The 144,179-nt window shown below is 34.2% G+C and overlaps 1 protein-coding gene and 2 pseudogenes across 1 annotated transcript; 2 read left to right on the top strand and 1 right to left on the bottom strand.

Annotated features, from left to right (window-relative positions):
• Window positions 1–34,461: 34,461 nt before the first annotated feature.
• LOC123825132 lies at window positions 34,462–35,031 on the bottom strand (annotated as a pseudogene).
• Window positions 35,032–35,665: 634 nt separating this feature from the next.
• On the top strand, window positions 35,666–98,153 carry LOC123825131 (annotated as a pseudogene).
• Window positions 98,154–110,905: 12,752 nt separating this feature from the next.
• LOC123825297 (guanine nucleotide-binding protein G(I)/G(S)/G(O) subunit gamma-5-like) lies at window positions 110,906–111,112 on the top strand. The gene has a single exon (XM_045848692.1). The coding sequence runs from the start codon at window positions 110,906–110,908 to the stop codon at window positions 111,110–111,112; it is 207 nt and encodes a 68-aa protein (XP_045704648.1).
• Window positions 111,113–144,179: the final 33,067 nt, after the last annotated feature.

Raw genomic sequence — 144,179 nt, 5'->3', positions numbered from 1 at the left:
ATCCAGGCTGGACATGTGGTGTGATTTTTCTTGGGAACCTGTTGTCAGAGAGACATTGAATTCTGTGGTTATGAAGCAGGGAACATTTTCCCCTTCCTGTGTTCCATTGACACCCATCCCCCAATAGGAGACCCACTGACCCCAACCTTTCAACTCTCGGTGCCTATGCCCTTTTGAACTTGTGCTCTGCAGAAAAGTGATAGCTGCACTCAACATGGACTTGTGGTGTGTTGGGAACCATCCTGTCTGGTTTCAGAAGCTGTAACCCCCTGCGTGGCTAAGGCTGAGTGAGTGACCTTCCGACCATAAGCCACTAAAAAGACAAAGCTTATTTCCCTGGCAGGGGTGCTGCCTCTGCTCCTTTTACTTCACCCATAACTGGCCCCCAGTGCTTGATTGATTAACTAGTGATGGGTAAGATTCCCCAAGGGGGGAACGACCTAAGAGAGGCATGATCACATGGAGGCCCCAGGGAAAGAATTGGGGGGGCTATAGCAAAAGAGGGTGATGGGCCTTCTCCTTTCAGCTTTGACATAGCCTGAGTCCTCATTCTGTCTGCAAGAAGTCTCCTAATCTCTTGGCTGCCTCACTTCCCTTGCCTGACTTAAGCCTGAAACAATGACAGAGGGCAATACAGCACTATGCTGGAAAGGGAAGGTTCCCTGGGTGATCAGACCTAAAAAAGAATATGTAAAATCCTGTGAAACTTGCTTTGTTTAGAATGCTCTCAATTAAATGACACTGGTTCTACAGAGAAGTGTATTTGTTCCTCAAAGTTTTATGGCTCTTTAGTTATCTGACCCTGACTCAAAATAGGCCCTCACAGTTCTTTGTATGTTTGATTCTTACTGCCTGATAATGATTAATGAGCTTTACCTGTGTTCTTGTGCAAACCAAACCCAATACAAGCCCATCAAGGCAAGGATTGGGATGCTCTCCTCTTGAGAGAGTGGCTAGGCAGCTCCGAGTTGCTCTCCCCTTGAGAGAGTAGCCGTGCTGTCCCTTTTTCTCCACAGGACTCGGTAGTCTGTATGAATTTATCTCATATCTCATCCATAAAGCCAAAGACACTGCAGGCCATTGTCCACACCAGCAGTGGACTCTTCCTTGGGGATTTCTGATCAAAGACTGGTAGAGTGGTAGGGTTCTGGTGTAGGGGCTATTTTCATCTCCCTGAGGCCTGAGAGAAGTCACCCCCACATGGAAGATACACTAGTATCACCCTCCTCACCCTGATTGCTCCACTATTTCAAGCTTGCACCTTTTTATGGAGACTGTGCATTGTGGCCAGGTTGGACCCACTGAACAGACTTTGTTCCAAAGGCTCTTGAAGAAGTCCAGGAAGCCTGAAGGAATGGTAGAGCAGCTTATCAGTGGAGGTGGATCTTGGGACTTGGGCCTTTTACTTATATTCCCATGGGATCATAACTAGTGAAAGGTGACCTTGGTACAGAGTTTGGCCCTTCCCATACACACTCAGGCCCAGTAGAGGCAGTCACACACTGCAGATTGTTTTGTAGATTGAGACAAGGGTCCTAAGGCCAGTTATAGGAAGCATCTGATACTGACCTCACCAAAATCCCTCACAAGTTCACTCAGAACCAATATACTCAGTGGTACCTCAGATCACACCAGGGTAAAACCCAACTAGCCATGCAAGTGGCACAGCCAAAGGGAGATTCTAGCAGGCACTAGACCCTGCTGGGGCTAAATGCACATTGGGGAAGCCTCTGCAGTGTAGCTTATACAATTTGTTTGAGGTTAATTCTCATAGTCAGCTTGCCTGGGGGTTAACCCCACTCATGGATGAATCAATATCAAACAAGACTAAGCTACAAAGTGAGGGCTCACATAATATTCACAAGAGACATTCTGGAGCACCTAGCTCAGGTGATCAGGAAGATTGTGTTACTGAGATTCACAAGACACTTACTACATAAAACCACTATGCCAAGATTGGAAGACATAGCAGTCCTACCTAATACACAGAGACAAACACACAAAGGCAAACAAAATGAGACAAAGAAACATGCCCTAAATGGAAGGACAGGAGAAATCCCCAGAAAAAGAACTAAATGAAATGAAGGCAAATAACTACCAAATGCAGAATTGAGAACAATGATTATAAAGATTGTCAAGGCACTTAGGGGAAAATGAATGAACTCAGTGGGAACTTAAACAAAGAGATAGTAAGCATTAAAAGGGACAGAGAAACAATAAAAAGTATGAAGTAAATACAAAATATCAATGAAATCAAGATCTAGTTTTTTGAAAAGAAAATCAAGGTTGACAAAGCTTTAACCAGACTCGTTAAGAAACAAAGAGGACTCAAATACTTAAATAAAAGAGAAGTAACAAATACAGAAATACAAAGTATTATAAGAAAATATCATGAACTATATGCCATCAGATTAGACAATCTGGAAGAACAAATTCCTAGCAATATACAATCTTCAAAGATTGAATCAAGAAGAAACAAAAAATCTGAATGAACTGATCATAACTAATGAAATTGAAGCAGTAATCAAAAAACTTCCAGTTAAACAAAAGTTCTGGGCCAGAAAGCTTCACATGTGAAGTTTATTAAATATTCAAAGAAGAACTAACACCTTTCCTCAAACTATTCCATAAAATTAAAGAACAAGAAAGACTTCCCAGCTCCTTTTACAAGGCCATCATTATCCTAATTTCAAAACCAGATGAAACACTACAATAAAAAAAAAATGAGCCAATAGCTATGATGAACAGAGTTACAAAAATTCTTAACAAAATATTATTAAACCAATTAAGCAATACATTAAAATGTTCATATACCAAGGTCTAGCAGGGTTTATTACCAGGATGCAAGGTTGGTACAATATCCACAAATCAATTAACATTATACAACACATAGACAATATGAAGGGTAAAAAATATATGATATTTTCAATGGATGCAAAAAAAGCACTTGGAAATATCCAGCACCTATTAATGATGAAAAAGAAATCTCTAAGCAAAGTGGGAATAGAGGAGAGAACATACCTCAAAATAATAAAGGCCATATATGGCAAACACACAACCAGCATCATACTGAAAAAGGAAATCTAAAAGTGTTTCCTTTAAGATCAGGAACACGGCAGGGATGTCTGCTTTTGCCATTCTTATGCAATAGTACTGAATGTCTTAGCCACAGCAATCATACCAGAAGAAATAAAATGCATTTACATTGGAAAGGAAGAATTAAAACTGCCAATATATGCAGATAACATGATACTGTTTATAGATAACCCTGAAAATTCCATCAAAAAATTATTAGAAGCTGTAAGTGAACTCAGTAAAGTAGCAGAGTACAAAATTAATATGCAGAAATCAGTTGCACTTTTATATACCAATACTAAATTATCAGAAAGAGAAACAGAAAACAATTCAATTTACAATTGCATTAGAAAAATAAAGTACCTACGAATAAATTTAACCAAGAAGGTAAAAACTTGTACTTGGAAAAGTATAAGATACTGAAGAAATTGAAGTAGATAGAAATAAAAACATTGTGTTAATAGATAAAAAGAATTACACCATTAAATTGTCCATACTACCCAAAGTACTCTATAGATTCAATGTAATTTCCTACAAAATACCAGTGGAGTTTTTCACAGAACTAGGAAAAATAATCCAAAAATTTATATGGCAGCAAAAAAGATCAGAATAGCCTCAGCAATCTTGAGGAAGACAAACAAAGTTAGAGGTATCACTATATCTGATATCAAACTATACTACAAGGCAATAGTATTAAAACAGTATGGCACTGGCATTAAAAAAAACAAACAAACCTGTGATCACTTGAATAGAATGGAGAGTCCAGAATAAACCCACACCTTTATGGTCAATTAAGATTTGACAAAGGAGGCAAGAACATACAGTCTGTTAAAAAATGCTGCTTATAAAATGGGATAGATACATACATAGGAACAAAACTATCTAGACCACCATCTTATCCATAAACTCAAAATAGATTAGAGACTTAAATGTAATACCCAAGAGCATAAAACTTCTAAAAGGAAAAAAAAGCAGTAAAATATTAGACATATCTCTTAGCAATAATTTTTCTGATATACCTTTTTGGGCAAGAGTAACAAAAAATAGGCAAATGGGACTACATTAAATTTGAAAGATTTTGCACAACAAAGGAAATTATCATCAAAATAAAGAGACAACCTCCTGGCTGGCGTAGCTCAGTGGATTGAGCGCGGGCTGGGAACCAAAGTGTCCCAGGTTCAATTCCCAGCCAGGGTACATTCCTGGGTTGCAGGCCATAACCCCCAGCAACTGCACATTGATGTCTCTCTCTCTCTCTCTCTCTCCCCCCCCTTTCTCTCCCTAAAAATAAATAAATAAAATCTTTAAAAAAAAAAAGAGACAACCTACTTAATAGATGAAGGTATTTGCCAATGATACATCTGATAAGGGGTTAATATCCAAAATTTAGAAAGGATTCAGGGAAATTAACACCAGAAAAACAAACAAGCAATGGAAAAATGGGCAGAGGATTAGAATAGACATTTCAAAGAAGATATACAAATAGCCAATAGATACATGTAAAATTGCTAAATATCATTAATTAACAGAGAAATATAAATCAAAACCACAATGAGATATCACATTACACCTGTCTGAATGGCTATCATCAATAAATCAGCTATTGGGAACCACCCTGCCTGGTATGAGAAGCTGTACCCCGCCCCAAGGCTATGGCTGAGGGAATGACCTTGGAAGATAAGCCACCAAGGAGACAAAAGCTTATCTCCCTGGCAGGATCACCACTTCTGCTCCTTTTACTTCCCCCTGCCTGGCCCCCAATGCTTGGTTGGCTAGCCAACGATGGGTAAGATTCCCCAAGAGGGGAATGATCTAAGATAGGCACAATCACGTGGGAAGCCCTCAAAGAAGGACTTTGGAGGCTACAGCAAAAGGGGGTGATGGACCCTCACCCCTCGGCTTTGACATAGCCTGAGTCCTCATTGTCTGTGAGAAAATCTCCTAACTTCTTGGCTGCCTTACTTCCCTTGCTCCACCTAAGCCTGAAACAATGACAGGGTGGTGCAGCCCTGTGCTGGAAAGGGTGGGTTCCCCAGGTGATCAGGTCTAAGAAAGAATATGTAAAATTCTGTGAAACCTGCTTTGTTTACAATGCTCTTGGTTAACTGATAAGGGTCCAAGCAAGAAGTAAGTTTGGTTCTCAAAGTTTTACAGCTCTTTAGCTATCTGACTCAAAATAGGCCCTCAGACTTTTTTGTTATCTATTGTTTGATCCTTACTTCCTGGCAATGGTTAATGAGCTTTACCTGAATTCCTGTGTAAACAAACCCAATAAAAGCCTGCTCCAGCAGGAGAACAGGGCATTCTCCCCTAGGGAGGGTGGCTGAGGTGCTTTCCACTAGAGAGAGTGGCTGTTCCATCCTTATTTCCCCACAGGACCTGGTTGTCTCTGTGTATGTTTTTCTCGTGTTTTGATGAGCCATCCGCAGCGTTCCTTGGTCACTGCAGGCCAGTGGTCATTTCAGTCAACAAAGAACAAATGTTGGTGAGGCTGTGGCAAAAAGGGAACCCTATGGCACTATTGATGGAAATGTAGATTGGTGCAAATATTGTGGAAAATAGTGTGGAGTTTCCTTCAAAAGATTAAAATTTAACTGCTTTATGTACCAACAATTCCACTTTTATTGGAAATTGTAGGAAAAAAACCCAAAACACTAATTTGAAAAATTTAAGCACCACTCTATTTATTGCAGCATTATTTACAATATCCAAGATATGGAAGAAACCAAGTCTCCATCAACAAATGAGTGGGTACAGAAAGCTTGATACACACACACACACACACACACACACACACACACACACACAGGAATACTACTTGTTCATAAAAAAGAATGAAATCTGACCATCTGAGACAACATTGATGGACCTAAATGATTTTATGCTAAATGAAGTAAGTCAGACACAAAAAGACAAACATCATATAATTTCACTTATATGTAAAATCTGAAGAACAAAATAAAGAAATAAACAAAATAGAAACATCCTCATAGACACAGAGAATAATAGATTTACAGTTGTTTAGGGGCCTGACTGGGTATGAAAGGTGAAGGAATTAAGAAGTACAAATTGATAGTTCCAATATAGTCACAGAGATGTGAATTACTTCTACATTACACAAATTACATAGGGAATATAGTCAGTACTATCACAATAACTGTGGTGTGGGGCCATTTAGGTACTTGCAACTTTGAGGGGAACTCTGTAAAGTACATGATTTTCTAACCACTATGCTGTACACATAAAACCAAGAGAGAAAAATGAATGTAAACTCTAGTTGAAAAATAAAAAATAGGTAATGATAAATGGTATACATGAGGGGTTGCAAACATTTTCAGAGAAAATATTAAGGCTTCATGGATCGTATGCTTTTTGTTGCAACTACTCCAATCTAGGGTTGCAGCATAAAAGCAGACATAGACAATATGGAGAGAATGAATGAGACCTCAATCCAATCAATATTTCTCATGTTGGTTCAGTTTTCTCTGTTCTTTGTTTAAATTTTATTTATTTGTTTTAGAGAGACAGAGGAGAAAGGGCATTTAGGGGAGATTAGTTGTTTGTCTTATTTACTCATTCATTGATTGATTCTGGTATGTGACCTGACCAGGGATCAAATCTGCAACCTTAATGTATCAGGACAGCATTCTAACCAAGTGAGCTACCTGGCTAGATGTCTATTTTTCTCAGTCAAAATTTTTATTCATTGTTTTCATGTCTTTTGGATTTTCCTAATTCTGCAATGACCTAATTTGTCATTTCATTAATCAGTTAATTAATTAATTAATAATTTAATCCCTTTTAATTCTGGTGAATTATAATTTTTTGTTCTTACTCTTTGATTTTCCCTACGTATGTTGTCATTTTTGCTTTCATTTAATATTATAACTTTTAATTTTAGCCTTAATTTTTTAAAAAATGCCTCTTTACATGCCTTTAAGGACACATGGACTGCTTCTCAGTTCCCTGAGTGAGTGATCTTTTAAAAAAATATCAGTGACACAAAATGAGTAACTTTTAAACACATCAATTGTCTGCATGTTTAAGTTCTTTTTTCCTTTTGCTTTAATATTTTCTCATAGATTCAGGTTATTTCACTCATTCTGCAATTCTCAAATACCATTTTACATACATTATTATTCCATTCATAGAACTTTAATGACTTTTTATTTTATTACTACATGTTATTTATAGATCAACTTATTTGTATTGAGATATAACTGACACATCAATTTATGTATATTTAAAGCATACAATGTGATGAAATTATTACAATAAATTATTGTAATTATTACAATAAAGTTAATTGACACATCCATAACTGCATAGCTACCCTTAAAAAGTTTGCTGAGAACTTTTAATATGTACTCTTTTAGCAAATTTCAAAATATGCTACGTACACTATTATTAACTATAGTCACCCTATTGTACATTAGATCCTCATTCACTTATGTATCTTATACATAAAGTCTGTACTGTTTGCATTTTCCTATCTTCTATAACCTGGTAACTACCATTTTACTGTTTCTATTACTTTTAAATTCCACCTCTAATTAATATCATAAAGTATTTTTCTGTGTGCATGACATATTTCACTTACCATATTTCCCTTCAGGTTCATCTACAGACTAAAAAGCTTTTTCACAATAAAGGAAATGATCAACAAAATGAGAAGGCAACCTGTGAAATGGAAGAAAATATTTTCAATCTATATATCTGTAAAGGAGTTAATATCTAATGGTGGAAAAAGGGTGAAGGGTTTACAGGAACAAATGTAAAGGACACATGGACAAAAAACAAGAGGGGTCGGAAATAGGGGAGGGAGGTGGGGGTGGCAGGGTGGTCAGGAGGGGTAGGGGAAAAGGGAGAAAACTGTACTTGAACAACAATAAAATTCAAAAGTATTTAATTACAAAAAAGAAAAAATATAAAGAGCTCATATAATTCAACAGCAATAATAATCATCATTATCATCTGACTAAAAATTTACAAAGGACCAGAATAGACATTTTTCTAAAGATGAGATGTAAGTGGCCAACTGGCACATGAGAAGGTGTTCAACAGCACTAGTCACCAGGGAAATGCAATTCAAAACCACAATGAGACATCACTTTACATCTGTCTTTTTAACATGAGTCTTTTCAGCTATTAGGAAAAAGACAAGAGATAAAAAATAATGTCAAGGGTGTGGAGAAAAGGAAACCCTTGTATGTACATTGTTGGTTGAAATGTAAATTGATACAGCTATTATGAGAAACAGTATGAAAGTTACTAAAAAATTAAAAATACAACTACCAATGATCCAGCAATTCCACTCTGGGAATATATATGAAAGAAGTGAAAGCATCTTAAAGAAATACCTATACTTCCATGTTTATTGATGCATTATTCACAATAACCAAGAAATGTAAACAAACTAAGTGTCCATCAGCGGATAAGTGGATAAAGAAAATGTGGTATATATACAAAATGGAATATAACCAGGTATAAAATGAAAGAAATCCTTCTATTTGCAACAACATTGATGAACCTGGAGGGAATTATGTTATCTCATAAGAATCTTTATAATTTGATCACTGTATCTATGTCTCAAACTTGATTTCTGGCCCTGTCAGTGTGGCTCAGTTGGTTGGAGTGCTGCCCTCAGTGATGTGGGTTTGATTCCCAGTTGAGTCACATACCTAGGTTGTGGGTTTGTGTGGAGAACAGGACCAATAAAATGTCTTTGATTCAATTACGACAAAGTATATAGCACAAAGTAGAGTAACTTATGTCAATTAAAATGACTATCAGTCATCCATTACATTTTGGCTCAAGATGAAAATTATCTAAGTCTGAATAAACACATCTGTCAAGGAGACACACTTAAGATTATCTGCCCATGTGTTCAGAGCAGCCACGTCTGTAGAGCGGAACCACCCATAGCTAGGATCCTGGAGAAAGTGCACACTTGCCAGTATGGGTGTCAAGTAAAACTGTCACATACCATGTACCATAGGCTCCCAGGCAAATACCATACTTGATATCAGGGGTGCCAAGATACTTATTGAAAGACACAAAAGGGTGGATCTCACCACTTTCAAGATATAACTGAGGCAGGCTCCAGACCACTGCTGAGACAGCCAAGCTCCACACACCACAGTGCTGCACCATGCCACACTGGTCTCCTGTGGCATCAGCCACCAGAGGCTCTACACTGCTGGACTGAAGACTTCATCTGCCCTGCTGCCAACCTGGCTCTGGAGATCCTTCCTTGCAAGATGCTGACAACTCCCTTGCCCACCATGCTGTCTCCTGGACCTGCAGACTGAGACGCTGGAACTCATGTTCCTTATCCCTCATTGATTGCTGTGTGTGTGTGTATTTTTCTCTTAGATTGTTAGAGTGTGAGTAGGATATTAATGTGTACTGATGTTCTCCTTTGAGTGAACCTGCATTCAATAAAAGCTGAGTGAATAGCATCCTTATTGTGTGTGACTCTTGTGTACTCCTTGGTGCGGGGCTGCTCAGCAGGCAGCTAGTGGAGTAGTTGCCCTGCTGACTTACAGGAAAGACTATATCATGAACCTACACTTGTGACAGTTTGATCCCCTGTCCAGGCATGTGTGGAAGGCAAACAGTACATGTTTCTCCTCACATCAATGTTCATCTCTCTCCCTTCCCTTCTCTCTAAAAACAAAGAAAAACTGTTGTCAGGTAATGATTTAAAAAATTGATTTCTGTGTGCATTTTCTACATGGGCAAGCTTATTTCAATTGTTAAAATTTCAACCTTTATATGCCTGCTTCCAAAATTGGCTTTTCCTGGATTGTTTTTTTTTTTTTACTCTCAACAATTATATAGTTCCTAAAATATTTGCCTATGTACAGATCAATTTAAATACTGTTGGGAAAGTTTTCCTTAAAGTTTTAGCCCTTACTAGTACTCTTTATTTCTTGAAGCAATTGTTTTATGTTCCCTTCCTTCTATAGTCGAATATATATACATTACTTATGGACATGGACAATGGTGATGGGATTGACTATGGGCATGGGGGGTGGAATGGGAGGAGGATGGCACAGGGGGAAAATTGGGTCAACTGTAATAATGTAAACAATGAAATATATAAATAAAACCCATATTTATTATAAACCAACAAAAAGCCAGTAATTAACCAAGTCTCAACATAACAGTGGATCCAAAATCTATTGACCTCCTCTTCATACAATTGACACCTACCATTATTATATATTGTGGCATGTTTTACGTATTTTATTTTTATTTAGATAGAGTTTACAAATGTAAAATTACAAATTTGCAAAATTAAGAAATTTACTCTGCCAAAAGGGTATTGCAAATTCTTATACTATCTATCTATTTCATTAGTAATTTTCCTACCTAATTCAAGCAGCCATCTGATTTTTTCCATGATTTATCCTGTCCCATACACAATTTTGAGGAAAGAGACTGCATATTTGCATTATAATATCTAGCAGTATTTGCAATCTATATCAAGGCATAGTAAATGTTTGCTGTCAAGAATAAAAATAATCTATGTTTATGGAAATATGTTTATTGAAAACTATATATCACTCTAGTAATATGAACTTTTTGGAAACCAAGCAGCAGAACATCTGCTCTGGTATGTGTTAGTTAGCAAAGTTTCTTTAGTTTCTTTATATTTTCAATTGAAAACTTGCTAAATTACAGGCCACTTCCTTGTGAGAATGATAGCTTTTGTAATCAAAAACTCTGTTTATTCATGTTCTTGGAAACTTGTGTTTAAGCAATATATAATAAGGCATATCTGACAGCTGCAAAGTAACAAATCCAAATATCTCCCAACAATAATACTCAGTAATATGCACAGAGGAGAGGTACATTTCACCACATAGTTCTCCATGCTGCGTGATTAAACAGAACCAGCTGTGATAAAAAGGACTTATCATTTATAACTCGAACTCAGCACTCTTTCTAAAAAGTGTGTCTTCAATCAAAAATGCTTACAAGGACAATGATAAACATTCTTTCCATAGACTCTACAAAATGCTGGCTATAGTAATTAATATTTTAAGTATTTTAAGAAAATCTTAAAAATTAAATAGGCCTGTAAACATTTTAAGGCCAAATGTCTTGGTCAATACGTTTTGAGGGAGGGTTTCTTCAGCGGCTTCACACCTCTATTTATTAAAATGGCTCATTGTGTTTGAATAATATAAATGGAGGTAACAGAATCACTTTATTTTTGGTTGGTTGGTTTTATAAATGTTAATTTCATTTTTGAGCAAAGCTTACATTAATGAGCAACAAGTTATAACCAATCAATTTTAAAAAGCAGATAAAATTTATATACTCATTATAAGTGTAAGTATTACATAACAGTTGATAGCACATACTATAGAACTGCAGCTCCATCACCAAGAATGTGTGTCCTTGGACAAGTTACTTATGTGGTGTCCCGTGACTCTTTACCCACCTGTAAAAAACATGATCATAGAATCTGCCTCATTCGGGTTGCTAGGAGAATTAAATTAGTTAATTTTTAAATCATTTTTATTGTTGTTTTATTAAAGTTGTCCTGATTTTTCCACCTTTGCCCTCCTCTACCCATCACAGCCTCCTCTCCCACAGTCAATTTCCACATTCTTGTCCATGTCCATGGCTCATTCATACATGTTCTTTGTCTAGTCACTGCCCCTTCTTTCTAGCATTATCTTCCTCCCCCCTCCCTTCTGTTTACTTTCAGTCTGTTCCATGTTTCCATGCTTGTCCTTCTATTTTGTCATTACTTTATTGTTCATTAGATTCCTCTTACAGATGAGATCATATGGTATTTCTCTTTCACTGTCTGGCTTACATCACTTGGCATAATATTCTTCAGTTCCATTCATGACGTCACAAGGAGTAGGAGCTCTTTCTTTCTGCTGTGTAGTATCCATCATGTCAGAATGGCTATCATTAATAAATCAAAAAAACAAGTGCTGGCAAGGTTCTGGAGAAAAGGGAACCCTAGTGCACTTTTGGTGGGAATGCGGACTGGTGCAGCCACTGTGGAAAACAGTATGGAATTTCCTCAAAAAACTAAAAATGGAACTGTCTTTTGATCCAGTGATTCCACTGCTAGGAATATACCCCAAAAATCCTGAAACACCAATTCAAAAGAACTTATACACCCCAATGTTCATAGTGGCATTATTTACAATAGCCACGTGCTAGAGACAATCTAAGCATCCATCCGTAAATGAATGGGTCAAAAATTAGTTATCTTTATTTTTATTGTATTTTTATGCATTATCATTTATCTTTATAAAATATCTTCCATCTCTACTCACTCTTCTTTCTCTCCTGCAATCACTACACTGTTGCCCATGTCCATCAGTTCTTTTTCCTCTTTGCTCAATCTGTCCACCCCCCACCAGAACTATCAGCCTACTCTCTATGAGACTGTTTCTATTTTTCTTGTTAGATGTTTGTTCATTAGATTCCACATATAAATGAAATCATAAGTTATTTGTCTTGTTCTGACTGGTTTATTTCACTTAGTAAAATGGTCTCCAGGTTCGTCCATGTTGTTGCAAAGGGTAAAAATTTCTTCTTCTTTTCTTTTACAGCCAAATAATATTCCATTGTGTAAAGGTACTAAAGCTATTTTATCCACTCACCTACTGATGGACATTTGTGCTGTTTCCAAATCTTGGCTATTGTAAATAATGCTACAATTAACATTGGGGTACTTATAGTCTTTCAATTTATTGTTTTCAGTTTTTCAGATAAATTCCAAGAAGTGGAATTTCTGGGTAATGAGGCAGTTCCATTTTTAATACTGCTTTACACAGTGGCTGCAGCAATCTGCATTCCCACCAACAGAACAAAATGGTTGTCCTTTCTCCACTTCCTTGCCAGCACTTGCTTTTGTTGATTTATTGATGTTAGCCATTCTGACAGGTGCCAGGTGATATCTCATTGTAGTTTTAATTTGAACTTCTCTAGTGATTCATGATATAAACATGTTTTTATATGTGTACTGGACATCACCTGTATGCCCTCTTAGGAGAAGTGTCTATTCTGGCCCTCTGCCCATTTTTAACTGAATTATTTGATTCTGGCATTAAGTATTGTAAGTTATTTATAAGTTTTGGATATTAACCCCTTATCAGTTATATTGGAAAATATGTTTTTCCATTCAGTGGGCTGTCTTTTCATTTTGTGGATGGTCTCCTTTGCTGTGAAAAAAACTTTAGTTTGATATAGAACCAATTTATTTTCTTTTGTTTCCCTTGCCTAAGGAGCTATATCAGAAAAAAATATTGTTACAAGCAACATCTAAGATTTTACTATCTGTTTTCTTCTAAGATTTTTATGGTTTCAAGTCTAACATTTAAGTCTTTAATCTATTATGAATTTATTCTTGTGTGTGAATAAGAACGTGGTCTACTTTCATTTTTCTGCAAATATTTTTCCAATTTTTTAAACATCATTTATTGAATAAACTATGTGTAGACCACTGTATGTTTTTTCTTAAGATTTTTATTTATTTATTTTTAGGAAGGGAAGGGAGGGAGAGAGAGAGAGAGAGAGAGAGAGAGAGAGAGAGAGAGAGAGAGAGATAAACATCAATGTGCGGTTGCTAGGGGTTATGGCCTGCAACCCAAGAATGTACCCTGGCTGGGAATCGAACCTGGGACACTTTGGTTCCCAGCCCGCGCTCAATCTGCTGAGCTACACCAGCCAGGGCAGACCACTGTATGTTTTTGAATCTTCTGTCAAACTTCAACTGACAGAAAAGTTGTGGTATTATTTATAGGCTCTCTATTCTATTCCATTGACCCATATGAATTTATTATGCCATTAACATGCTGTTTTGATTATTATGACATTATCATATATTTTGATATTAGGTAGCATGATTCTTCCAAATTTGTTCTTTGTTCTCAAGACAGCTGTTTTAATTTGGTTCCATTAAATTTTTAGAATATGTATTCTAGTTGTGAAATGCATCATTGGTATCTTAATAGAAATTGCATTAAATCTATAGATTGCTTTGGGCAGTATGTACATTTTAATGACATTAGTTCTTCCTCTCTATGAAGACCATATATGCTTCTACTTATTTGCACATTCTTCAGTTTTTTCCTTCAATGGTAAAAGCAGACTTTTGTGTGCAGCTTAGTCCTTTCCACATGCATACAGTCTCACCAGAGGGAGACACAAGCTGTGGTTGCTGATAGTTCCAAACAAGTTTCCCAAGGACAGTGAAAGGCAGCATCCAACATAGGTCTGCACCAAAATCTTTGAAGATCTACCTAATACATAGAAACAAACCCAAAGAGGCAGTAAAAAAGGGAAGACAAAGAGACTACCCACTAATTAAAAAAAAAGCGAATTCTCCAGAAAAAAAGCTAAATGAAATTGAGGCAAACAATTTTTCAGCTATAGAATTCAAATAACAATTATAAGGATGCTCAGCAACATAAAAATACATAGAAACCATAAAAAAGATGAGTCAGAAGTACATAATTCAATATCTGAAATAACTAATACACTGGGAGGAATAAACTTTAGGTTAGAGGAAGCAGAAGATTCAGTCAGTGAATTGGAAGATAAGTTAGGAAAAATATCCCGTCACAGTGACAAAAAGAAAAAAAAATAAAAATAAGATAGTTTAAGGGAACTTTGAGATAATATGAAGCATAATGACATCTATATTATGGGGTTACCAGAAGGGGAAGAGAGAGAGCAAAAAAGGGAGAAACTATTTTAAGAAATAATGACTAAATTTTCCCTAACCAGGTGAAGGAAAAAAATACACAAGATCAGGAAGTGCAGAGAATCCCAAATAAAATGAATGCAATGAGGCCCATTCCAAGACACATCATAATTAAAATGGCAAAGTTTAAAGACAAAGAGAGAATCTTAAAAGCAGCAAGAGAAAGACACTTAGTTTCCTCCATGGGAGCTCTGATAAGACTGTCAGCCCAATTCTCAACAGAAATATTTCAGGACAGAAGGAATTAGTATGAAATGTTCATATAAAAAAATCAGGAACTTACCATTTAGACAGTAGTGTAGGTAAATATGGCTTGACTTCTTGAAAAGCCACATCAAAATTACAACTAAAATATAAAACAACCATCACTTGGAATCATCAGAAATCAAATTGAATGGAAGTCTGACAACTACAGAAGTAAATAACCACATCTGTCCTTTCTGGTAGGAGGGGTGGACATATAGAAATGTGCTGGTCGCACACTCACATGTAGCAGATAAAAATTTTGGAGAGATATCTCTGGAGGGAGGAGTCCCCATCCTACACCAGGCCACTCATCCCAGGATTCCAGTGTCAGGAACCTAAGTCCCCATAACTTCTGGCTGCAAAAAACAGCAGGGGTTCAGTTGGTGGAAGAAACTTCTGGAGTCCCAAGCAGATCCCTTTAAAGAATCCACACATGTACTTATTCAGATTCACTCTATCTGAACTCCAGCACTGGGATATAGCTTGAAAGTAACCAGTGGTATATAGGGAGGTACTAAATGTCTGGAGGTCAGAAGTTAGTAGTGAGTGATCACTGCTCGTCCTTGCAGTTGGCTAAATCCCTCCAACTGACCTGCCAACAGCAATCATGGCTCATCTACAAGAGGGAGTACTCAGCCCACATGAAGGGCACACCTCACACACCTAGCTTGGGCAATAAGCTGTACCACTGGACCCTACAGGACACCTACTACATTAGGCCATGCTATCAAAACAGGAAGTTATAGCAGCTCTGTGTAACATATAGAAACAAGCACAGGGAGTCTGCCAAAATGAAGTGACAAAAAACATGTCCCAAATGAAAGAATGGATCAAAACTCCAGAAAACGAACTAAACAAAATAGAGGTAAGAATCTATCAAATGCAGAGTCAAAACACTGGTTATGAGGATGCTCAAGGAAATTAGTGAGGATTTCAACAACATAAAAATGATCCCTTCAGAAATGAAAGGTACACTAATTGAAGTAAAGAACAATTTATAAGGAAACAACAGTAGAGTAGATGAAGCCAAGAATCAAGTCAAGGATTTGGAACTAAGTAAGCAAACAGCATCTAGTCAGAACAACAAGAATTTTTTAAAAATCAAAGAAAATGAGGATGGAGTAGGCAGCCTGTGGTACAACTTCAAGTGTTCCAACATTCATATCATAGGAGTGCCAGAAGGAGAAGAGAAAAAGCAAGAAATTAGAAATCTATTTGAAAAAATAATGGAAGAAATCTTCTCTAATTTGGTGAAGGAAATAGACATGTAAGTTCAGGGAGCACAGAGAATCCCAAACAAGATGGATTCAAAGAGGCCCACTCCAAGACACATCGCAATTAAAATGTTAAAGCTTAAAAATAAAGAGAGAATCTTAAATGCAACAAGAGAAAAGCAGTTAGTTGTCTAAAGGGGAGTTCCCATAAGACTGTCAGCTGATTTCTCAAAAGAAACTTTTCAGGCTAGGAGGAATTGTCAAAAAATATACAAAGTCATGAAAACCAGGGGCTTACAGCCAAGATTATTCTACCCAGCAAAGATATCATTTAGAATCAAAGGTAAAGTGCAGATAAAATGCATCCAGGACAAGAAAACTGAAAGTGTTCATTTCCAAACCATTACTATATGAAAGGTTAAAGGGATTTATTTATTTTTTAAAATTCTTTTAAAGATTTTATTTATTTATTTTTAGAGAGAGGGGATGGGAGGGAGAAATAGAGGGAGAGAAACAGCAATGTGTAGTTGCCTCTTGCATGCCCCACACTGGGAACCCAGACATATGCCCTGACTGGGAATCAAACCAGCATCCCTTTGGTTCTCAGGCTAATGCTCAATCCACTGAGCTACACAAACCAGTGCTTAAAGAGATTTATTTAAGAAAAAGAAGATGATCAAAACTATGCACAAATAAATAGAAATAAGTACATATCAATCAACAGTTGAATCTGAAAAACAGTAGTGGGAAAGATCAACAGAGACAGAATCATGGATATGGAGAACATTATGATTGTTGCCAGATGGGGTAGGGGTGTCAGGGAATTGGTGAAGTGGTGAGAAGATTAAGTACAAATAGGTAGTTACAGAATAGCCATGGGGATGAAAAGTACAGTATAGGAAACGGAGTAGCCTAAGAACTTATATGTGTGACCCATGGACTGAACAATGAGGTGGGGATGGCCTGAGAGAGTGGGGGTTGCTGGGTGTAGGAGGGAAAGGGGGAAAATTGGGACAACTATAATAGCATAATCAATGATAATTTTTTAAAGACTACTTTAACCAGCAAGGCCATCATTTAAAATTGAAGAAGAAATGAAGAACTTCCTAGACATGAAAAATCTGAGGAGTTTGTTACCAAAAAACCAGTATTACAAGAAATATTAAAGAGTATTATTTTAAACAATAAGGAGAAAATCCTTGGTGAAATACCATTGCTGTAAAAAGAAAAGAGATTTTAAGAATACATTTAAAAAATGATATTTTCATTTCTGCTAATTGTTAAAAAGTTGGCCTAATTTTAGATGAATACTTTTATTAATTTTTAATCATAATGAAATGCCATAGTTTTTAAACTCAACATATTAACGTATTTAATTAGAGTTAGCTGAAGTCATTATGTATGAGCTGAACAATTTGAGGGGATGGGATCCCATTTATTCCAAGACACAAATTATGACCCCATAAATTGCATAGTATAACATTTCCATCACTGTATGTGCTAATCCTAAAGTTATTATTAACTATAGGCAACACAAAAGATTCTTAAAAGATGAGTAAAAATATTCTTAATTGCCATTTACAGTAAAGGATCTTTCTACTCCAAAAAGTACAAAGTTTCTACTGATATATTTTTCTGCTCCTTGTTTAGTCAATTTACATTTATTGCTCACCACAGATGATATGTTAACCTTTAGTTATAGAAAGATAGGATATACACTATAGCTTCCCTGAGAAGCTTAAGAGTCTAAGAGAATAAATTTGATAAAGTGGTTAGTGAAATGACAGTTTTATGAACATAAAGCAAGTGTTCTTTTCCTTGAACAAGGACTCAGGGATTTTTCAGCAAGACTGAGTTTCTGAGGTAATCTCAAGAATGATTCCAGAAAAGAAAGAAAGAAAGGACATTTCAAGGAAAAGAAGCAGCATGAACATAAGAAAAGTTATGCAACATTTCAAGTAGTGTTATGACACTACAATTTAATGTTAGTTGAAAACAGATTCTGTAGTGGAAGCTGCAAGAGATGATGCTCATTTTTAATCAGGAGACTAGTGGTAGAGGACATTGAAGGACAAGGCACAGAGTTTGTGCTTCATCTTGCATGATAAGTAAACACTGAAAAGATTTAGTAGACGAGTGAGATTCTATTGCTGGCCAGAAAAAGAAATTTGAGAAGAGCAATCACGGTAAGAAAGATAGCAGTTGGGAAACTATTTAATAACCCAGGTGGAAGATGATGAAGGCCAAGGCTGCTAATATGAGGGAAGTGAGTAGGAGATGAACTTGAAAAGTATTTAGGAACTAAGATTGACAAGAACTTTCAGTTGATTGATAGTGGACATTTTATAGGGCAAACACAGCTCACGTAAAAGTAAATGAAAGGATTTAAAGGAATTGAAAACAATCTAGTCAGACAATAACATTTCAAGTGTTTCTGAATAAGTGGATCTCAAAACTGGTTGCACATAGAGTCACCTGGGGAGATTAAAAGAAAAATTGAGGCTTCATTTTTTCCCAAGACCAATTATATAAGAATCCCTAGTGATGGGATTCAGGCATCTGTATTTTTAAAAAGCTTCTCTAATGATTCTAATGTGTATGCAGCATTGAGCACCATTGTAGTCTAAATCATTTTCCAGATGTGCTTTTAACTTATAAAATTAAAAAAGAATAAATGGGAAATGAAAATAGAACTAAGAACTAGCTTTTATCCTGTGGTTATTATATGCAGAACATGAAGCTCAGTGCATACTTTACATCACACTAATCTTATTAGGTAAACATTATTATCCAAATTGTATAGTTAGAGAAACCAAAGTTATTGAAGATTGCAGTGAATTTCTCAAGGTCATCTAGGTATTAGATAGCAAGGACTGGACTTGACCCAGAATCTGTCTGACTCCACATTCCATATACTGAAAGTTGCCTTTCTTTTTTTTCTAAACTCAGATAATTGCTTTACTCTACAACTTATTCTTGTAACTATTTTTAAAAAGTATACCTTTTTGACGTGTTATTCTTTTCTTCCTGTAGGATTTTGGGAATTCCATGTAAATATTTAATAACTTGTTTTGGCATTTTTACTGTAGGTAAAGAGAAAGGCAGTCTTGGGAGAAGCTAATGTTAGATTGATTAGGGAGTTAGTAAAAGTGATGCCAGCTCATGTATTTTTTTTTCCTTCAGAAATTTTAGAAATACAGATCAGTTCAAAGAAAAGCATTGAAAATACTTTGATCAAATCATCTAGAACCAACTCTGTCACCAACTAGGCATGTTTTATGCCATATTTCCAAAAGAATAAAAGCTCTGTGAAATAGAGGGGTTTTTTCCCCTGTTTTGCTCACTGATTTCTTTATAGTGGAGGAACAATAACTTATACAATACATCATGTACTGAACATTCTGTATTAAATGTCCCTGGAGCAAAGTGCTTCATATCATCAATAGTTCATTTTTTAATTTCCCCAATTCAATGGAAATTCATTTGCAGTATATTGTTAAATAAATCTTCTTTACTGTCTGTTGACTTCTCTGCTTCAGAAATATGGATTATATGTACTACTGAATTTCCTTTGTCTTCAATATATATTTATGCATAATTTCTAAATCAACTTATCATTTTTCACTGATATTCACTGTGGTTTTTAAAGCTCTTTTTAATAATTTAATTTTCTGTACTCTTATACTAATTCTTACTGATTCTAATTAATTTATTAAGTCTTAAGTGTCCCTTCTTAAGTTTGGAATTTTAATTTTTTTATCTTATCATGTTTAAGACATTATACATTTATTTCATTGATATACAACATTTTGGAAGGGTTCTTTAAATTTTCTTGTTACAATGTTTTTGTGTATATATGAATCTTTTGTTTCTGTCTTCTTTTTTCATACTGTATAATATTTTAAATATTTTCAACTTCATATCCTTTCATCTAATTTGTCCATAGGAATTTCTGTCCATATATAATTTTTCATAATCTTTGTACTCTCTTTCTGATTATATCTCAGACAAGTTTGATTTTCCCCTCAAATAAATTATGAGAGCTATTTCAAATTTATGACATAAATTTGTGTTCTCTGACATTTCTTTAGCTAAGGGATATGGTAAGATGGGAGAGATTTGTTTAGTGAAAATGTGTTCTGGCTTTGTTACCTTACCTGGACTCCAGTGGTGGATGACACAAACTTCTGTGTTATGTACCAGACCCTTATGCTTGAGTCATGTTGCAAAGATATTATTTTCTTCTTAGAGAATCACACTCTTGATATGCTTTTCCTGACTTCACTGTTTTCTTCCAATTAGCCAGTTTCAATAGTCAGACATGTATGGACTTCTATCTAATTGGTTTAACTAAAAACTTGCCATGTTTCTGAAACTTCACAGATTTAGTTATCTTTCCAGTGCAGATGCCGAGGAGTCAATGCACATAGGGATGAAATATTTCTGGTTCTCTCTGCCAATCCAAAATTACTTTCTCATTTTTTGGCCTCAGATTTGAGGTTAAATATATTATACTTTAGACACTTCCCCCCCCTTTTGTAGCTATTGGTATAGACATTTCCCATTTCTTTTTAGTTTTTTTGTCTGTTTGTTTGTTTAACTAACTTTGTTCTATGTTGGGGAAAGGAAATTCTCAGACTTCTACTTTTTAATTTACTTTTTCTTCAGAGACATGAATATATATCACTAATTTTAAGAGAAATGCTGATTAGGCTGAGTTTGAGTTGTTGGAAGCTACAGGAAGTTACAACAATGCTGAATGAGAAGGAGATGATTGGAATAATAAATGTAGATGGATAAGGTTAGCTTTATACTAGTTGTGAATATAAGTAAATTTCTAGGAAGGAGTGAGATACTTGAGAGATTTTATGCTTAATAACTACATTAAAACTAAAATAACAAATTTGGTGAGAAGAAAAATCAGATTTTAGTGGGTGGCTGTGTTATAGTGGGCAGTTAAACATTAACCAAGAGAGTAATGGATCAATGAGAAGCAGATATTTGATTAAGCCTAATTAAGCTTTATAGTCACCCCAGAGAGTCTGCCTACTAACAAGGAGAGGGAAAAGGTGGTACAGGAGTAAGTCCTTTCACTGGGTGCATGCCATTAGAAGTCAAGATGGCTACCATAAAAGGGAGGAGAATACATTGGGAAAATCTGGGGAAAATATCAGATAGAATAAGGTCATAAGTCTTGGAAAAGCCAGAAAATAAGCTGTATAGTTTGAAAGAAAGCCTGCTACCTCCTAAGCACAAGGAAATACAGGGAAGCTTAGCAAAGGCTCTGGTCTCCTTAGCAGCAGTTGGGATGGTGCACAGCAACCATCTCTAGTCACAGGCAGTCCAGAAACAGAGAGTAATTATAAGCTAGACTACTGGAACTTTGGATACCACATAATGGCACAGCATCTCTGGGGCCTGGTTCTCCCCATGGATTTGGTGGGACAAGCATAAGCCTGTGGACCCAGAAACTAGAATTCTTCTGCAGCAGCGAGATGGAGTTAAACTACAATGTTGTGGATGAGATAATGGTGTACCTGAGGGCAGTGAACGCTATCTACCAGTGAGTTCAGGAAGTGCATCATCAAGTGCAACAGCCTTTTCAGGGGTGCTCTAAAAATCTTGCCACTATTTCTTAAAAATCCATTTACATGTGTGTCTCTGAAGTGCTGTGATTCCTTAAGAACCTATTTTCAACCAATCTTCCTCTGGTAACAGTTGAATGAGTTGAAAAAAAGGGAACATGTGAAAAAATAATGCAAACCATTATTTCCAAAACTTTTCTCTCTCTTTTTTAAATTGAATGTATTGGGGTGACGTTGGTTAATACAATTAAATACATTTCAGGTACATAATTCTACATAGCTTCTGTATTGTGTGTTCACCACCCCAAGTCAAGTCTCCTTCCATCACCATTATTTCCCCCTTTTACCTCCTTCACCTCCTCTTTCCTCTGGAAATCACCATACTGTTGTCTGTGTTCATGAGTCTGTTTATTCTTTGCTTAATACCTTTACACTTCTCACCCAGCCTCCAAACCCCTCCCCTTTGACAGCCGTCAGTCTGTTCTGCATATCCATGAGTCTGTCTCCAATTTGTTAATTCAGTTTGTTCATTAGGTTCCACATATAAGTGAAATCATATGGTAATTATCTCCATTTTACTGGATCATTTCACTTAGCCTAATACTCTCCAGGTCTGCTCAGGTTATTGCAAAAGTTGAGATTTCCTTTTTTTTTTTTTTTACAGCCAAGTAGTATTCCATTGTGTAAATTTACCACAGCTTTTTGATCCACTCATCAACTGATGGGCACTTGGGATGATTCCAAAACTTCTTGATGTAGCCTTTATCTTTCCTTTCTGCACCTGTCTACACAGGCTATATAAACATTCTTGTTTTTGTTTGTTTATTGGTTTGATTGCCTTTCTTTCCCTTTCTTTCTCCCTTGCTCTATTCACTATTAGCAGGTTCAATGCTCTCTGGGGATTCAGAGGTAATTTTAACTGACATTGAGGTATTGTACCATAAACTCCATTATTTAAGTGGATAGAGGGGAAGCAATAGTGCAGTGAAGAAAAAAATAGTTTGCTCAATGAAACAGTTACTCTCCAAAGTATGATTTCCTTAGATTTATATAAAGCTAATTCTTTTTACCTGGGCTTAGCTTCAATAATGGTAAGGGGAAAGTAAAAATAAATGTAATTGTACTTAGAATTATTATGTGAATCAAGTATAAAATATTTTCACCTAAAATATGTATACAGAAAATGTTGAAAGCCAGATAAATTTAGTTTTACAAACTAGAAAAGACTGTATTCAAAACTTTAAAAGTGATTTATTAATATATGATATATAACATAAGGTAAACTGATTTTAGGAAGCTTTGAATATTTTTGTATTTTATCATAGATAAAGCTAATATAATCACAGACTTTTAGTGTTAATATGTATGGAAAAGTAAGAATTTTATTTATTTCAACTGTATGTCAGAATTCAGAAGATCAAATATGATCAAGTGAATTTATTTATTTTATTTCATTGTTGTCTGAATTCTGTCTTTATTCTACTCTTAGGATAATTGAAAATTGAGATGAGTGAGGCATCAGTGCTTGGTCTAGTAACCAATGAATTTTTTTAATACCCTGCAATGGATCTCTGCACCTCGATTTGTTTGGGCTGATTTCCACAAGGGTAGATTTGTTTTTTACATTTCATTCTAGCATCTGGATAAGCTGCAGGCACTTAAAGTGATTTCAAGGCCATTCATCCATTGAAGCCCCCTGTTGTGACAAATATGAAAATAGGGAGCTGTTTCTTAAGCTTGAGGCATGTATATAAACTACTTGTCCTAAATTTTTTAGTATAATTGAACCATTCATTTAAAAATATTTTGTCAGTGTAAATTAATTCCCTGAATCAGAGATGAGTAGAGTTTCCTTTAAAAATGCCGCATTTCCCAAGCTGTATGTGCACACATTATGAAATAACAACTAATTTTGTGTCTGTATGGACACTGTATATAAACGTACTTATGAAATATGCTTAGGTATTCCATAGAACTGATTATTTGTGGGTGACATGTTTTTGCATGGTATCAGGCACTATCAATACTTCCCTTCTTTGTCCAGATACTATGTATTGATACATCAAAAAGCATGAAAAGACAAAGAAATAATCAAAATAGCTTTGATAATAATTAGAGTTAAAAAGCTTTATAAGGTAAACATGGAGTAAATAACATTTTTAATGTGTCTGAGTATCCTTTTACCATATTTCTGACATACCAACATAATAATATGTTTTACAATGAACAAATATTTTGCAAGTAAAAGTGATTAATTAGCTTTGTGTGTAGGTTGTATGAAAGAAATGGTAGAAAATTATTTCAGAGAAGAAACTATGAAGATCATACAGCACATGAAATCATTGCTCTAAATTTTATCTTTTAATTTAACAAATAGTGATTCACTGAATATTTTAAAAACAGCAGGAGCACTTATATGGTCAGATTTATAATTTTGGCTGCTCTTAAGATGATAGAAACTAAGATAAGGCAGCAACATTTCAGGAGAAATAATGAGCAACATATTCAAGAGCAGCTTAAATCAAAGGAAGGTTAAAGAAATACAATCAAGTGCATTTAACTAACAGTTAATTGAATGTGAGAGGTATCTAGAATAACTTCCAGGTTTTGGTCTGGGTAATAAAGAATGCTATTACTATTAACCTCAATGAAAGATGAGAAGGTGTCTATGCAATCACGTAGAGATATTTAGTGGTTGATTATATGGCTCAAACACATAATGGCAGATTTTTGAGGTGGAAAATATCTTTGAGAACCATTCAGCTATAGGTAGTGGTAATTAAATATTGTATGTTTTTGAAAGGCCATACAGGACAAGGAAAACTAAAACTGAATATGGTCTCCATTGATAAATGAATCACAAATAGAAACACAATTGCATTTATAAGTCACAGGATAATTTCTCCCTGCTCTTCTATATATGCATTTCCATTTTATTGTTACATGTAGGACTATGTGAATTCCAAGATACCAGTTTAATTCACTCTTCATTAAGGAACACATTGCTTGAGTTCCATTTGCAAAGACAGTGAGTAGTTTCCTTTCATTCTGTAAGTAGTAGTTCACTGGATACCTTTTATAATTTTGATAAGAAAAAGTACTTGTCCAGATGCACTGATGAATATTTTCTCCAAAGTTATTCTCTTAATCAAAAAGTGAGTTGTAGTGCTGTATAAAGTCTTTCTCAGTGTGGTTTGGCAAAAAATGATACACAATATTTTATGGGCTAAATTATATTGCTGTGACAAATAACATTCAAACCTTAGTGACTTAAAGAAAAATGTTTGTTTCTTGCTCATGTTCCATGCTGATGATCTGCCCCACATCACCTTTGGAGCAGAACCTTATGATGGTTCTCACACATCATTCACATTCACTTTTATTGTCCCAAGCACATCACATAGCTAAGCTGATGTCAGTAGGCCAGGGACATATCCATTCATAGGGAAAGGGGCAACAAATATCTCAAACAATACAAACTGTCATGTATATTCTATGCTTACCTCTGTTATTACAAGATTAAAAGTATCTCAACCACATCTCTTTATCGACCTATTTTGTCCCTCTCTAACTTACTTTCTTCTTGGCAACACTTAATGACTATGTTGCGGGGGTGGGAGGGAGCAATATGCTATATATCTCCTAACTACATCTTTATTTATGACTTTATATACTGGTGATTTTTTTTTCCTTCAACACACAAATAAAGTTTAGAGACTGTGCCTCCTGGTAGACATAGCAAACAGAATCACATCACAAGTTGTCTTTGGTCTGAGATTTAGCCATGAGTCACTTTAGTTAAGTCTGCTTCTGAGAAGAGATACAATTTTTAGAAGCTGTGGTCTGCCTAACTTTTTTTGAACTTTATATAACATTATATATAAAGTTCAGGTATACAATTCTATAATACATCATCTGTATATTGTATCATTACTCATCACCCAAAGTCTAGTCTCTTTTTGTCACCACAAATGTGACCCCCTTTACCCTCTTCCTCACACCTTACTTCTCCTCTGCTAACCTTCACACTGTTGGGTCTATGAACTTGTTTTGTTTGTTTGTTGCTTTCCTGTTTTATATCCCACACATGAGTGAAATCAGGTGGTTCTTGTCTTTTCTGTGTAACTTATTTTACTTAGCATGATACTATCAAGATCAATATAGTTAAAGTGGCCATATTACCTAAAGCAATATACAGATTTAATACAATCCCCATCAAAATCCTGACATTTTTTAAATAAATAGAACAAAAATTTATCAAATTTGTATGGACCCACAAAAGATTCCAAAAAGCCAGAGAAATTCTGAGGAAAAAAAAACAAAAACAAAACTAGAGGTATTACACTTCCTGACTTCAAGTTATGCTTACTAACCTTTTAAAAGATCATTGTCACAATGCTGGTTCAATTCTTCCAGTATTATTTTTTATAAGACTGTTTTTACTCTACATGTGGTATCTAAAAGCCCTTGCAAGTAATGATTTATTATTACACTATGCTTATTGATCTCTTTTGCATGTGACTATAAATAACCTTTCTACTTCATAGTGTCCCTTAAATATTAATATGACATTTCTTACTAGATAACAAAGAATACCATTGGCCATTGATTCTATTCTGTCATGCTATGAAAATTTTGAGTACATCAAATATGCTTGTTTCTTTTTTCCTTTTTATTAGATATATTGGGGTGATATTTAAAAAAATCACTCACCCTGTTTTTTACTATTTTAATAAGATATCTAATTAAATATTTATCTGTTTATACACTACTCCCAGAATTATATTGTTGCATCATTAGTTGAGTCTTGTGACCTCTTTGGTCACTTTTGTCAGGAGACTTTCAACTCTGTTGTCCCTGATCCAGCCCACGCTCCTTTACAATTTAGCTTGCCTTTCTGCCTTTGTATTATCAAATTCCCAGCTGGCTTCCCTTCCTTTTTCCTAAATCCATCTCTGAACAAAATTACTTCCTGCTTGACTAAAATGGAAGACCTATTTACTATTTCAGCACTAAAGTAGTTCTGTATTTACATATAACCTCATTCCATTCAGCCTCATGAGTCAAAGTATTCTTATTTCTCTCTAAAGTCTTTATTCTGTACCTTGACCAGCTATTTTCAGATTTCTAGAAAACTGGTAGTAAAGCAAATTTATTTAAATTTTAAATATTCTCCCACAAGTTAACATTTTGAGGAGTACAATAAAAAATAATGTTCAAGTATTATAAGCTATGTTTTGGGGCTGCTTGGTCACAAATTTAACTAAATTAACCATAATTTTTCTGAAAGTCCCAGTGATTTCTTGTTGGTTGGGACAAAATTGTGCTTATTTAATAACATAATAAAAAATTATTAATATTGTAGATTTTCTGTTTCTTAAGTTTTATATTACATGTTTACCTCACTATAAGTCATTTTGGTCATTAAAACTATTGAGATTTTTATATAATCAGGCACTCAAATATCAACTGAATAGGAAATAACATTTTATGTTATTATTGTTATTAATCACAAATTTAAAGAAGTTAAGATAGTTGAATAAATATTGTGAAAAAAGAGAGACATGCAAAGAAGAAATATAAGTATGAGAGATGAGAGAGAGACAGAGAGAGCACAAAGAAGGTGAATTCACAATTTTGTTCATTTAGTGCAAAGAGATTTTGGGGGTGATTATCAATAAGAAAATAAAACATCTGTGGTCTCAAATTATTGCTGGCATTTTCTAAAGCTTGCAAAAGTAAATAATGTTTATTAATTCTGATATGCTCAAAAATGATGTGGAAAGAAAACAACTTGGGAGTCAGCAGGGTTCTTAATTTCTTTCTATTATTCCCTCAAATTCTAAGCTAGAAAAATAATGAAACTTAGATTGTTTGAATGTTGTAATATGTTGCATGATTTCAAACTCACCTGATAAATTCTGAGCTCTGTGGGAATAATGCCTTTATTCTGATCAGCATTCTTCAGACAGTGCCTACCAAACTCTGCACATAAAGGGCTTTGCACAGTTATGAAAGATTCAATGAGTATTTACAGTTCATGTTCTATCTCTTATCTGAAGTTTCCAAACTGTAATTTTTATACTACCTGCCTTTTCTTGAGCTCCATCCTCCCATTTCCATCTGCTTAAGTGTATGTATTTGCATATGTGAGATTCAATGTCCTTCTCTTTGCTATGAGTGTGTAATTATTAGGATTTTTGGTTGCAAGAGGCAGAGAAGCGAATAAAATAGTTCAGGGAATTGTTTTTCTATACTAATACAATTAAAACTTCAGGGGCCGCAGATAGCTTGAAGCACAGCCATATTCAGTCATTCAATAATGCTACCGGGACCTAGTCTTTCTGTCCCTGGTATGCCCATATCTGTGCTGGCTGTCCTATGCAGCTATCTCAGTATTAAGGATGCCAGGCGTTCCAGCTTAGTATCCTCTTGGATTTTGCTCCAAAGGAGAAATGAACTTTTCTTTCTTCTTGATTTTAACACCATCCAAAGGTTATTATGTCTTGTTGGCTGATTCACCTATACATCTGAACTAACCACTGTGACCAGAAAGGTAAAAAGTTCTGATCAGTTAGACCTTGTTCATATATACATTCCTGGTGTCGGAGGATTGGTGTGTTTTCTTTCAAACCAGTAGCCTGAGAGTGCTAAAGGGCTGGTTCCCCTAAATAAAATAAGATGTTGTCACCAAAAAGCAGAAATAGGCAGAATGAGTCAACAAAAACAAATGATTTCCGGTATGGTAGAGTAGGTTCGTTTTCTGTTGTGTATGTAGACAATATTCTCTACTCCTGCTACCACATGATACTATAATTTCTTTGCTATATAAGAGCAACAGAACCCAAGTCAAACTTGCTCATTATTGTTTTCTGAGCCTACATCAAAGTGGTTGAAGCACAGAATCTGTGAAATAAAATTAAGTGCTTGCTGAATGAGTAATTAGGGCAAATAACCTTTTTTTCCAGTTGCTATTTTTCTCTTAAAATTTAATAATAGGAGTATGCTAATTTGGGTAATTGTATTAATGATCTAAATTAGGATAATTAGTGTTCAATATAATACTACTGACATAAAAATTTTGTTATATGTCTTACATAAGTTGGTACCTATATGTTTTTAGGATGTGCTTGATCCATAGTGAACACTCAATAAATGTTAAGGGTTACCAATATTTATTATCAACCAAATTAAGTTGTCTTACCAGACTTCTGGAACAGTACAAATACATATTGATCTAACATTGTATAAGTCCATGTTAATAGTGTGTTAATTGGTCAGTACTAAGATAAATGCTTTGAATCATCTGGAGTTATTTTCTGCTTCTTTCATTTCTCCAGAGGAAATAGCATGATGTTTTGCTCTAAATCCATGCAAGATAAATGATCTGGAGCCATTAGAATATAGTATTATGCACAAACAACTAGACAGGAATTCTATTACAGATGATTAGTCAACCGTGGATAGAACACCCAACACCCAACAGATGGACAGCTCCAATGTGCCACGTGAATTATGTGTGTTACAGCTGCAGCTCTGCTAAAAACTAAAATGCTTTTGATGAACAGCTGCAGTTTTCTTAGGATTCTAGACAAGGGATACCAGTTAAGTTTTTTATTGCCGTAGCACATGGCATAGAAAAAACTGATTACCTTGAAGAAAGGCTGCATAAAAAGCTTTCATAGTCTGCTGTGTTGATTTTATATTTGAGGGACTTTCCATATTTACATTTTGGGCACCTGCACCATGTTTTCTGGTGTGTGGTTTATGTGACTATAACTCAAATGAACAATGGTAAAATTGTTCAGGCTATTAGCTAATGGCAGGAGAATGTGTTTTGTGTGGGTCTATCAAAAGACAAATATAAATTGCTGAGATATTAACATTTTGAATGGCCAGTTGCTTATGTTCAGTAACTGAATAAAACCAGTTTGCATATTTACTCTTGATTACAAATGTTTCTTACTTTAAAGGCAATTTCAAGGACCATTGTTGCACCTGTACCATCTCATTAACAAAGCCTCCAAGTTCTGTTAACATCTGAGTCATGAAGTGCAAACTGAAGAATAAATAAATTCATATTAGAATTAGTTTAAAATTTCATAAGAATAGGTTGAAACATATACTTTATGCTAATGTTAAAATTTGTATCAGAGAAGATTATAATGCTCTCATTGAGTACAACTGTACTACACATGAAATTTATTGGCTTTATTTTTAAATGTGCTGTAGTATTCTAGGCATTTTTAAAAAGGATTTGTTTTGTATGTTTGGAATGTTTTTTTTTTCATTGATTTATCTGTATGTATAAAGCTTTTGGTAAGTATATTGCAGTCTTTAACATTCACATTCATAATGTTTGATGAAGAACATTGTTATTTTGTATAATTTTGAAGTCTTTCATAAAATAAAGAATGAATATGTACATATTTAGTTTTATAAATATAAAATCCATTAATTTGATGGGGGGAGTAGAAGTATTTCCTTCAGAATATAGTCTAGTAAAATCTCATAAATTTTTAAAATAATACATCTAATAAATACAAAAATGTTTAAAAATTTTTAAGTAACAAAAATGTAAAACATAGTAGTGTAAATATATTTATTTTAATGAGTAATATTTTAATATCTTGCCTCCTTTTATTCTAAATTAGTAATGTTTTGTGAAACTAAATACAAACACACATTTTCCTAAGTATACATGCTGAATATATACATATATATTCAGTTGAATATGCATACAAGGTCTGTCCACAGGTATCCAGCCACATAATATGAAAAATAGAGACATTTATTGAAGAAGATACAAGAAACATTGTACATAACACAATGATGCTTCAGTCCCCTTCAAAGAAGACACCTTGGGACCTCACACTGTCCTCCCAATTGCCATCAGTTGTTCTGTCATATTTTCTTGAATCTCATCAAAATTTTGAAATCTCTTCCTTTTCAAAGGTGATTTTAGTTTTGGGAAAAGCCAGAGTCACAGGTCACCAAATCTGGGCTATAGAGGGGCTGAGTCACCTGAGTGATCTGGTGTTTCACCAGAAAACACTGTACAAGACATGATGCATGAGGAGATGCATTGTTGTGATGAAGCTGCCAACCACCAGTTGCCCATAGCTGCAGCCTTCTGAATTATCTGAACACTTCCCATGGCAGAGTGTTCAAGCTTAATGCAAACTATGATGTGGATGCATTGCTCTCCTCACTCAGTTATTTTTTAATGGGACAGGCACACAGTACACATGCTCACTCAACAGCATCTACTGCCCCCACTGACTAGTACAGTGAAGCTGTCATTGTTCATGCATGTGCATTCCAGTCAACTCTCCTTGGCTGAAAGATTACATTGATGTGCAAACCATTTTCATTACATTAACAATAGCTGGGGTTTTTCTGGGTGGAACTCATATATACCAAACACTGGCACTTCCCAACAATTTTATGTGTTAGATGTTCACAAATGAAAAATAAATGTTATACTACTCCAAGAATCTATTATTTAAATAAGAAAATACAATAATATATATTATAGAATAAGAATATTATACTAAATATATGATTTGAATAGAGGTGTACAAAAGTAGGGATAATTAATTCTGCCTAGGAATGTCTATAGGAGTACTTGATCAGTGACCTGTAAAATAAGCAAGTTTATAATTCCTTCTCTGGAAGCCATTTCCACCTATCCTGCACAAAATATACTAATCCCCCTTCATTTGTACTACCTCTGGACCCTGAGTATAGCTTTATAATTTCACTCATAATCCTGTGTTTATAAATTCTTTGTTTACATGTATATTTCCTCAGATAGACTATGATTTTCTTTGAAACCCAAGAAATAATTATAAGTTTTGGTATCCAGGAAATAACTCTTATTCATTGTTTTATTCTCAGGAGGCAATGCTATGCATGAAATTCATATTTTATTCCATCTTTCCAAAATGATTTGATTGACACAAAGTGCATGCATAACTACAAATTTTAGGATAAGGTCCTTGTTTATTGTTTTCCTGACAGTTGTGACATCACTCAACTGAAAAATGAATCAAAGTTGACACAAAGAGTAGCCTTCCAAAATAATGAATTGGTGTTTTAACTATACTTCACATTTAATAAATTCATGTATGTTAGTAGAAAATTAGTCAAAATAATTCCTATTGCAGAATGTTGTTGTTATGCTTTCAAAATATATCTTTTAAGACATCTGTTAACTTATATTTGCATTTTTGATATCCTATTAACACTTAATATTATACTTTTAAAATTAATATTTACAGTAATGTTTACCTTACTGCCATTGTGACACTTTTTTTTCTTATAATTTGGTATTGTTTTCTTCTAATTTTAGTTCAACAAGTAATGTTAACATTCTGTCTTTTTACAATGCAAGTATAGAATATTTTCATCAATAAGTTCTATTGGTTAATGATGGCACAGACGGAATGTGTCCTCCAAAACTATCAAGCCAAACCCCCAATATTTGGAGATGGCACCTTTAGGAGTAATTAGGGTTGATGAATTCATGATAATAAACTGTGATGTTGGAATTTGCACCCTTGTGAGAAGAGATACTGGAGAGCTTGCTTGCCCTCTTTCTCATGTAAGAACACAATGTGAAAGCTGCCTTCTTCAAGCCAGAAAGACAGCCCTTAACTGGACCTGACCATATGGACACTCTGGTCTCAGACTTGCAGCCACCGGTAGTACTGTGGGAAAACAAACATCTGTATTCTAAGTTGTCCAGTCTGTAATACTTTGTTATGGCAGCCAGAACTGACTAATAGAGTACTGAAGTGTACACATGCCAGGTGGTAATGTAACTTCTCATGTGAGAAGACAGGATTTCTGATAACTTAAATATATCAAATATGGAAGAAATTGTGTGTATGTATTTTATGTGTATGTGTGATTTTAAATTCTGCATTTAAAGGTTAAAACTATTTTTTTAGATGAGCATGAATATTCAGGGAGCATGCTTTCTGTGATGATCATTAGCTTCTGGAGGTAATAAAATCCCACAAGTTACAACAAGTCATTCTAATCTATTCTTTCATTAATAACTTAATTCCAAGGACCATAAATGGTGAAATGTTGTCCTGGTAACGATAACAAATATAAGGCACTGTTTGAAAATGTCATGATAGTTTTGTCCACCTAAAGCAATCACCAATTTGCAGACATGTAGGTCAATTAATACTTTGGCACAACAGATTTACCAACTAGTATTTACTCAAATAGTATCTTTTCTCAAGGGGGAATATTATATCTTTATTAAATTTTAATGCATGCCTTCAGGTTCAATGTATGAACACTTTTTGTCTAAATATCCCAACATCCCTCAAAAATACATTATGTTTATGGGGGGGTGTATTTTATTAACTGCCCAGAGCCCTTCTTTTTGTTTTCTGATTGGAAGAAAAACCATTAAACATGGTTCACAAGAAAAATATAAGGAAAATACAATTAACTGCAATTATAAGAGTTTGAAACTTCACTAGCTATTCACACAACATTTTACAAATTTGTGCAACTGCACAGTCTGCTTAAACTAAGTTTATTCTTAATCATAAGACTGATATCAGGACCTAGACACTTGACTAACATTCTTGCCAGTGACTCGTTTTGCAACAGAAGAGTTCACTGTAACCTTATGAATATACTTCAAAAACAGTTTTGCTAGTGATGTGTACTGTTTCCTCATTATTCAGAGGTATGTGCAGGCTCTTAGGAGAGTATATACCTATTCTACATGCCTGTCATGTCAAATCACATAAAGTAATCATTGCCCCACCGTGAACATGGAGATTAGGAAGATAGTTCTATAGTCTTATGTAATTAGGTTTTTAGGCAAGTTGGCTGATTTTCCCCAAAGCTTCCTTATGCATGTTCAGATCATGTTTTAATCCTCATTGTAGATGACTGTTAGTGAGGATGTCTAAGTGTCTGAGGTAGGACAATGATGTCATTTAGAAACAATTAATGTATTTCTTCCAACTAAGCCCAGCTTTGAGATTGCATTTTCTTCCTGGACAGCTCTCTTTAATGAACATCAGAGCCTTTTGGGATACTGCAGATCTGCTTTAAGTCAATTGAGAGATGAGGAATTTGCTGTCTTCAGAGAACATCATGACTAAAAGTTGATCCTTTGGTCTTCATGCTTGAAGAACTTTCACAGTTTTTATTTCTACATTTATGTATTTTTATTTTATATGTTAGGGGGAAATATCCAAGTCTTACCTATCCTTCACAAAAAAACAAATTTAAACTCAGCCTATACTAACTACAGATAGAAGAAATACAGTACTCACATTTATATTACAACACTGCACTTCACTTTTGGGGTTTATGATGCACAAGCATCATGCATTCTAAGTTAATTTTATCAGTGCCATTGGTGATGTTAATTAATTGATGTTTATCTTTCTCCCTTTCTCCCTCCCTTCCCCTCTCTCTAAAAATTAAATAAAATCTTTAAAAAAATTAAAATATGAAACTTTTCTAAATATTGAAATCACCACATTTTAAAGGTAGACTGGAATGTTACAAATGTTACAAAATACAAAAAAAAGATATTCTTCCATTAAATGCTTTAATCATTTTTCCGAGTATTTTTATCTTTTGGTTCTTTCTCATCTAAGCACTCTGAAAGCTCCTCCCCCGCCTTCAACAGTTTGCCTAGATGAGGATAGTTGAAAGTTAACTAAGGAACCCTGCCAATCAGGGTCTCCTGCTGGGCATTTCTTGTTTCTGACCTCCCGCTGGGCAGGAAGGAGGTCAAAAAAGTCATTATACTCATTCTTCAGGCAAAATGTGGTGAGGCCCCTGGATGCATCTCTTCTGGCAAAGACCCCATATGGCCCCTCGACCCCATAGAACTAGCTGTCTTTGATCACGTGGAGCACCTTGCTATTGATGGGCATAAGTATGCGTGGGTCCTGGATGCCGTGGAAGTCGGGCAGCTCAGCAGGGACGAAGTCGCGCCGCTTAAGGCAGGGCATTGGGAGTGGCTCTTCCTAGTTGTGGCTGTTGGCTGCCAGCTGGTCACTGCTCACCATCTTGTATATTAGGAAGATGCAGATGCAAAACAGCAGCAGCTTGAGGGCAACGTGAAATTCTCCTTCAGTAGCTCACTCTGCAGCTCGCTCTGGTGGGCGCTCATCACCTGGTGGTGTCCTTGGCAAGCATAATCAGTGGAGGAAAGGTTGGACTGGATTTTGGAAGGCTCCAGAACTTGCTACTTTCTCCTCCATCTCTGCAAACTAGTTAGAATACATTATGTTTAATAAAACAGTAGCACGTAGTAATAAAAGCCTAAGTGAGATTAATATAATGAAAAGAAAATAATACAGATTTAAAAAAAAAGGCTATAGCTGAAGATAGTAGAGACTTCTTTTCCAAAGATATAAGTTTTCAGAGATAATTAAACTAAAAGCAAAGAGAATTTGTTGGTAAAGAATTTTTGAACAATTAATGAGGTGGCTGAGTGGATTGGCGCCGCCTGAATCGTGCAGCGCGAGCGAGCGCCAGCTAAAGCGGTGCTGAAGCTGGCTGCTCAGTCCCCGCCAAAGCTGCATGGGAGGGAACCATTATTCAAATTTTTTTCTTCCTTTCTTCAAAGTTAGTAAGAAGAAACATGGTGATTAGAAAGTTTGAATTTCACAGACAAGCACAAATAATAGACAGCTTCTGAAAGAAATAAATACAATAGGAAGTGTGAAAAGGGAATGGAAGAGGGCCGGGGAAAGAAGCAGAATAGTACACTGACCTGGGGTTAGGGGCAAGCAGCATGTAATATGGCACAGTATAATAACAAATGGGAAACCCAAACGAAGTGGCTTGATGCCCAGGTAATGCCTATCCAGCAGCGAAACACTTAGAAGAAAAAGGGTTGTGGTGGTAAAAGCCTTGTAAGCAAATATGCAGTAAAAATAAAAAGCAAATGCAAGAATGACGCTCAAAAATGGATTAACTTGCACTCAAAGGCAATTGGGGAAGCTGAACTCTTCAGTACAAATACAGCAAGGTCTTCTCCCAAGCGCAAGCACAGGTCCAGAAAGAGGTGGTCCTCTGGGTTGGGGCAAAGCAGCTTTCTGTGTAAAGAAGGGGTTAAATAAAGAATATGAAATGATTAAGATTAGTGAGTAGAGCCACTACTAAATCTAGTTAATTTAATAAAACCCAATTAGCCAAAGCCAATTCACAGAAACCAATTGCCAAATAGCCACTTTAATTAACTTACTTGTTACTTTTAATTATTTATAAGGTTTCCTTTTACTCATATTAATTATAAAGTGTACTATAATTCATATTAATTAACACAGTAATTAAATCAGATACTAGAGATTTGTATGAAGTTTTAGTTGACCTTACTTTTTTTTTTCTCTAAATACCTGGTTGATTCCAAAAAGCAGAGACAAACTGTTGATATTATCCAAATTGCCACATAAATGGTTTTGTTGATAAATTTACAAGTTGATTATATTTAGAAAATTGATTTTATTAATTTTTATAATCAAAATATGAAATAGCTATTCAGGATACTGACTTTCAGGAGATAAATTTTCAGGAATTGACCTCTTTCAGCTAATGTCATTGATAACTGATTGCCAGATGCCCATAGAGGAGCAATTTCTACCTTTGTCAGGGTACAATACCAGGTTCCTTAGAGCAAACACAGACCTAAACAGGGAGGGAAATGTTCAACAAAGGGTAGGAGGTTCTTAATATTTGCAAAATCATTTACCTTACCTTGATCTTTGTAGAAGAAACTAAATCACTGGGTCTTTTTCTCAAAATTTAAGCATATTGTATTCTTTGATTTGCTTGAGAGGTTTAGATAGACCTTTTATCTGCATCAAGAAGAATTGATTTTTTTTCTCCAATACTGCTAAACACCAGAAACTTAGCTGGACACATCATCCATCAATCTTATCAGATCTGCTAAAGGAATGTACAAGTATTTATTTGTATGCAATAGAAAGGAGAGAAGGGAAATGCAGATACATCCAAGATTGGGCTTGTAAATATTCTCCATTCAAATATAAGTTTTTAACAAGACAATGAGAAAAGCTTTTAACATCTGAAGTACTAAAACAGGTTTTAAATGGCCTAAATTTTATGAGGAAAAGCATGGTTCTGAAATAAATTAATTACACACACAAAAAATTATCTTTTTAGTAAAATACAAAATACTATTTTCTTTATTAAAGAAGAGAACAGATAATAAAACAAGTTGTGGTTTAAAAAGTAGCCCTGGCTGGTATGGCTCAAACCAAATGGCTGTGGGTTTGATTCCCAGTCAGGACACATGCCTGGGTTCTGGGCCACATCCCTAGTCAGGGGCGAGCGAGAGGCAACCACACATTGATGTTTCTTTTCCTCTCTCTTTCCTTTCCTTCCCCTTTGTCTAAAAATAAATAAGTAATTTTTTTTAAAAGTAATGAGAGTTAGAATAGAAAAAGTAAAACCTATATTTATACCAATTTGTGATTGTAACACTGGAAAACATCATTGAGAAAAATTAATCTATTATAGCCATACATTTATTAACATATGTAAATAAGAGGTCATGATAACTCTTATAAAACTTATTTTTAAAATTCCATGAGTAGTTCCTGAAAGAAAATGGAATAAATGAAGCAAATGTTTCAATATACTTATAACATACTAACTCATAACTATTGATTAAATTATCATAATTGTGCAAATTTTCTTTTTTTAAAATTTTATTTATTTATTTTTAGGGAGGGAAGCGAGGGGGGAGAGAGAAACAGAGAGAGAGAGAGAGAGAGAAACATCAATGTGTGGTTGCTGGGGGTTATGGCCTGCAACCCAGGAATGTACCCTAGCTGGGAATCGAACCTGGGACACTTTGGTTCCCAGCCCGCGCTCAATCCACTGAGCTATGCCAGCCAGGGTTGCAAATTTTCTTTTTAAAAAAACCTATGAAAAAATTTTAAAAACCAGTAACACTTCATTTAAAGAATATAGAAGATCAAGATCTAGAGACTCCAGAAGCAATGTCCACTAAAGTGTAGCTCTTAGAGACTTAAAGAGGGACACCACAGGGGCCTCCAGATTTGATGTAAGTCTGCCAACAGAGAATAGTGTAGGAAACAGAGAACAGGCAAATACTATGTGTGGTTTCATTTATATGGGGAATTTGAAACAATTTTCTCATACATTTTTATGAGTTTTCCAAGATCTCATTTAGCACTTTTTATACTAAGAATAAGAACAGGATAGATTTTCCTAGATATTTTTAAGCTTTTTGAAACTTTTTTATGATTATGCTTCAAAAGTTAACATTTTGGGAGGGGATCTAGTGTTAACTTTTTAACAATACTTTAATGTCCTTAGTTAATCCAAAACTAATGTTTACTTTAATGCTTTCCAAAAATAGAATCTGTGAATGTGTATTTATCTATTTCATGATTTTTAACTGACAGATAATTAACATAATTATAGTATTATAATTCACAGTATTAACACTACTATGAATCAGGTGGCTTCTGTGAAAACCAAAATCAAACAAAATCTCGCTGCCTGTTTGCTCTCTCATCATCACTCTCCCTATAATCTATCACATAATGAAATCATATGAAATAGAAGGTTCTGCTCTAGAACAATTCTCTACTCACTGTACAATCACTCCCTAAATGATGTAATCTCAACACAGCTACAAACTTCTCCAACCACCCAACATATTTAAAAGATACAATCTTATTCTACCTACTAGAATAAAAATTGACTACCCAGTCTTCTGTTGGAGCATTACAAGGAAACTCAAATTTAAAATCTCCGAAGTAAAACTTATTATCTTTATCATCTGAACACATTTCTCATTCTGATAGCAGCATTAATCCTCTTTCTTCACTACCAGAAGTCTAGGAGTTACCCTGCATGCCAGTACTCCATACCTACTCTATTATATATTGTATCTGTCCTCACATTTTACCTCTTAAATATCTTTCAAATCCAATTAGTTTCTCACTGCCCTAGACCACAGCTACCATCAGTTCCCACAACGATGACTTTTTGTGATACCTTTTGATATGACAATGGTGAATATTCCAACCTCTACCTCCATGTCAAGTTTTGCTGACAAAAGTTAAATGGCTGTTATTATTTTTAGAAAACATAAAGCAAAATCTTTGCAACTGGTCTCTCCAGTTGTTTTTTTTTTCCCAGTTACTATGTAAGATCTTACATTCCATAATAGCTAGAACAATATTTCCCATGCCGCATGATGATCTTACAATACAATGTTTGTTCCCCTCATCCAGTGATGTCATCTGTGTTTCCTCCCATTGAATATGGTCAGACCTCGGACCACTGTCTTAGTTTCTTTTTTATTACTGTGGCACACTCTATACTCTACACTGGCCACAATCTCTGACTCTGTTGGCTCCCACCTAACCAGAATAGTAAATAAACACTAATATTGCTTCTTGTGGTGAAGGGCAGAAATTACAGCCACCAAGCTAAATATGTAGTGATGGGGGTCTCTTGTATATATCCTTTTAATTTACCAATCAGTCCACTAAAGAAATGGGATGGATTCTGAAGAATGAATATAAACTCTCACAAACTCATAAAAGTAGTAACCCTGAGAGTAGAGCAAGCACTAGGACAACAGATACTGTCCTGGATTTGATATTGTTGATAAAGAAGATTCAGGACTTCCGGCCAAGATGGAGGCATAGGTAGACACATTTTGCCTCCTCACACAACCAAGATAGGGACAACAATAATTTAGAAATAGAATAACAACCAGAACTGATAGAAAATTGAACTGCATGGAAGTTGGACAACCAAGGAGTTAAAACAGACGTGTTCATCCAGACTGGTAGGAGGGGCGGAGTTGGGCAGCCGGGTGGAGAGGGGTATTGAGGCACAAAGAGCAATGGGACTCAGTGTGTAAGGCATACTGGGTGCTCAAGACTGCAGTGGGCAGACCCTGGGTGCACAGGTGGTGGCTGGCAGACCCCAGGGCCTGGGGTGGCAACCGGCAGACCTAGCGAGTGGTGATTGTGAAGTAAAGCACTGCATGCAAGATGGCTGGCTGATCTGGCAGTCCCAGGGTCCCAGCATTGGGAAATAGAGCCTCGGGGCACTGATTGAAAACACCTGTGGGCAGCTGAGGCGTAGGGAGAGACTCCCAGCCTCACAGGAGAGTGTGTTGGAGAAACCCACAGGGTCCTAGAATGTGCACAAACCCACCCACATGGGAATTAGCACCAGAAGGGCGCAGTTTTCTTGGGGAAAGTGGTGGAATGAACTGAAATCAGACAGAGGGTGGAACAAGCACCATTGTTCCATCTCAGACCCCGCCTCCACATAGAGCAACACAATGCAGTGATGTAGGTTGCCCACCCTGGTGAACACCTAAGGCTTCACCCCTCACTATGTAACAGGTGTGACAAGACACACACAAAAAAAGTCCCAAACAGAAGAATAGAACAAAGATCCACAGTAAATACAACTAAGTGACAAAGAGATAGATAACCTATCAGATGCACAGTTCAAAGCACTGGTAATCAGGATGCTCACAGAATTGGTTGAATTTGGTCGCAAATTAGATGAAAAAATGAAGGCTATGCTAAGTGAAATGAAGGAAAATGCACAGGGAACCAAGGGCAATGGGAAGAAAATTGGGACTCAGATCAATGGAGAAGACCAGAAAGAAGAAAGAAACAACCAAATAGAAAAGAATGAAGAAATAAGAATTCCAAAAAATCAGGAGAGGCTTAGGAACCTCGAGAACATCTTTAAATGTTCCAACATCTGAATTATAGAAATACCAGAAGAGCAACAGATTGAGCATTTATTTGAACAAATAATAAAGGAGAACTTCCCCAATCTGGCAAAGGACATAGACTTCCAGGAAGTCCAGGAAGCTCAAAGAGTCCCAAAGAAGTTGGACCCAAGGAGGAACACACTAAGACACATCATAATTACATTACCCAAGGTAAAAATAAAGGAGAGACTCCTGGAAGCAGCAATAGATAAGGAGACAGTAACCTACAAAGGAATTCCCATCAAACTATCAGCTGATTTCTCAAAAGAGACCTTATAGGCAAGAAGGGGCTAGAAAGAAGTATTTCAAATCATGAAAGGCAAGGACCTACATCCAAGGTTGCTCTATCCAGCAAAGCTTTCATTTAGAATGGAAGGGCAGATAAAGTGCTTCTCAGATAAGGTCAAGTTAAAGGAGTTCATCATCACCAAGCCCTCTTATGAAATGTTAAAGGGACTTAGAAAAAGAAGATAAAAAACATGGATAGTAAAATGACAGCAAACTCACACTTATTAACAACCATAGCTAAAACAAAAGCAAAAACTAACTAAGCAAACAACTAGAACAGGAAGAGAACCACAGAAATTGAGATCACATGGAGGGTTAGCAACAGGGGAGTGGGAGGAGGAGAGAGGGGGAAAAGGTACAAAGAATAAGTAGTATAGATGGTAGGTAGAAAATAGATGGGGGATGGCAAGAATAGTATGGGAAATGTAGAAGCTAAAGAACTTATGACATGGACATGAAATAAAGCAGGGGAATGTGGGTGGGAGAGGGTGTGCAGGGTGAAGGGCAGTGAAGGGGGGAAATGGGACAACTGTAATAGCATAATCAATAAAATATATTTTAAAAAAGAAGATTCATAAGAACATAGGTACATAATATATCATTGATTTGAAAACTTTATTCTTTAACATTTCCATTAGAACAATGATCAGAAGAGTTTGTGCTTATATTGGAATGTTCATTTACACTTCCTTTTCCAGAGGTAAGTTGTCTCCTGTTCTCTGTCAGAAGTGGGTCAGCTGAACATCCACAGAAGAACATCACATTGATTGACATCAAACTGATTGAACAGGACCAACAAGAGGTGTAAATACACAACAGGCCTTAATGAGACTCATACAGCATTAAGGTGAGAAAATATCTCTATAAGGGTTGAGGGACCTGCCATTTCTGTGAAGAGTTTAGGGGTCCATTGATGAGGAATGCAAGGGAAAGTGGTATGTCCTTCAAATTAGAAGACAAATTACTACATCTCCTCTGTAAAGAGGGCTACCTTGACCAGTTTACTTAAAAATAAATGTCCTTGTTAAATTGTTGGCTCTCTAGATTAATCTTATGCCACACAAATTTTGCTTTTGACTTTGGTACTTTCCACTTTTCTAACATGCCAAGAATTTACTTATTTTCTATCTCTATCAAATATTGTTTTATCCAGATAGACATATGGGATCCTAAAAATGTATTTCATATACCTACATCACTGCTTGGGATATAATATGTGCTTAATCAATATTTACTGAATAAATTAATTAATGATCTTTATGTTTTTAAATCATTATTTTTTGTCTAGGTAAGTAAATTAAAATAACCTAGCCTGTCATTATCAAGTCAGAGGTGTTTAATTTATCTGTAATAGTAAGGAATAGGGAGCTGCATTTTGTCTTAATAATTAAGTACTACATTTAATATTGTAAAAAAGTGGGTTAATTAAATGCTATTTTTTAACTGGCTAATTATATTCCAATATCAGAAGTGTTGATATTATATTACTTTTTGACAATGGTAACAGGTCATGTTTCATTCATATTAAAAATTATAGTTTCTAACTTCTAACTAGTATGCTCAGATATTAGCCTAAGTATTTTACCAATGAAATTTACCAGATTCTCCACTGAGCATACCACATTTTCTCTCTCTGAATACCCCAAGACTTGTCTTTGTTTACCATTTATCTTCCATCATCTCCCCCTTGCTATTGATGCCATGTGCTCTATCAATCTCTTTCTTGGCCACTACTTTTCTCCGTTCTAAAGACTCTTATCTTCTATAGATAAATATATTTCCTGGTGAGCACAGGTCATTTAGAAGCTTTTAAGAAAGCCAAAAGGTTAGTGATCCTTTTCTCATTTTAAGCAGGCTGAGGTTGGGAGGGAATGAGATATTTTGCATATTATCTAGAAAATAACCAAATGCAATCTGTGCATTATAAAGATTTTCTCACTTCTTCCAGTCCCAGAAAGGGCTTTGCTGCCTCTTACAGTTTCCTGAGGTTAATACCATGCTGAAGAAAAGCCTCCAGCCAAGAACCCACAGCAACACATACAATCGTCTTTTCCACATTATGTTTTCTAGGATGGAAAATAGATCACATGTTGTCTTTCTCACTACTGATTGTTAATTTTTCTCTTTTGTCTTGTTTCTGCTTCTATTTCTTTTTTCCCATGACTTTGCTTCCCCTTTCTCCTTATCTTTTTTTTTCCTAGGCTACTCCTGGATCTGCAATGTTTTGGCTTAAAATGAAATCTCACTACTATTTTGCCAGAAAAAAATACATTTTTAATAATTTTGTCAAATGTTGATAATCATTTGGAAAATAATTTGACATTTCTGAGATCATTGTTAATTCTTGTTAAAAATTTAACATATTTTAGTTCTGTATTTTATTTTTTAACTCATTAAAGTAAGTTTACTTGTTTCTCATTTTCCATATAATTTATCTTGCATATGTTCATGCATATAAAACACACAGACACATCTTTGTTTATTAGAACATACAGTAGAAATTGCAAAACATCAGACATACATTTTATTATGTAATATTTTTTACTCAATGTTATTAACAATGTCAATAAACAATATACAATATCTTCAAGATTTTCATAGATCTTAATATACATTTGTTTCAGAATTTACTTTATATTTATTATTTTAATTTATCTATGCAATATTTACCTATGTGAAAGGGTGTTATATACAAAAATTATTATTTGTATGTTTTGTTCATATTTAAAGATATTTCCTAAGAACATTTTATAGTAAATAAATTGATATATATATATATATTTTAGCATTTTTTTCAGAATATTTTTATTTATTTTTTTATTGTTGTTCAATTATAGTTGTCTCCATTTCCCCCTCCATCACTCTCCCCACCCTACCCATACCCACCTCCCACATTCAATCCTCCTCTCACCCATTGTCTCTGTCCATGGGTGCTTTATGCATGTTCCTTAGTAATCCTTCCTCTTCCTTGACCTGTTATACCCCTCCCTTCTCTCCTGTAGTTACTGCCAGTTTGTTCTTTATTTCCATGTCTTTGGTTATATTTTGCTCACTTGTTTGTTTTGTTGATTAGGTTCTGCTTATAGGTGAGGTCATATGGTATTTATCTTTCACCACCTGGCTTATTTCACTTAGCATAATACTCTCCAGTTTCATCCATGCTGTTGCAAAGGGTAGGAGCACCTTTTTTCTTTCTGCTGCATAGTATTCCATTGTGTAAATGTACCACCGTTTTTTGATCCACACATTTACTGATGGGCACTTAGGCTGTTTCCAGCACTTGGCTGTTGTAAATTGTGCTGCTATGAACATTGGGCTGCATAGGTTATTTTGAACTGGTGTTTCAGGATTCTTAGGGTATAATCCCAAGAGTGGAATTGCTGGGTCAAAAGGCAGTTCCATTTTTAGGTTTTTGAGGAAACTCCATGCTGTTTTTCACAGTGGCTACACCAGCATGCACTCCACTAACAGTGCACTAGAGTTCCCTTTTCTCCAAAGCCTCACTAGTACCTGTTTGTTGATTTGTTTGTGACATGGACTCTGACAGGAGTGAAGTGGTATCTCACTGCAGTTTTAATTTGCATCTCTCTGATGACTAGTGATGCTGAGCATCCTTTCATATGTCTATAGGCCATCTGTATGTCCTTCTTAGATAGGTGTCTGTTCAGGTCCTTTGCCATTTTTTTTAATGATTTTTTTCCTTGTTTTATTGTTGTGCAATTACAGTTGTCCAATTTTCCTCCCATTACTCTCCCCTGGCCTACCCACGCCCACCTCTCACAGTCAATTCTCCCCTCCCAGTTGTCTTTATCCATGGGTCCTTTATGCATATTCCTTGATGATCCTTCCCCTTCTTTGCCCAGTTATCCCCCTCCCCCATCATTGTTTATCTTCCTGATGTAGAGTTGTGTGAGTTCTTTATATATTTTGGAGATCAAACTCTTGTCTGAGTTATCATTGGCAAATATATTTTCCCTTACAGTTCATTCCCTTTTCATTTTGCTGGTGTTTTCTTTAGTTGTGCAGAAAACTTTTAAATTGACTAAGTCCCATTTGTTTATTCTTGCCTTTATGTCCCTTGCTGTAGGGGACATATCGGTGAAAATATTGCTGGATGGAATATCTGAAACTTTCTTTCCTATGTTCTTCTGTAGGAATTTTATGGTGTTGCAACTTATATTTAAGTCTTTTATTCATCTTGAATTTATTTTTGTGTATGCTGTAAGTTGGTGGTCAAGTGTCTTTTTTTTTTTTTGCATGTGCTTGTCCAGATTTCCAACACCATGTGTTGAAGAGACTATTTTTACTCCATTTTATGTTTCTGCCCCCTTTGTCAAATATTAATTGGTCATAGAGACATGGGTTTATTTATGGGCTCTCTGTTCTGTTCTACTGATCACTGTGTCTGTTCTTATGCCAATACCAGACTGTTTTTATTACAGTGACCTTTTAATATAGTTTGATATCAGATGTTGTGATCCCTTGTTGGGAACTACCCTGCCTGGCATCAGAAGCTGTAACCCCCACCAAAGCTAAGGCTGAGGGAGCGACCTTGGACCATAAGCCACCAAGGAGACAAAAGCTTATCTCCCTGGCAGGAGCACTGCTTCTGTTGCTTATTCATAACTGAACCCCAAAGCTTGGTCAGTTAGCCAATGACGGGTAAGATTCCCCAAGAGGGGAACAATTTAAGACAGGCATGATCATGTGGGACGCCCCCAAAGAAGGACTTTGGGGGCTACAGCAAAAGGGGGTGATGGATCCTCGCCCCTCAGCTTTGACATAGCCTGGGTCCTCATTGTCTGTGAGAAAATCTCCTAATCTCTTGGCTGCCTTACTTCCTTTGCTCCACCTAAGTCTGAAACAATGACAGAGGGTGGTGCAGCCCTGTGCTGGAAAGGGTGGGTTGCCCAGGTGATCAGGTCTAAGAAAGAATATGTAAAATTCTGTGAAACCTGCTTTGTTTACAATGCTCTTGGTTAGCTGATAAGGGTCCAAGCAAGAAGTAAGTTTGTTCCTCAAAGTTTTACAGCCCTTTAGCTATCTGATCCTGACTCAAAATAGGCCCTCAGGCTTTCTTGTTATCTATTGTTTGATCCTTATTTCCTGGCAATGGTTAATGAGCTTTACCTGAATTCCTGTGTGAACAAACCCAATAAAAGCCTGCTCTAGCAGGAGAACAGGGCGTTCTTCCCTAGGGAGGGTGGCCGAGGCACTTTTCACTAGAGAGAGTGGCCGTTCCATCCCTGTTTCCCCACAGGACCTGGTTGTCTCTGTGTATGTTTTTCTCATGTTTCAATGAGCCATCCACAATGTTCCAAGGTCACTGCAGGCCAGTGGTCTTGTCAATCCCTCATATTTTGTCCTCTTTCTCAAAATTGTTGAGGTTATTCAGGGATTTTTTTATGGTTCCATATAAATTTTTGAAGTGTTTGCTCTGTATCTGTGAAATACGTCATTGGTATTTTAATAGAGATTGTGTTGGATCTCTAAATTGCTTTGGGTAGTATGGACATTTTGATGATATTAATTCTTCCAATCCATGAACATGATATATGCTTCTATTTTTTTCTGTCTTCCTTAATTTCTTTCTTCAGTGTTGCATAATTTTTGGAATACAGGCCTTTTTACTTCCTTGGTTAGGTTCATTCCTAGGTGCTTTATTTTTCTTATGTCTATAAAAAATGGGATTTTCCCCCTTGATTTCTGTTTCTGATATTTTGTTGTTGGTATACAAAAATGCAGCCGAGCTCTGGCTGGTATGGCTCAGTGGGTTGAGTGCCAGCCTGCAAACCAAAGGGTACCTGGTTCAATTCCTTGTCAGGGCGCATCCCTGGGTTGCAGGCCATGTCACCAGTAGGTGGCACATGAGAGGCAACCACCATTGATGTTTCCCTCTCTTTCTCCTTCCCTTCCTCTCTCTCTAAAAATAAATAATTAAAATATTTTAAAAAATGCCTTCACTTTCTGAATGTTAACTTTGTATCCTGCTGTTTTGCGAAATTCAATTATTAAGTCGAGTAGTTTTTTTGGTGGAGTCTGCAGGTTTTTCTATGTACATTATCATACACCACAATACTCTATAGGTTTTATCATAGGTCATGGAATCTCCAGGTTTTACTATGTACACTATGATCCACTATTGAAAAGTTCATACACCATGATCAAGTATGATTCATCCTAGTGATGCCAGTATGGTACAATATTTGCAAATCAATGAATTTAATACATCACATAAAATGAAAGACAAAGATCACATGATCATATCAATAGATGTGAAAAAAAATTTGATAAGGTACAGCACTGATTTATGATAAAAATACTCAGCAAAGTAGGAGTAGAGGGAGCACACCTCAACAAAATAAAGGTCATATACAAGAAAACTACAGCCAATATCATACTGAACATGCAAAAACTAAATTGTTTCCCACTAAGATCAGGAACAAGATGAGTGTGTCCACTTTCACTACTTCTATTCAACATAGTATTGATGAGTATTTTAAAGTATAGCATTTCTAAGGAAATAAATAATGATGATATACTCTTGAGATAATTTTGTTTGACCAACTTGCTAGTACAACAGTCTAGCTTAATTGTTTATTATATAAAACAAAAGCTAGGAAAATAATTTTATATTTGCTGTAACATAGAAGTTGTTGTTAAGGACCCATGAATTGCCATAATATTTGAGTGCATAATTAATAACACATGAAGAAGACATCAAGCTAGAATTGATGATTTGAAATATGATCAATGAAAACAAAGGAGTTATAGTGTAACAAATAGAGAGATATAAGATAGAGCAATTGACAACAACATTTATTTAAGGATAAAATATGTAACCTGTACAATAAAACATGTATGATTATAATGCTATTGTGTTAGGGTTAAAAAACTTTTTGTTGTGTTTAATAACTTTATTTTTTATTAAATTTGTTGGCGTGACATTGCTTAATAAGATCATATAAGTCTCAAGTGTACATTTCTATGATACCTGGTCTATATATCACATTGTGTGCTCATCACCAAGTTAAATAATTTTCTGTCACCATATTTTGGTATTTGAGCCCTTTACCCTTTACTATTCTCCAAAGCCCCTTCTCTCTGGTGACCACTATATTGTTGTCTGTGCCTATGAGTGTCAGTTTGATATCCAACATATGAGTGAAATCATATATAGCTCTTAACTTTTACTAACTTATTTTGCTTAGTATGATATCCACCACATTGTCACAAATGGCAGTATTTCATGTTTTGTAAGAGTTTCTGCTCTGCTTCAGACATGTACTATTCTAAAACAGGTAATCTGGACAAAATATAACTAATAAATGAAATTTGGCTATAATATGCCAACAACAAATTCAGTCCTTTGCAGTGAGCTTTCAAATGTCAGAGATTTCATACAATAAATGACCACAAATATTTTTCTGTACTTGCAAAGCATCTATCAACTCGATTAAAAGATTTTATGTGAAAAAAAGAAAGTAAGATAGCTTCCACTTTTTGTCTTTCTTATACCCTATTCTGTTTCAATTTTTGTTTTATTTTACTCTGAAATACTTCACCAGAAATAAATGAAACTAGCAGCAACATATTCACTAATCTCTGAATCTGTGCTGTATTTGGATGTATAATATAAATGAAGAGAAGAACACGCACATATGAATAAAACCTGCTAATTGCATTATACTTTGATAGTCGCCAAGTGTGTATCACAAATATGTACGCTATTCCTGGACTTACTTTCACATTTAGAATTCAGAATTGGATGAAAGATGGGTAAAAATTACATGGAGCCAGATGGCTCTCTTGTGACTACACGTTTACACAAGCTTTTGCAGGTTGTTTATTCCAACAAAATTTGGAATAATTCAGACTCACATAAGGTCTTTCTGATTTTTAATTGAAAAACATAGGAATAAATATATTTTTTAGTTAAAATAAGAAAACTTTAAAGATAGAGTACATTTATTTATAGCTATTATACATGAAATGCTTTCTGAAAAATGTAGGTAAAACTGTAGTTTTTTTGTATTAATTATTTCCATTTTTTACTGTTTAAGGCTAAACACTTGTGAGCATGTACTATGCAATTAAACTGATAGATTACTTTGAAATGTAAGAAAACATCCTTCTTCTTCATTGCATGAGTTAGTATTAGTTGAAAAATAAAGGGTACAAAATACAAAAACAATAAATAAATAAACTGAAATATTAATAGTTTAGGATCAAACAATACAGTTTCTGAATGTCTGATTAAAAATGAAGAAGGCATTCATGGTGAGACCAACTTCTATACATATTATGGTTAAATCTCAAATACTTTTGCTATTGGAATACATATTTAAAATCAAAATAAGCTTATTCTTTGTATCTTATTTTGGGATATATTTTCTTTAGTGAATTTGGGGTTAAGTATTATTTTTCTAGTTATTTTTGGTTTATGCTAATATTTTAATTATGTTAATATTCATTATGTTTGATTACTTATATAGCAAGGGTTTCTTTAGCTATATTGTTACCAAGTGACAAGAGGATGTGACCAGGAAGTATATAATAAAAATATCTTCTTCTAAATCTAATATTGTTCTCTTTCTTTAAGGATTATCATTGTTTAAAAAAATCCTAGATCCTGTACAATTTTTTGGGTAGATGCTGGCCTTTAGGTTTCTACATATGGCAATTTGTATATAATGTTTCACAAACACTAACAGGAAATGTGACTGAAAGATATGCTGTGATAAATATTGAATTACATATTCTATTGGCATTCTTTTGATTTTATCTCATTTAATTATTTGTATTCTCTAACCACAGGGAAAAGAAATATAAGGATTTATGTTATTCTCACCTGTGATTGCTGATGATCTTTATGTCTCTCCTATGCCATATACTTTCAACTTTCATTGTCAGCCAATACAAACTTAACTCAGAAACTCTGCTAGAGAACAGCCATTGCAGAGATACCCAGTGGTAATACAAGATTCAGATCAACTCAGTCTGTAACTTTGAGTAATTTACACTAGGTGAGTGACTTATGAGAATGTGGTATCGTAGTCCCCTTTATTTTTGAGGGATACATTCCAAGACCCCTAAAGGATTTCTGAGACCACAGATAGTACTAAACTCTCTCTACATTATGCTTTTTCCTATGCATACATACCCATGATAAAATTTAATTTATGAATTAAGCACACAAAGAGAGTAACAACAATAACAATGAAATAGACCAATCCTAATAATATACTTGTAATAAAAGTTATGTGAATGATATGAATGCAATTTCTATCTCACAATATTTCGTTGTTCTGTACTCACCATTCTTCTGATGATGATGATTATGTGAGATGGTCAAATGCTTGAGTTATGAGATAAAATGAGGTGAATGCCACAGGCTAGTATTATGACTAGTAATGTCACTAGTATTATGTTACTATGGACCTTCTGATGATATGATGGGAGGATGAACTGTTCTGTGTGATCCTGGATTATGGACACATGATGATAACAATGACCTCATGTCAGGAGCAGCCAATGTCAATGGTTAAGGAAATTTAATATTTTCAGCCTCAGTTGACTGAGGGTAACTGAAAGCATAAATGGGAAGAGTCAACTGTAAAGAACACAATCTGAAATATCAATGATTGGCTTTACATACCCTTTAAAGTCCCCTCCCCCCTTTTTTTGTCCCTTGTTTAGCTCTATTTTAAACTTCCACCCAGTACCTCTCTCAAGTCCTTCTGAACCAAACCTTCTGTGGCTTCTTTCAGTGCTACTGAGTTATATAACCTTATTGAGTAAGGGCCTCTACTTAGAATAATGATATCACTGTAATTTTTAAAGTAATTGGTTCACTAAATTATCTTTTATGTGTCTGTGCAGTTATTTGTGTGCATAATCATAGAACTAGTCAATTTTCCTCAAAAAGTAGGAAAATTATATTTTACTTTTGTAATCAAAATTAAGAATTAAAAATTGACTTTCTATTAAAATGGCTGATGTTAATCTAACCTATAAGTATTTTTTCTACCCCATATGTTTTTGCATATTTTTTTGTTTTTGGAAGCAAGCTTATTTTTTTGTTATAACTATTTTTTTAAAAATATACCTAAAATTTTACTAATTTGATACTTTTTACATTTTTAAAATTCATATATTAAGATAAAAATAAATTATCTTAAAATGCAGAGAAGAAAATGTTATACTGTATTTTCTATGATAGACCAGGTCTAACTATGCACTCTTTTCTTTTTCTTACCTGTAGTTGCCTTCATGTGATCCTGGATCTCTTACATACTCATATAAGAAAAAGGAGAAGAAGTTTGAATACTTATTTTTGTTTCTTGCTATCAGATGTGGTTAAGAGATTGGTAGAAAAATATTAAAATATATAAAAGTTAAATAACATTTTAAATTATGAATTAAATACCATTCTCTTTGTATCTCTTCAGAGTTTGGATTATTTTATTGACCATTAACATTTATTCAATATTTATAATCTTTCCTATAAATTACAAAAATGATTTTATAGACAAAAGAGGTAATATAAAAAAGTCTGCTCTGGTATTTGACTCTTCTTATAAATAGCTTCATTTATTGGTTATATTTCAAAGTAAAATAATGGATAAAAAATACTGTATAATGTAAACTTGTCCACCAAAATTGACATTCATTTATTCAAAATAATTATTGACTTTTAATTAGTACACATAAATCACCAAATGTAATTGTGATTATTTTTCCCCTAGCAGTGGTTGTGGTTTTAATTGAATCACAACTGACATTTAATAGTAAATGTTATTGCCATATTTCAATATTTGACCCTTTAAGTAATTAACAGTGAGCTGGATGATAAGGGTACTATTACTATAATGGAAGCACTTATATTAGCTTAATATTTATTGAGTGTACTGAGTTAGCACTCATGAATCTATCTATGAGATCTACTGTATCTATGAGATTTTTTTTTAAGATTAGATATATGAGTGAGATCATACAGTGCTTGTCTTTCTATGCCTGACTTATTTTACTACAAAGTCTTATTTTAAGCCACTAAATTCATGGTAATTTGCCAGTTAGCATTAGAAAACTAATGTAACACCATGTTTTAATATCAACCTATATATAATATTTTTTATACAAAAAGACCACCTATCCAAAATACATCTGTACATTGACTAACTTAATTATAATGAGTTTAAATTTTATTCCATTGGCCCTGGGCAACATACTTCCATTCAAGATTCTAAATGTTATGAAAACTAGAATGGAATACACTAATAATATAATACCATAACAGGTCATTTTTTTACATACAATTTTGTTACTTCCAAACAAACTCATCTTCGACCATATTTAGACTTCTTCTAAAAACTCGTGATATTTGTATTAGCCAATTTTGGACTTAGTGTCTTCCTTATCCAGCTTACATGCTATTACCATCAGTTGAGCCCTCCATTCCTTTTATTGTAACTTCCAAGAAAAGGCCAAAACCTGAAAAACGTAACTTTTATATTTTCATAATCAAATCAAACACAGTGAAAGGACATTTTTCCTAATGAAAAATGCACTTTATCAGAAGATAACAGCTAATCCCCAGGAAAGATAAAGAAAACAGCATCCATTGATCTTGACATCTCTCAATTTCTGCTTCCCTGTCCTCCCCATCACCGTCTCATTACTCATCTCATCTCATTACTGTATCTAAATGCTCATCTCATTACTGTATCTAAAGGAAAATATGAAATTCTTTTTCTCAGACTGATATTGTTATCTGTTTTCTTAGACCAGTTTCCTCTGGTTCATTCCTTTATTGTTCCTTCTCCTTCCTGTATTTTTTGCAACTATTTCTCCCCTGGCAATATGCTGATTTTTTCTACATATACAAGTTTATCACATACTAAGAAAAATCAGAATATTCTTGATCAATGTCTGAGTCCCCATAGCTTTATTTCTTCCTTTTGCAATCTAACCTCCAAAACTCCTTATTGTGGTATTCAATATCAAGGTGAAGACTAAGTTCCCTTTCTTACTATCTCTACCTTTATTCCAACAAAAAAATAAAAGCAGAATTATTACTACCTCCATAAGGAAAAGGAAACAATGTAAATTAAATAAAGATTCTGCCACAGTGTGTGTGTGTGTGTGTGTGTGTGTGTATCCCAGTCTATGCTAAGTAAACTTTTGGCAGAAGGAATGGAAAGTTTTTAAATATGATTTTGACATCATTCTCCTCTTCTGGATACTAACTCCTGCAATGGTGGTGATTAGATAGGTCCTGGAGGAATTTCTCATAAGGGACTATTTCCCATCTCTCTTTTAGAATCTTGGTTTGAGACCCATACCCAAATTAGTGGCAAGAGATAAGTAGTGACATAATATGGCTGAATAGAATAGCCTTAGGCAGTTCTCCTGGAAACCTACAACCTAAATGTGATGTGGGAGAGACTCAGAATTTCCTCTATGTCCCCATGGAAGATAAAGGTGATAGCTGAGAATCTGAATGACTACCATACTAGTTTGTTTGACATAAGAGCTGCATTAGGTCAAAGACTCTTTAAACTTTGAATATGCTAGGTAATGTGACTAGTGATTTTGGAGGAGATCCATTTACCATGAAGCTAATAAAGGTGAAACTTAAGGGCCACTTTTTGCATGTGCTCCTTCAAAGGCTCTATTTTTTTTTTTGGTATTCCAAATTATTTTGTTCTTTTCTGCTTAAGAAGTATCTAAAATTGCTCAGGTCCTAGAAACACAAAACCTGAAACCATCCCTGGGCCCAGGGATTAAATGTAAATAGTTGGCAGATATTGGATATAGGGACAGAGGGGGACTCTATAGTTCCTGGGGAGACTGAAGTAAAACAACTAAGACTTGGCCAAGAGACCCTATTATTAACTAGCTCTGTATTATAGCAGCAGACACTGCAATGTTATATATGAACAGAAACAATCAAAACTTAGCAATTTAGTGGATAACTATGAACTTAAGACGAAACCAAGAGCCCCGGTTCAAAGGCAGTAGCCCAGGCTTTTCTCCATGCAAATACCATGATGGCCATCAAATTTCCCTTACATTCACATGTAATCTCTGAGAAGGGAGAAGAAGACTTAGCAATGGAGCTGAAATTTGAATTAACTAAATACAAGGTGGACAGAAGTAGATTTACAGTTGTTCATGTGGAAAAAGACATGCAGGTTATGATTATTAAAATCTCTTTATTAACTCAAAGAATGGCATAGTGAAACCACGTTTGCTCACCCCTGTGTAGAATCCATGTAATTTTCATAGGTCTAAATGTTTATTGGGAGAAAAGGGGAATTTCAGCAAAAAAAAAAAAACTGACCAGAAAACTCAGGTTAGATCATTCCAGGCCCAAAATAAAAAAAAATGAAATAATACAAACATAGACAAGACTTAAAAAGAAGCCTCTTCTTTGGAAAATGACAAGAAATGCACATAATAAAGCTTTCTCCTTTCAATCAGACCCTCATCCTCACATGATATATTTAATATATTAATATATTATATTAATATAATATATCAATATAATACATATTAATATATTAATGACCCATTAATATCTTTAATGGGTCAGGAAAAGTCAAACAAAAATCACAAAGATTTAAACCTTTGAAGCCACAGCTAAGTACATGCCCTACATAACCCAGCTGGTTACTGTTGACTAGTGTGTCATATTAGTTTGCTATGGCTCTGGTAACAAATTACTACAAACTCAGTGGCTTAAAAAACAACACACATTTATTATCCTACAGTTGTGTAGGTTAGGAGACCACACACTTTTAATGTGGTAAAATCAAGGTAATGGCAGGGCTGCATTCCTTCCCAGAGGCTTTAGGGAAGAATCTATTTGATTGACTTTTCCAGCTTCTATTGGTAACCCATATCTTTTGGCTCATGGTTCCCTTTTACCACCCTCAAAGCAGTCATACTTTGTAGAGTCCTCACATCACCTCACTCTGCTTTCTTGTCTATCTATATCTTCCACTTTTAAAGACATCTGTGATTACTTTGGCCCTACTCAGATGTTCTAGGACATTTTCCATGTGTTGAGATCCTCTATCACTTTATTTTGGCAGCAATCATCAAAGCTACAACTCTCTTGTTCTTAATATACATTTTCACTTGGTTCTAAAAAATGCCACTCTCTTTATTTCCTCCTACCTCCTAAATTTTGCCATCTCCCATGTACCACCACTCTTTCTAGCTTCCTTTGCTATTATCTTCTGTTTTCCACACTGTAAAATGTGTTGTATCCTAGTGCACTTACTTTTACTTCTTTATGTATCCCTCCACATTCCCTATGATAGCAATCTCATCCACTGCCATTTTTTAAAATAATTTTTTATTGTTGTTCAAGTACAGTTGTCTCCACTTCCCCCCATTTTCACTGGTCTTAAAACTTTTGGAATTTCCTAAGCAATAAGAACATCAGGAACATTTTTTGTTATAACATTTTTTTCTCTTAACCTCAGTTACTTAAAAGACTTTAGGGTCAATATGGTGAAATGGGTTCCTAGTTATTCACAGAAAGCCCTTTCCAACACAATTGGGTTTATGTTAATTAAGCTGACTTTTGGAAATCACCTAAGGGTGAAGGCTGGTTGCCAGGAAACAAACCTGAAGAGAAGGGTAGAAATTTTAGTCCTACCCACTTGTAACAAAGTGAAATGTTCAGTCTCTCCACCTCCATCTTGTTCAAGCCTACTTTGTCCCCATGGCCTTCAGGTTAAGGGCATCTTGCATATAGACATGCTACTCATTAGAAGAATTCAACTTGCAGCTTGGGTTTTACAAAAACAACCTCTTACTAGAAGGTGCCTATCTCCAGCAGATAATTGAAATATGTACAAAAATAATTATTGTTTATCAAAGATTTGCAGAAGCCTCATGACCAGACTCAAATTAACTAGAGTTGACAGGCTAAGAACAAAGAAGTTTCATGATCTTCCTGGAACTGGTGCTGGTGCCCAGGTGTCTGCTGTCACCAATCACCTCTTGCCCCTCTGATTTCCCCTTGCTTGACATAAAAAAAGCTTGACCAATGTGCTTTCTTAAGATGGATTTGAGCACCATTAGGTGTCCCATCTTTTCAGTTGGTACCTTCTTGATCAATAAACCTTTCCTTATTCAATACACTGATGTTTTGAGTTTTGGCCTTTCGAAGCTTGGGAACACATGGACTTTCGTTTGGTAACATCTTGATTTTCAAGAAGGGGAGAGAGGCCAATGATATAAACAATCATGGCTATGTAATGTGACCTAAATAAAACCCCAAAAGGAAGGAATTCAGAGAGCTTCTAGGCTGGGAAACCAGAAGGATTCCACATGCTACCAAGCTGGGCCCCAAGTTCCACAAAAAACTTCCTTTATTTGTCACCTTACTCAATTTCTTTATCTAGCTGTTTGTTTGTGACCTTTAATACTCTTTGTAATAAATTAGTAATCTAGTGATTAAATTAGTTTCCTGAGTTCTGTGAGCCATTGTAACAAATTAATCAAACCCAGGGAAGCAGTCATGGGAACCTCTGGTTTATAGCCAATAGGTCAGAAGCATAGGTAACAACCTGGATTTTGGTTTGACATTCTGTGATAGAGGGGATCTTTGGAACCTCTAATTTGTATCCTGTAACTCCGAAGGTCAGGTAACAATGAGTGCTTATGAATGGAAACTGAAGTGTAGGGTGGTCTCGTGAGTCTGGTCCTTTTACCTGTGAAATCTGATGCCATCTCCTATACATAATGTCTAAATTGAGTTGAGTTGAGTTGGATTCTTGGACACCTTGTTGGTGTCTAAGAATTGCTTTCTGGTAATGGGAATTCTGCACACACACACACAGATTAAAATTGGGTCTAGGACCCCAATAGAACTGGTTTCACATAGATTTGATATCAAATTCAAAAGCAATGTACTTTAGTCTAGCAATAAGTATACTTAAGATTTTGAAAGAATATAGGGTAAGAAATATAGCACATACAACTTCATCATTTTTTGGAAGCTCTGAAACATCCCAGTCTTCCAACCAATTATACTGAGTATACTAACTTACTTAAATGACAACAGACCACAGTCACGTTCCAAGAGGCATCTTTTTTTTTTTGATGACTGACTAATGGGTTTTATGAAAAGAATAATGGGCAACAATGTCTCTGCTTCTGTAGTTACCTCATGTAAGACCAAGATTCTGTCATTGGATTTGATTTATATTACTATAAAATAAATTGAAAGAACTTTCATAATTTGACAAAAAGCCTGGCATTCAGCTATTAGCTTATAATGAAGAGAGTTTTTAATCACTAATTATCTGTTCAAATTATTCAATGAATTACAATAAATACTACCATTGGATTTCTAGTACTTTCCTCCTTCTAAATTTTCAGTTTTATGGTTACTCTCCTACTACCTAAAAGAACATTGCTAGATCATTTAAGTTATAATATTTATCATGTATCAATCTTATCCCATTCTTTCCAATACCCAGTTATCTCTAAAAGTTTTAGACTATCACCTCTATCCAGGCCTCTTAAATTGAACCATAGCATAAGGCCTTTGCAGTGGTCAAGTGAGAAAAATCTCTATTTTTAAGTAATTTTTTTTTGTTTTATCTGCCTAAATAAATGCATTCGAGTAGTGTCCTAATTTCATATATATATATATATGTGTGTGTGTGTGTGTGTGTGTGTGTGTGTGTGTGTGTATATGTATATATGTATATATGTATATATTTAAATTTTATTTTAATCATTCTTCAAGTACACTTTTCTGCCCTTTACTCCCATTCCAGCCCACCCACCCATCCCTCCCTGCCTTCCTCCCATTTCTACCCTCTCCTAGTTTGTGTCCATGTGTCCTTTATATTTGTTCCTGTAAATCCTTCCCATTCTCCCCTGAAATTCCCTCCCCTCTCCCTTCTGGTCACTGTCAGCCTGTCCTCTATTTCAGTGTCTTTGACTATATTTAGCTTGTTTCTTTGTTTTGTTGTTTAGGTTCCTGTTAAAGGTGAGATCATATGGTATTTGTCTTTCACTGCCTGGCTTATTTTGCTTAGCGTAATGCTTTCCAGTTGCATCCATGCTGTTGCAAAGGGTAAGAGCTCCTTCTCTCTTTCTGCTGCATAGAATTCCATTGTGTAAATGTATCATAGTTTTTTTATCCATTCATTTACTGATGGGCAGCTAGGTTGCTTCCAGCACCTAGCTATTGTAAATTGTGCTGCTATGAACATTGGGGTGCAAAGGTTCTTTTGGATTGGTGTTTCAGGGTTCTTAGGATATAGTCCCAGCAGTGGAATTGCTGGGTCAAAAGTCAGTTCCATTTTTAGTTTTCTGAGGAAGTTCCATACTGTTTTCCATAGTGGTTGTACCAGTCTGCAGTCCCACCAACAGTGCATTGGGGTTCCCTTTTCTCCACGACCTTGCCAGCACTTGTTGATGGTTGATTTGTTTATGATGGCCAACCTCACCAGTGTGAAATGGTATCTCATTGTGGTTTTAATTTTCATCTTTCTGATAGCTAGCAATATTGAACATCTTTTCATGTGTCTCTGGATCCTCTGTATGTCCTCCTTGGAGAAGTGTCATATTTTCTTATCTTAATCATTAATGGATTCAAATCACATCTACAGTTTAATTGGAAGTGCTTGTAATAGCACAGGTCCAGTTTCCCTCTACTGAGGTGCCTCCCTGTATATAAGCCTCACTACTTATAACCAAGGGCACCTCATCCAGGAGTGTAATGAGAAGCTGTGCTGGGACACTCAGGGAATATTTTTATTTTATTTATTACTTTTTAAAATAATTTTCATTATATTTTTATTATATTTAGTATCATTATTCCCCCTCCTCCCCACAATCACCATACTGTTTCTCATGTCCATGAGTCCTTTTTCATTTTTATTCAATAAATCCCCCAATAGCTGTCATCCTGCTCTCTATAAGCCTGTGTCTATTTTGCTTGTTAGTTCAGTTTGTTCATTAGGTTCCATGTATGAGTGAAATCATATGGTATTTTTCTGTCTCTGACTGGCTTATTTCACTTAGCAAAATGTTTTCCAGGTACATCTATACTGTTGCAAAGGGTACAGTTTTATTCTTTTTTTAGGGCCAAGTAGTATTCCATCGTGTAAATGTCCCATAGTTATTTTATTCACGCACCTATTGATGGACACTTGGGCTGCTTCCATACCTTTACAATTGTAAATAATGCTGCACTGAACATAGGAGTGCTTATGTTCTTTCAAATTAGTGTTTTTTGTCCCTTCAGATGTATATACCCAGGAGTGGGATCACTGCATCAACAGGCAAATCCATTTTTAATTTTTTAAAGTATTTCCATACTGTTTTTCATAATGGCTGCACCAATCTGCATTCCCACCAAGCATTCAGAAGAGTTCCCCTTTCTCCACATCCTCACCAGCACTTGTTTGTAGATTTATTGATGATAGCCATTCTGACAGGTGTGAGATAGTATTTCATTTTGGTTTTAATGTATATTTCTCTCATGATTGGTGACATTGAGCATCTTTTCATATGTCTATTAGCCATCTGTATGTTCTCTTTGGAGAAGAGTCTATTCATATTCTTTACCTATTTTTTATTGTGTTTTTTGGGGGAGAGTGTTGAGTATTGTAAGTTATTTATAAATGTTGGATATTTGCCCCTTATGAGATGTATCTGTGAATACATTTCCACATTGTCTGGGTTGTCTCTTTTTTTGTTGATGTTTTCCTTTGCTGTGTAAATTTCTTTTAGTTTTGTGTACTCTCCTTTATTTATTTTTTTTCTTTTGTTTCTCTGGCCTGGGGAGTTCTATCTGATAAAATATTGCTATGAGCTATGTCTGAGATTTTGTTGCCTATGTTTTCTTCTATGAATTTTATAGTTTGGGGTCTAATGTTTAACTCTTTGATCCATTTGAATTTATTCCTGTGTGTGGTATAAGAAGGTGGTCTAGTTTCATTTTTCTGCACATATCTGTCCAATTTTCCCAACACCATTTATTGAATAAACTACCTTTAGCCCATTGTATGTGACTTGCTTTTTCTGTTGAATATTTATTGACTATAAAGGTATGGGTTTACGTCTGAGCTCTCTAATCTTTTCCATTGATCTATATGTCTATATGTCATATGACATGGCACATGTCAGTGCCATGCTGTTTTGATTACTATAGCCTTCTAGTATAATTTGATATGAGGTAGCATGATTCTTCCAGCTTTGTTCTTTTTTCTCAGGACAATTGTGGCAGGGCCCTTTATGGTTCCATGTAAATTTTTGAAATATTTGTTTTAATTCTGTGAAATACATCATTGTAATCTTGAAGGGAAATGAATTGAATCTATAGATTTCTTGGAGTAGTATGGACTTCTTAATTATGTAAATTCTTCCTATACATGAACACAGTATGTGCTTCCACTTATTTCTGTCTTCTTCAATTTCTTTCTTCAGTGTCTTATAATTTTCCAAGTACAGGTTTTTATTTTTTTATCCTTTATTAGGTTTTTCTTAGGCATTTTGTTTTGTTTTTTTCTTTGAAGCAATTGTGAATGGGACCGTTTTCTTAAGTTCCTGTTCTCTTAGTTTTTTATAGGCATACGAAAATGCAACTGATTTCTGGATATTAATTGTGTATTCTGCTATGTTGCAGAATTCATTTATCAGTTTTAGTACTTTCTTGGTGGAATATTTGAGGTTCTTTATGTACACTATCATGTCATCTGCAAATAAAGACAGTTTTACTTCTTCCTTCCCAATTTTGGTGGCTTTTATTTCTTCCTCTTATCTGATTGCTGTGTCTAGGACTTCCAGTACTACATTGAATAAGAGAGGTGAAACTGGACATCCCTGTCTTGTTCCCAATATGAAAGGGAATGCTTGTAGCTTTGCCCATTAAATAGGATGTTGGCAGTGGGCTTGTCATTTATGTCCTTTATTATGTTTAAGTATGTTTGCTCTATTCACGCTTTGCTAAGAGTTTTGATCATAAATAGATGTTGGATTTTATCATATATCTTTCCTGCACTTATTTATGTGATCATATGGTTTTATCCTTCATTTTGTTTATGTTGTGAATCACATTTATTGATTTGTGAATGTTTGCTACTTTGCATTCCAAAATAAATCCTGCTTGATCATTGTGTATAATCTTTCAGATGCATACCTGTATCTGGTTTGCTAATATTTTGTTGAGGATTTTCGTGCCTATGTTTATCAGGGACATTTGCCTATAGTTTTCTTTCTTTGTAGTGTCTTTATCTACCTTTGGAATTAGAGTAATGCTGGCCTTGTAAAATGAGTTTTGGAGCTTTTCTCCTCCTGAATTTTATGAAATAATTTGAGAAGCAGAGGTGTTACTTCTTGGAATGTTTGGTAAAATTCACTTGTGAAGCCACCAGTCCAGGACTTTTGTTTGTTGGGACCTTTTATTACTGCTTCAGTTTCATTAGATGTAATCTGTCTGTTCAGACTTTCTGATTCTTCCTGATTTGGTTTTGGAAGATTGCATGTTTCTAGGAATTTATCCATTTTGACCAGGTGGTCCCATTTGTTTGCATATGGTTAATAATAATATTTTCTTACAGTCTTTTGTATTTCTTTGGTATCAGTTTTTATTTTTTGTCTTTCATTTCTGATTATATTTATTTGGGCCCTTTCTCTTTTTTTCATCATGAGTCTAGTTAAAAGTGTTTCAATCTTGTTTATCTTTTCAAAGAACAAGCTCTTGGATTCCCTGATCTTTTGCATCATTTTGATAAACTCTGTTTTGTTTATTTGTGCTCTGATCTTCATCATTTCCTCCTTTACACCCCCCTTGGGCTCTGTTTGTTGTTCTTTTAAGTTCAAGTGTGAAGTTAGATTGTTTATTTTAGTTTTTTTCTTGTTTTTTTGAGATAGGCCTGTAATGCTATGAATTTCCCTCTTAGGATTGCTTCCCCAGTATCCCATATATTTTGGACTGTTGTGTCCTCATTTTCATTTGTTTCAAGGTATCTTTTAATGTATCCCTTGAACTCATGTTTGTCCATTCATTGTTTAATAGCGTGTTATTAAGCTTCCATATCTTTGCATGTTTTTCAGTGTTCTTCTTGTGATTGATTTCTAGTTTCAGAGCATTGTGGTTTACATGTAACATTGTGCAAGATAAAATATACAACTTGTTACTTTGATACAATTATATGTTACAATAAAATTGGTGTTGTAACAATATTTATCATATTACATAATTACAGTATATATCTGGTGACTGTAGATATTAAATTTCCTTCCATGCATTCTTTAATAAGTAAATCTCATCTTAGGATAAGCTTACCATATCCTGTAAATTGGCTAGCTAATGTGATCCTGTTATTACTATTGATTGTTGCTTATTATAAGAATGCTATTTTTAAATTGTTATTTCTGTGATATATGTGAATAATTTTATTTTTATTTCTGCTTTACTTAATATTGCTTAATTACTAAACATGTATTTTGTATCTTCTTTATTTTAAATTTTTATTACTGCTTCTCTTAATAATTTCCTGTTAATACAAAGAAATATTTTTTCCTAAATTAATTTTTAAACTTTATTTTTGTTTTTATCTTTTATACTTCCCAACCAACATTTAGGCATTATTCTTTTGATTTCTAGCCACATATCTTTTGTGCATTGAATCTCATGCATTTCCAATTTAATTTAATAAATCTCTTGCAATTTAGGTGTGTTTTATTATTTTATTACTATGAGATATACATAGTTTCTTACAAGCACACATTTATTATAAAAATTCAAAAACAAAACAAAACACTAATGTTCCAGTCAAGATGGTGGCATAGGTAAATGTGTTACTCACATCCTCCCAAAACCACCCCAAAATTACAACTAAACTACTGAACAACCATCACTTGGAACCAACTACAATCAAGTTTAACAGAAGTCCTATAACTAAGTAGAAACCACATGGAGACTGTGGGTGGAGACAGAAAGTCAGAACAGACTAGTCCCACAACCACATGTGGTATAAAATATTCAAAGTGTTAAAAAGCAAAAACCTACAATCAAATTAGCCTACCCAGCAGAGCTATCATTTAGATTAGAATCAAAGACAGATAAAGATCTTCCCAGACAATAAAAAGCTAAAGGACTTCATCACCAATGAACCAGTATTCAAGAAGGGATACTTAAAGGATCCTCATGAAGAAGGAAAAAAAGATCAGAGACATGAATAATAAAATGGCAATAAATACATATCTATCAAAAATTACTTTAAATGCAAATAGATTAAATGCCCCAATCAAAAGACACTGGGTGACTGAATAGGTAAGAAAACAAGACCCTTACTTATGTTGTTTAAAAGAGACTCAATTCAGGTTGAAAGACACACACAGACTGAGTAAAGAGATGGAAAATGACATTTCATGAAAATGGAAACAAACAAACAAACAACAAACAAACAGAAAACATTGGGGTAGCAATTCTTCTACTAGATAAAATAGATTGATTATAAAACAAAGCCTATGTAACAAGAGATAAAGAAGGGAATCCAACCATTTTACTTCTGAGTATTTATCTGAAAAACAAAACAAAACACTACATTGAAAATACATATATATCCATATGTTCATTTTGGCATTATTTACAATAATCAAGATAATGGACCCCGCCTATGTGTTCATCAATAGATGAATGGATAAAGAAGAAGTGGTGCATACATATAATGATAGAAGAATAAAATCCTGCTATCTGAACCAGCATGAATGGACCTAGAGGGTATTGTGCTAACTGAAATAAGCCAGACCGAAGAAGAAAACTGCCTTCACTTCTTCTGTTACAATATTAAGTAAAGGATGATTTCACTTATATGTGGAATGTAAATAATAATAATAACAATAAAGTAAATAAATAAGCAGAACATAAACAGACTCATAGGTACAGAGAACATCCTGATGGATGCCAGTTGGAAGGAGGTTGTAGTTGTAGAGTAGTCATGTAAAGTACAGCATAGGGAACATAGTCAATAATACTATAATAACAATGTGTGGTATTAGATGGGTACTGGATTTATCAATGTTGTTATTTAGGAAGTTACATTATGTCTAATCACTTGGGTTGTAAACCTGAAACTAATATAATGGTGTATTTCAACTGTAATTGAAAAATAGTTACTTAAAGTAAGAAAACACTAGAAAATTATATAGGAAGCAAAAATCATACACTTCCTTCTACCTCTCTTTGTCTTTCCCTAAGTATAATTATATTCTTCCTCTAAAACCAAAACAGAAATAATTTTAAAGTATACAGTCTTTAATTTTGTTTTTCTAAAGATAAAATATTTCTTAAACATGATCTTCCATGGGTGAATTTTAAGATATGGGTTCCAATAATTATGTTTGAAATATTTCACTACATTTTAGAAGTTTATCCCATTTTCAGCTTTTGCTGTTACAGAAATATTATATTTGGTTCTATGCAAAAATTTTAAAATGTTACTTATTTTTTTAAGTTACTTACTATCAGTTCTTCATAAATTAATGTTTATAAGGTCCCTTCTCTTTGCAGATTCTGTTAGTGAAAAAAATATCAATATATCATAATCATTACATGAAATTGTAAAATGTTTATGGATAAATGTAAAATTCTTTATAAAAAATTTTATGTATTTCCTTTTAGAGAGAGGGGAATGAAGGGAGAAAAAGAGGGACAGAAACATCAATCAGTTGCCTCATATGCACCAGTTGAGGGCGGGGCCCACAGCCCAGTCATGTGCCCTGACCAGAAATCAAACCAGCAAACTTTTGCTTTGTGGAAAGATGCCAAACCAACTGAACCACACTGGTCAGGGCTAAATGTCAAATTCTAATTACAACAATATGAAATTTGGTTAACTGATTCTTTTCTCAAGGTGTTACCTCTAGAACAAGTAAGCTAGAGTGTTTTTTTCCTCAAATACTAGGAGACTCAGGAAGAGATCTATTATAATACCTCCACTTATCTAGGTAGGTTTGTAGTACTTAATATTTTTAGGTTCAATTATATCTTTGAGACTTTGTGGTAAGATAAAATAAAGAATTATTGAACTAAGTTTTATTTTTATTATTTTTAGCTTTTGCTGTTTATCATGTTTGATCCCGCCCATAAATTATGTTATGTAAAGTGAATTAGTTTGAGTATATCTGAAATTACACAGTCTTCCAAAAATTTCCTAGGCAGTGTCATAAGGAGCATTCATGTGGATTCAGCAGAAGCTGTTTATAGGAAAAGGGTTGTATATAATAATTTACATGTATTTGGGGGGTGGATTATTTATCACGTTTTCTGTCACATGATAGTTTTTAGTAAATTTGGAGTCCATATCTCACTTTTTAGATGTATGTGCTAAGTTTTGCATCAATACAAATTCACAATATCTGGTACCATATTATGAAGAAACATTTGTTAGTGATGTCTCTGAGTCACTCATCTCAACAAATCTCTTCTAATGATATATGTTATGCTTGAATGGTTTGAGGTTTTCTCTTTATTTTTCATTCTTTTTTTTCCTATTTTATTTTATTTTTTTTAAGATTTTATTTATTTATTTTTTAGAGAGGGAAGGGAGGGAGAGAGGGAGAGAGAAAGAGAGAGAGAGAGAGAGAGAGAGAGAGAGAGAGAGAGAGAGAGAGAGAGAGAGAGAGAGAGAGAGAGACATCAATGTGCGGTTGCGCAGGGTTCTGCCCTGCAACCCAGGAATGTACCCTGGCTGGGAATCGAACCTGGGACACTTTGGTTCCCAGCCCGTGCTCAATCCACTGAGCTACGCCAGCCAGGGTGAGGTTTTTTCTTTACTATGAATATTTAACATTGAAAAAGGTAGTTTTTTTAATAGCAAAAGTAAAACCTGTACTTTGAAGAAACTATTGCTGCTATTTTATAGAGCCTTATTCACAGCTAATAGAGGCTGGGAGTAATCCAGTGATAGAGTGGTATCTGACACATCAAGGGAAAGTGCACTCAGATACACTTCATACTTTCTGTCTGTGAAATGAGACTCTGGAGTCTTAATCAAAAAGGAATAATAGAAACTTTGTGTTCTTTGATTTTGTTTTTGATTTGATTCCTACTTTTAGCACAATACTTTAGATATTGTGTTTATTCTGAAGATCGTTGATATATTTCTTCTGCAATGCAAGAGTTACCAAGAAAATGTATTGGAAGTGTGGGTTCTTTAACTTGTCACATTATCTCTTAAATTATTCCTGATTTTACATGCCATTTTTATAAGGAAAGCATTGTATATTTTGTAGTGTTTCAGCTTAAGTCATTGAAGCAAGATGTAAAGTTATTTAAAGAAGTGAAATTTTATATACACAAAATTTATAAAAATATATTTAAATAAACATGAAAAGTAAAGTATTTAAGTAGAAAACAGGATTCATTAAGAAAAGACAGTTTTTTATTTCAAATTTAATATTTAAATTATCAATGATATATATTATTGATGTTATGCAATTAATGTTGATGTCATATTATATTCATATCAAGAAATGTAATATTCCTTCTAAATTGTTCACATAATTCCTCATTTTGATTATTAGATTTGATATTTTAGATTAAATGTACATTTAGTATAAACTGATATAGTAAAATAATTAATACAATGGAGTTGCCTTGAAATTCTATTACACTGGAAATTAAAAGGAAAAAAGAAGGTTGTTCTAGCAATAAATAGATTTTTAAGTACAGATTTCAATTGCCATTATTTGAAGCATATTTGATTAGCTTATATATAAATATTCAATGTTTATGTGGAAGGGGAGCTATCTACTTTTAGTGAATGGAGAACACTAAAATTTTGTTTTAACAGTCATGTTGTTTTAATTCATTCACACTTCTCTGAGATGCTTGGAAAAGTATGACTTCTTTAATTTTTATTTTGTCAAATTTCTTTAAGCAGTGTTTTATAGTTTTCATTGTACAAGTCTCTCACTTCCTTTGTTGATTCCTAATTTTTTTTTGATGATATCATAAATAGAGTCTTGTTTGTAATTTCCATTTCAGGTTATTCACTTTCCAATATAAGTAAATACATATGTAGATAACACTCTCTGAATGTATTGATAGTATTCCACTGAGGAAGACTCTCTTTATATTATATGTCTTGTGATTTAGTTTTTGAAAAGTGGGCATTCAAATCTAATAATATGGTTACTCTGAAAGTCTGATTTTCCCTAATCCTCAGGATTTACTGGTAGCTTTTTTAAATTATTTTTTAAACAATTGTTGTAAGCTATGTCTGTGTCTTGGCCTAAGGTGTAAATTTAATATCTTCTTAGGTTTGTTTTTTCTTGAGACGTTCCATAGGCATGCACAGTCACTCTCTAATTTTCCCCATATGAGCAGTTGTTTTTGAATGTCCTCTACCCTTTACTGTCTGGCTCCCAAGAAGGGACAAAGACAGAAATAAAGTGAAGGAGTGGAGGAAAGGAAGCATCCCCTGAAATGCCCTTGAAGTCATTCAGCTGTCAGGGGAGGAGCTTACAACCTTGAGGAGGTGCAACAAGAACAGCCAACCAACTCTTTGTCTGCACCTCTCTGATCAGAAGCAAGAATCAGCCATCAGAATACACATCCCCAGTATTTGGAGGAGAGGGTTATTTTTTCCCCATTTGGCTCCTGAAAACTGTATGCAAGCTGCTCCAGGAAACTGTGCACGGCTGCCTGCCATGGGAAAGGGGTGGGTATGGTGTACCTGCTACTATGCTGAGCTGAAATTGGCCAAAGTTAACCTCAATTTACTGTCAAAGTCTTCCTCTGAAAATTTCAAGCCTTAAATAGATTCCAGAGTTCCAAAATAATCACATCAGACAGATTTTGCCAGTACACTTGTTGTCTACATATAATACAGATTCCTGGTGATTTCTGTTCCACCATCTTCCCAGAGTCTTCTCTTTCTTCCAATCACTTTAGAATTTTAATTAGAAATTTATTGAAAACCTTGCATATCACTAGCACTATAATAGGTGGTAGAAAATAAAAGGTGATGGACACCCAATATAATAGATAGATGTGGCATGTAATTGTACACTTGAAACCTATATAGCTTTATTAACCAATGTCACCCAATAAATTAAATTTTTTAAAAAGTTAGTGAAACAAGCCAGGCAGTGAAAGACAAATACCATATGATCTCACCTTTAACAGGAACCTAAATAACAAAACAAAGAAACAAGCGAAATATAACCAAAGACACTGAAATAGAGGACAGGCTGACAGTGACCACAGGGGAGAGAAGAGGGAATTTCAGGGGACAGTGGGAAGGGTTCACAGGAACAAACTTAAAGGACACATGGTCATAAACTAAGGGGAGGGTGGTAACTGGAGGGAAGTGGGGAGGGTGGGAGGGGGGACTGGATTGGGAGTAAAAAGGAGAAAACTGTATTTGAACAATGATTAAAATTTAAAAAAAAGTTGACTAAGCTTAATCCTTGCTCTCAAGTAGTTCAGGATATGAAATCAAGGGTCCTTATGACTTTGATTACACTTAGTTTTGAAATCTAGCTCTAGAAATTGTATCTCTCTCTATATATATCCAGCCTTTCTCCTGGATAATCATTACACCTGAGGCAGCAGAAGACAATAGCTTAGACATGACTAATGGGGACATGGTCCATACTTCCAACAGGCTAAAGATAACATTAAGATTTAAGTTATGTTTCAGCTCCTGAGCCCTAAGGTGGAATGACTCCCTGGCTACTTTTCCAAGAGACCAGGTGGATGCTAGAACAGATCTCAGAGCTCTCCTCAAGACCTGAAGAAATGATTTATAACTTTTATCTCCCCTGTGAGCATTCAGCTCTTTACATGACTCAGCTCCTTAACTCACACTGTCTTGTGATTTTGCCCTATAAAATTTGTAACTCACCTGCCACAGGGGAGATGGGTCTTGAAAGCATTACCTACCCATATTCTAGGTTGGCCAATTCGGTATTACATTATTTTTTCTTTCTATACTGCAAAATCCTGCTCTTGCAGTTTGGGGGAAGCCAGTGCGCAGAGGCAAATGAAGTCAAATATTGGGGTCCCAGTGACATATATAGTGTTTACATGTGGATGGCAAGAGGATCAATAGGTAATATATCATTTATATACTTTGAAGAGTATAATTTCATGACCACTACAGTAATTTTAGGACAGATAAAATTGTTATGACTGCTTAGAAAAGGTGTGAGTAATCTGCAGGTTAGAGTAAGGCTGCTTCACAGAAATTAAAAAAGTATCTGGGTTGAAACTTCATTCACTAAACACTCCAAATATTCAAAATATTACAGACACTCTGTTAGGTGCTAGATTTATCTGGTCTCATAAAATATGAACTCAGCCCTCATAGAGACTGCTGCCATCTAGTAAACACATTGGAGGTAAATTTCTCTACCTTATATATGAAAGGGGGGAGATTTTTTCCACATCAAGCAATTCTGCAATGCTACCTGGTTGTCCTGCAATTTAACTCAATTCTGACACTGTTCACCTGGACATACCTTCAGGTCCCATAACCTAAGGACTCAGTCCTACATGCCTGCCCCCACCCCTCACTTCAGATTTCAGTTGCAAGTTCAGGCTGTCACCCACATTTCTGACCAGTGGCTGTAGATTGGAGGTTCTAGAAAACTGCTTCTTGGTTCAGTTTGCTAGAACTATCTCACAGAATTCAGAGAAACGTTTAGTTACTATATTACCAATTTATTATTAAAGAATATAACTCAGGAACAGACACATGGAATAGATGCATGGGAAAGGTATGGAAAGGGGTCACAGAGTTTCTTTGCCCACTCCAGGTGCAGAGACCTCCCAGCACTTCCTTATGTTCACCAACCTGGGAGCATTCTGAACCTTGTCCTTTGGGTTTTTATGGAGGCTTCATCACATAGGTATGATCATTGAAGTTATTGGCTACTAGCGATTAATTCAATCTCCACAATCAGCCTAGGAGAGTTATGGGAATGGAGGAGGGAGCTGGCAGGGATGAGAAAGAAGGGATTGGCAGGGTTGTGGTGGTGAGGAGTAGCACTGAAAATTCCAATCCTCTAATTATGTGCCTGGTTTTCCTGGCAACCAGCCCATCCTTTGTTTGGTTGCTCAGTGGCAATCCAAAAGCTACCTCATTAACATAACAAAAGACACCTTTATTTCTCTCACCACTTAAGAAATGCCAAAGGGTTCAGAATGTCTGTACTAGCAAGAAACAAAGCTCATTTTATATATGAAAGCTCATTCTTATTATGAATTACATCACAAAGGGAGAGTCTAATTTTACCAAGATTGATACAAATAAAAGGGAAGAAAAGGGGGAGAAATAAAAGGGAAGAAAAGCATGTCAGGTAAAAGATATTGCTAGAGTGAAGGCATGAAGCCACCAATGTATCTGTATTTCTGTTGTTTATTAACTGGCTAATGTGGATGATGCTGAGGCCTGAAAGGCAGAGAAACTAAAACTTTTCATCTAACATTTTTAGCATTAAAAGAAAATTTTTAAATTTATGGAAGAGTGGTTGTATGTTTATTTATATTTCATTCAGCTGTACAGAAAATTACTTTTAAACCTCTGTGAAGGCCTCCATATTTTTTCTTAAAGGACTGAGATCATTTGAACTAAATTAAACATACCCATTTTGTGTTCAACAAAAAGCTGGATTGTGTGAGAGTTGTATTTTCTTATTTGTTTTTCTCAAACTTCTCCCCATTTTCATTACTCCAATTCATTACAGTCACTAGGTTTTCTTTGTTACAATTTCATATTTTTTTCTGAGCAACTGAAGGAGAAATTCAGAGTGATCTTGTGTACTAATAATTCTGAAATTAGATGGAAATAATGAGAAGTTAGTAATTTAGAAAAATACATTTAAAGAATTAAAATTACTCATCCCTGAACCATCAGAGAATTACTCTATAACTCCTGGGACAATTCTTACACTTTACCTATCTTTGGCATGTGTATTTTAGAATTAATTTGCATCAGCAGAAGCTAGGGATTTTACAGATGACTGATGCCTGTGAAAATAAGATTACTTCTCTGAATTTGCTTTAATTAAAATGTTGTAAGTAAGGGAACACTTAAATGAGCCAATATCCCTGTTTGTTTAGTGCTGCCTTTCTAGAAACAACATGGCTTCAGTTTGTGTATCAGAGACCTCTGGTGCATGGGTTCTGCACTGTTTCTATACTGGCTGTTTAACACTTCAGATAACCTCTTATTGAATGGTGTTGCGTAAATGATGGCCAAAATGAATAGGAGGTTTTTAGTTAATTGTATACCTTTTCCCTGTTTGTTTTTTGTTGCCTCATTTTTAATACATAAAGTATTTCAATTGGTAATAATGAACTTATATACCAAGGAACTTTAAGTTGATAACCTAGACTTGTAGACCCAGAAAAGTTGTATTTGAAATGACTCTTCACCTAGTTTTCATAGGAATCAGAAGTTTGATAAGTAACATGTCACCTTCCTTATGGTGACAGAAAAACTGTTTCTACACTGGTTATTTGCTCTCTTGTTTCAGCTCACAGGGACCTTCATAGGTAGTTTGATCAAGGTTATCTAGTAATGACTAAGAGGGAAGACTTCATTAGCTTGTGATAATTATCTGTGTACAAAATCTATAAATATTGTAGACTGTACTCACATTTAGTTTTTTTTTAAATATATTATTAACATACATGTATCTGTGGGTACTTTTTTGGCAACAATCTATACTCATATCCACTTTCCATCACAATTAAATTATAATATACTTACAAATTATATGTATGAATATATAGATGGATTAGAAAATATAAATATAATCATAAACAGATTATTAAATAGAAATTATCCACAGATTTTAATTTCAAAAGTAGTTGTTTACTTAAATTTCCTGAAATGTGAAAGTAAAAAGACAACAAATATGATTATAGCACTATAAGCTTTAGTTTCAATTTTTTCTATGATTAGACAGACATTTCCAGAGAATGTCCATGCACATTATTTTTTAAAAGCAAATAATATAGGATTGTTTTAAATATTTCAATACATTGGTTTTGGATTCCACAGAATGAATCTTTGAGGTAGGTATTTTAAGTGTTCTTTTTAAAATATGAAAAGTGAGGCACATGTGAGAAGTTATCTAAGTTCTCTATGGTCATGATTAATCAGAAGCTAAGCCAAGTTATGAATCTAGGCAGACTGGCTCCAGATAGAGCCTCTGATCTTACTGAATTTTAATTTTTAAGTTATATTTTATTGATTATGCTATTACAGCTACCTCAATTTGTCCCCTCTTACTGCCCTCCACTCAGCAACCCCCACTGCCTCAGGCAATCCTCATACCATTGTTCATGTTCAGGGGTCATGGGTATAAGTTCTTAGGCTTTTCCATTTCCAACACTGTACTTTACATCCCTGTGGCTATTCTGTAACTACCTGTTTGTACTTCTCAATCCCTCACATTTACAACCATTCCCACACACCCCCCTTTCATCTGGCATCATCAAAATTCTCTCCATACACATGATTCTGTTTCTGTTCTTCTTGTCTAATTAGTTTGTTTTTTAGATTCATTTTTGATAGATATCTATTTATTGTCATTTTATTGTTTATAGTTTTGATCTTCTTTTTTAAAATAAGTCCCTTTAATATTTCATATAAGAAAGGTATGGTGACTATGAACTCCTTTAGATTTTTCTTATCTGGGAAGCTCTTTAACTACCCTTTTATTCTAAATGATAGCTTTGCTGGGTAGAGCAATATTGGCTTTAGGCCAAAGATAATCATGAATATTCCTTACCAATCCCTTCTAGCCTGCAAAGTTTCTTTTGAGAAATCAGCTGACAGTCTTATGGAAACTTCCTTGCAGGTAGCTAACTGATTTTTTCTTGCTGATTTTAAGGTTCTCTCTTTACCTTTAACCTTTGATTATGATGTGTCTTGGAGTGGGCCTTTCGAATTCATCTTATTTGGGACTCTCTGTGCTTCCTGGACTTCCATGTCTATCTCCTTCCCAAATTAGGGAACCTATTTTTCATTATTTTCTCAAACAGTTTTATAATTATTTGCTGTTTCTCTTCTCCTTATGGAATTCCTATATGCAAATGTTGGAATGTTTGAAGTTATCCCAGAGGCTGCTTACACTATGCTTACTTTTTCAGATTCTTGTTTTTTCTTGCTGTTCTGATTGGTCGATTTTTGTTTCCTTATGTTCCAATCATTGATTTGATTCTCAGCTTCATCCACTCTACTGTTATTTTCCTGTAAGTTGTTCTTTATTTCAATTAGTATATTTTGTTTCTGACTAGATCTTTTTTTATGCTGTTGAGGTCTGCACTCACTTCCTTGAGCATCCTTATAACCTGTATGTTGAATTCTGCATCTGATAGATTGTTTATCACCATTTTATTTAGCTCTTTTGCTGGAGTTTTGAGCTGTTTTTTCATTTGGGCTATAATTCTTTGTCTTCACATTTTAGCAGCCTCCCTGTGTTGTTTTTATATATTAAGTGGAGCTGCTATGATTCCCTGATCTGGGAACTGCTTGATCCGATGACCTAATGTAGTAGGTACCCTGTAGGGTCCAATGGCCCAGGTTCCCCTATCACCCAAGCTGGGTTCTTGAGGTGTACTCTCTGTGTGGGCTGAGTATTCCCTTCTCTTGTAGTTGAGCCTTAATTATTGTTGGAAAGTAAAAGGGAAGCACTTACCCAGGCCAGTCAGCTTCAAGGACTTGTTGTGTCTGCTGACCACCAACCTCCGCCCTCCTTGGAGGATCAGCTGTGCAGGGGAAGGGTGGTGGTGCTCTGACATAGTCTATAGCTGTCCATTGGGTGTATAGGCTCTGGGGTTTCCCAGGAGGTGTAGGCCAAAGTTAGCCCTCACCTGTATTCTGCCTGAGGCCACTCTGTATGAAGCAATCTGATATGGCTGCTACTTGTGCTGGGCATGGAGATTCCCAGGTGTGAAATTAGCAAGCTGTGAAAGCAAGCTGTGAAATTAGGTTGGCTGCTGCTAGTGCTGGGTCTGGGGCTACTTAGCAAGAGGTACAGGGGTTGGGGCCTCACTGAAGCTGGCTGTTGCTTATTTGATAGCATTTAGGAAGTTGTAAAGCATGAGCCAGACCAGACATTCATATGGAAAAGTCACTGTGAACAGCTTGGTTCAGCCTGTAAGTTAGATGGGATGGAGCCTGAGGGCATCTCTAGGGTGGGGCAAACAATGTTAGCCAGATTGAAGGAGTCTCAAATATGGCACCTGCCTGCTGACTCTGTGGCTCTGTGGGAGGCAAGTTCAAAAAGGGACAATGGCCACTGCCTACTTTTCTCTCTGGGAGAAAGCTATCTCCAAGTTCTTGCCCTGATGCTAGGTACTTCAGTTCTTCCCTGTATGCCACTGGTGTCTTTCAAGCTGCTACCCCAGTGCTGGAGCTCAGAAAGAGTAAGAGTAAGTTAATATACTGGTTCTTTAAGAAGAACAGCTTGGGACTCCAGAACTTTCTTCCACTGACTCAATTACAGCTGATTTTTGCAGTCAGAAATTATGAGGACTTATCCTTCTGACACTGGAATCCTAGGCTGTGGAGCTGGGAATCCTCCTTCTTGAGATATCCCTCATGAGTTTTTACCTACCACACATGGATGTGAGACCAGCCGATTCTGCATCTCCATCCCTCCTACCTCCTACCTATGGATGTGGTTTCTTTAATTCTGTAGTTGTCAGACTTCCATTCAACTCAATTTTCAACTCAATTTGTGATGGTTGTTCTGTAGTTCAGTTCTAATTTTTATGTGGTTGTTCAAGGAGGTGAACTGTGTTTACCTATGCTGCCATCTTGACCAGATGTCTCTTATTAACTTATTTTTATGTACTATGAATTGATTATTAATTTTTCTATTTCAGTATTCCTCTACTTTCCTTATCCTCCCCTCCTAGATAGAAAGAGAAAAAGAAAGAAAGAAAGAAAGAAAGAAAGAAAGAAAGAAAGAAAGAAAGAAAGAAAGAAAGGCAGTATATTTCTCAAGAGATTATGCCCTTTTTCATCCTGCTCTAGAGCCTACCAAATTTGACAGTGAAATGAGGGTTGTAATGATAAAGGTTGTAATTGGAATGGGAACATATCCTAAATCAGGTCATGTGGAACTCTGAGAGAGGACTTCTTATGGAGCTCCACATTTGCTCTTTCTCTCCCTTTCTCTGTCTCTCTCTCTCCCCCTCTGCATTTGATTGTGAAATTAAAAAAAAAACATAAGAAGCACTGGATGGTGTAGCTCAGTGGATTGACCACAGGCTGCGAACAAAAGTGTCGCAGGTTTGATTCCCAGTCAAGGTACATGCCTGGGTTGCAGCCCATGACCCCCAGCAACCACACATTGATGTTTCTCTCTCTCTCTCTATCTCCCTCCCTTCCCTCTCTAAAAATAAATCAATAAAATCTTTAAAAAAACGTAAGAAATATGCATGCTCTTTCTATATATAGGCATATCTCTGAATAAATGTGTTTATGAAGAATTATACTGTGAACAATACTGTGCACAAGTAATAAATTAAACAATTAATGGCACTGAAGAGGCCTCCTGTTTCCCTGTGATCAAATTTGCTCATCCTGCCCTGGCCAGTGTGTATGTATAACCTAAAGGAGCTTGGGCTGCCTGCCATGTTGAAAGCCATATTCCAGAGGCAGATAGGATGTAAAGGAAATTGGTTTATTTTCAGATGCCAGCAGACTGTAAGATAAGGGGCTCACATCTCAAAGCTCATCCCCACCTCTCAGTGGAGGGAGAGGAGAACAGAATGAAGAGATCAAGGGTGGGGTTGAAAAAGTTCTCTACATGCAGGCTAGCACAGTCCATTCTGACAAGGCAAGTGATGATCTGGTGTGCACCATCCTAGTTTAGTTATCTTATATTCATGTCATTCTGACTTTACATGAGCCTGGATCCACAGTTGAAGGTCAGCAGGTCTTTCTGAGCTGGGATTCCTGAAAGCCAGAGATGTAGCTTTTGAAGTTAGTTCCTAGGATTCTTATACAAGCATGTTGTTCATCTATAAGCCAATTAGTCAGAGTCAGGACTTAATGAAAAAAAAGTCAAAAGAATGATAGGGTGGCTTACAATTTTCTACAGTTACAATTTTTACTGCTACAATTCAATTGGTTGGAGCATCATCCTGTACAACAAAAGTTTGCAGGTTTAATTCCCACTCAGAGCACATGACTAGGTTGTGAGTTCAATCCTAGGTTGGGGTGCTTATGGGAGGCAATCAGTCAATGTTTCTCTCTCACATCAGTGTTTGTTTCTCTCTCTGTTTTTCTCTCTCTCAAATCAATAAATGCACTTTAAAGGTTTTATTTATTTATTTTTAGAGAGAGGGGAAGGGAGGGAGAAAGAGAGGGAGAGAAACATCAATGTGTGTTTGCCTCTCACATGGCCCCCACTGGGGACCTGGCCCCACAACCCAGGCAAGTGCCCTGATTGGAAATTGAATGGGCGAGCCTTTGGTTTGCAGCCCATGTTCAGTCCACTGAGCTATACCAGGAAGGATGAATGAATATATTTTTTTAAAATTAGCACATCTTGACTTTTGTGAAAATAATTTTCTTGATTTTCCTTGTAATTTTATTAGCTATATGTGCATTCCTAAGTAATATAATTTATTTTTTCTTGTTTTATATGTTATATAAATAAAATTAATATTTAATATGTGCATGACTTAAATTTTTAGTTTAGTTATAATTTATATATTCAATTTTTTTATCCTAAAATAGTTTTTTCATACTATTTTTCTCGAGATGTATTAGAATTCTGTAATTTATTTAAAATCAATAGAAAATATTAGCTTATTGTGTTTAGAATGATTTACATGTTCTATCTATGTTTGTTTTTAATAGTTCAAAAATAATTTATGCATCAAATATTACAGAGAATATTTCAAAAACATTTTCTTTTTTTGTTGATGTTGATTATTTTACATTTACATTTGATGTGGATCAACTTTTATTTCATGTATTACCTATTTGTTCTCCTAGTCATATGAAGTTCTAAATACTCATTTGTCAAATATTTTCATGCAGTCTATATCTGTGATGTTTACATTTTCATTCTTATTCTGACATAATGTGGGTGAAATCTCTTCTTTTTAAACTCTGATTAAATTATTGATTTTTAGCCTGACTTAATATTTTATATTTTATTATTTAGTTTATTGTTTCTATTTTGTCGATAAAAACTGAAATGTTTCTATTTTGTCAATAGCAATCTATTTTAAAGTTATTGATAATAATATTTAATAAGTAAAGCATGTAAGCTTTGGTTAACTTGTGGAGAAAACTGTGATGACGTTCCACAGTATCAATAATATTATTTTCAAAGCTGTTCATTTGTCTTTATTCTGTAATTGCACTCTTGATGTTTATTTTAGCAATAACATTATTTGGGAAATATTCTAAAGTTTCTATATGGTTGAAATGATTTATTCATTTATTTTGAATTTTTTGATCACCTTGCGATAACAAAATGTATTTTTTCCTTTTTTAAATGTATTGCTCTATATTTCTAGATCAGTTAAATCTTCCTGTATAGTTTTATTTAATGTTTTCTGAATTTCTGTTGTTGGAAGCAAAAAGACAATATTTAAACACTGTTTAAGATTTATATTATTTTATAGCAGGACTTTCTTATTTTAGTGGAGTAATACTGCTGGCCAATATTCTTAATATATTTGCCTAAATCATTAAGCTTTTGTGGCTCTGAAGAATACAATTCAAAAACTTACAATATCATATTAAAATGTATCTGTTTAAAAATATAATTTTGATATGAAAATCATTCTAAACCATTCTTATCAAATAATCTTTTCTTTTTCACAATGTTGAAGTCTTGAAACAAAAAGGAAAATTCACATACACATAGGTTCAGATTGGCTCTGCATATTATCTTATTACCAAAATTACCTCTTTCAGGGTATTTTTATTAAAAACATCAAGCTTCAGGGGAAAGTTAACTTTTAACACAGTTTTAAGATAAGTAAAAATAAGACTCAATCTTATTACATAGAGTTCTACTTAAAACACCTTTCACACATTTTGAATGGTGTAAGTTTCTAAGCTGTACATGGTGACTTTTCTCCCTTCTGTTATTCCAACAGGTTATTTTAATACTTATAACATTCTCACAGCCTTCTCGTATTCTGTGCTTACTGTCCTCTGAAACCACTCCAACTTCAGATAGTTATAAAAAGTCAATGCCAAAAGGGTTGACTCCATGCTGGGAAGATTTAATAAATCATGGAATTTTTAGTATGTGGGTAATTTAGAATATACTGTATTTTTAGGACTATAAGCACACTGAACCATAAGATGCACCTAGGTTTTAGAGGAAGAAAATAGGAAAAAAATTTTGAAGCAAAAAATGTGGTAAAATATTTAATAATCTGCGGCCCCACTCCACTGCTGCACCCCAACAGTGAGTCAGGTAAGCTACATTTGAACTATAAGACACACCCCCTTTTCCTCCCAAATTTGGGAGGTACATCTAATAGTTCAAGAAATACAGTATTTTTGTTTTAATTCCACTTTTTTTTTACTTTAAATGTTTTTCATGACCAATTCAGGAATAAACAAAATTTCATTTACTCTCTTTAGGTCAGTCAATTAGTATATTTTTTATTTCTTCCTAATTTTTGTGTTTCTTCCTCATATAGGAAAATAGATCATATAATATTTTAGAGGTAATCATTTTATATTGCATATATTTTATTTAAAATATTATATTATTCAATATACCATATTTTTAAATGCACAGTATATATCTATAATTATTTCTTTTGAGTACTTGACCACAGTCTTTCTAATGAATAAAATTCCTGTGTACTCATTTTAAAAATGTATCTATCTGTTCTTCCAAGTGTTTTGTATATCTTATCTTAAAATTAAAGTTGAGATTAAGGAATACACCAGATATATGATGTTCCACAAATCACATGATTTATTAACTACATTAGCCTTCAGCAGTTTATTCTGTATTTTGGTGAAAGCCAGTCAGTTTTGGCTTTTATGCTTTTTGGTACATGATATAATTTTTCAATCATAACTTTAAAAGGAAATAATTCCTTTGATAATTCTCTCAGAGTTGCTATAATCCTCCTAAACTATGTTGTTTACTATATGTGCCTGGGGTTTCTAATTCCAGCTTTGCCAATCACCTTGCATTATAAAACAGGAACAATTATGCCACCTTGGAAAATTTGCTTTGCAGTGCCAAAATAATCGACCTACCATATATTTTCTGGTCTTTTTAATTACTTCTAGAGTTGCAACTGCAACTCAATTCTACCAATTCACATAATTAAAGAATAACTAAGAAGTAAAATCATGACTACATCTGTTGTTTAGTATCGCTGCATATGTAACTAATTGCAACAAATTTTGTGTCCTAAAATAACACACACACTTATCATCTCACAGTTTCTGAATCAGAAGTGTTAACATAGTGCAAGTGGATCTTCTGATCTGTGTTGCACAAGGTTTCAGTCAAGGTATTGGCCAGGTTGCATTTTCACCTATAGGCTAGCCTGGGGAAGAATATACTTCTAAGCCTCTTGTTCATTGGGAAAAGTAATTCCTTTGCTTGAGTGACTAAGGACTCTAGCTTTTTGCTGGCTTTTGGCTAAAGGCCACCTGTCAGGTCCTAGAGGCCACTCAGAATTCTATGACCCCATTCATTTTCTTGTCACAAGGACTTCTTCAAGATAGCTGCTTTCGTCATTAAACTGATAATGGTAATCTTTTCACCGTAGTCTGCTAAGATGAAGTCTTACATGTTACAGCATAATCAAAAGAATGGCATCCTTATATTTTCATAGAAGTGCCAAATTCTGTTGGCTAGAAGCAATTTTCAAGGTATCAAAAACTAAAATTTGCTTATGGTGTTTAACATAATTATTGCTTATTTTAAATATAACTAATATGGTTATTTCCTGTTATAATTTAATATTTCCTAAATTATAACAATATATTGATACACACACACACCTTTGCAACCCCACTCCCCAAAAATATTTATGATAGAAAAGTCCAGTTTGAGGCAAATTTCCCTTTAAATATTTCTTTTACAACTCTCAGTGGTAAAATTTTCACATGTTTCAGCTACCAACACAGTTACTGAAAAAGTTGGGTAAAACATTTATGCTTAATAGGCTGTAGATGGAACGTTGGTCTTACAGCCTCTGAGGGAAGGAATAATGGGGTTCATGTAATTTAATTGGTTCTAAAGTTGATATCAGAATGCATAATTCACTATTCTTAAAAATGCTATGTGAATTTGAGTTTTGAAAGAAACTTATTTTATGGTTTAAAATTTTATCTTCTGAACGCCATAGTCTTAGATTCTGCTTCCTACCATTGGAAAGAATATACATATATATTCATTCATTTATATACATATATAGTTTATGCTTTTAATACAGAAAAAATTGATAATGGATTATCAAATTTTGTCAAAAAAATAAATGTCATTTAAGTATAAAAGAACCAAAATTCAATAAATTTGTTACATGAATATTTGAGATTTAACATATTTGACAAAACTCTAAGCAGAAACTACAACATTTAAAAGTTTTCTTTATGAAGCAAAATGCATGTAATAAAGTTAGCTGGAAATTTTAAGCATTAACATAATCAAATATCTTTTAATAATTCTGGCACAGGAATCAGCAATAATAGAACTTTATACCTTTCATTTTACTAAGATTTTTCAAAAGAAATACAGTAGCTATCGATGAAGTTCATCTTTCTTGTATGGCTGTTAAAAATATTATCCCTCCCAAAATAACTATGATTTTTAGTAATTATCACTTGAAATATAACAAGAGTAAATTTAAAAATATAAAATATCTCAAATATTTCTATACAAATTAATTTAAATTTTATAACATCACATATGTAATTTTAAAGACTACCATTAAGTTCTTTATATTTCACTAGATTTCAACAACTCACCATGTAGGAAGAAAATAGAGACCAAAAATTCTGACGCTTGGATAACAGTGGAATAAATGGAACATTTAAAGGAAGATTTGGGTTGTAGCAATAATTAAGACTGGTTAGAAACCAAAACATTGTTATGATTTTGTAAAATAATAGACATTTTTCAGAGTTTAAGTAGAATTTCTTTTATAGAAAAAGAATTGGACCTAAAGAATATTTATTATCATTTCATTTATAATGACCAGAAAGTCCTTAAAATTCTGCTAAGCTTGACCAAACTTTAGACTGGCTTCTTTCTGACTCAAGGCTCTTGATCTCTCTTTTTTTCTTTCCTATATCCTTTGTATACTAAACTTGCAATTGCAAATTTTTTCTGTTCCCTTATAAGATTAAACTTTTTAAAAAACTTCTTGCCTGTGTTACAACCTGGGACTCTTTTTCAAAGACTCCAGGGCCATCCCTTGAAATGTAATTACCAAGGGAGATAGAAGTGCCCTCTCAGTTTCCATGGGAGGGTGGAAGTCTAACTTCCTGGGGTCCTTGCTCCTAGCTGTAAAACTACCTTCTCCTTCAGGACATAATTTTATACTTATCATGAAGATTAAGAGAAAGATTATAATTCCCTTGGATAAAGACAATCACCAAACACAGACTGCCTATGATCCCTCCATCCCAGCTCTTAAAGCTCTCTTGCCATTTATTTCAGTGGACCTGATTTTCCACACTCCATCTATGCTCTCTTCTTTCTACAATAAAATTAACTTCTGCTACTCATTCTGTGTGGTGTGATGTTTTCTTTAAAAGTAAGTTTAGCTAATTAAGTGCCAAATATGTTCTGTTATACACAGTTTTTAACTGAAAGATATCTATAGCTTGGTGTTTTGAATGCAAGTTATGTCCTCTCAATGCAGAAATTAAAAGTGTGAATATAATGCTAAAATGGTACCAACATTTTTGGCTAAATCCTTTGTTTAAATGAAAGTGGAGAAGAGATATACAAAGGAAGATTAAGTTGATTTTTAAACAAAGACAATAACTATGATCACTAATGTTTTTCTAATTTATACTTGTCTATTTAGCAAATAACTATACATACAAAGATATAAATTTAAAATCTTTGCACACATGAATTTGCTTTTCATTTAATATACAGCCATACATAATAGGACAGTTAGTGATAATTTAAAACAGAAAAGTGAATAATGCAGGTCACAACATTTTACAATTTCAACATATGTTGTCAGAATTTGGAAAAATACTTGTGAAAAATGTGAAAGTCACCTTAGTCTTGAACTATGAGAAGAAATTAGAAAAGTAGGAAAAAAGGGAATGTATATTCAAGAAGAATACAAATTAATTTAAGAAATTTTCAAACAAGTCTGACCATAGTGTATTTTCCGAACTACCTAGAAGGAGGAAAGGGAATGAGAACAGTTCTGGCAGGCTTTTAAAAAGTGTTCTTGTTACTTATAGCAGAATATGATTCAGTAGACTTGAGGTACCTATAGAAGTAGGGCAAGTGTCTTGAGTCCTGGACTCCTGGACTTGGATGTGTAACATGGTGGAGTGCCCAACTGGGAGAGGCTCAAGTGGTAGGCCAGGGCAGATTTAAATGATACATTTGGATATAATGCAAGGAAATCAATTTCAATAAAATGTAAATCAAATCATTTAATTTCTTACATGCAAATTTGTATAGTAATCACAAATATTTAATCTCAGTGTCTTAATCTCCTGTCTTAAATAAACACCTTACCAGGATGTGTTTATAAATCAGAGGAATGGCAATTTTTACATCTAGAGAGATTCACACAGTTTTAAATGCAAGTACATAGACACTATTATTTGATAATTTATATAAACCTATATTATTCAATTTAAAATATAGCTAATAGTTCATTTAAGTGGACTTCTTCACATGTCCACTATGGTTAGTAATCTCTGCACAGGTCAATGAGTGATGAAGATTCAAAATAATGCCAGTAATTCAGAGTAAAACTCACATTAATTCTTAGGCAAACTTCACATTTCCAGTGCTTACCCAAACTGCTGCAATGCCTCTAGAATCTATAGTTTATGAATAGAACTCTTCTGCAAATTCATCCCCATCTCAGCCCATTTCTTGTTTTTCTTCATTGTTTTCATTTATTATTTTTTCTCATAACATTTTGTCATTTCTTGACATTATAGAAGTGAGTATTATAGACATCTATATTTAGTCTTCACTTTTCATCCAATTTCATTGCCTTTTTTCAGATAAAGGGCAATTGCAAAGAGATACAGTACATTAAATGAATAAAATAATTGTGAAAGAAATATCTGTTATACTTGTTTAGCAAGCTAATTATTCATTTTATTTTTGACAATTACTTCCAAAGAATTTCTTTAATAAATAGTTTATGTGTACAACACAACAGAGAACAGAAAACATTACTGTAAATGTTTTAATACAAATATAAAAGAATGCCACAGATTTTAAAATATGAACTAATTTTGGGAACACAAAAATAGTTTCTTTAGAAAGTTTGGTTAATCTCTTGTGCTAAATCACTTTTGAAGGCAGAGCTTTCTCTAACGTCTTTCCTGTTATTTTCATGCTGCAAAGTATTTTTAAAGAGCATATTTAAATGATGAGATTTTTATCCTGGCCTTGCCAGTGGAGAGGGAAGAGGATTCCTTCTCCTCATCTTTGGTATACAATATATTTGGGGGCTGTCAAAATCTGCATCTTAATCAGGTGTCACCCCTAGGAAAATGTTTTAGGAATTTATCTTGTGAGTCTCTTCTAATGGAGGGAATATTATATTTTTTATGTCTTTTGCCTGAAGGTCTGACGGGGATGGTTTTCTTAGAAGTTCTCTGTTATATTTAGTATAATAAAATGGGTACAGAAAAAACAAGCAAACAACAAAAACAAACATTAAAAGAATTTCCTCATTAGATCTCACTTAATCTCCCCTGTGATGATACAAACAGTGTTTTTTTCCACTTCCTTCTCTTTCAATGTTTCATTTTCTGAAATATATGCCATAGGAGCTACTCATTTTGCAGTTTGTGGTGTGGGGGAGTAGGTGACAATGAAATTATCTTTAAGCCCTGCTATTTGGATGAATGAATCTATCAACTTTGATTAATGATATTTCCTCCACATTTCAGGAAATACTTGATTGTTACTTCATTTCTCTAATGTAGTCACTTAGTGTTACTTTGTGTGATTTCAAGGGAGAGACAGCAAAAGGTGAAGGAAGAGTAAACTGTAGATATTTAATTTATATTTTAACTTTACAAAAATATTGTGTTTTATTTCTTACTTAATGGCAATGATGAGTCTTTTAAAATAACAAATTGGATAGGAAAAAACTGTTTAAGAATATGTGATTCCCCATTGATGCTAATGCAAAATGTTAAAAATATTCTACTCTTAAGATATATTGAATTTAAACAAAACAGTATAGTTCAATGGTACAGCACATTACAGTAAAATCAGGTATTATATAGCTTGAACTTTTTAACTACAAGTTCCCTAGGATGATCCATCATCATCCAAAAAAGTTAAAATGGAAACTATGCATATCATTTTCCTGAATGTATCTCTACTTTAAATAAAATTGAGGTTCTTTTACTAAAAAGCATATTGAGACTACTTAAATATGTTTAAAATAAAACTATATTCTTTACCAAAATCTGCCCTTTTAGTAACATAAATATCTATGCTCACTCTCCTTGTTCAACCAGTCTTTAATCAAGGCAAGCCTCATGCAGTTTCTGCATCCAGTTCTGTACCTGGTTGTGCAAGCCTTTCTATCAGCAGCTCTTTTGAGGTTCTGGCACCTATAAATGTGCTGGAAGGAACTACTCTGCTCTCTAAGGGCCTTGGTTCTGCTCTCTGAGCCCCTTTTCTTTGTTAATATCCAAATGCAGTGGGCTATAGAGAATATATTCTCCTGGGAACTATGGGATTTCTCAACTTTCTTCTTTTGGAACACTTTTAGAGGAATATGAAGTACATTCAGTTTTAATCTGTATTTCAGTATGAAAACTTCTCGCCCTTTCCATGAGAAGAATGGGAATCAGTTTATTCAATATATTGAATGTAACAAATCCTCTTTCTAAAACAGCCTGTCTCAATTGTTTGCTCCTTGAGACTCCCGATGTAGTTTATTAGTGTACGGTAAATTGTGTGTCTAAGGATCTTGCTGGGTTTGCATACGTGTGTACATAAAATATACTCATGTATGCATATTCTGTTGTTTATATACATTTGTATATATGTGTATAGGGATATATCAACTGGTATCTATAGAAATTAAGACTGGGTAATTTAAAATTTTTATCTTAATGTTTAACTCCTTTTATATTCAATTAACATAATTTAAATTAATATAATTTAAAAATAACAACTAAAATTTTGTGTACTCTAATAAACTTTCCAAAATATATCTATATTATAATTTATTTTGAACTGAAAATACCATGACAACCTGCTTACCCAGTTTTATGAGAGTTAAAGAAAGAACCATTTCTTTATCTATAATTTACAACATTTCATTTTAGAGATCATATCAATCCTTTCTAATATTTTTTCTTCTGATGTTTTCACATTTTTGCTAAATGCAATACTAACATTTAATAGATTATAAATATGAAAAATAAGTGAAATGAAAATAAAAATATGTTGGCAGTTATGAATCAGAGAAGAAAAGTAAAATATTCATGAAACAATGAAAATACTTATGATTAAGCTACTCACTCTTTATACATATTATAAATCCCTTGAAAGTTTGGGAGTGATTCCATTCAGAATCTTTTTTGCTTTGCTTTGAGTACTGATGAAGTCATTTGACTTAAGGGAAAACATCCAGCTAAGTTTTACCAAAAAAATGGTATTTAAATAGTTTAAATGATTTAAGGCTCTAGTAATCCAGTTGTGTGTAAAGCAGGCAAGTTAAAGGCATCTGCAGAAATAAAATTCAACATACTTTTTAAGAAGGTAATTTTATTGTACAAAACTACTTACAAAATAGTTTATACTTTCAAGCATTTAAAGCTCTTACTATATATACTTCAAAAGAAAAGATAAAATTTTCCTTAAGCACACATTGTTACACTTCAGTGCATTTCAGCTCATTTATAGTTTCAGCATTTTTGGTTCGGCACATCTATAGGTTCAGCATTTTTGTTAGCCCCAAATGTCTCTTTTCCCCTTTATACATTCTTGCTCACCTTATTACTTAAGTTCATGAATAAGATAGGAAAAAAAGAAATCATTCTCATAAAAGTATTTCTTATGGAGTTCCTGGAGGGAAAAATGAGTAATTTTCCTTGGTCAATTTTTTATGTCTAAAATTCTAGACACTATATGAACCAAAGAATGTTTGCCATCAGATTTAGCTACTCTATAGTTTAGAAGTATTTAGTTGTCATTTATTCAATTGGGTAAGCATGTGCTCATTGTTTGATAAACTTTGATAAAGCATTATGTTTTCTGTAATTTCTTCCGTTTAAGTGCATTGAAGGTAGCATAAAAAGATATGTGAAATTTACAACTAATAGTGTGCAAAATTTCAGAATGTAGGGATGTCTAAGTCCATAAACAGGAATAGAGTGGAAGAGACATATTGATTGGTGTTATATTTTTACTTTCATGCATTTATCACAGTCATACTTGTGAAATATCACTATATAAAACTGAAATATATTTTTCAACAAATATAGGTTAAGACATTTTAAATAACAACACATTGTGTGAGTTTAATTGGCAGAATTATTTTATTCCCTAGTAATATATAACATAATGGATATAATGACAAGTGTTTTGAAATAGATGAACTATAGCGCATCTTGGACTTACTAACTACATTGACTAGATACTCAATATATGTGCTTATTTTTTATCTTTTTGATGTATTGCTTATTTTAGAATCCTTCAGAAGTTGTTTTATTTATCTTTTTTATATAAAATGTATTTTCCATTTATAGAAAGCAACTTTAGTAATATGTCTATTCATTTATATGATAATTGGATTCATCAAATTCTTTCCCCAATTATTGTTCTCTAATAATTAGTTGTATTTTGAAAATGACATCAATATTGCCACTCTTGCTCCCTATTTTCTTGCATTTGCCTGAATATCTATTATCTTACACGTTTTTGACATCTAGTGCTATATTTTAAGAGATTTTCCTGTATATGAGGCATAGAAAAGCTTATTTTGTATCAACATTGAAATTGGTTTGGTAAGATTAATTTACGTTAGTATACACACATAAATATGCATATAACACATGTATACATACATGACTTACCTCTTTTATATTAGTTCATTTTAGAAATTAATGTTTACTCTGTTGTATTTTCTTCTACTTTTTGTTTATTTTTTATTATTATGTTTTAATCCTCACCTGAGTGATGCAGATCCCAGCTCGTGGGGTCCGCGTCATTATGGATGAAATGAGACATTCACACAGACTACTGAATCTGGTGGAGGAAGAGGGACAGCATGGCTTTTCTCTCAAGGGGAGCAAAAGCCTCAACCTCCGCTATGATAGGCCTTTATTGGGTTTCTCCCCCCTTTACAAGATGGTCCTCATTTACTATGCACAGATTCACTTTAGGTGGTTACCTTTTACAGAAAACAAAGGTGCCAATGCTACTAATCACATCACAGAAGAAGGATATTTGCAAATGAAAAGGCAAAAGTAGTTGGACCAGTCATCCTTGGAAAGTTTAGTATGGTTTTTAGGAAGTTGCTTTGCAGTAAATGTCCTTAATTCAGGGTGAGGGAGTTTTTTAGCAAGAGCAAGACTCAAAGGGGCCTAGGCACATTGCAGGCCTGATTCCCTCCATAGGATAACCTATCCATGGGCGTGGATCCTGTGCATCTCTGAGTGGGAGCTGGGCCCACTCCACACAGAACGGTCTACACCTGAGGATATGTTTATTAATTTTATAGGGAGAAGAAGGGACAGAGAGAGAAACATCAATGTAAGAGAGAAACATCAATCAATTGTCCCTTATGCATGCCCTGACTGGGGATCAACACACATCCTAAATATGTGCCCTAATGAGGAATCCAACCTGAAACCATTCTGCGTATGGGACAGCACTCCAACCAACTGAACCACTTCACCAGGGCCACTTTTTGCTGGTTTAATTTTTATTCATCCTCACTTTTCCCCTAGTTAATTGAAAAGGTCCTTTAAGCCTTCCCACTTGTCAAGTGTTTTTTTTTTTGCCTTACATTCCTTATGGCAATAACCAATTAGAAAAATTCCAACATACCTAAATATATCTACTCTATATGCCCTATAACCAGAGCACTCCATTGTCCTGTGCTTCCCCTACCCAGAACATGACATTGTATATATCTTTATTCACTCAGCTGCCAGGGCTAAAAAAAATCCTCTATAATGTTTGTGTTTTTTCCTCAGTCTAACACCCAAATTCCACATTTTTCCAAAATAGTTTGGTAACTTCATTTACAGGCTATTATATTTTCTTTTGCAACCTGACTGTTATTTCAAAGAAACATTTTCAAATAGCAATTCAAGTCTTCCATCCAGGAGAAATATTTACTTTATTACTTACTTTTTTTCCCTCAGAAACAGCACCTGAGCTCTGAAAGTTCTGTATTAGAGATCCCTTTCTTTGTCTTCTTTGTGGATATCCTGTCATTCTTCTGGGTTCAGGAATATCTGGCAGGTCATTTCAGGGAAGATCTCCAATGTCAAGGTGCTACCCTACTCTTGGAAAGGGAGAAATGCTGCCTGAGGGCCCCTTTTCCTGGCAATGGAGTACACGTTTTTACTTTAGGCTTCCTCCTTCTGTTTCTGTCTCAGAACACTAATTTTTCAAGATTTGAAAGGATAAATATGTATAAAAGAGTGTAAACAAATTGAAGATGTCAGTAGACAATAATCTGAAAACAAAATTGCCTTTAATGATGTTTTTAATAGTATTAGGAAAGGCATTTCCCATCTATAACATTTATATTTGGCACTCATGTTGCTCAATGTATAACCAGGCACAGGTATTTGGAGGAAGATTTTTGAATATCCATTTGAAGATTCAACATTGTACCATGAAAATGAATTAATTTCACAGTTAAATATACAGCCAAAACATCAATGCAATGCAAATAGACTTTGATACTTTGTAACAAGTTAAAAAATACCTGTGACTCAGCATAAAATATATGGCCTCTCTGTCATCAGACACGTTATACTTTCCTCCACAACTCAATAATGTATATTTTCTAAACCCTACTTCCCCAATGTTACATGTAATTCAGATAAAAAAAATATGACACTTTAATATATCTATATACTATTATTGAAAATTTTCAGAATTAGCCTTAAAATGTAAATGTATCTGCTTTTATTGATTATAATTGATTGGGTTGTTGCTCCCTCAATGAACTCACTGTGTACTCATATAGTTGTAGAAATGAATTACCAACACTGATACTAATAACTCTGTCATGGAAAATATGCAAGTTTTATCCAAAATTTAATTACTCTATGGGTTATTTTTAAGATTCTATATTGTGAAACTCTACTACAATAAACCAAACTGCTAATGTGTATGCATAAAGATTAGTAAACTTAGCATTTCCACTTTACTTGTTATAGTATTTGAAATGTACATTTCAAGTAATGCAGTGTATATTATGATTATCAAATGCATATATTGAACTCAAATTTAATGTAAAATGTCAACTCTGAATATTACCACAGAAATTTCCTTCTAAATTGATAGCATTAGGAATAAACCCACACAATCAATGTTTCTCTTGAATTTTGAAAAACTAAATGGGATAAAAAACTTATGAAAAGGTAAAAATACTATTTTCCTCTTTAAGTGGAGAATGATATACCTGTTTATGATATGCTATAAAGGTCTAAATTATATGGCTTCTAGAGATGACGGAAAATATGAACTTACATTTTTAAATGTAAATAACATAAAATTAGGAGTATTCATTAAATATATGTTCTAGAAATTCAAAGCTATATTATAACTTTAAGTGTAAGTGTTGGTAATAAGGTGTATGAGGACTTCCAGTTGATATCAAGGCTTTGATTCTGTTATGGTTGATTTTATTCTCAGTAAAGTCAATATTTGTTTCTTGCTCTCACTGTGCACAGAGATAGCAGACAGTGATGAGTCACGTGAATGTCTTCCTGATTTATTTATCTAACCATAATCAGTATAGCTGGTCACTTGTGTTAGATGACCTATTTGCCATCTAAATATTTATGTTCACTTTTCCAAATTATTAAGACATATGGGTAAAACATTGTCTTTTATTCTGAAACAAAATAGCAAGAATATGTTCCCAAAATCGGAGTCTGTGTAAGGTACAAAGGTCAGGGGGTTGAGCTGTAAACTCTGTCCTGTTAGTGCACACAGGGCTCTCCCAGGGCACTGCTGGTTTTCAAGCACTTGCTCTCCAGTCTACTCAGCAATGCTGAAGTCAGAGTCTTGACAAGCTTTAACCAGATTTCTCTACCATCTGTATACTCTGAAGATGACATTTTTAACTAAAATAACTTCCTTCCCAATGAATTGGGCTCTGGACATTTGGGAGTTGTTATTCACAGAGAATTGGCCAAAACTTACATCAAATATGTTAGTACAAATTTCTTTTTAAAGTAGAAAATATTTAGAAAAATGTTACTCTTTTAAAGATTTAATTATGTAATAAAAAGTTATAACTGTCTTTTAATTAGATTTCATTAAGTACCCCCAATATGAAATTAATTATAGTAGCCATTGTATAGATTTGGGCAGGTAGTTTAACTACTAATTGTGAACTCCAAGGTTGTTGTGAAAATGGACATGTGAAATATCCAACAGAGACCTGGCTATGGATCTCAGCTGAAGCATGGAGAGGACAAGGATCTACCAATGAAAGTATTCCTCCTGAGGGGTTAAACAGCCGTGCTATTGAGAGCAAACTGGGGGTGGGGGTGAATATACAGCCCCACTGTGGGAGCTTCCATCTATACTGTTAACCCCCAACACCAGTAAGGCATAAGAACTGAATAAAAAAAGAGAAACAATGGATTATTGCTGAAGTTAAGGAAATGAGATATTATGGGTTGTGATTCAAAGACCCTGATATCTTAAACCAGTGAGCAGGAAATCTGAGGTCAATTTATGAGCATGCAGTCATTTTTCCTTTGGGTAAGAGGGAGAGTACCAGCCTGAAACTCTGCTGCCATTACTCTTATTCATGGATCAACAGAAGGATCCAGGAATAACTCATTGTATTTAAACCTAAATAACAATGACATATAAATCAAAGGATCTAAACAACAAAAAATACAAAAATATTTAAAACATTTATCAGAGTATATTAGGTTATTTTTTATTGTTATTCAATTACAGTTGTTGCCATTTTTCCCACATTACTCCCCTAAACTACCCACTCCCTACCTTCAATCCCCCTCCACTGTCTTTGTCCATGGGTTCTTTATACATGTTCCTTGACTTGACCCTTCTCCTTCCTTATCCCATTCTACCCCTCCCACCTTCCCTCTGGTCACCGTTAGTTTGTTATTTATTTCCATGTCTCTGGTTCTATTTTTCTTACTTTTTTGTTTTGTTGATTAGGTTCCACTTATAGGTGAGATCATATGGTATTTGTTTTTCACCACCTGACTAATTTCATTTAGCATAGTGCTCTCCAGATCCATTCATGCTGTCACTAAGGGTATGAGCTCCTTCTTTCTTTCTGCAGCATAGTATTCCATTGTGTAAATGTACCACAGTTTTTTGATCCACTCATTTACTGATGGGTGCTTATGCTGTTTCAAGCACCTAGCTATTATAAATAATGCTGCTAAGACCATTGGGTGATATAGATTCTTTTGAATTGGTGTTTCAGGATTCTTAGGGTATAATCCCAGGAGTGGAATTGCTGGATCAAAAGGCAGTTCCATTTGTAGTTTTTTGAGGAAATTCCATACTGATTTTCACAGTGGCTATACAGTCTGCATTCCCACCACCAGTGTAGCACTTTATCTTAAACAAAAGAAAAGTATACCATGTCCTTGGACAAGAATTTTCAGTGTTATAGAGATTCAAATTCTCCCAAATTATCTGTTTTTAAGTGACAATTAAATGAACACAACAATTTAGCAACTTTTAAGATGCAGAAAACATCAAAGATTTTGAAAACTAAAAATAGTTCACATATCTCATTTTGCAACAACACTAAGAAAAATAGAATTATTAGAACAGTGGAAACAAATAACAAAGTCTATGATTCAAGCCTTTTAGTAAGACCTAGTGGCTAATCTACACATTTTGCTCAATAAGAATAAAAAATTCTACAACATTTTTGAACTTCAGAAGTGGATTTTAATGTTCTCATGCAAAAAATATATTTGCGATTATATTAAAGAACTAAAAGTAGTAAGAGACTAGGTATCAACATATGTAAAACTCACATATACAATTCAATTAAAAGATTGCAGTATTGTTAAATAAATAGTTTAACAAAAAATGAACCTACAGATATATTTAAATTCATATATAATAAAGGCTTTATTTTTATTAGTTGGGGAAAGGTAAATTGTTTTATAAACATTGTTTATAGAACTAGCCTCTCAGAAGAGTGAATTCAGAAGTCATGAGAGAAAAAATGGAAAAAATTACCTGCATATAAATAACAAATTACTATATAGTAAGAAATACCATGGAGGATGTATCAAACATCAAGGGAACTAAAAGAATATTGCAACACATATAACCAAGAGATAAATTTTAAACTTGTAACGGATTCTGTGAATCATTAAGAAAAATAAGCCAAGAGAAAATAGCCAAAGATGGAAGCAGCAAAGGCACAATAAAGAAAATAGAGATGGTCCTTAAACATTTGAAAATCATCTTAGTCTCTTTCAAAACAACATAAATGTTAGTAAAAAGGCAATTAGCAACCATTTCCCCATGTATGGGACTGGAAGAGACAAAAGAGTTCATGATATTTTTGCTGTGAGGCTGTGTATAGGTAGAGAAGCATTCTCAAACATTGTTGCTGGGGGCAATTTGGCAATGTTTAGCCCAAATTTAAATGTTTACTCTTTCTCTCTGTATGTGGTGTACATATGTATATGAGGGTCAGATGACACCCACTGCAGACTTAAGTGTTTGTATCATGGCTGGGAACTCTTAACTAATGGCAGCTGTTGCCTTTTTATGGTTCTGGGGGCCCATGGGACAGGGAGAGGGAGGAAAAATATTAAATAAAATGGAAAAAAGTGAATTAGCCACTGCCCCTGATAAGGAGACCTTTTGAGAAAATGTGGATAAAATTTCCAAAGTTCAAACTTAAGAGAAACTAAGGAACTCATAAGTGTATTCAATTGAGCCTGCTTTTTGGATTATCTGGTTTTCAAAAATTCAAATAAGTTAAAAGTAATCTGTCCTTAGTTTTCAGCCTTTTCTAAAGAATAAAAACAATACCTCATCAGAACACAAGGAAAATGTGGTTGCCAGTCATCTTTTCCAACAAATGTGTTCTTTTCCTAGTACATTGATAGACATTTACGAGATGTTGAACCATCAAGCAATACAAAAAATGTAAACTGTAATTATAAAGCAAGTAACTAAAAGGAAGGGCACAAGATATCTCTTGAAATACTTAAGTAAAATAATGAAACTTTAAACTTATTTTTTATATGCAGAGCAGTTTGAGTTGCTCCTTTTTTCTTAATGCTGATGCAGTAAAGCTGTCACCTTCCACAGTACTACATACAAAAGGGTCAGTGTGGGCCTCCCTGTTCTCACCACCACAGATATGGCATCACCATTCTTTAGGTTATCTGAGTTAAGGTCCTAAAGTCATTATTCTCATTACTGTAATCCTCTTGTTTGAGTATTTCATGAATTTATTAGCCTTTAGGTTTAATGATAAAATGTGACTTTTAGTACTTCGTTTATACTAACAGTTCTTGACTTCAGGACATGTCTTTATCACAGTTATGGAAACTGCATCTTTGCACTTTTTAGCTGATATCATGACTTCTTAACAGGAAAATATAAGAATCATTACTTATATAAGGTAAATATTATGTAAATATAGACCTGACTGTCACAATCCTTCTGACTCCAGCATGTACAACCAAAGTACATATACATTCTTCCAATGACCACTGAATGAATAACAAGCCTATAGCACAGAACTTAATTTTCACTAATTTAGTGTGGCAAGGACTTTCCAGATATCATCTTTTATCTACTTTAAGCCAAATGCGAATCGAAAATCCTTTTTTCCCCTCATCTCCACCTGTAATGTCAAAGTCCTGTTTCATGAATCAATAAAATGTCATTCCCTCTTCAAAGCTATTGAGAAAAAACAATAAATACATGAAAGAAAAACATTACAAATGCCAATTAATATTGCATTTGCCTCTATTGTTGCCATAATAAATTATCAGAAATTTAGGAGCTTAACATAAGATCAATTTATTATTTCATAATCCTATAGCTCTGAAGCCTGGATTGACTGAGACTGCATCCATCTCCGGGTTTCATAAAACTGAGATCAAGTTGTGGACAAGGCTGTATTCCTTTGTGGTATCTCTAATTGTGTATTTGTTTCCAAGCTTATCTTGATTATTGGAAGAATTCCGTGCCCCTGGCTGTAGGACTAAGGTCTATATTTCCATTCTGGCTGTCAGTTGAGAGAGTGTTTAGTTTCTAGATGCCACCATGTTCCTTTTCTTGTGGGCACTTCATCTTCAAAGCCAGCAACTGTGGGCTATCTTTATCTTGCATTAATTCCACCTACTCTCCTCTAGTGCTTCATCTCTCATCTTTTTCAAGCCCAAGATAATTCTTCATATTTTTAAGAGTGCATATGATTATACTGAGCCAACCCTAATAATACAGGATAATGTCCTTGTGTCAAGGCTCATAAACTTAATATTTTCAAGTTTCATTTTGCCAAAAAATGCAACATATTCATAGGTTCCATAGACATCTTTGAGAGACCATTATTTTGACTTCAACAAATATATTCAAGAAAAAATGTTTAAAAAATATAAAGAAATTAAGTAATGTAATGTACAGTAATACACTGGCACCATCAAATATTTCTATGTGTGTTATTCCAACAAGTTGATTTTATGAAACCAGTCCATATTTTAATGGGAAATTTAAAATAGTCTAGTTGAAACTATTTATAACTGTTAAAAATTCCTGTTAATATCATTTCACAACTGTTTATTTTGTTTCCTTTAAATTATATTTATTTGTATTATTTTTAAGACTTTTGACCATCCATCATGCTCTCCCATCCTCTAAGAGTTTCCTTCTAAACCTTACCTATTTTTACCTGGCAACTGATTTCTAGTCTTTGTTTATAAATTTATCTTATTCCTTCTAGCCTTCTTAGCACTGCTGAAGCTAGGTATGTCTTCACTAGATTATTAAAAATATTAATTCTATATTTTAATATTATAGTATTACAAATGTTATCCAAATCACTCAAAAACATCCTTTGAAGCATAGAATTTTTTTCCAATTTTTGGTTTCTATCTTATTTTGATATTTCTATCAAAATATCCAATATCTATTCACAACTCAACCACTCTTGATTGGTGAGTATGAATAGAAAAAAAGAAGGCATGAGTAGCTGAGTCCCTTTTTCTTTCTTCTCTTTAAGTTCATTCTGGAGTCAGTTTGCCTGCAGAGAGGTCCCTTTGCTGTTTGTTGGCTTACCATAAGTTTAGCCCTGTCTCCACAGGCCAGGCCTGAGGATTTCTAGATAGCCTTGTCAGCCTGACTCTGAAATCCAGCAGTTGGAAAGCTATTCTTCTCATTCCCTATTATCTCTAATTAAGTTGATAATTGGTCTTCATTAACCATGTTTTTTGTTTATTTTCAATTTAGCGATGAATGTGGGAAGAAAAGAATGGGACTCTACAAACCACTAAATGCACAAATAATCATTGTGGAGAAGAAACAGAACCATAGATTCTTTTAGTACCTTTTCTGTATTCAAACATTGAAATAGGTATTGTATGTGAATTAAAATGTTGAGTCCTAAAAGTGGCATTGGATGTTAATTACAATATTGTGCATATTTTATTGATGATGATTTAAATTATTCAGGTAATTTGCCAATAGTCACATACTTAAGAAAAAACAGTGATCAAATGGGAAGCCATCTCTGCTGACATACACATGCACAATGCTATTTTATTGCATCTTCTCCAAGAATTTACGTATATTTTTATTTTGAAGTTTTACAGTAAATAGGCACTATTTTATTCATACAAACTCACCCTATTATTTTTAACTCAATATATTTTCAAAATTCAGATTATCGTTAGTCAGTTTTTTTCTTGTAGACATTAGTCAGTTCCCTTTAGGTTTGTGCATTGATCAGTTATGTTAGTTGTAAACAAGAAAAGAAATGTGGACATTTTAAGTGTAAAAATGTAACTTTTGGAGTAGAAATGGGATAATTTGCAGAATCAAAGGCTCTCAATGACAAGAGCGATTCAAGTACTTCCGAGACTTTGTATCTCTTTTATTGTGTTTTAAAATTCTGGGACAGAGCACATGATTGCCCAAGCCTGAGTCATACATTTTATTACCCCTTGACCTATACCAAAGGTGAGCATGTAAAACAAAATCATGTGCACAAACTTGATCAGTGGAGGCCAATTCATAAGAATGGAGACACAAATCCAGATAAATAATCACTTCAAGAAATGCCTGGTTCCACTGGGATGGGTGGCCACACACAAGCCAACAAGCTGAGGACCCAGACAATGCTACCTCCTCTCTGCCCAGGCTCAGTTCCCACTTTCTAACTGTGAAAGGACTGGAAGCCAGCCAGCCAGCCAGTGCCACACAGTTGGAATAAGTCAATGAGCAGGATTTTGCAGTCAGGAAGTGTTTCACAAAGAGCTCCAAAACCTATTTTGAACTCAAAAGTCAACCCTTGAAAAGCAACACTTCCAAGGAGCACCCTGGAGACTCTAATAAGTTCCTCTAGGATGACACCATCTACCTTGCTAGGCCAGCAACTCACCTGTTAGCAGATGTGGGGTCAGTAACAAGGGAATCATAAGCTGCAAGCAGCCCAGTACGTGCAACAGAGAGTGCCTATGAATCAGACACCATCCACAGGCGTTAGTTTGTGCACCAACCATCCCTTGGCCACTCAGGGACCCATGTTAGTCCTTAAGATGCAGACCCACTGCAAATATCCCACCAAGTACCACATCTAGAAAGCCAAACACAGCAGGTAAAGCAGTACCTTTCTACCACTTTGGCAAATAAACATGCCGCCAAGTAAATCCTGAGCCTGCCATGTCCAAACAAATCTGGCGATCATGTCATGCCACCGGTGCCAGGGAGCAGCACACCTAGCAGCCCCATAACCATGTTCACACTTTATTCCAACTGTGAAAAAGAGGGATTTTCTAAGTTTGAAGAACAAAACAAGGTGAGAGTGAATGTCCAACAAGGAATGTACACTCTCAAGCATCATGTATGGAGATGGATGATGTTATCAGTGACATCATTAGACTAGAATCAAGTTATATTGAAGAATTCTGAGCTTGAAGCCTTGCAAATGGAAAATATGTTTCCTGTCTCCAGAAACATGATTGACGTGTATGGCAAACAAGGACTGACACCCCCAAGCCTTACCATCAGCAACTCCTGTCCAGCCAACCTTTCCAACATAAACAGTGATCTCACAGAGTCTGAAGCCAGAACACTGGCTAAAGAGAAGGAAAAAAAAGTCACAACTAGGTTAAATGAAGAAGATTACAAATAAATGGACTTATTAAGAACCAGGTACTTTTATTTCCAAGTCCAATGATCCAGACATGCACTGGAATAAGGGAATCAGGGAAGAGACTGCTCTCCATATTTGGTGAGTGAGATTATCAAGCAAGAACCCTCTCTTAAAAACTGCAGCCAACATCTTCAGCATCTAACTTTTACAACAACCCTAGATCTCACAGGCTGCACAGTCACCTTCAACAACAACTTCAGAACCAGGACCAAGAGCTACTAAGCCTCCTGTCGTCATGATGATGGACTCTAAACTGAAAGACATCCTGGTGGATAATAGTGTTTCTGCTGTGGGTGTAACTGATCTACTTCTTTCATCAATGTCCCCTAGAGCTTCCAAAACAAGCAGCCAAAGGAGCAGCATGGGAGAAGCTGATCATGCTTGTTAGCAAAGCTTCCCTGATCTGCTTTCCCACAAATGCTTCTTTCTTGATTTTTAGATTTAATAATTGCCCTGAAGGGGTTTACTTCTTAATATTTCTTTAATATAAACATTTTTCATGCTTTATCAATAACCCATATTTTATTTTTAGAATTTTGTGAAAAAGACTTATATTTTACAACTACGAATGCCTCCAAAGCATTATACAAGAGATGTACAGTATTTGTTAACTCAGTTCACCCAGATGTTGGCTTTCTGAGCAAGAGGATTTTGTATCACAGAAATTTCTGTCTATTCTTATTCAGGGGGAATATGGTTTGAGATTTTTATGCTATGGCTCTCTTGGAAATTAATTGTAAAGTTTAATTGGAAGAATGTAAAGCAATAAAAAATTGTATAAAAACAAAGAGAGACAGAGAGAGAAAAAAAAATCCATACTAACCATTTTCCATTTTCTAAATATGTTCATTGGTACTGCCTTAAAGATAATACTCTTCTAGCATCACTTAGTCTTTATACTGCAAGCTACTTAAAGTAATACTGTATTCCATAAAAGAACAATTCAACCATTTTCATGAGGATTGTCTGGTTAGAAATCATATTTAATATATTACTCAGGTTCAACTGAATTGGAGGGAGACAGTTCAAGGCTCCAAAACCTGAGGTCTTAGCTGCTCACATGGCTATATAATTTTCATTATCAATGAGTGTGATTCCATTTTCATAAAATATACTTCATTTTCAAATGAAAATTAATGTCCTCACAAAGTAAAATATCAAGAAGTACTGAAAGTTTTACTTCTTTTTCCCTTCAATTTTGTTTTTAATAAGAAACCCAAACTGGGCAATTTCTAACTGACTTTACTATTTTTATTTTTTAGTTACTCTTTACTGTTCACTTGATTTATACAGATTCTTTATTATCATTATTATTTTCAATATGTTTATATTAATGTGTGGAGTACACATCTTAAATGTCAAGTTTTCAATATTTTTACAAATCTAAAAAAGAAATTCCTAGCCAAACTGCATTGCTAAAATACCTACATGAATTATGAGATAGTTTTTACCTCAGACATATACGGTTTTTAAAACTTTATTCTTCACTTAAATATTTGAGAAAACAGCGTTATTTAGAAAAGAAATTTAACCTACAATAGAAAGGATGCGGTGTTACACATTTGTAAATACAAAGTAATTTCCTGGGTTTATGGAACAAAGTCAAATTGACTACGTATGTCTATAGAGAGGTCTATTTTGCACATTTACTTTCTTGTAACTATTTGGTTTCAATGTTATATTAAAATGATACTACAACTTATGAAAAACTCATTACCTAAAACAGTAGACTTCACAAATCAAATAAATTTGACTACCTACTTTAGGTTTTCTGTATTTTATTGTCCAAAGTCATAGATTATACGATCTGATGAGAAATAGGCATTAAAGTATTCCATAAAATGAAAGGTCAGCAATGCTATCAGTCAAGGAAATATATGATAATGGCAATTTTTATTTCTTATCACATTAAAGCCTTTTTTTTAATCTTCTATACCAACATCCAACATCCCATATTGACCTTGTGAGTACAGTAAATAGCATTACGTAGTGACTGGTGAACATTGCTACACACAGTATATGTGCTTTCCTCGAAGAACATTTCACATTCCTTATATTGTGCCATATGTTTTTCATTTACTGCACTAATAGAAAACAAGCAAAGTATGATTATCTGAAATTACCCACCTACTTTTAAGTCATTATTTGAAAATATAGGCAAAATTTAAAAGACACACAAAAATTTCTGAAAAGCCAAACACATTTTTCTGCATGGCACAGAATGTTTTAATTATTACTATTGTCTTTCTATACTCAAGAAACAAGTTCTGGGAATTTAGTTATCTTCATAGGCACATTACTTTCTCTATGTATTTCATTTGACAAGCATCTATACAACATTAACTCTATGTCAGGTGCTATTCTGTTTCTTAAATATGAGGTAAATAGTCATATATCTATTCCATTGGTAAGGAAACTACTGCACGGAGACCTTAAGTATTTGCTCAAGTGTCAAATAATGGCATAACCATTTACATAGACATATAAGATGCAAATGAAATATACCTAGAGTCTGGAAGAAGCTAAGTGCAGTGAGAGGTAAACATTTGCCTCTTCATTTATTTCTCTTTAGGCACACTGTATTATTAACTTACAAAATATTTAAGCAATGTAGTGAATTGTTATTCTTAACGAGCTATATTCCACCAAATAGAAATTGATGTATTATGGTAATACTAAAACACTACAAAATTTTGATTACAAAAAATGTTTATTATAACAAGATATTGATTAATTTTTAGCTAATAAATATAGTTTTTCTACTTTGACTAATAGAAGAAAATATTGCTCTAAACACATGTAGTTGAAAAATGTTACATATGCTATGTATAAGTCTCACTGACCTCAAGTCCACCGTTCCTTTCCTTTGCTTATGGATTTTTAGTAGATAGCTACATGACCAGATATAGTTTTTCTCTTTTCTTTTTTTTTCTAAAGGAGCTCAACAATATTTATTTTCAAATCCATTTTTGTTTAAGTACAAAGAAATACAATGCATTTAAAATGTCTTATACTCAGTTGTATTACTATGCAACTGACTTTACATTTCTCAAGAACACCATAAACATTCTGAATTAATATTTTCCAGTTTATTCTGTCCATTGTCTGATGAAAACATGAATGTGCCTTTAGTATCCAAAATCTTTACACTATTACTTCAACTTAACAAGTTCTTTTATTTTATTTAAAAAAATTTATTATAGTTGATACTCACTATTGTATTGGTTTCAGGTGTGCAGCCTAATGTTAGACAATTATATAATTTACAAAGTGATCACCCCAATAAGTCTAGCATCCACCTGGCACTAATTATAGTTATCACAGTTTTTTTACTATATTCTTTAGGTTGTACTTTACATCTATGTTGTATTTTACATCCAGTGACTATTTTGTAATTGACAACTTTTACTTCTTAACCCCTTCACCTTTTTCATTCAGGCCCCCAAGCCTACTCCTATCTAAACAAGTTTTTTTAAGCAAAACAAAATAAATCTTTGGTTATCTTTTGTGATAGATAAGGGTAATATATTATATAAGACCAGCAAATTTCTTTGTGCTACAGTTAGAATGATATACTCTTGGAACTTCTAATGCTTTCTTTAACTAAACATTATCTTATGAATCTGCTTTTCTCCTCTTCTGATCACTAGAATTTGATATCCTTTAAAAGAAAAAAATTTCCATTCCAGCCCTACAATTAATAACATTAGAGCAAAGCTCAATAGATGTCAGCCTCAAAAAAAAGCACTTTCAAATCTCTAATTAAATAAAGCTAGCATAATTTACCAACCAGAAATACTGAATTTTAACTTTGCCAAGGGGTAGCTTTAGGGCATCATTTAATGCAATCGCTTCCCATCCAAACAACTATCAAATCAAAGCTATTAGCTAATACTCAGTAGGAAACTGAAGGTTTGAAAAGTGTGCTAAAACGCCCCTGAGGTGAAGACTGATGATTATTTTATCTAAACAAATATAAGTGAGAATTAGTTTCTTTCAATGTCTTTGTGACCAGGACATCAAGGACTATAGACTCACTGCTCTGCAGTTTGTTGTTGTTGTTTCAGTACAAGAAAGCCATAGTGAGAGAACTTCTAGAGAGAGAATTTAACTGCACTGGAGATTCTACTACATTTCCAGATATAGAAATTCTACCCAGGACTCAGTATATAAATGCACTCATTATGTAAACCCTGAATTAAGGTATAGTTATAGCCTTATTTACAAAAAAAAAAAGAAAAAAAAAACTCTTCCCATTCAATAAGCAATCTTGAGAGAAAACAATAAAAAATCAACAGTTATTTATTGACAAAATGTTATTATACATTAAAATGGACTTTAACGAATCACAAAATTATGATTTGTTACTGCCATGGAACAGCTTTCCTGATGACTTGCAGGATAAAACAGAAGTGGTTTCCTGAGCATACTTTGAGCGTAAATTCTCTAATAACTGCTTAGACTTTTAAAAACGGTTTACTACTTTTAAAGCTGACTAGTGCTCCATAAAGTGACATTTCTGGGAAGATTCTGTTGGTGCCCCACCCATACTTTCTTAGCCCTTACGATTTCTAGCCATTTTTGTTGAACTTCTAACTGGTAACACATGTGAAGCTTTGCCTTTGGGTTTTTACTGGCTGAAAGAGACTGCTCTGTCCTCAGACAAGGCATGTAGGATGTGCCAGTAGTGCCCACCTCCCCTCAGAAGCATTCTACAAATTACTGACAGGCCCAAATCAGGAAAGCATGCTGTCAAAAGCAGCTGTTAAAAAATGCATTAAAGTCCTGACCAAGAAAGATGGTTTTAAAGATCCCCTCTGTTTAACTAAACTTCACACAGACTTCTTGCTTATTTGAGCCCTTGTTACCTCTTTGTTCTTACTGTGCTTCTGTAGAAAAAAAAATTAATGGTAAACCCTTTTCTGCTTCTTTGAGTTCTAAATCTTTTAAAAATCCCTTTTCACAGTTTTATAACCCCTTACTGTATTTCTCAAGGACCTAGGAATCATTGCTTTGAAATGTAATCATAACAAAGATAGAGCCCATATCTTCTAGTTTCCGTAGAAAGACAGTTTTTTTTAAACATTTTAAAAAATTTTGTTTAAATACAGTCGTCTCAATTTTTCCCCTACCACACCCCTCCACCCCAGCCATCCCCACTTCCCATCCTAGATCTTACTCTCTGTTGGTTTTGTCCATGTGTCCTATAGGCATGTTCCTGAAAACCTTTCCCATTTTTCCCCCATTATCCCTTCTCACCTTTCTTCTGGTTACTGTCAGTTTGTTCTTAATTTCAATGTCTCTGGTTATTTTTGGCTTGCTTGTTTGTTTTGTTGATTAGGTTCCACTTATAGGTGGGATCATATGGTATTTGTCTCTCATGGCCTACCTTATTTCACTTAGCATAATGCTCTCCAGTTCCCCATTAGTAAATAAATGGATCAAAAAACTATGATACATTTACATGATGGAATACTACGCAGCAGAAAGAAGGAAGGAGCTCTTACCCTTTGCGACAGCATGGATGGAACTAGATAGTTTTTTAGAAACATAAATTGGTTTATAAGCTTTTCCTGAAGCAAAAAGTAAAGTTATTATTAGTCTTCAAACATCCTAATCAAGAATTTCCTGGAACAAACAATTATGATGATGCAGCTAATCACAATGGATACCACATGTTGTGCATTGATGGCTGTGGAAGTTTTAAAAGATATACATAAATGATTTGAAATCCCTTCAATTTAAAGATGGAGTCTCACTCTTCTCTCCTCACATGTGCTGCATTTAGTGACTTGGTTCTCATGAAGAGAATGTGGCCAAAGCAACTGATTTATAAGGCAACAGTATGGCCCAAGGCATTTCCATCAGGCTTTCTCTAAAAGCCCATTCTAAGTCTCAAGTCAACATCCTTAACCAGTTGAGCAATGGTCAGTCTTTGAGTTTTTTACTTGAGGTGCTAGACATTGAGTAACAAGGACATACAATCACTGGTATGCAAAAAAAGAAGAAAATGAATAATATAAATATTTTAGAATTAGAGATATTTTGATGATTAGCAAACTAATTTTCACTATTTAATAGCTTATTTATATTTTAAATATCAATATTTTAAATTATTAAAATATGCTTTTGATTAAGCATGCAATTATTTCTCAATAATTTCTGAAATAATGAGTAAGGGCCTTATCATAGCAGAAAGTCAAACAAATATCACCTCCCGCATAAATTTGTTTCAAATGATACTTTTAAAGTTAGAAAGTATTTTAAGTGTATTTGAAATTTTTTAAAATCATAAACAAGGAAATAAAGGCTAAAAACAATGCCTATGCTGTGCTTTGTTTGCATATTTTAATGTGGTTGGAATAAAAACTACTTCTGTTTAGTTGTTCGAAGCTGTTTTATGTTCTTATTAAGGTGACAATGCTTTACCTCTGGAAGTTTGGGGAAACAGCAGGATCTAACTTTTTGTTGTGGGTCAAAAACATTTTCCCTTCTAGTGAAAGTTTGCTTTTTATTTGGCAGAAGGAATACCCTGGTGGGGTGAGTTTTAGCAGAAAAAAATACAATAAAACATACATCTTGAGAATGGAAGGCACCAAAATGAGGAATGCACAATTGAAGATTTATTTATTATCTATATTATCAAAAATAATACTCTCTTTTTGAAATAGATGATAAGAGTTTTGCAGAAATTTATTTAATTATTAAGCATTTAACTTTGTCTTCACATTATAGTAATATTTATAGCTCTCATATTATGTTAACTAGACCTCCTAATTGTGTTATACCTTTATAGTATTATTTTTTGCTTTTTCCATTTTTGCATAATAATATATATTTTATTTTTTTCTTTTTTAAAATTTTATATTTCAGTTACAGTTTATGTTGAATATTATTTTGTAGTAGTTTCAGTTGTAAGCTATAGTGGTTAGAAAAATCACATACTTTACAATGTGTACCCCTGATATTTCCAGTACTCATCTGGCACCATACATGGTATTACAATATTATTGACTATATTTCTTATGCTGTAATTTACATCCCCATAATTGTTCTGTAACTCCCAAACTATACTTCTCTATCCCTTTACTTTTTTCACCCAGTTCCTCAACCACCCACTCATCTGGCAACTATTAGTCTGTTCTCTGTAACTATGAGTCTGTTTCTATTGTATTTGTTTGTTTATATTTTTTTCTTTAGCTTCCACATATATGTGAAATCATATTTTACTTGCCTTTCTCTGATTGACTTATTCCACTTTGGGTACCCTCTAGGTCTATCTATATTGTAACAAATGGTAAGATGTCATCCTTTTTTGTGGCTCCCTTTTAAGCTATTTAATTCATAATTATAGTTTTCCTTACAAACAATCTTTCCTTCTATATTACTTTATATCACAAAGATAATAATAATAATTACAGAATGAGTAGTTTAATTTTGTTTTTTGGCCTTCTGCTTTCAACATTCTTTTGAAGGAATTCTGCTACTGCAACTTCTCATTTTCTGATAGAGATTTCTTGTTAGTTGCAAATATGTGCAAAACTATTTTTATTCTATGATGTACTGAAAGTTATTCAAAATTCTTTTATACCTAAAAAATTACAGCACTTTGGCCATTGTCTCAAATAATTATACCTACAGAGAAAAAGTACTTAATTCTTTTCCTCTTGTAAGTTCCATCCACATGATTCCACCTAAACCTAATTACCATATTTTGCTGTGTATAATGCATACCCATGTTTTTAGCCCAAACTGTCAGGAAAAAAATCTTTCATTTTAACTTTTTAATTTATTTTTTTATTTATTTATATTTAGAAACAAAATTAATCATCATATTCCAGGGGTACTATTTTGCATATGGATATCTTTTTTGCTTTCTAGAGTTAAACTTTAATTAATGCATAAGCATAAATAAAATAATTAAAAACATTTATAGAGATAGAGAATTAGTACTGCCCATGTATAAAGTTCACCCTTATTTTTCCATCAAAAATTTGAACCAAAAAATGCACATTATACACAGCAAAATATGATCCCTCCTAAAAACCCACCTTCAAATACCATCACATTGAGGATTTGGTCTTCAATCTATGAATTTTGGGGAACATAAACTTTCTACAATTTTCCATGCTACATAGAAAACTTTCCTGCAGAAACATCTACAAACTATAAAGATACTCTTCCATTCTTCTCATGAGAATTATCTAAATTAAAAAAAAGATAGTTGTTTCTTAATTTTTCCTTCTTATGCAAAATCATAGAGACACACTAATATTAGAAAAAGATTTTAAATATTTATATAAAGATGTGTAATTAAAAACATAATTTGATGCCATTAAATTGTCTTAGGGATTGGTGGACAGCCACTGAAAGAAGTATGAAAGAACAAACTACAGATTTAAATATACTAGTTAGAATTCTACCTTCTCCACTTAGAGTCCATGTGGCCTTAAAATATTCTGCAACACATTATACTTTGGCTTCATCATCTGCACCATGGGGATAATAATAATGATTATGTGGTAGATTTGTTAGGGGGATAAAATAAGTCACCTCTGATGGTAAATTTTATGTGTCTTCCTGACTGGGCTAAAGGTTACTCAGATAGCTAGTAAAATCCTTATTCCTGGTTGTGTCTCTAAGTGTGTTTCCAGAAGAGAGTAACTTTTGAATTGGTAGATTCAGTGAAGAAGATTGTCTCCACCACTGCATATGGACATCGTCCAATCTGTGAGAGACAATACCACAAAAAGTCAGAGAGAGGGTGAATTTGTTTCTTTTGCTTGAGCTGATACATACATTTCCTCTTGCCCTCAAACAACAGAGTTCCTGGTCCTCAGGCCTTTGAACTCAAATTGGTGGTACCTGCACTATGGGAAACCCAATTTTGCTTTTGGACTCAGAATGACATCATTCATTCCCCTGATTCTCATGCCTATTGAACTCAGAGTGAATTACACAATGCTTTATCTTGTTCTTCAGCTTACAGATGACAGATCATGGGAATTTTCTGCCTCCAATACCAGGTGAGCCAATTTCCTATAATAAATCTGCCTATTTATCTAGCTAGCTATTGATTTTGTTTCTTGAGAGAATCTTGACTAATATGACAATCATATAAAAGTGCTAATAGAAAAACTCTAGCAAAGAATTAGTTCTCATTAAATATTTATAAGAATGAAATATAAATTATTTAAAGTTTAATTTCAATTTTTTGTATTTATATTAGATTATTCAAGAGGTTTGGGGATAGAAGAATAACACAATCAATATACTTTTTCATAAAACAATTCAATATACTCAATGCAAAATTATTATTCAATAGGATGATTTTTAAATGAACTGAAATAAAAGAAATATATCTAATAAACCTCCACATTTGGAGTGTATACTATATTATATGTAATAAAAATTCAAAAGAATTGCTTTGTGGTTTTAAACATATATCTAAGATTATGTTGTTACAGATTCTTAATCATAAATGGATTCTTTAGCTTGGAGAAAACATATTAAGAATGACTAAAGTAATATGTAAAATGAAAAAAATACATTTAATAAGATGGCTGAGTTTATGTTGTGCCAATCAATTTAAATTCAAATAATTTAATTTCCAAACCATAAAGGCTTAGATAAAAAATTCATTAAACATTTTCTGTAGTAGTTTGATGTGCTTTGTATTAGGCAGTAAAGAAAAAAAGACCTTACAAATTTGTTGTTGCATATTTTATTTGTTTTTATTGTCTTTCATTTATTTCTCTACCTCAGGTAGGTAGGAAAATTATTTTTCATTAGTGAATAAAATGCATTTGCCCCAAAAGTTGGATAAAAGTTGAGCAAATCCTTTAGTCACTGGTTTACAAAAGGAGAAATAACTGAAGGTTTGCTCTCTGAGGGGCAAGTTAGCTCAATAAAGTATTTTATTGCATTGAGTTTTCCCTAACAATTTGCTAGCAATAACTGAAACCCACAGTCAGGTCTCAGTCCATGTAATCTCCTCAGACATAACTCAAAATTCCTCAGTAAATGAGAGAGCTTTACTCTTTCTAGATTTAGAAGGATATGCTATATGAAACTTTTAATTAAAAAGAATCAAACTCAACAGAGTAATCAATCAATTACTAAACATATTGATAGTAATATAACTGAATAGTAAACATCTTCTATTACTATTCAAAAAGTAGTCATTGGCTTAATAGACCTATATTATTTTCCCAGTTTTATAAAATATGCCTAATTTTGGCTTTGTATAACAATCATTAACTTTTTCAATAATATTGCTTTAATCTGATTTTTGAAAAACAACTCCTGTACTTTATATACTTAAAGCCACATTTCTGCTTCAATTAATAAAATAACTTATATGAATTCACTGAGTTTATGAAATCTAATTTGACTGGACTTTTCATCTGGGCCTTACTATGAAACAAATACTATTAACTAGTGCTGGCATTTTGCTATTCTCAGACCTTCTTTTTCTGTGTTCAAACTACTCTTTATTTGGTAGTCCCAAGTGGAATAAAAGAACATGAGTTGAATATTTCAAGCTGTGCCGGTATGCATAATTCATGATCAAGTTTTTCAAAGAGAAATAGATAAGAAGTACTGAAAGCTATAAATTAAATGTTTTTATACTTAACAGAGGAACTGTATGAAGATCTTTTGAGTCTTTTCTCCACTGATACAATAAAAAATTATGAAAAATAACAAGCTGCTAAAAAAGAATCAAGGGAGACAGAAAGGGAAACGCACACACACACAAAGAGAGAGGGCCAAAGAGGTAAACAGAAAAACAGAAACAAATAACTGTCTATATAAATTGAAGAAATAGTTTTCTCACAAGTAATATATAAAAATGTTATCAAGTTTTGGCACAAGATATTTTCATCTTACTTATTGCTTCCATTTCTTTTGTGGATGCAAAGTGATTAATCAAGTTTTTAGAAGAGAACATTCCAACATAGCTTTTAAAACTACAGAATGAAGATAACTGGAGTCAGTCAGTCATTGATTTAATTGTTTATTCATTTTTAATTCCATAAATCTTTATTGAATGACCACCATTTACCTAGCTTTCTGGTAGGTACTGGTGGTATAAGGTTTACAAGTGGAGTGACTATATAATTTATCATTCAAACTAGTTCACTTTGAATATGAAAGACAATATTGGAAAATACTGGTACACAAGACATTGAAAAATAAGTTAAAAAGTGAGCCTGGATATATGGGGCCAAGATGGTGGCACAGCTAAATGTGGTTCTCAGAATCTCCCACAACCACATCACTCCAGCCAGGGTGTAGCCACACCTGTGGTCCAATGGGGGCTGATTCAGCAAAGTCACACTTCCTTCTCCTCTGCCTGCCATAGCTATGGGGCTTGTGGTGTTCCTGCCCTGCACCCCAGAGCCTGCCAGGTGGAGGGGCAAACTATTCTCCACCTGGTACACAAGTACCATGAACTTGAGACTGCCTTTTTGTTGGACAATTAGTGTAGGTGGGGTGGAGACGTGAGGTACCCCATGCATGTGCTTCTCCATGAAGATTCTTGAGCTTTCTTTGAAAAAAGGAGTGTAGATGATGTAGTGTTTCTGTGGAAGGAGCCTGAGGATAAGCAACAACCTAAGTGATGGATACAAGATGGCAGCAGAGTAGGAAGATCTTTCTGGCACTTTCTCCCAGAACCAAACTGGAAATAAAACTAAAGAGGTTAATATCCACCTGAAATTAAAAAAAAAAAGACTACCTGAAAAAGAGACTTTTAACCAAGGATAGCCAGAAACCAACTAGAGACTAGTAGGAAGGGTGGGGGTACAGCCGGACAGTCCTGTTTCCATGGGTGGCAGGCAGAGGTTATAGCATCACTGTGGGAGCTTCCTCCTGATAGGAGAGGAGCCATATCCCCACAGTGGGCTCCCAAACACAAAGCACCACAAAGTTTTGGGATCAGCCTCCCATCTATCATCCAGTAGTAAAAAGCTGGGATTTTTGTCTGCTGAGAGAGAGACAGAACCCACCAAAGAAAAAGCCACTTTTTTTTAATTAAAGGGGCCAAAACAAAGGTTTTATGTTCACGGCCACTCATTTTGGGCTTGGGCCAAGGGAGGGTGGTACAGGCTGTAGTTGTTGTGTGAGGAGAGTGTGGAGTGGGAGGCACAGGGAAGACACATGGAGCAGAAGCTTGTGGGATTTCTATGCTGAAATACACTCCAAGAACACAGCAGCCATCTTTCTTGAGAAGAGAAAACACCTCCCAGGGGAAAAGTAACTACCTTACCTTGTGCAAAACTGCTTGCCCTACCTTCTGGAATACTGCTCCTCCCACTCTTCATGTCTTTTTACTTTATTTTGTTCTTTATTGTCCCCCATCCTGCGTCTTAGTTAACCACTACTGAGGAGACAGCAACATAGGCAGACTCAGGGCGTGTCAGAGTCTGGCTTTAGCATGCAGTCATCCATACTCTTTTCCAGGATCCACACTGGTGCTTTCCCCTCATTGGAGAGCCATAGAAACACCCTCCTGATTTCCAGAAGGCCCAAAATATGGGCTTTGGAGGCCTTAACCACAGGTCTGTTAGGGGTTCCATCCCACAGAGTTCAGGAAAAAAACTCAGAACAGACTCAGATGAGTGTCTGGGGGGGTGGGGAAACACACCCACCATCTTCCCTGAAACCTGAAAGGCATCTCCCATGCCATTGAGAGGTTCCATTCCCCTAATTCCTTGAGAAACACTCTCAGAAACAATTAGATCAGTGACTAGCCTAAGATTGATGGAAGGCCACAGGCAGAGACAGGCAGAGTGAATCATGTGGTGCCTTGGGACATTTACAAAAGTCCCCTGGCCCCAGTGCCAATAAAACCCAGCTTTGCAGCACAGCTTGTCCCATATGTAATGCAACCAAACCTGTAGAAAACAGCCACAAACTGCACTGCTTGTGTCTTTGAAGAGGCTGACAAGGGCTAGTAGTGGACAGCACCTGACATTGGCTTCCAGCAGCCCCAGAGACATTCAAAGGGAAAACCCAGCAAGCAAGCATTACTATTCAAAGCAATTTATAGATTCAATGCAATTCCTATTAAAATACCAATGGCAATTCCACCCCATGGACCCACTACCAACAAATCAGCCTAGCTTCTAGTATACCATGTCTGGTTCCTTCAGTGTCAGTGCTATGAAGATGGTGATTCAACAGCTCTGGCTAGGTGCCAGGCTCAACTGGGTGAAGGTTTCCCATGCAGCTACAGATTTGAAACAATTCTGTCTGCAGAATGCTCAACATGACCCCCTGCTGACTAGAGTATCTTCAAATATCAATCCCTTCAGACTTCAGAATGTCTGTTCCTTTTTGTAGTGAAATAAATATTTGAAGGTGTTCTAAACCACTTTTCATGAACCAGTGAATATTCAAAGAGCTAAATTTGAAACCTGTACAAAAAGTTTATCCCCGTAACACCTGCCACACTATACAAACTTCTGCTTTTGTCTGTCCTTAACATCTACCTCTCTGGATTTTCATGAGTTTTTATTTCACAAGGATGGTTATTTTATATACATTGGCAGTAGCATACAAATAAATACTTAGTATAAAAAATACCAGCAGCATATTTTATGGATCTAGAACTAATATTCAATAAAAGCATATGGTAAAATCAACAAAATGTACAAGCAAGCAAAGTATAGCCAAAGACATTGAAATTGAGAATAGGCTGACAGTGATCAGAAGGAAAAAGGGGAGCAGATAATGGGGAAAAAAGGTGAAGGGTTTACAGGAACAAATGTAAAGGACATATGGACAACAACATGGTGAGGGGGGAATGGGGGAGGGAGGTGGGGAGGGTTGGAGTGGTGGGTAGAGGTAGGGGGGAAAGGCAGAAAACTGTACTTGAACAACAATAAAAAACTTTTAAAAAATTGTGTATGGAACAAGACCCCAAATAGCTTCAGCAGTCTTGGAAAAGGAAAACAAAGTTGGTGGGATCCAACTATACTATAAGGTCACTGTAATCAAAACAACCTGGTATTGGAATAAGAACTGACCATTAGATTAATGGAACCGAGTGAAAAGCATAGAAATAAACCCGTGTATTTATGGTCAATTAATATTTGACAAAGAACATACAATAGGCTAAAGACAGTTTCTTTAATAAATGGTACATGCAATGGAGCAGTCCATATAAAAAATGAAATTAAATTAATCTCCAACTTATATAATACACCAACATAAAATCAAAATGAATAAAAGATTTAAATACAAGTTGCAATACCATAAAGGTCCTAGCAGAAAACATAGGCTGTGAAATTTCAGAAATATCACAGCAATATTTTTTGAAGATATATCTCCTAGGGCAAGAAAAATAAAAGCAAAAATAAACAAATGGGACCACATCAAATTAAAAAGTTTCCACACAGCTAAAGAAACCATCTTCAAAATGAAAAAGTAACTGACCATATGGGAAAATGTATTTGCCAATGATACATCAGACAAGAGTTTTACCTTCAAAATATATAAAGAATTCATACAACTCAACACCAGGAAGGCAAACATTCCAATTAAAAATAGATGAAGGACCTGGATGGACACTTCTCCAAGAACGACATATAGACATCCCATAGGCATACAAAAGAATCCTCAACATCACTAGCCATCAGAGAGATCCAAATTCAAACCACAACTAGATACCTCAAACTGGTCAGAATGACCATCATTAATAAATCAACAAACAACAAGTACTGGTGAGGATGTGGAGAAAAGGGAATCCTAGTGCACTGTTGGTGGGAATGCAGACCGGTGCAGCCACTGTAGAAAACAGTATGGAATTTTATCAGAAAACTAAAAACAGAACTTCCTTTTGACCTGGCAACTCCACTGCTGGGATTAAATCCTAAGAATCCTGAAACACCAATTCAAAAGAACCTATGCACTCCAATGTTCATAGCAGCACAATTTATAATAGCCAAAATTTGAAAATAGCCTAAAGGCCTATCAGTAGATGAATGGATTAAAAAGTAGTGTGGCACATTTACAGTGGGAATACTATACAAAAGTAAAAAACAAGGAATTCTTACTTTTTACAACAGCATAGGTGGACCTGGAGAAAGAAACTAGTCAGTAAAAGACAACTATCATAGATCTCACTTATAAGTGGAATCTGATGAACAAATAGTGGAAACCAATGAACAAAATAGACCAGAGGCAAGAACTTGGAACGAACAGCTGTCAAAGAGGAGAGGGGTGTTTGGAACTGGTTGAAAGAAAGTGAAGGGATTAATCAAAAACATATGTGAATGGCCTGTAGATGTGGACAATAGTGTGGGGATTGACTGTGGGAGAGGAGGAGGGGTTGGGGCTATATGGAGGGAAAAAAAGGGGAAAATTGAAGCAATTGTAATAGCATAAACCAAAAAAATATTTAAGTTAGAAAAAAGACTGGTGTGAGGGACAGAGACGCAGAACAGGCTGAGACCACACCTCAGGTGTTGAGAAGAGTAGTCTTCATAAATTCTGGTTGTGAAAAACCAACAAGGATTGAAACAGAGGGTTGCTAAGGCAAGTCCTGCTCTGTGGGTCACCTCCTACACATCAGCTCCTCTATTGTAGTCATAGCATGTTCTTACAGCACATCCTCCTGGGAATAAATCTCTCCTAATGACATGCCAACAAAATCAAATCTCAGCTCTATCAGGACAGTGCACACCGCCTACACAGGAGTATGTGAAGGCTGTGCTACTGGGTGCTGCAGGACACCTACTACATAAGGCCACTCTACCAAGTCCAAGAGATGTAGCAGCTTTGTCTAACATATGGAAACAAATACTGGGAAGCAGCTAAAATGAAGAGACAAAGAAACAGGTCCCAACTGAAAGAACAGGAAAAATCTCCAGAATAAGGTCTAAATGAAATAGAGGCAAGTGAACTGCCAAATACAAAATTTAACACTGTGGTTTAAGGATGATCTTGGAACTTAGTGGGAACTTCAGCAGCATTAAAAAAGGACATAAGAACCATAAAAAAGAACCAGTAAAAAATGAAGTATACACAAACTTAAATAAAGAATAAATTATAGGCAATCAACAGTAGAGTAAATGAAGCCAAGAATCAAGTCAGATTTGAAATATAGCAAAACAGAAACATCCAATCAGAACAACACAAAGGGAAAAAAATCCAAAAAATGAGGAAAGGGTAAGGGGCCTTTGGGATAACATCAAGTGTACAAATATTTGAATCATGGTGGTGCCAGAATGAGAAAAGAAAGAGCAAATAATTGAAAACTTATTTGAAAAAAATAATGGTGGAATATTTTCCTAACCTGGAGAAGGAAATAGACACACAAATCCAGGAACTGAAGAAAGGTCCAAACATGATGAATCCAAAGAGGCCACCTACACAGAGACACATCATAGTTAAAATGCCAAAGTTTGAAGAGAAAGAAAGATTCTTAAAAGCAGCAAGAAAAAAGCAGTTACTTACTTTCAAGTGTGCTGCCAGCAGACTGTCACTGATTTCTCAACAGAAACTTTACAAGCTAGAGATGACTTCAAATAAATATTCAAAGTGATGAAAGGCAAGGACCTACAACAAAGATTACTTTACCTAGTGAAGCTATCATTCAGAATCAAAAAACAGATAAAGAGCTTCCAAGGTTCATCACCAAACTACACAAATTACATTATTACAGAACACATAAAAAGTCCTTCTTGAAAATGAAGAAAAAAGATAAAATTATGAAAAATAAAATAGTAATAAGTCTATATCTATTAATAATTACTTTAAATGTGAATTGATTAAATACTCCAATCAAAAGATATATGGTTACTGAGTGGATAACAAAATAAGACCCTTACATATGCTGCCTACAAGAGACTCAATTCAGATAAAAAAAAAAACACACACAGAATGAAAGTAAAGGAATTAAAAAAGATATTTAATGAAAATGGAAACAAACAAACAAAATCTGGCACAGTGATACTTAAACCAAACAAAAGAGACTTTGAAACAAAGACCTAGTAGTTACACTTTGTGGTATTTATCCTAAGAAACACAAAATACTAAATTGAAGGACATATACTTCCTTATGCTTATTGTACCATTATTTACAATAGCCAAGGTATGTGAGCAACCCTAGTGTCCATCAACAGATGAATGGATAAAGAAACAATGGTACATATATACAATGGAATATAATTCAGCCATAAAAAAGAATGAAACTTTACCATCTGTAACAACATGGATGAGCCTAGGGGGTATTATGCAAAGTGAAATAAATCAGACAAAGACAAATGCTAGATGATTTCACTTGTGCATGGAATCTAAAAAAAAAACAAAATAAACAAATAAGCAGAACAGAAACAGACTCATAGATATGGAGAACATTTTAATGGTTGCCAGATGGGAGAAGGTTTGGAAGGGATGGGTATAAAAGATGAAGGGATTAAGAAGTACAAATTGGTAGCTACAGAATAGTCATGGGGGTGTAAATTACAACAGAGGAAATATAGTTGATAATATTGTAATAACTGAAATTTATTGGTGTGATCACGTCATAAGTTATAGAAATGTCTAATCATGGGTTGCATACCTGAAACTAATATACTGTACATCAACTGTAATTCAAAAAATAATAAAGAACAATAATAAAAATTATACTAAGCATGGGATTTAAGTTATCTGTAATTATGTAAATAGTATGACATTATCAAAAATGTTTAATGAACATTAACTGCACATTTCATCTCTCTTTTCTTCTTAAACTCTTCTATTCACTCAAATAAGAATGTTGCCTAATTTTTAAAAAAATGCTACTCTCTCTGGCAAAGCAAGGTATATAAACACCCTATATATAAAACTTGTTCTTTGACTTTAAAAACTTCAAGGTATATTATTGTATAGTGCAAAATAAACATAAGACTGCAATGTATTGTAGTGTCATAGCAATGTGAATAGGCTGAAACTAACAAAGTTGTAGGAGGGCATGAATAATTTTGGAAGAAAATAACTTTAAGCTTAATAAAGGGTAATATTGATTCAATTACAGCTGTGTAATATTGATTAAATGTCACACTTAGAAAAACATCAAAACTAAATCTAAGCCCCAAACTAAGTGAATCAGCCAGAATAAAAAAGATTTTTGCAATATCTTCATAAGAAAAATAAAAGTGTACATACCTGTGTGCCCAAAGTAATAGAGTAGTTACAAAGATATATCTAGTCTGAATCCTAGGTTCGAAGTGTTATGAAAAACTGCTAAAGGACATTAAAAAATTCTGTTAACCTGATAAGATAATTTGACTTTTATTAATACAAGAGGCCAAATGATAGTTTTTTATTATAAATATAACAGACAGTGGTTCTGCACCATGTTTTCTGAAGAAGAAACTCAGGTATCTGAAAACAAGTTTAAGGTATTTGTCATTTGTCATGGATTATCCCTTATTTTCAGGTTCAGTCAGACCATTAAACTAGGACGCAGAATTTTGCTCTCTTGTAATTCACATTAAAAGTATGTTTAGAAACTTGAGAGAAGAAAATCCACATAATATGGGAATAGTACCTTGTCCTGTTTGTATTAAAAACATTAGGTTATTTTGAAGAACTGCAAGAAAACATTTTAATATCCATTACCATGTAAGATAAAAAATTATGTATGTGTGTGTATGAGGGAATACCCCCAAAATCCCAAAATTATCTTCTGAAGGGCAGGCCCCTTGTGGTATAAGCTTTTTTCACTAGCTGAGTGTCCTAGGAAACCATCTGTATCAGTGTACCAGCTGGCACTGTTGTGAGAGGCTACATTGGGTGTCAGTGAATTTTTTTAAAGATTCTTACAATGGGTTTGATCATTTCATGATGGGTGATTTATGAGTGCACCTGCCCACACCACACTGAGTATTCAGCATTTTTGACTAAAAACAGCATGAAGCCCATGCCCCTCCCTCCCTATTCACCTGATCTTACCCAGACTGACTTTTTTTGTTTGTTTCTCTGGCTGAAAAAGTCCTTAAAGGGAAATGTTTTGCAATGTGGAAGAAGTGAAACAAAAACAAAACAAAAGACAGAAGCACTAAAATGCATCAAAATTAAGTTTAAAAACTATTTAGAGCAGTGGATAAAATGTCTTGATAGGTATATTGCATCAAATGCAGAGTACTTTGAAGGTGACTGAAGTTTAAGCACATATAAGAATAAATACATTTTTTTACAAATAAATTCTAAATATATGTTTAATATACATAACTATTCTCTTAAAATTTTTATATGATAGCTAGCATTTTTACATCTTAATGGGTGGTTATATGTAAATTTAACATTGAGATAGGCCTCCATATTTCCTGAGAAATCTATTTTTACCATATAGAAGAAAAGTTTAAGATGCTTTGTACAAAGTAAAACAAAAACTAGATTTTATCCAAGAAACAGTGATTCCACATCTATTTCATGCTGTAGAGACATATTTCTAATGTTTCTTAATATGCTCATTCAATGACTGTTTTATAAATTCAGTAAGAAAATAAATGTCAAGTTTAACTAAAGACCAGTTAAATAGCCACAGCCATCTGTTTATATCATCACACTGTCCTTAATCTAAACGGTTTCTGTCCCCAGTAAAGTTCAGCCATCCCTCTACATGATACAATTTAAACTTGACCATTATAGGAAGCTTCCACTTCCAAGCTGATACAGAGTTCTCTGTTCTTCACATCCCTTTATTTTCACAGTTCCTAATTCTACATGATTCATTAAAGCCACCTATTTCACTCAGTCCAGCAATTCCCTTCTATTTTTCCAGTCATCTTTGATTATTTGTCACTAATCAACACCCCCTGTACCTTCCCCTGAAACTCCTTCATTTCACTTTCATTGCAATATTTATCAGGCAACAACAAAGAATCTGCTTCACCTACCACTCTACTTGTGATTGGTTACTGCTATGGAGTTGATATTTTATGAAACTGTACTCAAATCACACATAATAATCCTTAAAATGTGTGTTAGTTAATTTTTATATTTGTTTAGTTACTGTTTGTGGTCTCGTCTTCCCTGAGTTCCTCATACTTTTATACTTAAAGGAAGATGATCTCAGTTTATGATGTACTTAATAGAATATGGTAATACAAATATGAGCAAACTACTGAGAGAAAACAATTTTGAAAACAATATTCTTTATCAGTTGATTTGCCATTGGCTTTGTTCCCCTATATGTTGTTATTCAGTAGAGCACTGACCTTCAATTAACTTTACTCATAACTCTCTAAAATATCTAACCCTGGCACTCTCTTGCATTCTTACTCTCCCCTGCCTGTGGCAATGGCTAAGGTACTATGGTCAGAGGTATTATTTCTTCACTGGGATTAGGAGACAACAGACCCTCCCATTGTGTAGTACCATACTATTCCTTATGCATTTCTTGTTAAACATTTCCTAAGCATCAGTGATTCCTGGCTTATGAAATACTCACTTCAATGTCCACTGATATGCTCTTAATGTTTATTAAGAGCATATCAGTGGACATTGCATTTATTTGTTTATCATTTTAAACTAAAGAGATATGATCCACTTATGAAATTTGAGGTATTAACAAGCAAAGCAAATATAAATATTTTTGACTTTGGAATACCTTTCTTTTCTCCCTCAAATTAACATATGAGTTTATTTATTCATTCAATAAATACTTATAGAAAAGAGGGATATAAAAGTAAAGAAGAAAACAAACATCGGCTTAAGATTTATAACAATATGGAGTTGATTTTCATCTCCTCATCTTAGTAGTTGTTTGGGCTTCAGTTTTTAAATCTAAAAAAATAAAAGCAGTGATTGGTATTTTGTAAGACCATGAGGACTAAATTAGAATACATGCTTAAAATAAATTGCATAATGTTTAAAATATGATAGGTATTGAATAGCTTTTCTTTTCTCTTTTTTTTGAATAGCCTTTCTTATTACCTACATGAAGTTCATCTAGAAAAAAAAAATCTAGAAAAAATATGCCAACAACCACACTAAGACCAGGAGGGGGGAAATAAAAGTACAAGATCATGAGATTTTTATACTATTTCAAAATGCTATAATATGATTTTCATGTAGCTTTTAATGAGTTGAAAATGTATAATGTAAAGCCTAAACCAAGTAATAAAAAGAGGTAAAGATAATAACTAAGGAGAAAAAATCATAAATAATATTTACTTTATCCAAAAGCAGAAAAAAAGGTTAAAAGATAAAATGAGAAAAATAGAAAAAATTGGAAATGTGATAGATTGAAACACAACTATATCAATAGACACATTAAAAATAAATTAAAATGCAATTAAATATCTCAAATAAAAGCAAAGGTTACCGGGTAGGATGTTAATAAAGCAAGAAGAAACTGTAAGTTATCCACAAGGAACCCCTATGAGATATAAAATACACAAATGGTTTAAAGTAAAATGTTTGAAAATATATGCCATTCTTGTGCTAATAAAAAAATTAAGAGAGGCTGTATTAATATCAGAAAAGGTAAATTTCAGCAGAAGAATATAACTAGTAATAAAGAGATATGTAATAAAATGATTAAAGATGCAGTTCAGCAAGAACATAAAGCAAATCAAACCAAAACTAAACAAAAAACAAAATTTCTATACAGCTAAAAGAGCTAATAGAAATAAAAAGTTATAAAAGAACAAAAAAGATACAATAGATAAGTGTGGCATAATCATAGATCACAACATTTATTCTAAAAAAATGATAGTTCAAATAGAAATCTAAGAATACAGTAGCCTTGAATAACACCATCAACCAACTTTTATTAATATTTATAGAACATTGTACCCAACAACAGCAAAATGCTCACTCATTTTACATGCAATTTGATCATGGACCAAGCTATATCACATTCTGGACCATAAAACAACTCTCTATAAAGAGTTCAAATCATACAAAGTATAGTTTCTGATGATAATGAATTAAATGATAAAATATCAACTATTTTTAAACTACTTTTTCAAGTAACTTAAGTGTCAAAACAATGACAATGGCTATTAGAAAACAGGTGAATTGAATGAAGACAAAGTAAACAGAACAGACTTTGTGGGATGCCATTAAAATGATACCCAAAAGAAATGTACAGGATTAAACACTAATATAAAAAAAGAGAAAGGTTTCAACTCATAAAGTAAGATTTTATCTTAATAAAATGAAAATACAAGAAATACAAATTAAACACAAAGTAAATAGAAGGAATTAATAAAGATGTAAGCTGTTATCAATAAAAGAGGAGAAAACAATATAAAATGCAAGCATTTCTCAGCCTCAGCACAATCAGGCTAAAGAGTTTGTTGTGTGAACTGCTCTGTACATAGTACAATGCATATACCTTTCCAGGCATCACACAAAAAGAATGTCTCCAAGCATTCAAACATTGTCAAAGAGGCAAAATTGCCACCTACTATTCTGACAGTGAGAACCACCACTCAAACTAGACCAATCAATCAGGAAAAATAATAGAAGGCATAAATGACCCTATTATCATTCAGAAATAAGATGAGTAAAGTCACATAGGTAATAAAGGGATAAATTAATATTACACAATAATTAATAACAATATATTTGGAAAATTAAAGTAGAAAATCCATGAATAATACCAACTGTCAAAGCTCACACAAGGATAAAGGAATAACTTAACAGTTATCTGTGAAAAAAGTTGTAATTGTAGTTGCAAATATTCCTACTTCAGTTCCAGATTGTTTCCCTGGAGGATTCTTCCAAACATGAAAAGAAGAAAGCACACCAATTCCACAAATATTCTTTCAGAAAATAGGAAAGTAATATACTATATTTAATATACTCTACAAAATCACCATTATCCTCATACCAAAACTAGTAGAGAAAAATGCAAGAAAGCTATACAGAACAATATCTTTCATAAACATACGTGCAAAATTTCTTATCCTAGTATGTAGAGAGAATAACATGCCATCACTAATAGTGATTTATCCTGGGAATGAATATTTTTAACATTCCAGAACTTTCTATATGATTATGTGAGTCTTTTTGCAAAAAAGATTTTATTTATTTATTTTTAGAGAGGGAAGGGAAGGAGAAAGAGAGATAGAGAGGAACATCAATGTGCGGTTGCTGGGGGCCATGGCCTGCAACCCACGCATGTGCCCTGACTGGGAATCGAACCTGTGATGCTTTGGTTTGCAGCCCACGCTCAATCCACTGAGCTACGCCTGCCAGGGCATGATTATGTGAATCTTTATTAAGCTGGCACCATAGTACAATTTCTCTCTCTGTCAGGGGAAAGTCCATTCCTGTCAGCTGTTTTATTTCCTAATAAATACAATACATCCTAAAATATGCCTCAACTACAACTACTGATTCCAAATAATAAAAGCCATCATAATGTTCAATGTCAATTTGTTTCCCACACAATCTTTTATGATTAAGGTTAATACATACCAGGAATATTATGTTACTTGCAATGTTCTTACAGATAATACATTCTGATATCCAAATTATGCTACCTGATTCTAGTGTCTAACCTCTCCATAGCCTTAGCAGTGCTGTTACGAGTCTGTCTCTGTACATTACTGCTACAAGTAAAGTGAATGTATGGTGAGTAGAATACACACAAAAATCAAAAAGATTCACATGATAAAAATGCCACTGAGTAACGTATTCTTAACTCACAGATTAAATTAACAGAATATTTCAAAATATTTTATTTAAAGAATATCTGCTTAATATCAATGTAAAATATCATTTTGCCATTTTCATATCATTGTTATTAGGATGATAATTTATAGTTCCCTGAAAACTAGTTTGTGACAAATGTAGAAAAAAACAATTTTGTTCCCCTAAGTTAAAAAACATCACTATCTTTATCTGCTTCATAAGCAAGAAATACTAAACAATCTGAAAAAGTTGTACATGTGTTTGTTTCATTAAAAATTATTTCTATATATTCAATAAAGTTTAAAGTCATCTAAAGTTACACTTAAGTTTATTATTAAGATTTTTCTTGACTTCCAGTCAAGATGGAGGCATAGAAAATATGCTCACCTCATTGCACAGCTACTGCAAAAATCACAACTAAACTACAAAACAACTATTACCCCAAATCATCAGAAAATTGAGCTTTATGGAAATCTGACAACCAAGGAATTAAATAAGTCACATTTATCCAATGGGTAGGTGGGAAGTGTGGAGAGGCACAGAGACACAGATATGCAGAAGAGGTGATTCCACACCCACATGTAGTAGATAAATATGGAGAGGGATGCCTCTGGAGTGAGGGATCCCAGCCCCACAGTGGAACACCCAGCCCAGGGTTCCAATGTCAGGAAGATAACTTCACCCCATAACTTTAGGATGTAAAAACCATATGGGCTGGGGTGATGGGAGAAACTGCAGGATTCTCAGGTGTCTCATTTTAAAGGGTCAACAACAGACTTAGGACTTATACAGACTCACTCTCTCTGTGCTGCAGTACCAAGGCAGAAGTTGGAAGGGCACTAGTGGCATGCAAGGAGAAAATGAAGGGTCCAGTATCAGAATGAGTGATGGGGGACAAATTCCTCCTGCAAAAAACTTGAGAGGCCAGGCAGCAGTATCATTCCCTTTTTGAGCTCTCTCCCACACAGAGCCACGGAATAAGGGCACCGTATGTGAGAACCCATTGACCTAGTTTACACGGGTGGCCCCACCCCAGCAATTACCAAAAGTTCCTCCCCATCCAACTTATGGGCACAGCTTTCTACAATAGGTCACACTACTAAGACAGGAAGTCAAAGCAGTTCTACCTAACACATAGAAACAAACACAAGGAGGCTGCCAAAATGAGTAACAAAGAAATATGGCCAAAAATGAAAGAACAGAACAAAACTCCAGAAAAAGAACTAAACAAAATGGAAATAAGCAATCTATCAGATGCAGGGTTTAAAACACTGGTTATTATTGTAACAGGGTGCAGCCAAGAGGGGAGCCTCAAATAGGGATCTGTAATAAGATCCAGAAGAGCCTGGAGATAATTGGCTCCACACCACAGGGCCACACCTGCCCAGAATCTGGCATCTGTAGCCAATTGTGAGAGGACCCGGAAAAGGGGCTTCATAGGAAGATTGGCGCTGGGATTTAAACTGAGATGCAGCAGCCATTTGGAGGGGGAGAACCATGCGCAGCCCTGAAGGTGGGGGAGAACCATGAGGCTGTGGAAGTGCAGAGAGGATCACAGCCATTGGAGAGAGAGCCACACAGCTTTAGCAGAGTGAAGACTCTCCCCACCCTGAGGGAGAGAACCACGTGGCTCTGGCAGAGTGGGGACTCCCGTGGCCCGGGGAGAGAGGACCATGTGCCTTTGCCAGAGTAGGGACCCCCGCAGCTTTAGGAGATATGGTACTCTAGACTGGGCAAAGGGGGAAGGAAGGAAGGACTGTGTCTGTTTGTGGGTGCTTTAAGGGACTTTAGGATTTTTGGTGAAGACATTAGGTCCCTACTTTAAGTTTGTATAGCATTAAATAAAATGTTTCCTTTCCTTTTCACAAATCTCTGGCATTGAGAGACATCTTTCCTCTGGCGGCAGACATAACAGACCTGGGGGCTTCTTTATATTGTCCCAGGCCCCCCTTGTTTGTTCTGTAACATTAGGATGCTTAAGGAACTCATTAGGTGCTTCAACAGCATAAAAAGACACAGACAGAAATAAAGTTTACACTAAGTGAAATAAAGAAAAATCTACAGGGCATCAACAATGGAGTGGATGAAACTGAGGAACAATTTGATGATTAGGAACATAAGGAAGAAAAAAACAATCAGAAGAGCAAGAAGAAAAAAGAATTAAAATAAAAACAAGGATAAGCTAAGGAGCCTCTGGGACAACTTCAAATGCACCAATATTTGCATCATAGGGGTGTGAGAAGGAGAAGAGGAAGAGCAAGAAGCTGGAAATCCATTTGAAAAAGTAATGAAAGAAAAAGTCCCTAATTTGGTGAAGGAAATAGACACACAAGTACAGGAAGCACAGTGAGACCCAAACAAGATGGACCCAAAGAGGACCACACCAAGACACATCATAATTAAAATGCCAGAGGCTAAAGATAAAGAGAATCTTAAAAGCAGCAAGAGAAGAGCAGTTAGTTATCTACATGAGGTTCCCATAAGACTGTCAGATGATTTCTCAAAAGAAACTTGGCAGACTAGAAGAAACTGGTATGAAGTATTCAAAGTGATAAAAAGCAAGAACCTACAATCTAGACTGCTCCATCCAGCAAAGCTATCATTTAGAATTGAAGGGGAGATAAAGTGCTTCCCAGACAAGATGAAGCTAAAAGAGTTCATAATTACCAAGCCATTATTACATGAGATGTTAAAGGGACTCATTTAAGAAAACGATCAAAACTATGAACATTAAAAAGACAATACATTCACAGCTATCAACAATTAAATCTAAAGACAAACTAAGCAAGCAAACAGAAAAGAAACAGAATCATAGATATGGATATCATTTGGAGGGTTATCAGTTGGATGGGGGAAAAGGGAGAGTGGGGAAAAGGTACAGGGATTAAGAAGTATAAATTGGTAGGAACAAAATAGTCAGGGGGATGTTAAGATAACTATAGGAAATGGAGTAGCCAAAGAACTTATAGACATGACCCATAGACATGAATTAAGGGGGGACTGCCAGGGAGAATGGGGCTGCCGGATGGAGGGAGCAAAGAGGGAAAAATTGGGACAACTGTAATAGCATAAGCAATAAAATATATTTAAAAATGATTTTTCTATCCAGAATTTAGGAGAGTAAAATTAGGATAGTCATCTTCCTATACTGGAATAAATGTTTTATTCATTTTTGAGCCATACATTTTTAATATTTTAGAATTTAATCTTATTTTAACCAAAGCATATCTAAATATGAAATTAGTCACTCATTATTTTAAGGCATTGTTTCATAAATGGCTTCAACAAATTTTGCAGTTTAGATTTTAATTGCCATCAATAATATTATCTTCTTGATTGTTTTCTGTTACTAATACAATTTTAAAGGTTTTTGCAAAAGCTTCAAAAACAAGGTAATAGCTTTCCAGAAAGTCAGTTCCTGGCACTTGGGACACACATGGAAAAATGTGACAAATTAAGTGTAGCAGAATATAAATAAAATGACTTGTAATGAGTTACAAATAGGACTTAATTGGCAAGGTAAATCAATTTAAAATTAAAAATATTTTTTGCCTCATTGACTTTTTATACCTCATTGAACAGTTAACATTGTTTGTTTTATATTCCTTTGGATATGGTTGTGCCCAAGTTATATTCAAAATTATGGTCAGACTGTCTTCACAAGAGTGTAGCCAGATGGATTCCAGATATGTGGTAAAAAATAAGCAGTTTTTAGGTGTTTCTTTTCAGGGTAGCTTTGACAGAAAAAAAAATTCTGAAAGGCCACAGGGTTAATTTCCCAAAGCTAGATATTTTAGCATCGTATATATCTCAAGGACATTTGCAACAACCAAATGAATGGTGTTTTCTTTCATCATTTTCATTAGGACATTATAGCACCTACTTTGAGATGTACAGTTTCTAATCATCATTCTTCTTCAGACACAAATTTTCATACACATCCTTAAAGTCTCTCAAAGCAAAATTACTTCCAAGTTTCCTGTAGTGTTTGTTGCATTGCAAAGAAATTTCAAGTCTTTCATGATAGAATCCATTGATGTTATCTATTGACAACTCTGCAACTAACACCTGTGTACATTTAATTACTGCTTCTGAGTATGTAGTTTGACATACAATTCATATTACTTTTCCTTCTATAGGTCTACTTTCAAAAACATATATTTCTCTGTGTAAGCAAAATCATAGTATTTATAATTTAGTCACTTGTCAGAATCTTCACTATTGGATTAGACAAATTTCAAGATGTTAAAGTCTCCTAGGAAATTCCATCATTGAGAAACTTAACTGTTTTCTATTCTATATGCTTTAAATTTTCATTTTGGATTATTACATTATATAAATACTTCCACTTAAACTTTGTTATTATTGGTGTTCTGGTTCAACAGTTATTGAGGTTTATAATATGAAATAATTTCTTAAGGTTCTATTTTAAAAACTAATTAAAATAGTATCAATCATCTAAAATATTTGTAGTATAAATTTGTCTCAGATTGTAATGCAGTATAAATTAACATCTCTACAAACAAATTCTTTTTTGAATGCCTCTTATATAATAACTCAGTGCTTCTCATTTTTGCTTTGTCTGACAGTATGGTCCAGGTGGACCATGTATGGTTGCTAAATTGAAGTAATATGTTCTTGGAGATAGAGCCTTTTTTGTCCTACTAGATATATGTGGGAGACAAATCATGAATAAATTAAAACAATTCATACATAACAAACTATAGACTTAAGTAGATGACTGGTATAATCAATGATAAATATATTCTGTTTATATGATTTACAGTGTTTCAAGGAATATTAGTATTTTGCAAAGGTATTGATCATAAAAGCATTACCCATTTTATTTTTCTCTCCTCTCTCTGAAACAATATTAAAGTATTACTCTTTTATTTACCTAAAATACCTCATTTTAAAGTATGTTTATATCAGTTCACTACCAACTGTCCTAAGGCAAGGGGAAAGAAAAAACTGAGCCTACTCTTTTCTTTCTTCTCATAGTTAAGTGGCAGATCCATGCATCTACATACATTGTGTACACAGATATGCTTATGAAATGTCTATTTAATCTGAGTTACTAGTTAATGTATTTTAAATAAAGTAAAAGTTTATAGTCATATTTGAGAAGGTAAAGAATATATAAAAATCACTGTGAATTCCCAAAGATGTTTTTGATATTATTTTATTCTGATCTTTCTATCTTTACTTAAACCATCTTTTATACATAGTAAACTTAACAGTAGAAGTCAAAATTAAATTCTCCTTTTTTTAGAGTTATTTCAAAACAGAAGGGATATAAAGAATAAGAAATTTAGGTTCCTCAGCTGGGTTTTTTTTAATTTTTAGATCTATTTGGTATATAAACTATACAATTCATTTCTCTATAGTTTTTCAAGTACAAGTCCACAAATGTTATGAAAGTAATAGGAGGCCAATATGAAATGAGAACATAAACATGTGGTTCTGATTTATAAAGTCCAGATGCCAATGTTAGTAGATAGATTGAAATATATACACTATGTCCAGTGGGAATTATGGCTTATGTAATTCATATAGAGATTCAAATCTCAGTTTGGCCATTTACTGGCTTTGCTTTTTGTCCATGTCACAACACTTTTCTGAGCTCAGTCTCCACATCTCTAGGAAGTAATAGTATTACTGTGTTAATGTAGAGTTGTGATGAGTTCATGAAATGCCCTGTGCCACATCCATAGTGCACGTGGTTAATAAAGGCTGTGTGTTAACCTCAACTTCCACATTTCCTACTTCTACTATTAGGACAGATTTAATGGTAGAGTCTCAGTTGACAAGGGACAAGGCTTGAAATGTATCTTGAAGAAAATTACCATAATATACTCAAGATTAAATCATTATACAATGTTATCTAAACCTAGGTTGGTATTGATAATAGGTGAAATGGAGTTTTAGACCACCTTGGAAAACATCTATACAATCTGACCTCTTTTAATAGGATCATTTTATTTCTGAGAAGATGACAATTGTCTCTTTAAGGAAATTTGGTCTGTACAAGAACATTCTCTGTCTTTGTGGATACCAAGGGAACATCATATGTATATCTGAGTGTCATTTTATCTCAGGAAGTAAATGTCAGTGAGGTGCAAATTTTTTTCCACGACATCATGAGCATCTTATGTCTGTATGTTAGGTTTAAGTACTATTTAATAGGGGCCTAGAAAATCAGGCTGATCCAAAGGCACAAGGATTAAAACATGAAGACTGCAACATCACACACACACACTAAAAAGAAAATTATAGTGCCTCCAGAATGATTTTATGAGGAAATGAGGGAATGCTCCTACCAGCTTTGCACTTGGGACATCATGACTATCCTTGGAAACTAGATGTCCCTGCTACTACCATACCTCAAGAATGAATTCCTTACTCTCATTTCCTTTATATCAATATGACTCACTGCCTCAAGTTTTAACTTTCCATAGTAGGTGCAAAGACTATGTGGTATGTAAGGGGAGAGGAAGTGAGAATGATGAAAGAGCACGATATATAGAGAAAGTGATAACCTGGTCATTTTAGCTGCAAGGCTGGAAGGTGCACTTTGCCTCCCATCAGATTCTTAACACAGGCACATTTCCAAATAGAGGAACTTGCACGTGCCAGGCAACCAAAGAAGGCATAATTTACCTCAGTTTAACACTTTGGCTGTCCAATAGGCTCGTGTGCCCTAATTTTTAAACTTACACTTTCACAATTGTTTGTGCCATTATAATAAAATTGGGCCTTGAATAATAGGAAATGTCAAAAACTTCCTCCTCAAGGGAAATAACCCATAGTCTTACCAGCTATTTTAACCAGGGTTAGGCCAATGAATGTCAAGTAGACATAAACAGAACCATAACTAGACATATCATAGAGAAACTGCAGAAACCCAAAAACAAAAAGATAGTCTTAAAACAAGACATTCTTTAAAGCTTTAAAAAGTAACTGGTGATAAGAAAATCAGTCTTCTTTTGAAAGCAATACCATATGTTGCCAGAAATCCATTCCTTAATACTATCTGCATTTTTACCTCTTTAAACAAAAATGTTTTTGAGGCAAAAATTCCCAAATTCTAATCACTGTCCTGTTCATATGTTTTTCTGCAACTGTTCTTACTGGCAACATTAAAATTAATTTTGGCTTTTAGTTTCAATCAATAAAAATTAACTTTCCAAATAAAGCCAACAGGGAATTTATTAGAAGAGTAATATCATTCAGTGAAAGGATCTCAAGCAAAATAAGAAAATAGGTCTCAATAAGTGAAGGAAGAATCAGAGATCAAATTTTAATCAAGGCGTATCAGGGAAGATGTGAAAGAAGTGAAATACCCTCTTGCATGCTGCCAAAGCTTGCACTGTTAACATCACATCGATAGCACTGTATGCAGAGCTGGTCAAGTTTTCCCTGGAAATGGAGGGCTTCTCCTGTTGCTGCTGTCTTCAAAGTGCACTCCTCAGAGTGCCTTTTCCTTTAGTTTAACAGATAAAAATTTGTTGACAATACCCAGAGCTACAAAACATCACACGCCTATTCACACAATCAAAAGTCTTGCTGAATTACAGATATATAGGCCAACAGACCCATAGAGAGAAGGTTTACTGTTTCAACATTAAAATTTCAACCATAGATCAAGAATAAACACAGAAACAGCAACAAAAAACTTTGCTGGTCCAGATGTCAAAAACAGTTTTTCATTTAAACACAACTGATTAGAGCTCAAAATGGACAAAGAAATATGCAAACAAGAAAAGGTTTACACATCAGATTCTCTTTCATCCAACAGATACCCATAAACTATTAATCAATTTTTAGAGATCACAAAGAAGCAGACATAAAATCACGTGATCAATAGTTGGTGCCTGCAATGATTCTGGCTGAGAAGAAGCCAAATATAAAATTACAGACTAAATATAAAATGCAAATCTGATAGAAAAGATAAATAAAATTAAGGCAAATTAAGAAAAATTAGAGTCAGCAAAGTTCTGTTGACCCTTTGGTTTCTCCCTTCAACAAGACTTAATTGACCATACAGTTTTATGAGGTACACTTTTATAGGAATGAAATCCACCTAGCTCTGTTGCATGAATCCAGTGGGCATCACAAGGGAAGAACTCCAAAACTGTTACAGATTATTTTAATGAAAGTATAAAATAATGATTCTTATACAAATATACAAATCAACACACTGTAAAGATTTTATTTAACTATCATGAGGGAGCCAAACTTTCAAAGGAGAATCAGAGACATGCATATAGAACAGGAAATTTTAAATAAACGTGAAAGTGGAAACAGAACTAGATTGTTCCATAGTGGGAGTAACAAGTAAATTGAAAGTCTGTCCAGGGGAACAAAATTTACATGAGATAATGGGAGAAAGTAGGGCAAGGGCCATCAAGGACCATGTGTAAAGGATATATGGACAAAGACGAAGGGGGTAGGTTTGAGGCTGGGGAGGGAGGGTGTAGTGGGGGGAAAATGGAGACAGCTGTACTTGAACAACAATAAAGAAAAAAACATTAAAAGAAAAAGAATTTGTCTATAATAGTGGTTTCACATCACCACCAGATATTTATCATTTATAGAATTATAAAATAATTTCCATAACTGAGAATTATGTAACTTGTAATGATATGCTATAGACAACATATATTTTTTAGCAAGGCCCTCATTTTTCCAAGATTAATTCTTTGTAAAGTATGTGGTGATATTTTTGCACTTGATCACCTTATGTTTATATTTAATATAATCAGAGATTGTCTATAGAGTTATCTGTCAATAGAATTGTTTATTTATTGAAATATATATTTTCTTGATTATTTCTTAAAGTGTATTTTTCTAAAACATAAGAGACTATTCTAAAAGGTACCAACAACTTGACAGGTTCACCTATATTGTAGTATGTTTAAATGCATTACAATTAATTAATTTTTTATTATGAGCCTTTCTTTTTACATGTATATTGAAATTAAATTGTCTAATATACTTTGATTTTCTAAAAACCTGAATGTAAATATTTTTGTAATAAACAAATAAAGAGTAATATTTCCTGTAGCATGCAAAACTATCAAAGCTGAACAGCCTAATGAATAACCTAAGCTCATAAAATGATTAAATATACCAGTTTCCTTCATCTTTGTAGGCCTTTAAAATAACAGAAAAAATAAAAATGAAAAATCAGGCAAAGGGGAAAAACAGCATACTAATTATATACTAATTTAAGCATGGTAGAGAGTTGTTTTCAATCTAGAAAATTTTCAACTTTGGAGATTTACATAAAATTGTTCAATACCTAACCCAGATGCTTGGTTTCCAAAAATATTTTTAAAAGCAATTATTATATACTGTATCTTTGGAATAGAAATATAATTTATATTTTTAAGTCTGAAAGCACTCATTGGTATATATATTTCTCATTTCAGATTAATATAATTTATTACATACTAAATTATATATAACTGTATGATTTAATAAAAATAGGTTTTATCCATCTCAAAACAAGTTATTGAGAAGTATAACTTACCATATAGACTTTCCACTAACCTCTCCTTCCAGTCAGTAGAAAACAACGATAATTGTTGTTTATGAAACATATCATATTTTCTCTTACTCCTTTTGTAAGTTTTTCAGTGATATTGTTTCATTTGTTAGAGGAAAATAATCTGATTAGACCATTTACTCTGAGATATTCGTATATCAGAATGGTAACTACCTATTCTTTCACATTCTGGTAGGCAAAATAAAATACTAATCATATAATAAAATAGTATTGTTGATGTTTTATTTTCACATATATTGAAGGTTTTGAACTAGGGTTCTGACTAAGGTTGTTAGGGAACCAGTTAGTAAGTCTTCTCTATCACCTACTAGCCACAGACATTCAGTATGTCATTCAGTATATGTTTCTGTATAGAAAAACTAACAATTACACTGACATCATGCAGTGTACTTGTGAAAATCAAATAATATATTGCAGTGTTTTGCAAGATTTTTTTAAAAACAAAGAGTTTTAGATCATTGTTTTTCTGTATAAAGGACCCATGGACAAAGACAACAGGGGCAAAGGGCCAGAGGATTGAATGTGAGAGGTGGGGATGGGTAGCGCAAGGAAGAAAGTGGGGGCAACTGTAATTGAACAACAATAAATAAATAAATAAATAAACATTGTTTTTAACAAATGATTGTATAAATTTCCAGAGCATAAGTAAATATTCTGTGGAGATAATTCACTTTGGGGGGTGGGGTGGGGTGGCAAAGGTTTTTGGAAAGGGTAGTAAATATCTTAGGATTTGCCAGCACTGTTGTGTCTGTTGCAGCTACTCCAGTCTGCCATTGTAGAATAAAAGCAATCATAGACAATAAGTAAATAAATGAGCAAGGCTGTGTTCCGCTAGAACTTGATTTATGGACACTGAAATTTAAGTATCATACAAATTTCATTTGGCCCTAAAATACTATGTTTCAACAATTATGAAATTATATTTACATAAATAGCATTCTAAACACACAAGGCCTACAAAAAAGGCAATGGAGTGAACATTGCTCCTATGTAACTTTCTCTCCTTTATAGTGAGGCCCCTTCATAACTCCTAGGAAAACTCATAAAAAATGATTTGACAGAGGGTAATATAATACAGCTAAAATAGTCTTGTAAATTGTAAAATCTTAGACCACTAGTCATTGTTTTATTATATTATTACAAATATATTACTTTGGAAACTTATGATATATTTTGCTATTAAAATTATCATCCAGATAATTCCATTTAGAAACTTTCTTAAATTCAGACTAATAAGATAGACTTAATTTTTTTGGTTAAATCAGGAAATATTGCACAATATTTTAATTACAGCACTATTTACAGATTTTTAAATTGTCTCATGAGCTTAATGAGAAAAGAAAACATTTTCAGAGTAGAAGTATGCCAAAGTCAAAGAAGCTGGAGTTCTACCATCTTTAATTTTCTTTATTATTCACATTGGCAAGTGACCATTGGTGATTCACTTGACCTCTTTTAGTTTGTGGTAGTTCAAAAGAATAAATAAGTTTAATATACTTTTAATATAATGGCTTTTGGCGATGACATGGGATATTTATCATCAGAGATTAGAAGCAAATATTCCTTAATTTAATGACAAATTTCATATTCAATTTGCTTTAATTAACTTATCAAAGCTTTGTACTATTTCCACATATTAGCCTAAGTCTAAAATGTAAATATGGGTTTTGTAAATTTCTTCACTTTCCTTATTCTCTAAAATTATTTTTGTTTTTTATTCTAAATTATATTTTCACTTTTACAAAATATATCTTTAGTTCAACAAGAAATGATCATCATCTTTGCTCTTTCTGAAGTCAGATTTTATTTAGAGCAAAGTACTGAAAGTTATGTTTCATTAAGAGGTTAAGGATTGCATTAGTTAGGATATAATTGTGGCTGCTCTGAGAGTTCCAAAATCACAGTGGTTTAATTAAGTTCTTTCATCACACATAGAAATATAGGCTGATATGGCAGCTCTGTCTCCAAGTAGAACAAGGCTACTTCTACCTTTTTGCTTCTTTTTTGTTATGATGCTGCTTTACCAACATGGTCCAATCTAGCTCATCACATATGCACATTATAACCTGTGGTACAGGAAGAAGAGGAACTTGGGAAATCATCACTATTTATTATAAATATGTGAACTAGACATTGCATGCATTCCTTCTCTTACTGCTCACAATGACTGGTAACTAGGCACATTGTAGGCCTAATTTCAGACAAGGCTGAGTAATATAAGCTTGTTCTTGGCAGCCATGTGTTTGTTCAACATTGAGGTTATGATGTAAATGGGTAAAAGAAAGAACAGATACTTGAGGACAATAAGCTGACTCTACTCCAACTATTTCTAGGATTTGCTAAAGAGATTTTTATGTAAATAAATAAGACAGACTTTGGAATAAGTGGAAAATTTAAAGTTGCCCTCAAGGAAATGAAAGAGCAAAGTGTAATACAACATAAACATATACTAGGTAGGAATTAGTGGAGGTAATAAGATTTACATTATGGTAGAATTCAGTAGCCCCATGATTCTAAAGAGAATTATATTGTTATGTCATTGTCAACACATGTTAAAACTTTTCCTTGCTTTTTCTTAGCATAGAATTTATGCATCATTGTGAACCTAAATATATATAAAATGGAACTGTAAAATTTTGAGAAAGAAATGTTCTGGCACAAGATTTGTGGTATAGTCCAAACATAATCTCCATGTCTACCTGGCAACAATACAATGGTTTGAGGTGGGTGGTCCCTACTCAGCTTCACACCCCCATCTAGAAGTTAATAGAGCTTAGTGGGAAACTGAGCCTCTACCTCTATCTGGTGTCAACAAAGTGAAATGAAATGATGCAAGTCAGGGTAGTAGACATTGTTTCCTCCCTCTTCTTGTGTCACAAGAGTCATATGGAAAGCTAAGACCCTCATGTCCATCCCCCATCAAGGAGGTAGATGGAGATGAAAGTAAGAAGTGGGGTAGTTAGCATTCTGTTTCCCTCAGTGTCAGTAAGGTCAAGAAAGGAGCTCACCTTTTGCCACAAACCATGCAGCAATAGAGTGGTGTAAGGTGCCCTCTACTTTCCTTCTCCTACTGGAAACTGGGTCCAGAGAAAAGCTCATAATACACTCCTTTTCAGAGACAATGAGATGGAACAAGCTGGTGGCCCACTTCTGTTGGGAGTTTGTCAGCATGACTGAGAGGGGGATGAGGTAGTATGAGTATTCATTCTAATTATGCTGGGTCCCAGTGGGAAGTTAATATGCATATTTGCCATGTCCCATGTTACAACTCAGAAGAAGGATTGGCTTCTAAAGTCAAAGGAGATTAATAAATATATAAAGTCTCATAAAATAGTATCCTAAATGTCTAGGCTACATTAAAAAATCACGTGTCACACCAAGAACCAGGAAATAGCAACATGAATGAGAAAAGACAGTCCACCAATGCCAACACAGAGATCATGCAGATTTTGGATTTATTTGACAAGAATTTTAAAACAGCCATTGTAAAGTTAGTTGAAGATGAATTATGGATTATTTTGAAATAAATGAATAAGTAGAAAATATCATCAAAGAAATAGATGTCATAAAAAAGACTAAATGGAACTTGTAGACCCAAAAAACAAAACCTCAGAAATAAGTCACTGGATGACCTCAACAGCACAGTGAAGAGGACAAAGGGTGGAATTAATGAGCTTGAAGATGGATCAATAAAATTCAAACAATGTGAAAGACAGAGAAAATGTAGTGGGAAAATGTCTTAAGCACTGTGTAAGACAATTTAAAAACGCTAATATTCATATAACTTGGGTTCCAGAAAAAGCCAGAGCAAATAAGACTGAAAAAAACTACTCAGAAACATGATTGAATACTTCCCAAATTTAATTAAACACATAAACCTACAAATTCAAGAATTTGAATAGATAAATCAAAGTAATCCATGCAATGACTTAAAATACCAAGCTTTTGAAAACTGAAGACAAATAAAAAAAATCCTGTAAAGTAACCACAGAGAAACAAAAAAAATAATTACCTATAGTGAAACACAGAAAAACAACAGTGGGTTTCTCATATGACACGATGGAAGCCAGAGGAAGTGGCCCAACATTTATTAATCACAAAAAAACCCAAAAATATCAATCTTGAATTTTATAATAAATGAAATACCCCCCATGATTGATGTTGCTCAGTTGGTTGGGTGTCATGCCACCAAGCAAAAGATAGCAGGTTCAATCCCAGTCAGGGCACATGACTGTTGTGAGTTCAGTCCCTGTTTGGGGGCACATACATTAGGCAACTGATTGTTGTTTTTCTCATATCAGTGTTTCTCTCCCTCTCTTTCTTCTTCTGATCCATTCTCTCAAAAAACACATAAATAAAATCTTTTTAAAAAGAAATTATCTTTCAGAAATAAATGAGGAATAAAAACATTTTCAAAAGAAATAAGACAGAGAGGGAGAGGTTGTTTGGTGTGGCAATAAAACATAAATGATCTTTGTGATGATGTCCTGTAAATTTACTGCAACAAAGTCAATATTTTGATTGTGATATTTTACTATAGTTTTGCAAAATGTTACCATTAGAGTAAATTCTATAGAGAGTACATAGGATCTCTGTGTTATAATTTTACAAATTCATGCAAATCTATAATTACCTGAAAATAAAAGTTTAATTTAAAAACTGTCTTATTTCCTCTGTAACAAAATCCATGCTAAATTAGATATTTCAATGGAGACTTTTAAAATATGATAAACAATAGAGAAGTAGCTCACCATGCATTAATGTTCATGGAGGTATTTGAAAGTCAACTATTCTAGACCTCTAAGCAAAATAAGGGAGCAATATAAAGTATGAAAAAATGTTAAGAATTTCTTTGAAAATAAAAATAACTACAATAAGCTCCATTCTTTCTTTTTCAATTAAGCCAGAACAGAGAGAGAGAGGAAGAGAGAGGAGAAAGAGAGAGCACTCTTTCTCCTATAGTTAGACTTACCCAACCTAAAAAAAACAAAATACTAAACTTCTGAAGAAAGGCAACATCATTTCTAAAGTAGAGGAGGTGGCAAGAAAACTATTTTTAGAGGTATCCCACTCAGATTTTTAGGAAGTTAAAGTAACAACAGGAATTGGCACATGTAATTAATTTGGTCAGTACATTGTTGAGTATATTTGAATATATTTACATGAATACATTTTATTTTTATTTTTTAAATTTAATCTTTATTATATTTTTCTATGACCAAATAGTACCCTTATACCCCCCATCCACAGCAATCACCAAACTATTGCCAATGTTCATGAGTCCTTTTTCCTTTGTGCTCAATCCCTCCACTCCTTAACCAACCCCCGCACTAGCTGTCATCTACTCTATGAGTCTATTTCTGCTTTGCTTGTTAAATCAGTTTGTTCATTAGATTCAACATGTAAGTGAAACCAAATGTTATTTGACTTTCTCTGATTGGCTTGTTTCACTTACCATAATGTTCTCCAATTCTATCCATACTGTCACAAAGAGTAGAACTATCTACTTTTTCATAGCAGAGTAATATTCAATTGTGTAAATGTTCCCTACTTGTTTTTTCCACCCATCAATTGATGAACAGTTGGCCTGCTTCCATATCTCTATGATTGTAAATAATGCTGCAATGAATAGAGGGGTGCTTATGTTCTTTCAAATTAGTGTTTTGGGTTCCCTTAGATATATTCCCAGAAGGTAGATTGCTGAATCAGAAGACAGATCCATTTTTAATTTTTTGAAGTATCTCCATACTGTTTTCCACAGTGGCTACACCAGTCTGGATTCCCACCAACAGTACAAAAGAATTTCCCTTTTCCACATCCTCATTAGCACTTCTTCTTTGTTGATTTATTGATGATAGCCTTTTTGACAGATGTGAGATGGTATCTCATTGTGGTTTTAATTTGCAATTCTCTGATTATTAGTGATGTTGAGCATCTTCTCATATGTCTATTGGCCATCTGTATGTCCTCCTTGGAGAAGTATTAATTCAGGCCCTTTGCCCATTTTTAGATCAGGTTGTTTGTTTACAGTTTTTTGTTTTATTTTGGTGTTGAGTTTTGTGAGTACTTTATAAATTGTGAATGTTAGTCCCTTATCAGGTGGATTGGCAAATGTGTTCTCCCATCCTGTGGGTTGTCTTTTTATTTTGTTGATGAATTCCTTTGTAGTGCAAAATGTTTTCAGGTTGATGCATTTCCATTTGTTTATTTTTTCTTTTGTTTCTCTTGCCTGGGGAGTTCTATCTGATAAAATATTGCTATGAGCTATGTCTGAGATGTTGCTGCTTATATTTTCTCCTATGATTTTTATGGTTTTGGGTCTAACCTTTAAGTCTTTGATCCATTTTCAGTTTACTCTTGTGTGTGATGTTAGAAGGTGGTCTAGTTTCATTTTTCTGCAAATATCTGTCCAATTTTCCCAACACCATTTATTGAATAAACTATCTTTAGTCCATTGCATGTGCTTGCTTTCTCTGTTGAACATTACTTGAATATAAAATTGTGGACTTATGTCTGAGCTGTATATTCTGTTTCATTGATCTATGTGTCTGTTTTTATGCCAGTAACAAGCTGTTTTCATTACTATGGCCTTGTAGTATAGTTAGATATTAGGTAGCGTGATTCCTCCAACTTTGGTTTTCTTTCTCAGTATCATTGTTGCTATGCTGGGCCTTTTGTAGTTCCATACCAATTTTAAAAATATTTGCTCTACTTCTCTGAAATATGTCATTGTAATCTTGATAGGAACTGCACTGAATCTATAGATTTCTTTGGGTAGTATGGATATTTTAATTATGTTAATTCTTCCTATCCATGAACATGCATGTGCTTCCACTTATTTGTATCTTCTTCTATTTTATTCTTTAGTGTCTTCTAATTTTTCAAGTATAGGTCTTTTACATCTTTAGTTAGGTTTCCTAGGTATTTTATTATTTTTGAAGCAATTATGAAGGGATTGTTTTCTTAATTTCCCTTTCTGTTAGTTCAATATTGACATATAAAAATGCAACTGATTTCTGGATATTAATTTTGTATCCTGCTATTTTATTAAATTCATTTATTAGCTCTAGTAGTTTCTTGGTGGGGTTCTCTATTAACACTATCATGTCATCTGCAGATAAGTACAGTTTTACTCCTTCTTTCCCTTTGGATGTCTTTTATTTCTTCTTGTGTGATTGTGTGGCTAGAGCTTCCAGTACTATGTTGAATAAGTAGGTGAGAGTGGACATCCATCTCTTGTTCCCAATCCTAAAGGGAATGCTTGTAGTTTTTGCCCATTGAGTATGATGCTGGCAGTAGGTTTTCTGGTTTTTATTATGTTTAAGTATATTCCCTCTATTCCCACTTTACTGAGAGTTTTGATTATAAATGGGGGCTGGATTTTATCAAAAGCTTTCTCTGCCTCTATTGATATGATCATGTGGTTTTTATTCTTCATTTTATTTATGCGATGAATCACATTTACTGATTTGTGAATGTTTTACCAACCTTGCATTCCCAGAATAAATCCCACTTGATCATGTTGTATGATTTTTTGATGCATTGCTATATTTGGTTTGCTAATATTTTATTAAGGATTTTAGCATCTATGTACACCAGGGATATTGACCTGTAATTTTCTTTCTTTGTAGTGTCTTTATCAGGTTTTGCAATTAGGATACTGCTGGCCTCATAAAATAAGTTGGACAGCCTTCTGTCCTTTTGAATTTTATGAAACACTTTGAGCGGGAGAGGTGTTGGTTCTCAGAATGTTTGTTAAAAATCCTCCCTAATGCCATCTGGTGCAGGGCTTTTGTTTGTTGGGGGATTTTTGATTACTGCTTCAATTTCATTAGGTATAATCTGTCTATTCAGATTCTCTAAATCTTCTTGATTTATTTTTAGAAATCTGTATGTTTCTGGAAATTTATCCACATCATCCAGGTTGCCCAGTTAGTTGGCATATATCTGTTCATAGTATTTTTGCATAATCCTCTGTATGTCTTTAGTATCAGTTGCTATTTCTCCTCTTCATTTCTGATTTTATTTATTTGGGTCCCTTTTTTTTCATGATGAGTTTGGTTAAAGGTTTGTAAATCTTGTTTATCTTTTCAAAGAACCAGTTCTTGGATTCATTGATTCTTGGTATCATTTTTTAGACTCTATTTCATTTATTTCTGCTCTAGTCTTTATTATTTCCTTCTTTCTACTCCCTTTAAGTTTTGTTCATTCTTGTTTTTCAAGTCCCTTTAATTGTGAAGTTAGATTGTTTATTTGAGCTTTTTCTCTTTTTTTGTTTTGTTTTTTTGTTTTTTTTGGTTTTTTTTTTTCAGATAGGCCTGTAATACTATTAGTTTCCCTTTTCAGATTGCTTTTCCAGTGTCCCATATATTTTAGATTGTTGTGTCTACATTTTAATTTTTTCAAGGTATGTTTTGTTCTTTTTCTTGATCTCATTGTTGACCCATTCACTATGTAATAGCATGTTATTTAGCTTCCACATCTTTGCAATTTTTTCAGTGTTCTTTTTGTGATTGATTTCTAGTTTCATAGCATGATAGAGAAGATGCTTGGTATGATTTCAATCTTCTTAAATTTATTGTGACTTGTTTTCTGTCCTAATATGTGTTCTAGCTTAGAAAATACTCCATATGCACTTGAAAAGTATGTATATTCTGTTGCTTTTGGGGTAAGATGTTCTGAAGATATCAAATCCATTTGATCTAGTGTTTTATTTAAGGTTTCTGTCTTCTTGTTGATTTTCTGCCTGGAAGCTCTACCCATTAAAGTGAATGGGGTGTTAAAATCCCCAACTATGACTGTATTGATGTTGATCTTTCGCTTTATGTCCATCAAGGTTTGCTTTACATATTTAGGTGCTCTTAGTTGGGCACATAAATGTGTACTAGGGTTATATCCTCTCATTGGATTTTATTATAGAGTGTCCTTCATTGTCTCTTACTATAGCTTTGATTTTAAAGTTTTTTGTTGTTGTTGTTGGATATAAGTACTGCTGTCCCAGCTTTTTTTCTTTTCTATTTTCATAAAGCATCTTTCTCCAGCCCTTTACTTTTAGTTTGTGTGTTTCTTTCAATCTGACATGGGTCCTTTGGAGGCAGCATATATGTGGGTCTTGTTTTTCTTATCCATTAGCTACACCCTCTTGTTTAGTCAGAGCATTTAAACCATTTACCTTTCAGATGATTACTGGTAGATGCTTATGTAGTACCATTTTATTGTTAGGCTGTTTTTCCTTTTTTTTTCTTTCTCTTTTTTTGTGTTCTTCTTAAAGCATGCCCTTTAACATTTGTTGCAGTACTCGTTTGGTGTTAACAAACCCCTTTAGCTTTTTCTTGTCTGGGAGGCTCCTTAAGTGTCCCTCAATTTTAAATGACAGCCTTGCTGGGTAAAGCAGCCTTGGTTGTAGGTCCTTATTTCTCATCCCTTTGAATGTTTCACATAATTCCCTTCTGGCCTGAAATGTTTCTGTTGTGCAATCATATTCCAGTCTAATTGGTGCTTCCTTGTAGGTAACTATCTGCTCGTCTGTTTTGGCTTTTAGGATTCTTTTCTTGTCTTTAAACCTTGTCATTTTAATTATGATGTGTCTCAGTGTAGGCCTCTTTGGGTCCAACTTGTTTGGTACTCTTAGCTTTCTGGACTTCTGTGACTTTTTCCTCCACTAGATTAGGGAAGTTTTCAGTCATTATTTCTTTAAGTAAGTTCTCAATCCTTTGCTCACTCTCTTGTCCTTTCATATTCCTGTGATGCAGTTGTTATGCTCATGTTGTCCAAAATGTTTCTTAAGCTCTCCTCATTTTTTTACAATTATTTTTTCCTTTTGCTGCTCTGCCTGTTTTTCTTTCAGACCTTGTCTTCCCAAACACTGATTCTATCCTTTACTTCACCTAACCTAATGTTTATCCCCTCTAATGTGTTATTTATTTCAGATATTGCAATCTTTACTTCTGACTGATCCTTTTTATGGTTTCTGTGTCTTTTTTCATGCTGTTGAATATCCTTAGAATCATTAGTATAAATTCTCTGACAAATTGCTTGCCTCTCTTTTTCACCTAGGTCTTCTGGAACTCTCAATTGTTCTTTCATTTGGGGTCTATTTATTTGTCTTCCCATTTTGGCTGCTTATGTGTGCTTTTAGCTTTAGTTGTTTAAACTAATCAGCCACTAAACCAATCAGATGTTGATCTAATCAAACTACAATCAGCTGCCAAGCTTAAGCACCAAAGGGTGGGGTAGAGTAATTCTTGTAGGTGGGGTATTGCTTCTCCTCAGGCTGATGCCATTCAGAGAGGAGTGCTCTCCCTCAGAGTGATGATTCCTGCTGTATGGGGAATGACTCAGCACAAGGATCCTAGTGGCTGTTTTCTCAGTCCTCTCCTCTAGCCACTAACCCTAGACTTTCCTCAAGTGTCTATAGTCCACTCCACTCTTCCTTTGCTGAAACCTAAGGTAAGTGGCTGCTAATGAAATTTTCTGTGTTGGCCCTTTAAGAGGCTCTCTCTGTCTCCAGGGATCTATCCCTGGCAAGAGAGAACCCTGCTGCTCTTCACAGTTGGATGCTATCAGAGTTCCTTTCCATCTCTGCTGTTCCAGGCTGGGAAGCCCACATTGGTGTTTAAACCCCATACCTGTCAGGGGAAACACCCCTGCTGTTGAAGTATCCCTCCAGAACCTTTGCTGCTGATCGTGAAAGCACAGCCAGGCCTCTTGCATCTCCTCTGCAGTCCCTACTAGTCATGTTGTAGTGAGGTGGTTTCTTCTGTCTTTCCATAATGTAAGGCTTCTCTCCAGTTAGTTTTCAGTTGGATATTCTGGATGATTTCTCTAGAATTTAGTTGTAATTCCAGATTGGTCCTAGGAGGAGGTTAAATGTAGCTTCCACTTACTCCTACACTGTCTTGGATGCTCTCAAGTAAAATTTTTTAATAATATATGCTCAAATATATACAGTGATTTCTTCTTGGTTTGGGATTTGGGATGTGATTAATCCTTGTATTTATACATAGGATACATAGAATATAGAGTTAATAAAAATAAAACAGGAAACAAAATGTTAAACAGAAATTAAACTCCAAGTCTATAAAGAATTCTCTCTGCAACTTTAATTTTTCCTAGTGGATAAAACTACTCCATACCAAAAACTCTAAAAATCAAAACAGAAATTTTTAAATCTTATTGCAATTTGTGTTTTTTAATCTAATCTGACCAGTATGAGGATTGGAAAACTGAGATGACAGTTAATTGAGATATGGTTCTCTAAATTGGGAGTAAATCGAAGATTGTTGAGCTTTTTATCTGGAGATGAAATGATACTTCAGTTCCATTACTGTGGTTACCACATCATAAATATGAGAACTAAACAACTAGCTGTTTACTTCTGTCTCTTCCCTTCAAAAATACATTTTATATGGAAAATATAATACATGATGTATGTTCAGAGTCTAAATTGTTGTAATTATTGTGCTAGTATAATGGAACTTAAAAAATTAATGATTAAGTCTTTAAGTTTTGCAAACAAGAAAGGGTAAGTCTGCCTATGGACAACTGTGTGTCAGAGGACAGGGAAATCCAGAATAACCATGGAACATTCTTCTGAAGTATAAATTTTAATCAGTGAAACTAATTGGAAACTCTATTAAGTATTTTTCATGGTAGATCTACTAATTCTACAATGTTACCAGTTCATAGGCTATGACAGAAATATTACAAAGTTCAGGTAACTACTTAAGGGTTGCTCTTATATGGAAATTGAATTCATAAATTAAATGTAATTCTGTCCACTGAAGAATATTTTAATTCATCTCTCAATTAGTTATGAGTCATACATCTCTTTTCAGAAGACATCCATTAAATAAGTAATGTTCAGAATTAATAATTATAGGTCCCTTTCAATAAGACAATATTGAATAAGTTCTTATGGGGACTTGGATATTTTGAACTATAATAAATGTTCATTCTTTCTTTAACAAAAGTATGTATACATTCAGCACCCAAAAGATTTTCTCCATTTGATATATTTTATTCTTTTGCTAAACCTATAATTTTAGTTTTAAATTCTCTCATGTCACAGTAATTATGTTATGTTATTTTCTGGAAACCAAATCTCTCAAAGATGCCCCAAATGAAGAAGGTGAGAACAAATCTAGCAGGAAAATATATTATAAAAATATCTATAGACTGATAAAGAAGACCAAAATTTTGGGTATAAAATATAACCTAAAAGAATCTGCTATTATAGAAAAAAAATATCTTCTTCCCTGAAGACAGTGGATTGAAAAGGTTTTGAAGCATTAACTCCCTAGATTCTCACTTAAACTCTTATCCAGGAAATCCATCTGCAGAGCTAAATGAACACATCTTCAAGAACTGCTCAATGAGGAGTTAGATTCTATATACAACAGGGCAAATCCAGTTACAAGACAAGGCATATACTGGATTTTCAGCTCTATGAAATCCAAGCTTGACTTACACACTTAGCCTTTCCACTAACTGAATCTGAAGTTTTAAATATCAAAGTATAGGTTCCAGTAACAAGACAAATGCTTTTTAAAAATCATAATCATCTTATAACAGCAAATGGCATGATTATCATTTAGGAAGTGTTCAAAGCAGAATACGTCCTTTTCTAATCTCCTCTATGGCTACTTCTGAATTGGGCATTAAAATATCCCTGCTCCATGGCTGAGAAAAGTTGGGGTCTCAACATCTTTGTTTTATTTATATATAAATATATATTTATAATTATAAATTTATATTTATAACTTATATTTAAATATATATTTATTTACACATTTATATAATTAGTATATTTATAAATGTATAAGTATATATTTATATACATTTATTTATTATATATTTATTTATTATACATTTATAAATATATTAATTTAGGTATAACTGACATATAACATTGTATAAATTTAAGGTGTACAAGGTGTTGATTTGATACAAATTTATAATATTGCAATATGTTTATGTTCATAGCATGAGTTCACACCTCTATCATATAACATAATTATTATGTGTGTGTATGTGTATGCATGTATGGTAAGAACACTAAAGATCTCGTCTTTTAGTAACTTTGAAGTATATAATATAAGATTCAACTACAATCAATATGCTGTCAGTAAGATCTCTGGAATTTAATTTGTCTTCTGGTTACAAGTTTGTACCTTTAACATTTGCTCAATTTCCCTG

The sequence above is a fragment of the Phyllostomus hastatus genome, unplaced genomic scaffold (assembly GCF_019186645.2).
Source record: "Phyllostomus hastatus isolate PE091 unplaced genomic scaffold, TTU_PhHast_1.1 phas_contig_62, whole genome shotgun sequence".
NCBI classification, from domain to species: domain Eukaryota; kingdom Metazoa; phylum Chordata; class Mammalia; order Chiroptera; family Phyllostomidae; genus Phyllostomus; species Phyllostomus hastatus.
The sequence above is the reverse complement of the archived record's forward strand: the minus strand, read 5'-3'. Positions and strand labels throughout refer to the sequence as shown.

Coding starts and splice junctions, on each gene's coding strand:
- LOC123825297 (XM_045848692.1), top strand. CDS start 110,906: ATGTCTGGTTCCTTCAGTGTCAGTGCTATGAAGATGGTGATTCAACAG.